This window comes from Pseudophryne corroboree, chromosome 4, assembly GCF_028390025.1.
Source record: "Pseudophryne corroboree isolate aPseCor3 chromosome 4, aPseCor3.hap2, whole genome shotgun sequence".
Taxonomy (NCBI): Eukaryota; Metazoa; Chordata; class Amphibia; order Anura; family Myobatrachidae; genus Pseudophryne; species Pseudophryne corroboree.
The window spans coordinates 940437642-940581820 of NC_086447.1; the positions used below are offsets into that span (position 1 = coordinate 940437642).

Sequence of the window (144179 nt, forward strand, 5' to 3'; positions counted from 1 at the left end):
CATCTAAGAAACATATCAAAAATACGACCATATCTTACACAAGACACTGCAAAAACTCTAATCCACGCTCTCAGTATCTCCCACATTGATTATTAAAATAGTCTTCTTACTGGTCTTACCAAAAAGAGACTCTCACCACTACAATCCATTCTGAATGCAGCTGCGAGACTAATATTCCTCACTAGACATTTATCGTCTGCAGATCCGCTCTGTCAGTCCCTCCATCGGTTACCTGTAGTCTACTGTATTCAATATAAAATACTTTTACTTACATACAAGGCCATTAACCAAACTACACCATCATACATCTCCTCACTCATCTCATAATATCTCCCAACCCGACCTCTCCGCTCTGCACAAGATCTGCGTCTCTCATCCACACTCATTACTCGCTCCCAAGCACGATTACAGGACTTTCTTCAGGCTGCACCCACTCTGTGGAATGCCCTCCCACGCACAATAAGACTCTCCTCTAGTCTCCAAACCTTCAAGCGTGCCTTGAAAACTCACCTCTTCAGGCAGCTTATCAAATTCCAGAACTACTCACATAACCTTCATAAGCTTTTGATCCAATTACATCCCCCCTGTGCTGTCCACACATATCCTCACATATCTTCTCTTTTTTTCACTTTCCCTTCCTCCTGACCCCGGTTGATCATTGCTATGTGACTGTGAGGATATTGGGTTCAAAATCACTCAGTCACGGTGGTAGATGAAAAACCAACAGTGGTTTATTAACAGAATAGGTTATAACACAGTTCAGCACACTTCTGTGATCCAATTCTACACGACAATTCCCTCCTGGAGCTCCTGACAGAACATTACTTCTTAGTCAGTCTCCTGCCTCTCTCTCACCCTCTGTCTCACGTCCCCTCTTTGCTATTATCAAGCCTTTGTCTTTTCTACAATAAGGCGACACCCCCAGAACAGTTTCACATGCCCAGGCATGTCCCCTAGGCCACAATAGATGTTAACTAAAGTAACCTTACTTAATCTGATTGTGTGGCCTGGAATCCATTGTGTGGGGAAGAATGAGGGGGGTGTATGGCCTGACATCTGAGACTGGCTGTATCTACACAACAGCAAACACACAGGTTATCTGATCAGTCATATTGGGAAAACATTATTTTACAAACTATAACACAATAACCATTACATTCATATATATACATTGAAAACATAACTGTACCCTTGTAACAATAACATCATACAATATAATACAATATTGCCTAACATATAACTAATAACATATTGGCAATTGATGAAGTTCATGTGTAGGACCAGGGCTAGGAAAGTAACCACGTGTCTTTTACCACTGAGCGACACGACGCGCCAGCTGTGTCATCACATGTTGTCACAGTGACCATCTCATGTAGCCCACCAAGAACCTTTGCAATCTGGTGGACAATTATGCAATAGATAGCACCTATCCTTCTGTACCATTGCCTAATTCCCTACAGATTGTAAGGTTGCGAGCAGGGCTTTCTTACTTCTATGACTGTTTGTTATTTCCCAGTTTCATCATTGTAGTTTCCAATTGTAAAGTGCAACGGAATTTGTTGCGTTATATAATAAATTGTTAATAAATAAAATAATAATAATAATTATGCATAATATAACCAGTAGGAGACAAAACTGAGCTAAGCTCTCTAAGCACACATTCTCCCACCACATGGCAAGACACCTGTCTCTTCATGCTAGCAGCTGCCCTCTGGTCGATGGAGCTGTTTGGAGGCTCAGATCCACACACAGTAGGAGAAGCTGCTGGCACTGAGCATGTTCAGCAGCTCTGTTTCATCACTTATACTGCATGTTTCCGGTGGGATGGATTGGCCATAGTGCTCACAGGGAAGATTCCTGGTGTTCTAATACTTGTGGAGCTGCCTGTCAGCTGGGTGACTTTTTAATTTTTTTTTTATAACATTTGGGGCAGATCTGGGTCACTAGCAGCAGCATCTTGGGGAGGAGGAAGAACCTCTGAGTTACTATGCCATGTGGTCAGAGTGGAGGACGAGTGTAACCCAGGCATATATACTACTGTAATTTCCATGGCTTAACAATTTGTTAAGCGTATACTAGATAATACACTTACAATAGCGAAAGTAAAAAACCACCGCACCAGGCGCTTATAAAAACTTTGGATTCAATTAATCAAATATCAATGATATTATATATACCTGTAATAATTCTACCAGCTGCAGGAGAGCTATTGACTTGGGGCTAACAAGTCAAATACATTTTTACACTAGAATCCCGAGTGTAAAAAATCAAGCACACTTAAACAAATCCCTCTTGCGCTATACTATAATATAAAATGGCTGAATATTCAACAAATCAAACTTAATTTTTTTTAAATATACCATTTTTAATATATAGAAATTCAATATTTCACAAAAATGACTAGACCGGTCTTGTATGTAACAACATAAAAACAAATATAATATATTAAGCATTCTAAAGGAGGTGGATCCTAAAGTGTTTGTGCACAGAATAATGCTGAACTCCACTTGTAACTCAGTCCATAAGAACAGGTCCACTGATATAATAAATCCCAGCTGTAATAGGAACCTGTATAGCACTCAAATTACTACAAATTATTACTAAGTGGCAAGTTAAACTGGAACTTTAGATCTCTAGTAAAGTTTCAGGATTTTTGAGTGCTATACAGGTTCCTATTACAGCTGGGATTTATTATATCAGTGGACCTGTTCTTATGGACTGAGTTACAACTGGAGTTCAGCATTATTCTGTGCACAGAAACACTTTAGGATCCACCTCCTTTAGAATGCTTAATATATGATATTTGTTTTTATGTTGTTATATACAAGACCGGTCTAGTCATTCTTGTGAAATATTGAATTTCTATATATTAAAAATGGTATATTTTTAAAAAATTAAGTTTGATTTGTTGAATATTCAGCCATTTTATATTATATTATAGCGCAAGAGGGATTTGTTTAAGTATACTAGATAATACACAACTATACACAACATACAAATATAACCACAGCGCTACAAACCACCTACATTAATTACAAGTAGAGAGAAAGTAAAGGGCATTAAGGCGCATGTAAACCATTTTAAACAAAAACAAGTGCAAAATCTTCAAGAAGTGAAAAAGAAAGCCAAAGATGAAGAAAGAGAAGATGTCTGCCACCCACTCAAGGAGGTTTCAGGTGGCGCCAAAGTCTGGACCACCCAACAGCATCAATCCTCTCCTTAGTCATATCCATCAACCTCTTCACCTTATGTAGAATGCTTTCCACCAGCACTTCGCAGGGGAGAACTTTCTGTCTATGGGATACCTGACACCGTTCTCACCATGTGTGATGTCTAACAGCTAAGCCAATTATAAAAATAGTGGTCATATCAAAAATCCTATACCCTTTAAATGCCCCATAAGCCCACTCAGGGTAACTAACCCCCGAAAGGCACAGGATGCGTTAGGCCCTTGAAACTCCCCTGGAAACTTTTACATTGAGAGGACATTCAAGAAAAAAATGGCCTAAAGTCTCCTCCTCCCCTAGACATTCCTCACATGGGCTGCCACTATCACCGGCACTTTTAAACTTGATATTACCCTTCACGTAAAGCCTCCCATGAAAGGAGAGCCAAGCAGTGTCCCTGAACTTCAGTGGGATCCTCTGAGAATTGATCAGAGACCCCCCACCTGAGCATTACCCGGGCAGTACCTTAGTGACAGTGGAAACACTGAAGTGAATTTGCTAAATTCTTCTCTTCAACTCCCTTCTGGAGAAGTTTTTAACTTCACCCTCTTCCAGCCCCCAATGCCTTGTCTTCTTCAAGCACAAGATGACGTAGATCGGGAGGTAGTCATGCAAGACCCGAAAAATTTTCACTTGACCACCATCAAACCATAGCTCTAGGAAGGGAAACACCCAGGTCCAAAAGCTCTATACCTATCTAAATCTAATCTAAACATAAACTTCCAAGGTTATGTTTTATGAAGGTAGTAGCAAAAAACACCACAGGGTTGACGATACTCAGGCCACCCTGTTCCCTCGACATGTAAGTAATGCCCTCTTGACTGGATTCATTCTATTCACCGATACTAATAGGAAGAATAAATAATCCTAGTCCATAAAGATTCTGGCAGAAAGCACACTTAACTGACAGAGAAACAAAGGTAAGTTTTGCACAGGTCAATCTACTGCCTGTTAAGTTGCCACTTTATCAAAGACTGTATCTTCTTGGTAGCATCTTCCAGCTACTCTTCTCCCAATTTTGAGTGGCATAATCACCACGGCCAACTCTTATACCTAAAATTTTGATCTCTGGGCTGGCCCAGGGGAAGCTGTCTGGAAGGGTAAACATCACCTTCCTCCCCCATCCACAAAACTTCACACTTGACCTGGTTGACTATGGAACACAAAGCGTCAGAGTACTCAAAGACAAGATGTTCCACACCACGTGCCTCTGCCACAGATGACAGGACAAGTGTGACGTTATCTGCATAGGCCACCACCCTCAATGAAGACTCAGTGCCCAGCTGTACAGTGCCACTCTCAATACTCCTCACAAATATATCAATGGCAAACTCATGTAAAAGGGGGCTCAGAGGTCATCCGAGGTGGACCCCCAAGTTAACCATTAAAGCAGGGCCTACCCATCTATTAAACAGTGTGAAGCTCGTGGACTGATTATAAATTACATGCAGCCAATCTACCACCCACACAGGAAGACACAGTGAAGAGCTGTGGACTGATCCAATGTCAGCAAATACTTCTCCCAGATGCTGAGGACAGCATTAAGGTACTAAGGACACACCGGGCACACTTCCTAATGACATACGAGAAACATCCTTAGGGCACAATGGGTACATCCTAATGACACACCGGGCACATCCTAAGGACACACCGGACACATCCTTAGGACACACCGGGCACATCTTTAGGACACACCGGGCACATACTAAGGACACACCGGACACATACTAAGGACACACCGGACACATACTAAGGACACACCGGGCACATCCTAAGGACACACCGGGCACATCCTAAGGACACACCGGGCACATCCTAAGGACACACCGGGCACATCCTAAGGACACACCGGGCACATCCTTAGGACACACCGGGCACATCCTAAGGACACACCGGGCACATCCTAAGGACACACCGGGCACATCCTAAGAACACACTGGGCACATCCTGAGGACACACTGGGCCCATCCTAAGAACACACCGGGCACATCCTGAGGACACACCGGGCACATCCTGAGGACACACCGGGCACATCCTGAGGACACACCGGGCACATCCTAAGGACACACCGGGCACATCCTTAGGACACACCGGGGACATCCTAATGACACACCGGACACATCCTTAGGACACACCGGGCACATCCTTAGGACACACCGGGTACATCCTAAGGACACACCGGGCACATCCTAATGACACACAGGACACATCCTTAGGACACACCGGGCACATCCTTAGGACACACCGGGCACATCCTATGGACACACTGGGCCCATCCTAAGAACACACCGGCACATCCGGAGAACACAGTGGGCACATCCTGAGGACACACCGGACACATCCTAAGGACACACCGGGCACATCCTTAGGACACACCGGGCACATCCTTAGGACACACCGGGCACATCCTTAGGACACACCGGACACATCCTAAGGACACACCGGGCACATACTAATGACACATCGGGCACATCCGGAGAACACACTGGGCACATCCTGAGGACACACTGGGCCCATCCTAAGAACACACCGGGCACATCCGGAGAACACAGTGGGCACATCCTGAGGACACACCGGACACATCCTAAGGACACACCGGGCACATCCTTAGGACACACCGGACACATCCTAAGGACACACCGGGCACATACTAATGACACACCGGGCACATCCAGAGAACACACTGGGCACATCCTGAGGACACACCGGGCACATCCTAAGGACACACCGGGCCCATCCTAAGAACACACCGGACACATCCTAAGGACACACCGGGCACATACTAATGACACACCGGGCACATCCTAATGACACACCGGACACATCCTGAGGACACACCGGGCACATCCTAAGGACACACCGGCACATCCTAATGACACACCGGACACATCCTAATGACACACCGGGCACATCCTTAGGACACACCGGACACATCCTAAGGACACACCGGGCACATCCTAATGACACACCGGGCACATCCTAATGACACACCGAACCCATCTTAAGGACACACCGGGCACATCCTAATGACACACCGGGCACATCCTAATGACACACCGGGCACATCCTAATGACACACCGGGCACATCCTAATGACACACCGGACCCATCCTAAGGACACACCGGGCACATCCTAAGGACACACCGGACACATCCTAATGACACACCAGGCACATCCTAATGACACATCAGACACATCCTAAGGACACACTGGACACATCCTAAAGAAACACCGGGCACATCCTAATGACACACCGGGCACATCCTAATGACACACCAGGCACATCCTAATGACACACCTGACCCATCCTGAGGACACACCGGGCACATCCTGAGGACACACCGGACACACACTAAGGACACACCGGGCACATCCTAAGGACACACCAGGCACATCCTGACGACACACCGGACACATGCTAAGGACACACCGGGCACATCCTAAGGACACACCGGACACATCCGGAGGACACACCGGACACATACTAAGGACACACCGGACACATACTAAGGACACACCGGGCACATCCTAAGGACACACCGGGCACATCCTGAGGACACTCAGGACACATACTTAGGACACACCGGGCACATCCTAAGGACACAACGAGCACATCCTGATGACACACCGGACACATGCTAAGGACACACCGGACACATCCTAAGGACACACCGGGCACATACTAAGGACACACCGGGCACATACTAAGGACACACCGGGCACATCCTTAGGGCACACCGGACACATACTAAGGACACACCGGACACATACTAAGGACACACCGGGCACAACCTAAGGACACACCGGGCACATACCAAGGGCACACCGGGCACATCCTAAGGACACACCGGGCACACCGGGCACATCCTGAGGACACACCGGACACATCCTAATGACACACCGGACACATACTAAGGACACACCGGGCACATACTTAGGGCACACCGGGCACATCCTGAGGACACACCGGACACATCCTAAGGACACACCGGGCACATCCTAAGAACACACCGGGCACATCCTAAGGACACACCGGGCACATCCTAAGGACACACCGGGTACATCCTAAGGACACACCGGACACATCCTGAGGACACACCGGACACATACTAAGGACACACCGGGCACATCCTAAGGACACACCGGGCACATCCTGAGGACACACTGGACACATACTAAGGACACACCGGGCACATCCTAAGGACACACCAGGCACATCCTGATGACACACCGGACACATGCTAAGGACACACCGGGCACATCCTAAGGACACACCGGGCACATCCTTAGGACACACCGGACACATCCTAAGGACACACCGGGCACATCCAGAGAACACACTGGGCACATCCTGAGGACACACTGGGCCCATCCTAAGAACACACCGGACACATCCTAAGGACACACCGGGCACAACTAATGACACACCGGGCACATCCTAATTACACACCGGGCACATCCTTAGGACACACCGGACACATCCTAAGGACACACCGGGCACATACTAATGACACACCGGGCACATCCTGAGGACACACTGGGCCCATCCTAAGAACACACCGGGCACATCCCAAGGACACACCGGACACATCCTAATGACACACCGGACACATCCTAATGACACACCGGGCACATCCTAATGACACACCGGAGACATCCTGAGGGCACACCGGACACATCCTAAGGACACACCGGGCACATCCTAATGACACACCGGGCACATCCTAATGACACACCGGGCACATCCTAATGACACACCGGACACATCCTGAGGACACACCGGGCACATCCTAATGACACACCGGACACATCCTGAGGACACACCGGGCACATCCTAATGACACACCGGGCACATCCTAAGGACACACCGGCACATCCTAATGACACAGCGGACACATCCTAATGACACTCCGGGCACATCCTAATGACACACCGGGCACATCCTAATGACACACCGGGCACATCCTAATGACACACCGGACACATCCTGAGGACACACCGGACACATCCTGAGGACACACCGGACACATCCTAATGACACACCGGACACATCCTAATGACACACCGGGCACATCCTTATGACACACCGGACACATCCTGAGGACACACCGGGCACATCCTAATGACACACCGGGCACATCCTAATGACACACCGGGCACATCCTAATGACACACCGGGCACATCCTAATGACACACCGAACCCATCTTAAGGACACACCGGGCACATCCTAATGACACACCGGGCACATCCTAATGACACACCGGGCACATCCTAATGACACACCGGGCACATCCTAATGACACACCGGACCCATCCTAAGGACACACCGGGCACATCCTAAGGACACACCGGACACATCCTAATGACACACCAGGCACATCCTAATGACACATCAGACACATCCTGACGACACACCGGGCACATCCTAAGGACACACCAGGCACATCCTGACGACACACCGGACACATGCTAAGGACACACCGGGCACATCCTAAGGACACACCGGACACATCCGGAGGACACACCGGACACATCCGGAGGACACACCGGACACATCCGGAGGACACACCGGACACATACTAAGGACACACCGGGCACATCCTAAGGACACACCGGGCACATCCTGAGGACACTCAGGACACATACTTAGGACACACCGGGCACATCCTAAGGACACAACAAGCACATCCTGATGACACACCGGACACATGCTAAGGACACACCGGACACATCCTAAGGACACACCGGGCACATACTAAGGACACACCGGGCACATACTAAGGACACACCGGGCACATCCTTAGGGCACACCGGACACATACTAAGGACACACCGGACACATACTAAGGACACACCGGGCACAACCTAAGGACACACCGGGCACATACCAAGGGCACACCGGGCACATCCTAAGGACACACCGGGCACACCGGGCACATCCTGAGGACACACCGGACACATCCTAATGACACACCGGACACATACTAAGGACACACCGGGCACATACTTAGGGCACACCGGGCACATCCTGAGGACACACCGGACACATCCTAAGGACACACCGGACACATCCTAAGAACACACCGGGCACATCCTAAGGACACACCGGGCACATCCTAAGGACACACCGGGCACATCCTAAGGACACACCGGGTACATCCTAAGGACACACCGGACACATCCTGAGGACACACCGGACACATACTAAGGACACACCGGGCACATCCTAAGGACACACCGGGCACATCCTGAGGACACACTGGACACATACTAAGGACACACCGGGCACATCCTAAGGACACACCAGGCACATCCTGATGACACACCGGACACATGCTAAGGACACACCGGGCACATCCTAAGGACACACCGGGCACATCCTTAGGACACACCGGACACATCCTAAGGACACACCGGGCACATCCAGAGAACACACTGGGCACATCCTGAGGACACACTGGGCCCATCCTAAGAACACACCGGACACATCCTAAGGACACACCGGGCACAACTAATGACACACCGGGCACATCCTAATTACACACCGGGCACATCCTTAGGACACACCGGACACATCCTAAGGACACACCGGGCACATACTAATGACACACCGGGCACATCCTGAGGACACACTGGGCCCATCCTAAGAACACACCGGGCACATCCCAAGGACACACCGGACACATCCTAATGACACACCGGACACATCCTAATGACACACCGGGCACATCCTAATGACACACCGGAGACATCCTGAGGGCACACCGGACACATCCTAAGGACACACCGGGCACATCCTAATGACACACCGGGCACATCCTAATGACACACCGGGCACATCCTAATGACACACCGGGCACATCCTAATGACACACCGGACACATCCTGAGGACACACCGGGCACATCCTAATGACACACCGGACACATCCTGAGGACACACCGGGCACATCCTAATGACACACCGGGCACATCCTAAGGACACACCGGCACATCCTAATGACACAGCGGACACATCCTAATGACACTCCGGGCACATCCTAATGACACACCGGGCACATCCTAATGACACACCGGGCACATCCTAATGACACACCGGACACATCCTGAGGACACACCGGACACATCCTAAGGACACACCGGACACATCCTAATGACACACCGGGCACATCCTAATGACACACCGGACACATCCTAATGACACACCGGGCACATCCTTATGACACACCGGACACATCCTGAGGACACACCGGGCACATCCTAATGACACACCGGACACATCCTAATGACACACCGGGCACATCCTAATGACACACCGGGCACATCCTAATGACACACCGGACACATCCTAATGACACACCGGGCACATCCTAATGACACACCGGACACATCCTGAGGACACACCGGACACATACTAAGGACACACCGGGCACATCCTGAGGACACACCGGGCACATCCTGAGGACACACCGGGCACATCCTAAGGACACACAAGGCACATCCTGATGACACACCGGACACATGCTAAGGACACACCGGAAACATCCTAAGGACACACCGGGCACATACCAAGGACACACCGGGCACATGCTAAGGGCACACTGGGCACATACTAAGGGCACACCGGGCACATCCTTAGGGCACACCGGACACAAATTAAGGACACACCAAACACATACTAAGGACACACCGGGCACATACTAAGGACACACCGGGCACATACTAAGGGCACACCGGACACATACTAAGGACACACCGGACACATCCTAAGGACACACCGGACACACCCTAATGACACACCGGACACATCCTGACGACACACCGGCACATCCTAAGGACACACCAGGCACATTGACGACACACCGGACACATGCTAAGGACACACGGGCACATCCTAAGGACATACCGGGCACATTCTAAGGACACACTGGACACATCCTGAGGACACACCGGACACATACTAAGGACACACCGGACACATCCTTAGGACACACCGGACACATACTGAGGACACACCGGACACATACTAAGGACACACCAGGCACATCCTAAGGACACACCAGGCACATCCTGATGACACACCGGACACATACTAAGGACACACCGGAAACATCCTAAGGACACACCGGGCACATACTAAGGACACACCGGGCACATACTAAGGACACACTGGGCACATCCTTAGGGCACACCGGACACATACTTAGGACACACTGAACACATACTAAGGACACACCGGGCACATACTAAGGACACACCGGGCACATACTAAGGGCACACCGGGCACATCCTAAGGACACACCGGGCACATCCTAAGGACACACTGGGCACATCCTGAGGACACAGCGGACACATACTAAGGACACACCGGGCACATCCTAAGGACACACCGGGCACATCCTAAGGACACACCGGACACATCCTGAGGACACACTGGGCACATCCTGAGGACACACTGGGCACATCCTAAGGACACACCGGGCACATCCTAAGGACACACCGGGCACATCCTAAGGGCACACCGGGCACATCCTGAGGACACACCGGACACATACTAAGGACACACCGGGCTCATCCTAAGGACACACCGGGCACATCCTAAGGACACACCGGGCACATCCTAAGGACACACCGGGCACATCCTAAGGACACACCGGACACATCCTGAGGACACACCGGACACATACTAAGGACACACCGGGCACATCCTTAGGACACACCGGACACATACTGAGGACACACCGGACACATACTAAGGACACACCAGGCACATCCTAAGGACACACCAGGCACATCCTGATGACACACCGGACACATACTAAGGACACACCGGACACATCCTGAGGACACACCGGACACATCCTGAGGACACACCGGGCACATCCTAAGGACACACCGGACACATCCTGAGGACACACCGGACACATACTAAGGACACACCGGGCACGTCCTAAGGACACTCCGGGCACACCCTGAGGACACACCGGACACATCCTAAGGACACACCGGGCACATCCTAAGGACACACCAGGCACATCCTAAGGACACACCAGGCACATCCTAAGGACACACCGGGCACATCCTGAGGACACACCGGACACATACTAAGGACACACCGGGCACATCCTAAGGACACACCAAGCACATCCTGATGACACACCGGACACATGCTAAGGACACACCGGGCACATCCTAAGGACACACCGGGCACATCCTAAGGACACACCGGGCACATCCTAAGGACACACCGGGCACATACTAAGGGCACACCGGGCACATCCTTAGGGCACACCGGGCACATCCTAAGGACACACCGGGCACATCCTAAGAACACACCGGGCACATCCTTAGGACACACTGGGCACATCCTAAGGACAATCCTGGGAACGGGAATTCTTCTCAACAATTTTGGTGTATGACACTATGGTGGAGCCGCTATGGGGTATGTACTCCTACATTCCACCGCCGATAATCCGGGTCATGGGGCGTGCCGCTCCTACAGTAACGGAGGTCTAGGCATGGCTCGTTTCCGCGTCCTGCAATCTCATAACGAGGAACGCGCGCATTACACCATGTTACAGTGATAACAGCAATGTTTCATACACATCCAAATCTGAAGTAGTTTTATTAATACAATATGTACAAAGACTCAGATCTCCTAACGCTAGAGAGAATTCTATCACCCAAACCACCCATCAACATTAAATTGGAAACATTCGTGTTTTTCCTTTTCCTGTTAACATTCGTGAAGAACCATTTTCAGCCACTTATGTTCCTGCTTTTGAAGCAACCTCATTATTCTGGAGAGATAACTTGGCCGGGAGTTCCCCCACGGCGGTGCCATCTTGTCTATAAAACACGCTGTGATGTATTCAGTGAGGATTTTCTGAGCTAAAGAAAAGAGAAATCATTAAACGCTGGCTGGACACGTTGCAGATTTTCTGCTTCTCAAAAAGTCTTTCATCTTCCGAACAATGTGTTATTCTGAAATGTTTCGCTTCCAAAATTAACTAATTGTTTAATAAAAATATTACACAGAAACATTGTCCAACAGTGTTCCGCTGAACGTTACTAAATGTGACATTTTTGCAGGCGGATTTTCTTCCTGGTTCTCTTCCAAGTGTGTGGGATGACTTCGCATTCGTCACAGCGTTGCAATAATAAATAATCGTTAGGCGCTGCTAATTCTGTGACATTTATTAGCGACAGATCTCCGAGAGGTGATGTAATTGACTCATTTTCATGTCGCTTATGCTGCCGCTTTAAGACCTATTTAATAAATTTGAGATATGTTTTCCCATATTTTCCTTTATAATATTTTGGTAGGCCGCCCTGCTATGTGGTACAGGTCTAAACACAAAAATATTTCTTCTCTGAAAGTCACAAACTACTCTCCTATCACAACTACGACATCGCAGAAAATCAGGTTTCATGCTGCAGAGCAAAATATTTGTGCTGTATAACCTGGTATCATCCGGAGTCTTCCTATAATTGGACCACTGCTCCCCCTGCACTCACTAACACAATAACCTCCCAGCAGCACCCTGACACACACTCCCCCCCTGCACTCACTAACACGCCAGCAGCACCCTGACACACACTCCCCCCCCTGCACTCACTAACACGCCAGCAGCACCCTGACACACACTCCACCCCTGCACTCACTAACGCCAGCAGCACCCTGACACACACTCCCCCCCCTGCACACACTAACGCCAGCAGCACCCTGACACACACTCCCCCCCCTACACTCACTAACGCCAGCAGCACCCAGACACACACTCCCCCCCCTGCATTCACTAACACCCCAGCAGCACCCTGACACACACTTCCCCCCTGCACTCACTAACGCCAGCAGCACCCTGACACACACTCCCCCCCTGCACTCACTAACACGCCAGCAGCACCCTGACACACACTCCACCCCTGCACTCACTAACGCCAGCAGCACCCTGACACACACTCCCCCCCCTGCACACACTAACGCCAGCAGCACCCTGACACACACTCCCCCCCCTGCACTCACTAACGCCAGCAGCACCCAGACACACACTCCCCCCCCTGCATTCACTAACACCCCAGCAGCACCCTGACACACACTCCCCCCCCTGCACTCACTAACGCCAGCAGCACCCAGACACACACTCCCCCCCCCCTGCATTCACTAACACCCCAGCAGCAACCTGACACACACTCCCCCCCCTGCACTCACTAACGCCAGCAGCACCCTGACACCCCCCCCCCTGCACTCACTAACGCCAGCAGCACCCAGACACACACTCCCCCCCCTGCATTCACTAACACCCCAGCAGCACCCTGACACACATTCCCCCCCTGCACTCACTAACACCCCAGCAGCACCCTGACACACACTCCCCCCCTGCACTCACTAACACCCCAGCAGCACCCAGACACACACTCCTCCCCTGCACTCACTAACACCCCAGCAGCACCAATACAAACACTCTCCTCCCCTGCACTAACTAACACCCCAGCAGCACCCAGACACACACTCTCCTCCCCTGCACTCACTAACACGCCAGCAGCACCCTGACACACACTCTCCCCCCCTGCACTCACTAACGCCAGCAGCACCCAGACACCCCCCCCCCCTGCATTCACTAACACCCCAGCAGCACCCAGACAAACACTCTCCTCCCCTGCACTCACTAACACCCCAGCAGCACCCAGACACTCTCCTCCCCTGCACTCACTAACACCCCAGCAGCACCCAGACACACACTCTCCTCCCCTGCATTCACAAACACGCCAGCAGCACCCTGACACACACTCTCCTCCCCTGCATTCACTAACACGCCAGCAGCACCCTGACACACACTCTCCTCCCCTGCATTCACTAACACGCCAGCAGCACCCTGACACACACTCTCCTCTCCCTACACTCTCTAACACCCCAGCAGCACCCAGACACACACTCTCCTCTCCCTACACTCACTAACACCCCAGCAGCACCCAGACACACACTCCCCCCCTGCACTCACTAACACCCCAGCAGCACCCAGACACACACTCTCCCCCCCTGCACTCAATAACCTCCCAGCAGCACCCTGACACATACTCCCCCCCTGCACTCACTAACGCCAGCAGCAACCTGACACACACTCTCCTCCCCTGCATTCACTAACACGCCAGCAGCACCCTGACACACACTCTCCTCTCCCTACACTCACTAACACCCCAGCAACACCCAGACACACATTCTCCTCTCCCTACACTCACTAACACCCCAGCAGCACCAAGACACACACTCCCCCCCCTGCACTCACTAACACCCCAGCAGCACCCAGACACACACACTCTCCCCCCCTGCACTCAATAACCTCCCAGCAGCACCCTGACACACACTCCCCCCTGCACTCACTAACGCCAGCAGCACCCTGATACACACTCTCCTCCCCTGCATTCACTAACACGCAAGCAGCACCCTGACACACACTCTCCTCTCCCTACACTCACTAACACCCCAGCAGCACCCAGACACACACTCTCCTCTCCCTACACTCACTAACACCCCAGCAGCACCCAGACACACACTCCCCCCCCTGCACTCACTAACACCCCAGCAGCACCCAGACACACACTCTCCCCCCTGCACTCAATAACCTCCCAGCAGCACCCTGACACACACTCCCCCCCTGCACTCACTAACGCCAGCAGCACCCTGACACACACTCTCCTCCCCTGCATTCACTAACACGCCAGCAGCACCCTGACACACACTCTCCTCTCCCTACACTCACTAACACCCCAGCAGCACCCAGACACACACTCTCCTCTCCCTACACTCACTAACACCCCAGTAGCACCCAGACACACACTCCCCCCCCCCCCCCCCTGCACTCACTAACACCCCAGCAGCACCTAGACACACACTCTCCCCCCCTGCACTCAATAACCTCCCAGCAGCACCCTGACACACACTCCCCCCCTGCACTCACTAACGCCAGCAGCACCCTGACACACACTCTCCTCCCCTGCATTCACTAACACGCCAGCAGCACCCTGACACACACTTTCCTCTCCCTACACTCACTAACACCCCAGCAGCACCCAGACACACACTCTCCTCTCCCTACACTCACTAACACCCCAGCAGCACCCAGACACACACTCCCCCCCCCTGCACTCACTAACACCCCAGCAGCACCCAGACACACACTCTCCCCCCTGCACTCAATAACCTCCCAGCAGCACCCTGACACACACTCCCCCCCTGCACTCACTAACGCCAGCAGCACCCTGACACACACTCTCCTCCCCTGCATTCACTAACACGCCAGCAGCACCCAGACACACACTCTCCCCCCCTGCACTCAATAACCTCCCAGCAGCACCCTGACACACACTCCCCCCTGCACTCACTAACGCCAGCAGCACCCTGACACACACTATCCTCCCCTGCATTCACTAACACGCCAGCAGCACCCTGACACACACTCTCCTTTCCCTACACTCACTAACACCCCAGCAGCACCCAGACACACACACTCCTCTCCCTACACTCACTTACACCCCAGCAGCACCCAGACACACACTCCCCCCCCTGCACTCACTAACACCCCAGCAGCACCCTGACACACTCTCCTCTCCCTACACTCACTAACACCCCAGCAGCACCCAGACACACACTCCCCCCCTACACTTACTAACACCCCAGCAGCACCCAGACACACACTCTCCTCTCCCTACACTCACTAACACCCCAGCAGCACCCAGACACACACTCCCCCCCTGCACTCACTAACACCCCAGCAGCACCCAGACACACACTCTCCTCCCCTGCCCTTACACCCCAGCAGCACCCAGACACACACTCTCCTCCCCTGCACTCACTAACCCTCCAGCAGCACCCAGACACACACTCTCCTCTCCCTACACTCACTAACACCCCAGCAGCACCCAGACACACACTCTCCTCTCCCTACACTCACTAACACCCCAGCAGCACCCAGACACACACTCTCCTCCCCTGCCCTCACACCCCAGCAGCACCCAGACACACACTCTCCTCCCCTGCACTCACTAACACACCAGCAGCACCCAGACACACACTCTCCTCTCCCTACGCTCACTAACACTCCAGCAGCACCCAGACACACACTCTCCTCTCCCTACACTCACTAACACCCCAGCAGCACCCAGACACACACTCCCCCCCTGCACTCACTAACACCCCAGCAGCACCAAGACACACACTCTCCTCCCCTGCCCTTACACCCCAGCAGCACCCAGACACACACTCTCCTCCCCTGCACTCACTAACCCTCCAGCAGCACCCAGACACACACTCTCCTCTCCCTACACTCACTAACACCCCAGCAGCACCCAGACACACACTCTCCACCCTGCACTCACTAACACCCCAGCAGCACCCAGGCACACACTCTCCTCCCCTGCCCTCACACCCCAGCAGCACCCAGACACACACTCTCCTCCCCTGCACTCACTAACACACCAGCAGCACCCAGACACACACTCTCCTCTCCCTACACTCACTAACACTCCAGCAGCACCCAGACACACACTCTCCTCTCCCTACACTCACTAACACCCCAGCAGCACCAAGAAACACACTCTCCTCTCCCTACACTCACTAACACCCCAGCAGCACCCTGACACACACTCTCCTCTCCCTACACTCACTAACACGCCAGCAGCACCCTGACACACTCTCCTCCTGCACTCACTAACACCCCAGCAGCACCCTGACACACTCTCCCCCCTGCATTCACTAACACCCCAGCAGCACCCTGACACACACTCTCCTCACCTGCATTCACTAACACCCCAACAGCACCCAGACACACTCTCTCCTCTCCCTACACTCACTAACACCCCAGCAGCACCCAGACACACACACTCCTCCCCCTACACTCACTAACACCCCAGCAGCACCCTGACACACTCTCCTCCCCTGCATTCCCTCACACCCCAGCAGCACCCTGACACACTCTCCTCTCCCTACACTCACTAACACCCCAGCAGCACCCTGACACACTCTTCCCCCCTGCATTCACTAACACCCCAGCAGCACCCTGACACACACTCTCCTCACCTGCATTCACTAACACCCCAGCAGCACCCACACACTCTCCTCCCTCTGCTCTCACTAACACTACAGAAACACCCTGACACACACTCCCTCCCCCTACACTCACTACTAACACCCAAGAAGCACCCAGACACACACTCTCCTCCCCTGCACTCACTAACACCCCAGCAGCACCCTGACACACACTCTCCCCCCTACACTCACTACTAACACACAAGAAGCACCCAGACACACACACTCCTCCCCTGCACTCACTACTAAACCCCAACAGCACCCAGACACACACTCTCCTCCCCTGCACTCACTAACAACCCAGCAGCACTCAGACACACACTCTCCTCCCCCTGCACTCACTACTAACACTCCAGCAGCACCCTGACACACACTCTCCTCCCCTGCACTCACTAACACCCCAGCAGCACCCAGACACACACTCTCCTCCCCCTGCTCTCACTACTAACACCCCAGCAGGACCCAGACATACACTCTCCTCCCCTGCACTTACTAACACCCCAGCAGCACACTGACACACTCTCCTCCCCCTACACTCACTAACACTACAGCAGCACCCAGACACACACTCTCCTCCCCCTGCACTCACTAACACCCCAGCAGCACCCAGACACACACTCTCCTCCCCCTGTACTCACTACTAAAACCCCAGCAGCACCCTGACACACACTCTCCTCCCCTGCACTCACTAACACCCCAGCAGCACCCAGACACACTCTCCTCCCCCTGCACTCTACTAAAACCCCAGCAGCACCCAGACACACACTTTCCTCCCGCTACACTCGCTAACACCCCAGCAGCACCCAGACACACTCTCCTCCCTCGGCACTCACTAACCTCCCTGCAGCACCCAGACACACACTCTCCTCCCCCTGCACTCACTAACACCCCAGCAGCACCCTGACACACACTCTCCTCATCGGCACTCACTAACCTCCCAGCAGCACCCAGACACACACTCTCCTCCCCCTGCACTCACTACTAAAACCCCAGCAGCACCCAGACACACATCCTCCTCCCCTGCACTCACTACTAACACAATAGCAACACCCAGACACACACTCTCCTCCCCTGCACTCACTAACCTCCCAGCAGCACTCAGACACACACTCTCCTCCCCCTGCACTCACTAACCTCCTAGCAGCACCCAGACACACACTGTCCTCCCCCTGCACTCAATAACACCCCAGCAGTACCCTGACACACCCTCTCCTCCGCCTACACTCACTAACACCCCAGCAGCACCCTGACACACATTCTCCTCCCCCTTCACTAACTAACACTTCAACAGCACCCTGACACACTCTCCCCCCCTACACTCACTAACACTACAGCAGCACCCAGACACACACTGTCCTCCCCCTACACTCGCTAACACTCCAGCAGCACCCAGACACACACTCTCCTCCCCCTAATCTCACTAACACCCCAGAGGCACCCAGACACACACTCTCCTCTTCCTACACTCACTAACACCCCAGCAGCACCCAGACACACACTTTCCTCCCCCTACACTCACTAACACTACATCAGCACCCTGACACACTCTCCTCCCCCTACACTCACTAACACCCCAGCAGTACCCAGACACACACTCTCCTCTCCCTGCACTCACTAACACCCCAGCAGCACCCAGACACACACCTCCCGCTACACTCACTAACACTCCTGCTGCTCCAGACACACACTCTCCTCTCCCTACACTCACTAACACTACATCAGCACCCTGACACACTCTCCTCCCCCTACACTCACTAACACCCCAGTAGCACCCAGACACACACTCTCCTCTCCCTGCACTCACTAACACCCCAGCAGCACCCAGACACACACTCTCCTCTCCCTACACTCACTAACACTACAGCAGCACCCAGACACACACTCTCCTCTCCCTACACTCACTAACACCCCAGCAGCACCCAGACACACACTCTCCTCCCCTGCCCTCACACCCCAGCAGCACCCAGACACACACTCTCCTCCCCTGCACTCACTAACACACCAGCAGCACCCAGACACACACTCTCCTCTCCCTACACTCACTAACACTCCAGCAGCACCCAGACACACACTCTCCTCTCCCTACACTCACTAACACCCCAGCAGCACCAAGAAACACACTCTCCTCTCCCTACACTCACTAACACCCCAGCAGCACCCTGACACACACTCTCCTCTCCCTACACTCACTAACACGCCAGCAGCACCCTGACACACTCTCCTCCTGCACTCACTAACACCCCAGCAGCACCCTGACACACTCTCCCCCCTGCATTCACTAACACCCCAGCAGCACCCTGACACACACTCTCCTCACCTGCATTCACTAACACCCCAACAGCACCCAGACACACTCTCTCCTCTCCCTACACTCACTAACACCCCAGCAGCACCCAGACACACACACTCCTCCCCCTACACTCACTAACACCCCAGCAGCACCCTGACACACTCTCCTCCCCTGCATTCCCTCACACCCCAGCAGCACCCTGACACACTCTCCTCTCCCTACACTCACTAACACCCCAGCAGCACCCTGACACACTCTTCCCCCCTGCATTCACTAACACCCCAGCAGCACCCTGACACACACTCTCCTCACCTGCATTCACTAACACCCCAGCAGCACCCAGACACACACTCTCCTCTCCCTACACTCACTAACACCCCAGCAGCACCAAGAAACACACTCTCCTCTCCCTACACTCACTAACACCCCAGCAGCACCCTGACACACACTCTCCTCTCCCTACACTCACTAACACGCCAGCAGCATCCTGACACACTCTCCTCCTGCACTCACTAACACCCCAGCAGCACCCTGACACACTCTCCCCCCTGCATTCACTAACACCCCAGCAGCACCCTGACACACACTCTCCTCACCTGCATTCACTAACACCCCAACAGCACCCAGACACACTCTCTCCTCTCCCTACACTCACTAACACCCCAGCAGCACCCAGACACACACACTCCTCCCCCTACACTCACTAACACCCCAGCAGCACCCTGACACACTCTCCTCCCCTGCATTCCCTCACACCCCAGCAGCACCCTGACACACTCTCCTCTCCCTACACTCACTAACACCCCAGCAGCACCCTGACACACTCTTCCCCCCTGCATTCACTAACACCCCAGCAGCACCCTGACACACACTCTCCTCACCTGCATTCACTAACACCCCAGCAGCACCCAGACACACACTCTCCTCCCTCTGCTCTCACTAACACTACAGAAACACCCTGACACACACTCCCTCCCCCTACACTCACTACTAACACCCAAGAAGCACCCAGACACACACTCTCCTCCCCTGCACTCACTAACACCCCAGCAGCACCCTGACACACACTCTCCCCCCTACACTCACTACTAACACCCAAGAAGCACCCAGACACACACTCTCCCCCCTACACTCACTACTAACACCCAAGAAGCACCCAGACACACACTCTCCTCCCCTGCACTCACTACTAAACCCCAACAGCACCCAGACACACACTCTCCTCCCCTGCACTCACTAACAACCCAGCAGCACTCAGACACACACTCTCCTCCCCCTGCACTCACTACTAACACTCCAGCAGCACCCTGACACACACTCTCCTCCCCTGCACTCACTAACACCCCAGCAGCACCCAGACACACACTCTCCTCCCCCTGCTCTCACTACTAACACCCCAGCAGGACCCAGACATACACTCTCCTCCCCTGCACTTACTAACACCCCAGCAGCACACTGACACACACTCTCCTCCCCCTGCACTCACTACTAAAACCCCAGCAGCACCCAGACACACACTTTCCTCCCGCTACACTCGCTAACACCCCAGCAGCACCCAGACACACTCTCCTCCCTCGGCACTCACTAACCTCCCAGCAGCACCCAGACACACACTCTCCTCCCCCTGCACTCACTACTAAAACCCCAGCAGCACCCAGACACACATCCTCCTCCCCTGCACTCACTACTAACACAATAGCAACACCCAGACACACACTCTCCTCCCCTGCACTCACTAACCTCCCAGCAGCACTCAGACACACTCTCCTCCCCCTGCACTCACTAACCTCCTAGCAGCACCCAGACACACACTGTCCTCCCCCTGCACTCAATAACACCGCAGCAGTACCCTGACACACCCTCTCCTCCGCCTACACTCACTAACACCCCAGCAGCACCCTGACACACATTCTCCTCCCCCTTCACTAACTAACACTTCAACAGCACCCTGACACACTCTCCCCCCCTACACTCACTAACACTACAGCAGCACCCAGACACACACTGTCCTCCCCCTACACTCACTAACACTCCAGCAGCACCCAGACACACACTCTCCTCCCCCTAATCTCACTAACACCCCAGAGGCACCCAGACACACACTCTCCTCTTCCTACACTCACTAACACCCCAGCAGCACCCAGACACACACTTTCCTCCCCCTACACTCACTAACACTACATCAGCACCCTGACACACTCTCCTCCCCCTACACTCACTAACACCCCAGCAGTACCCAGACACACACTCTCCTCTCCCTGCACTCACTAACACCCCAGCAGCACCCAGACACACACCTCCCGCTTCACTCACTAACACTCCTGCTGCTCCAGACACACACTCTCCTCTCCCTACACTCACTAACACTACATCAGCACCCTGACACACTCTCCTCCCCCTACACTCACTAACACCCCAGTAGCACCCTGACACACACTCTCCTCTCCCTGCACTCACTAACACCCCAGCAGCACCCAGACACACACTCTCCTCTCCCTACACTCACTAACACTACAGCAGCACCCAGACACACACTCTCCTCCCCCTACACTCACTAACACCCCAGCAGCACCCAGACACACACTCTCCTCCCCCTGCACTCACTACTAACACCCCAGCAACACCCAGACACACACTCTCCTCCCCCTACACTCACTAACACCCCAGTAGCACCCAGACACACACACACTCCTCTCCCTGCACTCACTGACACCCCAGCAGCACCCAGACACACGCTCCCCCCCTGCACTCACTAACACCCCAGCAGCACCCAGACACACACTCTCCTCTCCCTACACTCACTAACACTCCAGCAGCACCCAGACACACACTCTCCTCCCCCTACACTCACTAACACTCCAGCAGCACCCAGACACACACTCTCCTCTCCCTGCACTCACTAACACCTCAGCAGCACCCAGACACACACACACTCCTCCCCCTACACTCACTAACACCCCAGCAGCACCCAGACACACACTCTCCTCCCCCTACACTCACTAACACTCCAGCAGCACCCAGACACACACTCTCCTCTCCCTGCACTCACTACTAACACCCCAGCAACACCCAGACACACGCTTTTCCCCTATGCTTGTTGCTGCTCTGGGATGTATAAAGCAGAACATGGAGTAATGGAGGTCAGTGTTCCCCCTTCAGGACTGCTGCCACTGGCTTATCTATATTGGGTGCAGGGTCTCGCAGGGAGAGGGGGGGGGAGAGGGGGGTTGCACACGTTGCACCCATTTAATAGTCACCTCTCCGGTGACTGCAGCAACAGAGCACAAATCCCCTGAAAAATGGAGCGGCAGCCTATTGCCCTGCAATTTGTGCACATGCATACCTCCCAACATTTTCATTGCTGGAAGAGGGACTCCCCTAAAAAGGGGCAAGGCCTATTCGAATGGGTGTGTGGCCTCATGGCGCTGCTGCAATTGCAAGTCACGCCCCCCATTTGCCGTCACTGAAGGGGGCATTCCCAGGGCTCTGTGAGCACGCCCCCAGTTCGCCTGTCTCCGCTGAATAGACGCTGTGTGCATGCGCAAAGCGTCTATTTCCCGCTGCTCTGCTAAGTGACAGGAGCATCCCAACTGCTCCCCCCCAACGTGGGACACTGCGGCCTGCAGGGTGGGACAGCGGGACAGTCCCCTAAAAATGGGACTTTCCCGCGAATATCGGGACAGTCGGGAGGTATGCAGATGCAGTAGAGAGATCGCTGGGAAAATGGCAGCTGCACTATTTTACTGGAGCTCTGCGCATGTGCATTAATGTCTGAGCGCTACATAGCGCTGCCGGCAAAGGGGGGGGGGGGGGGCGGATGGAGGCTGCAGTCACATGGCCCGCCTACTCTCTTTAAATACCCGCTTGGTGCGCGGAGGTGACCGCCGTCCATTGTCTCCAGTACTAATGCTGGAATTATACAATAACACAGATTATACCTAGAAAATATAAATACAGCGTCTCGTTCTGTACGCGTCCTGTAATTAGCGCCTGGAAAAGCTGCGTGAAATGCAGCAGAATTATTATTAGTATGTAAATGTAATTATTGTCTGCATGATACACATGTGCTGGCGAGCGTACGCTGCTGACATATGGCTGCATTCACCAGGTCAGAGCGTTACGTGATACAGCGCTGCGCTAGTGACGGTCACACTCTCCTGTCTCTCATGTTCTCTTCCTGTGAGAATTTCCCTCAGTGTCAGCGAAACAACCGCGCCATGAAATATTATTACAGAACAACAATTGGCCCCAGTGTCTGCGCGGGGACTTGGCGCAGATTCCGTCCACCCCAGAGCCCATCACGTGATCTGTTTCCAATTGGCAATAGTTTATCACACACATTTCTGGGCCAAGTAAAAGTGATGCCGTCCTCCAGGTAAGTGTCGCGGCTGATATTTAATGACCGCGTCACAGATGAAATTACTTTTTTTGTAAAGTTATTTTTTTGGCTGCTGAACTTTTGGCTGAGAATTGGAAACGGAGCGAATCCTCCCGGGATCTCTCTGCAGAGACACACGAGGCGCGCTGTTCCGCTGGAAGTAGCCGTGTGAGCGCAGAGTAGGAGGAGGCGCTTATTTTATTACCGAACAACAACATATATTTAAAAGACAAATTAACATTATTATAATAATCAGCCAATGAAAAAGATAAAATAAAAATGAAATTATAATATTGGAAATTGAGTGTAAATGTATATAGCTATAGAGCCGCAGATATAAGAGCCAGACCCTGAAACACATCATCGATTTAGGTCGATTTAAAATCATGGGAGGCTTGGCCCCCTGAAACACATCATCGATTTAGGTAGTGATGAGCGGGTTCGGTTCCTCGGAATCCGAACCCGCCCGAACTTCACCTTTTTTTTACACGGGTCCGAGCGACTCGGATCCTCCCGCCTTGCTCGGTTAACCCGAGCGCGCCCGAACGTCATCATCCCGCTGTCGGATTCTCGTGAGACTCGGATTCTATATAAGGAGCCGCGAGTCGCTGCCATTTTCACACGTACATTGAGATTGATAGGGAGAGGACATGGCTGGCGTCCTCTCCGAGTCCGTTGTATTATTTATATTAGAACTTAGTTAGTTATAATTGTGGGGAGGATTGGGGACGGGGAGCAGCAGTTAGAGAGTACAGTGCAGGGTTTTGAGTTTAATCCGTTGTTTCTCTGCCTGAAAAAAAACGCTCCACCATATCTGTGCTCACTCAGTGTGCTGCACTGCTGCATGATATATCTGTGCTGAGTGCACTGCTCACACTGCCTAATTGTGGGGACTGGGGAGCAGTTATAGCAGGAGTACAGTGCACAGTTTTGCTGACAGTGACCACCAGTCCAGTATACGTTTGTCTGCCTGAAAAACACTGTGGTGTTTTTTTTTTTCTTTCTTCATGCTAGTTTGTTTAGCAGTCTGCTGACAGTGTCCACCAGGTCCGTTATACAGTATATTATATATATAATTAAGCACTAAGCAGCAGTACGGTAGGCCACAGCTGTACCTACCTCTGTGTCGACTCGTCACTCGTCGTCCATAAGTATAAGTAATACTATCCATCCATCTACATTGTATACCTGTGGTGTTTTTTTTTTCTTTCTTCATACTAGTTTAGCAGTCTGCTGCTGACACTGTCCACCAGGTCCGTTATACAGTATATTATATTTATATATAAGCACTAAGCAGCAGTACGGTAGGCCACGGCTGTACCTACCTCTGTGTCGTCACTCGTCGTCCATAAGTATAAGTAATACTATACTATCCATCCATCTGCATTGTATACCTGTGGTGTTTTTTTTTTCTTTCCTCATACTAGTTTAGCAGTCTGCTGACACGGTCCACCAGGTCCGTTATACACAGTATATTATATTTATATATAAGCACTAAGCAGCAGTACGGTAGGCCACGGCTGTACCTACCTCTGTGTCGTCAGTGCACTCGTCGTCCATAAGTATAAGTAATACTATACTATCCATCCATCTACATTGTATACCTGTGGTGGTTTTTTTTTCTTTCTTCATACTAGTTTAGCAGTCTGCTGACACTGTCCACCAGGTCCGTTATACAGTATATTATATTTATATAGAAGCACTAAGCAGCAGTACGGTAGGCCACGGCTGTAAATACCTCTGTGTCGTCACTCGTCTATAAGTATAAGTAATACTATACTATCCATCCATCTACATTGTATACCTGTGGTGGCTTTTAGTTGTGCGCAAAATATGGAGAACAAAAATGTGGAGGTTAAAAAAATAGGGAAAGATCAAGATCCACTTCCACCTCGTGCTGAAGCTGCTGCCACTAGTCATGGCCGAGACGATGAAATGCCATCAACGTCGTCTGCCAAGGCCGATGCCCAATGTCATAGTACAGAGCATGTAAAATCCAAAACACAAAAGATCAGTAAAAAAATGACCCAAAAATCAAAATTAAAAGCGTCTGAGGAGAAGCGTAAACTTGCCAATATGCCATTTACGACACGGAGTGGCAAGGAACGGCTGAGGCCCTGGCCTATGTTCATGGCTAGTGGTTCAGCTTCACATGAGGATGTAAGCACTCATCCTCTCGCTAGAAAAAAAAAAAGACTTGCGGCAAAAACACAGCAAAGAACTGTGCGTTCTTCGAAATCACAAATCCCAAAGGAGAGTCCAATTGTGTCGGTTGCGATGCCTGACCTTCCCAACACTGGACGGGAAGAGCTTGCGCCTTCCACCATTTGCACGCCCCCTGCAAGTGTTGAAAGGAGCACCCGCAGTCCAGTTCCTGATAGTGAAATTGAAGATGTCAGTGTTGAAGTACACCAGGATGAGGATATGGGTGTTGCTGGCGCTGGGGAGGAAATTGACAAGGAGGATTCTGATGGTGAGGTGGTTTGTTTAAGTCAGGCACCCGGGGAGACACCTGTTGTCCGTGGGAGGAATATGGCCATTGACATGCCTGGTGAAAATACCAAAAAAATCAGCTCTTCAGTGTGGAAGTATTTCAACAGAAATGCGAACAACAGGTGTCAAGCCGTGTGTTGCCTTTGTCAAGCTGTAATAAGTAGGGGTAAGGACGTTAACCACCTCGGAACATCCTCCCTTATACGTCACCTGCAGCGCATTCATAATAAGTCAGTGACAAGTTCAAAAACTTTGGGCGACAGCGGAAGCAGTCCACTGACCAGTAAATCCCTTCCTCTTGTAACCAAGCTTGCGCAAACCACACCACCAACTCCCTCAGTGTCAATTTCCTCCTTACCCAGGAAAGCCAATAGTCCTGCAGGCCATGTCACTGGCAAGTCTGACGAGTCCTCTCCTGCCTGGGATTCCTCCGATGCATCCTTGAGTGTAACGCCTACTGCTGCTGGCGCTGCTGTTGTTGCTGCTGGGAGTCGATCGTCATCCCAGAGGGGAAGTCGGAAGACCACTTGTACTACTTCCAGTAAGCAATTGACTGTCCAACAGTCCTTTGCGAGGAAGATGAAATATCACATCAGTCATCCTGTTGCAAAGCGGATAACTGAGGCCTTGACAACTATGTTGGTGTTAGACGTGCGTCCGGTATCCGCCGTTAGTTCACGGGGAACTAGACAATTTCTTGAGGTAGTGTGCCCCCGTTACCAAATACCATCTAGGTTCCACTTCTCTAGGCAGGCGATACCGAGAATGTACACGGACGTCAGAAAAAGACTCCACAGTGTCCTAAAAAATGCAGTTGTACCCAATGTCCACTTAACCATGGACATGTGGACAAGTGGAGCAGGGCAGACTCAGGACTACATGACTGTGACAGCCCACTGGGTAGATGTATTGCCTCCCGCTGCAAGAACAGCAGCAGCGGCACCAGTAGCAGCATCTCGCAAACGCCAACTCGTTCATAGGCAGGCTACGCTTTGTATCACCGCTTTCCAGAATACGCACACAGCTGAAAACCTCTTACGGCAACTGAGGAAGATCATCGCAGAATGGCTTACCCCAATTGTACTCTCCTGGGGATTTGTGGCATCGGACAATGCCAGCAATATTGTGCGTGCATTACATCTGGGCAAATTCCAGCACGTCCCATGTTTTGCACATACCTTGAATTTGGTGGTGCAGAATTATTTAAAAAAATGAAAGGGGCGTGCAAGAGATGCTGTCGTGGCCAGAAGAATTGCGGGCCACTTTCGGCATGCAGGCACCGTGTACAGAAGACTGGAGCACCACCAAAAAAACCTGAACCTGCCCTGCCATCATCTGAAGCAAGAGGTGGTAACGAGGTGGAATTCAACCCTCTATATGCTTCAGAGGATGGAGGAGCAGCAAAAGGCCATTCAAGCCTATACATCTGCCCACGATATAGGCAAAGGATGTGGAATGCACCTGTCTCAAGCGCAGTGGAGAATGATTTCAACGTTGTGCAAGGTTCTGCTACCCTTTGAACTTGCCACACGTGAAGTCAGTTCAGACACTGCCAGCCTGAGTCAGGTCATTCCCCTCATCAGGCTTTTGCAGAAGAAGCTGGAGGCATTGAAGGAGGATCTAAAACAGAGCGATTCCGCTAGGCATGTGGGGACTTGTGGATGGAGCCCTTCATTCGCTTAACCAGGATTCACGTGTGGTCAATCTGTTGAAATCAGAGCACTACATTTTGGCCACCGTGCTCGATCCTAGATTTAAAACCTACGTTGGATCTCTCTTTCCAGCAGACACAAGTCTGCAGGGGTTCAAAGAACTGCTGGTGAGAAAATTGTCAAGTCAAGCGGAACGCGACCTGTCAACATCTCCTCCTTCACATTCTCCCGCAACTGGGGGTGGGAGGAAAAAGCTACGAATTCTGAGCCCACCCGCTGGCGGTGATGCAGGGCAGTCTGGAGCGACTGCTGATGCTGACATCTGGTCCGGACTGAAGGACCTGCCAACGATTACTGACATGTCGTCTACTGTCACTGCATATGATTCTCTCACCATTGAAAGAATGGTGGAGGATTATATGAGTGACCGCATCCAAGTAGGCACGTCAGACAGTCCGTACGTATACTGGCAGGGAAAAGATGCAATTTGGAGGCCCTTGCACAAACTGGCTTTATTCTACCTAAGTTGCCCTCCCTCCAGTGTGTACTCCGAAAGAGTGTTTAGTGCCGCCGCTCACCTTGTCAGCAATCGGCGTAAGAGGTTACTTCCAGAAAATGTGGAGAAGATGATGTTCATTAAAATGAATTATAATCAATTACTCCATGGAGACATTCACCAGCAGCAATTGCATCCAGAAAGTACACGGGGATCTGAGATGGTGGATTCCAGTGGGGACGAATTAATAATCTGTGAGGAGGGGGATGTACACAGTGAAAGGGGTGATAAATCGGACGATGATGATGAGGTGGACATCTTGCCTCTGTAGAGCCAGTTTGTGCAAGGAGAGATTGACTGCTTCTTTTTTGGTGGGGGCCCAAACCAACCAGTCATTTCAGTCACAGTCGTGTGGCAGACCCTGTCGCTGAAATGATGGGTTGGTTAAAGTGTGCATGTCCTGTTTATACAACATAAGGGTGGGTGGGAGGGCCCAAGGACAATTCCATCTTGCACCTCTTTTTTCTTTTTTTCTTCTTTGCGTCATGTGCTGTTTGGGGAGTATTTTTTGGAAGGGCCATCCTGCGTGACACTGCAGTGCCACTCCTAGATGGGCCAGGTGTTTGTGACGGCCACTAGGGTCGCTTAGCTTACTCACACAGCTACCTCATTGAGCCTCTTTTTTTTCTTCTTTGCGTCATGTGCTGTTTGGGGAGTATTTTTTGGAAGGGCCATCCTGCGTGACACTGCAGTGCCACTCCTAGATGGGCCAGGTGTTTGTGTCAGCCACTAGGGTCGCTTAGCTTACTCACACAGCTACCTTATTGCGCCTCTTTTTTTTCTTCTTTGCGTCATGTGCTGTTTGGGGAGTATTTTTTGGAAGGGCCATCCTGCGTGACACTGCAGTGCCACTCCTAGATGGGCCAGGTGTTTGTGTCGGCCACTAGGGTCGCTTAGCTTACTCACACAGCTACCTCATTGCGCCTCTTTTTTTTCTTCTTTGCGTCATGTGCTGTTTGGGGAGTATTTTTTGGAAGGGCCATCCTGCGTGACACTGCAGTGCCACTCCTAGATGGGCCAGGTGTTTGTGTCGGCCACTAGGGTCGCTTAGCTTACTCACACAGCTACCTCATTGCGCCTCTTTTTTTTCTTCTTTGCGTCATGTGCTGTTTGGGGAGTATTTTTTGGAAGGGCCATCCTGCCTGACACCTCAGTGCCACTCCTAGATGGGCCAGGTGTTTGTGTCGGCCACTTGGGTCACTTAGCTTAGCCATCCAGCGACCTCGGTGAAAATTTTAGGACTAAAAATAATATTGTGAGGTGTGAGGTGTTCAGAATAGACTGAAAATTAGGGATGTGCACTTGAAATTTTTCGGGTTTTGTGTTTTGGTTTTGGGTTCGGTTCCGCGGCCGTATTTTGGGTTCAACCACGTTTTGGCAAAACCTCACCGAATTTTTTTTGTCGGATTCTGGTGTGTTTTGGATTCGGGTGTTTTTTTCAAAAAACCCTAAAAAACAGCTTAAATCATAGAATGTGGGGGTCATTTTGATCCCAAAGTATTATTAACCTCAAAAACCATAATTTCCACTCATTTTCAGTCTATTCTGAATACCTCACACCTCACAATATTATTTTTAGTCCTAAAATTTGCACCGAGGTCGCTGAATGACTAAGCTAAGCGACCCTAGTGGCCGACACAAACACCTGGCCCATCTAGGAGTGGCACTGCAGTGTCACGCAGGATGGCCCTTCCAAAAAACACTCCCCAAACAGCACATGACGCAAAGAAAAAAAGAGGCGCAATGAGGTAGCTGTGTGAGTAAGCTAAGCGACCCTAGTGGCCGACACAAACACCTGGCCCATCTAGGAGTGGCACTGCAGTGTCACGCAGGATGGCGCTTCCAAAAAACACTCCCCAAACAGCACATGACGCAAAGAAGAAAAAAAGAGGCGCAATGAGGTAGCTGTGTGAGTAAGATAAGCGACCCTAGTGGCCGACACAAACACCTGGCCCATCTAGGAGTGGCACTGCAGTGTCACGCAGGATGGCCCTTCCAAAAAACACTCCCCAAACAGCACATGACGCAAAGAAGAAAAAAAGAGGCGCAATGAGGTAGCTGTGTGAGTAAGATAAGCGACCCTAGTGGCCGACACAAACACCTGGCCCATCTAGGAGTGGCACTGCAGTGTCACGCAGGATGGCCCTTCCAAAAAACACTCCCCAAACAGCACATGACGCAAAGAAAAAAAAGAGGCGCAATGAGGTAGCTGTGTGAGTAAGCTAAGCGACCCTAGTGGCCGACACAAACACCTGGCCCATCTAGGAGTGGCACTGCAGTGTCACGCAGGATGGCGCTTCCAAAAAACACTCCCCAAACAGCACATGACGCAAAGAAGAAAAAAAGAGGCGCAATGAGGTAGCTGTGTGAGTAAGATAAGCGACCCTAGTGGCCGACACAAACACCTGGCCCATCTAGGAGTGGCACTGCAGTGTCACGCAGGATGGCCCTTCCAAAAAACACTCCCCAAACAGCACATGACGCAAAGAAGAAAAAAAGAGGCGCAATGAGGTAGCTGTGTGAGTAAGATAAGCGACCCTAGTGGCCGACACAAACACCTGGCCCATCTAGGAGTGGCACTGCAGTGTCACGCAGGATGGCCCTTCCAAAAAACACTCCCCAAACAGCACATGACGCAAAGAAGAAAAAAAGAGGCGCAATGAGGTAGCTGTGTGAGTAAGCTAAGCGACCCTAGTGGCCGACACAAATATCTGGCCCATCTAGGAGTGGCACTGCAGTGTCACGCAGGATGGCCCTTCCAAAAAAAACTCCCCAAACAGCACAAGACGCAAATAAAAATTAAAGAAAAAAAGAGGTGCAAGATGGAATTGTCCTTGGGCCCTCCCACCCACCCTTATGTTGTATAAACAGGACATGCACACTTTAACCAACCCATCATTTCAGTGACAGGGTCTGCCACACGACTGTGACTGAAATGACGGGTTGGTTTGGACCCCCACCGAAAAAGAAGCAATTAATCTCTCCTTGCACAAACTGGCTCTACAGAGGCAAGATGTCCACCTCATCATCATCCTCCGATATATCACCGTGTACATCCCGCTCCTCACAGATTATCAATTCGTCCCCACTGGAATCCACCATCACAGCTCCCTGTGTACTTTGTGGAGGCAATTGCTGCTGGTCAATGTCTCCACGGAGGAATTGATTATAATTCATTTTAATGAACATCATCTTCTCCACATTTTCTGGAAGTAACCTCGTACGCAGATTGCTGACAAGGTGAGCGGCGGCACTAAACACTCTTTCGGAGTACACACTTGTGGGAGGGCAACTTAGGTAGAATAAAGCCAGTTTGTGCAAGGGCCTCCAAATTGCCTCTTTTTCCTGCCAGTATAAGTACGGACTGTCTGACGTGCCTACTTGGATGCGGTCACTCATATAATCCTCCACCATTCTTTCAATGGTGAGAGAATCATATGCAGTGACAGTAGACGACATGTCCGTAATCGTTGTCAGGTCCTTCAGTCCGGACCAGATGTCAGCATCAGCAGTCGCTCCAGACTGCCCTGCATCACCGCCAGCGGGTGGGCTCGGAATTCTGAGCCTTTTCCTCGCACCCCCAGTTGCGGGAGAATGTGAAGGAGGAGATGTTGACAGGTCGCGTTCTGCTTGACTTGACAATTTTGTCACCAGCAGGTCTTTGAACCCCAGCAGACTTGTGTCTGCCGGAAAGAGAGATCCAAGGTAGGTTTTAAATCTAGGATCGAGCACGGTGGCCAAAATGTAGTGCTCTGATTTCAACAGATTGACCACCCGTGAATCCTTGTTAAGCGAATTAAGGGCTCCATCCACAAGTCCCACATAACTAGCGGAATCGCTCCCTTTTAGCTCCTCCTTCAATGCCTCCAGCTTCTTCTGCAAAAGCCTGATGAGGGGAATGACCTGACTCAGGCTGGCAGTGTCTGAACTGACTTCACGTGTGGCAAGTTCAAAAGGTTGCAGAACCTTGCACAACGTTGAAATCATTCTCCACTGCGCTTGAGGCAGGTACATTCCACCTCCTATATCGTGCTCAATTGTATAGGCTTGAATGGCCTTTTGCTGCTCCTCCAACCTCTGAAGCATATAGAGGGTTGAATTCCACCTCGTTACCACTTCTTGCTTCAGATGATGGCAGGGCAGGTTCAGGCGTTTTTGGTGGTGCTCCAGTCTTCTGTACGTGGTGCCTGTACGCCGAAAGTGTCCCGCAATTCTTCTGGCCACCGACAGCATCTCTTGCACGCCCCTGTCGTTTTTTAAAAAATTCTGCACCACCAAATTCAAGGTATGTGCAAAACATGGGACGTGCTGGAATTTGCCCATATTTAATGCACACACAATATTGCTGGCGTTGTCCGATGCCACAAATCCACAGGAGAGTCCAATTGGGGTAAGCCATTCCGCGATGATCTTCCTCAGTTGCCGTAAGAGGTTTTCAGCTGTGTGCGTATTCTGGAAACCGGTGATACAAAGCGTAGCCTGCCTAGGAAAGAGTTGGCGTTTGCGAGATGCTGCTACTGGTGCCGCCGCTGCTGTTCTTGCGGCGGGAGTCCATACATCTACCCAGTGGGCTGTCACAGTCATATAGTCCTGACCCTGCCCTGCTCCACTTGTCCACATGTCCGTGGTTAAGTGGACATTGGGTACAACTGCATTTTTTAGGACACTGGTGAGTCTTTTTCTGACGTCCGTGTACATTCTCGGTATCGCCTGCCTAGAGAAGTGGAACCTAGATGGTATTTGGTAACAGGGGCACACTACCTCAAGAAATTGTCTAGTTCCCTGTGAACTAACGGCGGATACCGGACGCACGTCTAACACCAACATAGTTGTCAAGGCCTCAGTTATCCGCTTTGCAACAGGATGACTGCTGTGATATTTCATCTTCCTCGCAAAGGACTGTTGGACAGTCAATTGCTTGGTGGAAGTAGTAAAAGTGGGCTTACGAATTCCCCTCTGGGATGACCATCGACTCCCAGCAGCAACAACAGCAGCGCCAGCAGCAGTAGGCGTTACACGCAAGGATGCATCGGAGGAATCCCAGGCAGGAGAGGACTCGTCAGAATTGCCAGTGACATGGCCTGCAGGACTATTGGCATTCCTGGGGAAGGAGGAAATTGACACTGAGGGAGTTGGTGGGGTGGTTTGCGTGAGCTTGGTTACAAGAGGAAGGGATTTACTGGTCAGTGGACTGCTTCCGCTGTCGCCCAAAGTTTTTGAACTTGTCACTGACTTATTATGAATGCGCTGCAGGTGACGTATAAGGGAGGATGTTCCGAGGTGGTTAACGTCCTTACCCCTACTTATTACAGCTTGACAAAGGCAACACACGGCTTGACAAATGTTGTCCGCATTTCTGGTGAAATACTTCCACACCGAAGAGCTGATTTTTTTGGTATTTTCACCAGGCATGTCAACGGCCCTATTCCTCCCACGGACAACAAGTGTCTCCCCGGGTGCCTGACTTAAACAAACCACCTCACCATCAGAATCCTCCTTGTCAATTTCCTCCCCAGCGCCAGCAACACCCATATCCTCCTCATCCTGGTGTACTTCAACACTGACATCTTCAATCTGACTATCAGGAACTGGACTGCGGGTGCTCCTTCCAGCACTTGCAGGGGGCGTGCAAATGGTGGAAGGCGCATGCTCTTCACGTCCAGTGTTGGGAAGGTCAGGCATCGCAACCGACACAATTGGACTCTCCTTGTGGATTTGGGATTTCGAAGAACGCACAGTTCTTTGCGGTGCTTTTACCAGCTTGAGTCTTTTCAGTTTTCTAGCGAGAGGCTGAGTGCTTCCATCCTCATGTGAAGCTGAACCACTAGCCATGAACATAGGCCAGGGCCTCAGCCGTTCCTTGCCACTCCGTGTGGTAAATGGCATATTGGCAAGTTTACGCTTCTCCTCCGACAATTTTATTTTAGATTTTGGAGTCCTTTTTTTACTGATATTTTGTGTTTTGGATTTTACATGCTCTGTACTATGACATTGGGCATCGGCCTTGGCAGACGACGTTGCTGGCATTTCATCGTCTCGGCCATGACTAGTGGCAGCAGCTTCAGCACGAGGTGGAAGTGGATCTTGATCTTTCCCTAATTTTGGAACCTCAACATTTTTGTTCTCCATATTTTAATAGGCACAACTAAAAGACACAGAGGTAGCTACAGCCGTGGACTACCGTACTGTGTCTGCTGCTAATATAGACTGGATGATAATGAGATGAAATCAATATATATATATATATATATATATATATAATATCACTAGTACTGCAGCCGGACAGGTATATATATTTATTATGTAATGACTGATGACGGACCTGCTGGACACTGTCAGGTCAGCACAGCACCGCAGACTGCTACAGTAAGCTACTATAGTAGTATGTATAAAGAAGAAAGAAAAAAAAAAAACACGGGTAGGTGGTATACAATATTATATATATATATATATTATATACAATTATATATATATATATATATATATATATATATATATATATATATATATTAAACTGGTGGTGATTGATTATTAAACTGGTGGTCACTTCAGGTCACGTTGCAACTTGCAACTAGTACTCCGAGGCCTAAGCAGACAATCACAAAATATATTATTATACTGGTGGTCAGTGTGGTCACAACAATGGCAGTGTGGCACTGACTCTGGCAGCAAAAGTGTGCACTGTACGTTATATGTACTCCAGAGTCCTGCTCTCAGACTCTAACTGCTCCCCACTGTCAGTGTCTCCCCCACAAGTCAGATATACATTATACAGTCACACTATCTATCTATCACTTCAGCAAGTAGTAGTACTCCTCCTAATGCTCCCCAAAATTACTACTGTGTCTCTCTCTACTCTAGTCTCACTCTCTTCTCTAAAACGGAGAGGACGCCAGCCACGTCCTCTCCCTATGAATCTCAATGCACGTGTAAAATGGCGGCGACGCGCGGCTCCTTATATAGAATCCGAGTCTCGCGATAGAATCCGAGCCTCGCGAGAATCCGACAGCGGGATGATGACGTTCGGGCGCGCTCGGGTTAACCGAGCAAGGCGGGAAGATCCGAGTCGCTCGGCCCCGTGTGAAAAAAACTGAAGTTCGGGCGGGTTCGGATTCCGAGGAACCGAACCCGCTCATCCCTGCTGAAAATGAGTGGAAATTATGGTTATTGAGGTTAATAATACTATAAAATGACCCCCAAATTCTATGATTTAAGCTGTTTTTTAGGTTTTTTTAAAAAAAACACCCGAATCCAAAACACACCCGAATCCGACAAAAAAAATTCGGTGAGGTTTTGCCAAAACGCGTTCGAATCCAAAACACGGCCACGGAACCGAACCCAAAACCAAAACCCGAAAAATTTCAGGTGCACATCCCTAGATTTAGGTCGATTTAAAATCATGGGAGGCGTGGCCGTGCCCCCTCATACAAATTAATGTAATTGAGCATGCCAGGGGCAAATCTAGAGACGGGCGCGATCAGTGTGGTCGCTCCTCCCCCCGGCGCAGAACAGAACTTGTATTTTGAAAAAAGCTGCGACTGCTACATTGTAGCACTTCGTGTACAGACATACTGTAGGGCCTAATTCAGATCTGATCGCAGCAGTAAATTTGTTAGCAGATATTACATGTGCAGAGAGAGTTAGGGGGGTCATTCCGAGTTAATCGCTAGATGTTTTCGTTCGCTGCGCAGCGATCAGGCAAAAACTCGGCACTTCTGCGCATTCGTATGCGGCGCAATGCACACGCGCGACGTACTTTCACAACGGCCGATGTAGTTTCACACAAGGGGGTATATTTACTAAGCTCCCGATTTTGACCGATTTGGTGTTTTTTGATCAAAGTGTCATCTCGGGAATTTACTATACCAAAATCTCGGCAGTGATGAGGGCATTTGTATTTTTTTGGTAGTCAAAGATAAAAAATACGAATGAATACACCATCGGTCAAACGCGGCTGTTTAGGTATAGAACTCGGTAATTTACTAAAAATTGTATTTCACAAACACTGCCGGCAATAGCCAAACACTGCCATGAAAAAATACAATTCGTAAAAAAAAAAGCAGTTTTAAAACAGACCTGCTTTTTTTTACTGTGTTCTGATAGTCATACACAGATCCATGAGATCCGTGCATGTTTATCAGTGGGAAGGGGTGGGAAACTGTTACAAATTAGAAAAAAAAATTGCGTGGGGTCCCCCCTCCTAAGCAAAACCAGCCTCGGGCTCTTTGAGCCGGTCCTGGTTGTAAAAATATGGGGGGAAAAATGACTGGGGTTCCCCCATATTTAAACAACCAGCACCGGGCTCTGCATCCGGTCCTGGTGCAAAGAATACGGGGGAGAAAAAACGTAGGGGTCCCCCGTATTTTTCGAACCAGTACCGGGCTCCACTAGTCAGAGAGATAATGCCACAGCCGGGGGACACTTTTATATCGGTCCCTGCGGCCCTGGCATTAAATCACTAACTAGTCACCCCTGGCTGGGGTACCCTGGAGGAGTGGGGACCCCTTAAATCAAGGGGTCCCCCCCTCCAGCCACCCAAGGGCCAGGGGTGAAGCCCGAGGCTGTCCCCCCCATCCAAGGGCGGCGGATGTGGGGCTGATAGCCATGTGTAAAAATAAGAATATTGTTTTTTGTAGCAGTACTACAAGTCTCTCAAGCCTCCCCCGCAAGCTGGTACTTGGAGAACCACAAGTACCAGCATGCGGTGGAAAAACGGGCCCGCTGGTACCTGTAGTACTACTACAAAAAAAATACCCAAATAAAAACAGGACACACACACCGTGAAAGTATAAGTTTATTACATACATGCACACCTCCATACATACATACTTACCTATGTTCCCACGTGGCTCTGTCCACTTCTCCAAGTAGAATCCTTGGGGTACCTGAAAATCGGAAAAAATGAAAATGCAGAATACGACAGCATAGTAAATGAGGCGTAAAAAAAACAAAAAGTGGCAAATTCACACATTCGATGTCATTCGTGTTTGAACTTTAACCTCATTCTGAAAAATACGAATTTTAGTAAATATACCCCATAGTATAGTGAAGCATTTCAGTCGCACTGGTGGCCGCAGAGTGATTGACAGGAAGTGGGTGTTTCTGGGTGTCAACTGACCGTTTTCAGTGAGTGTTCGAAAAAACGCAGGCGTGCCAGGAAAAACGCAGGCGTGGCTGCGCGAATGCAGGGCATGTTTGTGACGTCAAAACAGGAACTGAACAGTCTGAAGTCATCGCAAGCGCTGGGTAGGTCTGAAGCTACTCTGAAACTGCACAAGATTTATTTGTAGCTGCTCTGCGATCCTTTCGTTCGCTCTTCTGCTAAGCTAACATACACTCCCACTCCCAGAGGGCGGCGGCATAGCGTTTGCACGGCTGCTAAAAACTGCTAGCGAGCGAACAATTCGGAATGACCCCCTAGATTTGGGTGGGTTATATTGTTTCTGTGCAGGGTAAATACTGGCTGCTTTATTTCTCTTACGTCCTAGGGGATGCTGGGGACTCCGTAAGGACCATGGGGTATAGACGGGCTCCACAGAAGACATGGGCACTATAAAGAACTTTTAGTATGGGTGTGCACTGGCTCCTCCCTCTATGCCCCTCCTCCAGACCTCATTTAGATTTTGTGCCCAGAGGAGACTAGGGGCATTACAGAGAAGCTCTCCAGAGTTTCTCTGAAAAATAATTTTGTTAGGTTTTTTATTTTCAGGGAGCACTGCTGGCAACAGGCTCCCTGCATCGTGGGACTGAGGAGAGAGAAGCAGACCTACTTAAATGATAGGCTCTGCTTCTTAGGCTACTGGACACCATTAGCACCAGAGGGAGTCGGAACGCAGGTCTCACCCCGCCGTTCGTCCCAGAGCCGCGCCGCCGTCCTCCTCGCAGAGCCGGAAGATAGAAGCCGGGTGAGTATAAGAAGAAAAGAAGACTTCAAGGCGGCAGAAGACTTCAGATCTTCACTGAGGTAAGCTCCCACACTCTACACACACAGAACGGGCACTGATAGGTGCAGGACGCAGGGGGGGCGCCCTGGGCAGCAATAAACCTCTGGTCTGGCAAAAAAGGGTACATTAGGCTGCGGAGGCAGTAAATGAAGAGATCCCCCGCCATTTTTTGAATATTGAAGCGGGACCGAAGCCCGCTGCTGGAAGGGGCAGAGCTTGATCCCTCAGCACTAACAGCGCCATTTTCTTCACAGAACGCTGCAGAGAAGCCGGCTTCCCGGACTCTCCCCTGCTGAACCCGGTGACAGAGGGCTGAAAAGAGGGGGGGGGGGGCATGTTTAAGGCGCAGTGAGTGTATAACATTGATTATATATATAAAAAGCGCTATCTGGGTTATTCCAGTGTCCGTTTGGCGCTGGGTGTGTGCTGGCATACTCTCTCTCTGTCTCCCCAGAGGGCCTTGTTGGGGAATTGTCCCCTTATAGATATATCCCTGTGTGTGTGTGGTGTCGGTACGTGCGTGTCGGCATGTTTGAAGCGGAAAGGCTCATCCAAGGAAGAGGTGGAGCAGATGTGTGGTGTGTCTCCGTCGGCAACGCCGACTCATGATTGGATGGACATGTGGCTTATGTTAAATGCGAGTGTGGCCTCATTACATAAAAGAATGGACAAAGCAGAGTCCAGGGAGAAAGCAGGGAGTCAATCCACGGATTGGACTGGGTCACAGGGCCCTTCTGGGTCTCAAAAACGTCCCCTATCCCAAATAGTGGACACTGGCATGACACGGATTCTGACTCCAGTGTCGACTACGATGATGCAAAATTACACCATCTCATGAGCTTAACGAGTTATTTGAAAAAGCTTGGGAAACTCCAGATAAAAAACTGCAGATTCCCAAAAGGGTTCTTATGGAGTATCCTTTCCCTGCACAGGACAGGGTACGTTGGGAATCCTCTCCCAGGGTGGACAAGGCTTTAACGCGCCTGTCCAAGAAGGTGGCGCTGCCGTCTCCGGACACGGCAGCCCTCAAGGATCCTGCTGATCGCAGACAGGAGACTACTTTAAAGTCTATTTATGCGCATACGGGTGCTTTGCTCAGACCGGCAATAACTTCGGCATGGGTATGTAGCGCAGTTGCAGCATGGACAGATACCTTGTCAGCTGACCTTGATACCCTAGACAGGGATACCATTTTATTAACCTTAGCCCACATTAAAGACGCAGTCTTATATATGAGGGACGCACAAAGAGACGTTAGGCTGCTGGGTTCCAGAGCCAATGCCATGGCTATTTCTGCGAGACGAGCTCTATGGACCCGCCAATGGACGGGTGATGCAGACTCGAAGAAGCATATGGAGGTTTTACCTTACAAGGGTGATGTGTTGTTTGGGGAGGGGCTCGCGGACCTGGTTGCCACAGCTACCGCGGGTAAATCTACCTTTTTACTTTTTGTTCCCCAACAGCAAAAGAAAACTCCAAAGTATCAGATGCAGTCCTTTCGGTCGCATAAATCCAGAAGAGGTCGGGGCTCCTCTTCCTTGCCAGAGGTAAGGGTAGAGGAAAGAGAACACCTGCTTCGGCTAGTTCCCAGGAGCAGAAGTCCTCCCCGGCTTCTACAAAATCCACCGCATGACGCTGGGGCTCCCCTAAGGGAGACCGCACCAGTGGGGGCACGCCTTCGACTTTTCAGCCAGATCTGGATTCTTTCAGACGTGGATCCTTGGGTGATGGAAATTGTTTCCCAAGGTTACAAGCTGGAATTCGAAGAGGTGCCCCCTCGCCGATTTTTCAAGTCGGCCTTGCCAGCTTCACCCCCGGAGAGGGAAGTAGTGTTAGCTGCATTTCAAAAGCTGTGTCAACAGCAAGTGGTGGTCAAGGTTCCCCTGGTCCAAGAGGGAAAAGGGTATTATTCAACCCTGTTTGTGGTCCCGAAGCCGGATGGTTCGGTCAGACCCATTTTAAATCTAAAATCCCTAAACCTGTACTTGAAAAAGTTCAAATTCAAGATGGAATCGCTCCGAGCTGTAATATCCAGCCTGGAAGGGGGATATTTGATGGTGTCACTGGACATAAAGGATGCATACCTTCATGTCCCCATATACCCCCCTCATCAGGAGTACCTGAGATTCGCTGTACAGGACTGTCATTACCAGTTTCAGACGTTGCCGTTTGGGCTTTCCAGGGCCCCGAGGATTTTCACCAAGGTATTGGCAGAGATGATGGTGCTCCTGCGCAGGCAGGGAGTCACAATTATCCCATACTTGGACGATCTCCTGATAAAGGCGAGATCGAGAGACCAGTTGCTGAAGAGCGGGTCGCTCTCCCTAAAAGTGCTGCAACAGCACGGTTGGATTCTAAATCTGCCAAAGTCACAATTGGTTCCAACGACTCGGCTATCATTCCTAGGCATGGTTCTGGACACGGAACAAAAGAGGGTTTTTCTCCCATTGGAAAAAGCCCAGGATCTCCAGAACATGGTCAGAGACCTGCTAAAACCAAAAAGAGTGTCTGTTCATCAATGCACTCGAGTTCTGGGGAAAATGGTGGCAGCCTACGAGGCCATCCCCTTCGGCAGGTTTCATGCGAGGACTTTTCAGTGGGACCTTCTGGACAAGTGGTCCGGGTCCCATCTGCAAATACATCAGAAAATAACCATGTCCCCCAGGGCCAGGGTGTCTCTCCTGTGGTGGCTGCAGAGTGCTCACCTTCTAGAGGGTCGCAGATTCGGCATTCAAGACTGGGTTCTGGTGACCACGGACGCGAGCCTCCGAGGATGGGGAGCAGTCATACAAGGAAGAAATTTTCAGGGACTATGGTCAAGCCAGGAGGCTTGTCTACACATCAACATACTGGAATTGAGGGCCATATACAACGGCCTACGACTAGCGGAGAATCTTCTTCGCGACCTACCGGTTTTGAATCAATCAGACAACGTCACAGCCGTGGCTCATGTAAACCGCCAAGGCGGGACAAGGAGCAGAGTGGCGATGGCGGAAGCCGCCAGGAATCTTCGCTGGGCGGAAAATCACGTAAGCGCTCTGTCAGCTGTCTTCATTCCGGCAGTGGACAACTGGGAAGCAGACTTCCTCAGCAGACACGATCTCCATCCGGGAGAGTGGGGACTTCATCAAGAAGTTTTTGCAGAGATATCAAGTCTTTGGGGAATTCCTCAAATAGACATGATGGCGTCACGCCTCAACAAAAAGCTTCGGAGGTATTGTCCCAGGTCTCGGGACCCTCAGGCAGTAGCAGTAGACACCATGGGTGTTTCAGTCGGTCTATGTATTTCCTCCTCTTCCTCTCATCTCAAAAATATTGAGGATCATAAGACAAAGAAGAGTGCAGACAATACTCATTGTCCCAGATTGGCCTCGAAGGACCTGGTACTCAGATCTTCAGGAAATGCTCACAGAAGATCCGTGGCCTCTTCCTCTTAGGGAGGACCTGTTACAGCAGGGGCCCTGCGTGTTCCAAGACTTACCGCGGTTACATTTGACGGCATGGCGGTTGAACACCGAATCCTAGCTGGGAAAGGTATTCCGGAGGAAGTTATCCCTACTCTGATAAAGGCTAGGAAGGAGGTGACAGCAAAGCATTATCACCGTATCTGGAGGAAGCCAAGAATGCTCCTACGGAAGATTTCCATCTGGGCCGGTTTCTCCACTTTCTACAGACAGGAGTGGATATGGGCCTGAAGTTAGGCTCCATTAAGGTACAGATTTCGTCCCTATCTATATTCTTTCAGAGGGAATTGGCTTCTCTCCCAGAAGTCCAGACGTTTGTGAAGGGAGTGCTGCACATCCAGCCCCCCTTTGTGCCCCCAGTGGCATCGTGGGACCTTAACGTGGTGTTAAGTTTCCTGAAATCTCACTGGTTTGAACCTCTTCAAACAGTGGAATTAAAATTTCTCACGTGGAAGGTGGTCATGTTATTGGCCTTGGCATCTGCAAGGCGGGTGTCCGAATTGGCGGCCTTGTCCCACAAGAGCCCCTATTTGATTTTCCATGTGGACAGAGCAGAGTTGAGGACTCGTCCTCAATTTTTGCCTAAGGTGGTTTCTTCGTTTCATATGAACCAACCTATTGTGGTGCCGGTTGCTACGGGGGACTGGGAGGATTCCACGTCCCTTGATGTAGTCAGGGCCTTAAAGATTTATGTAGCCAGGACGGCTCGGGTTAGGAAAACAGAGGCGCTGTTTGTCCTGTATGCAGCCAACAAGGTTGGCGCTCCTACTTCTAAGCAGACTATTGCTTGCTGGATCTGTAACACGATTCAGCAGGCTCATTCTACGGCTGGATTGCTGTTACCAAATTCGGTTAAAGCCCATTCCACTAGGAAGGTGGGCTCTTCTTGGGCGGCTGCCCGAGGCGTCTCGGCATTACAGCTTTGCCGAGCAGCTACTTGGTCGGGTTCAAACACTTTTGCAAAATTCTACAAGTTTGATACCCTGGCTGAGGAGGACCTCATGTTTGCTCAATCGGTGCTGCAGAGTCCTCCGCACTCTCCCGCCCGGTCTGGAGCTTTGGTATAAACCCCATGGTCCTTACGGAGTCCCCAACATCCTCTAGGACGTAAGAGAAAATAAGATTTTAAACCTACCGGTAAATCTTTTTCTCCTAGTCCGTAGAGGATGCTGGGCGCCCGTCCCAGTGCGGACTACTTCTGCAAGACTTGTATATAGTTATTGCTTACATAAGGGTTAAGTTACAGTTGGAATCGGTCTTTGACTGATACTGTTTTTTGTTCATACTGTTAACTGGTTATGTATGTTCCATGTTATACGGTGTGGATGGTGTGGGCTGGTATGTATCTAGCCCTTAGATTAACAAAATCCTTTCCTCGTATTGTCCATCTCCTCTGGGCACAGTTCTCTAACTGAGGTCTGGAGGAGGGGCATAGAGGGAGGAGCCAGTGCACACCCATACTAAAAGTTCTTTATAGTGCCCATGTCTCCTGCGGAGCCCGTCTATACCCCATGGTCCTTACGGAGTCCCCAGCATCCTCTACGGACTAGGAGAAAAAGATTTACCGGTAGGTTTAAAATCGTATTTTTTACACTGCAATTTATATTTCAGTTTGAAAACACCCCACCCAAATGTAATTCTCTCTGCACGTTACTTCTGCCCCACCTGCAGTGCACATAGGTGGTCATTCCGGGTTGATCGCAGCCAGCAACTTTTTGCTGCTGGTGCGATCAACTAGTCCACGCCTATGGGGGAGTGTATTTTAGCTTAGCAGGGCTGCGATCGCTTAGCAGCGCTGCTAAGCTAAAAAAAAGTTTTGTGCAAACGGCAGCGAACTGAAGCCACTGCTGCTGACAGGTTATGGGGCAGGGGGACAGTGGCTGACCTGCCCCCCCCCTGAGCCCCGCCATCAGGCACAGATAATTAATAACCCCCCCCCCCCCAGCTTAGACGCAATGCAGTGCTACTAGGACACACGAGGAGACTGTGCTGAGTAATGTGATATTGTATATCTGTGTGCGTCTCTGAGGGCCTAATTCAGATCTGATCACAGCAGCAAATTTGTTAGCTAATAGGCAAAACCATGGGGGTCATTCCGAGTTGATCGCTTGCTGCCATTGTTCACTGCGTCAAGGGGTCAGTATAGTACACTAGTCACAAGGACAGGGGTCAGTATAGTACACTAGTCACAAGGACAGGGGTCAGTATAGTACACTCGTCACAAGGACAGGGGTCAGTATAGTACACTAGTCACAAGGACAGGGGTCAGTATAGTACACTAGTCACAAGGACAGTGGTCAGTATAGTACACTAGTCACAAGGACAGGGGTCAGTATAGTACACTAGTCACAAGGACAGGGGTCAGTATAGTACACTAGTCACAAGGACAGGGGTCAGTATAGTACACTAGTCACAAGGACAGGGGTCAGTATAGTACACTAGTCACAAGGACAGGGGTCAGTATATTACGCTAGTCACAAGGACAGGGGTCAGTATAGTACACTAGGTCACAAGGACAGGGGTCAGTATAGTACACTAGTCATAAGGACAGGGGTCAGTATAGTACACTAGTCATAAGGACAGGGTTCAGTATAGTACGCTAGTCACCAGGACAGGGGTCAGTATAGTACACTAGTCATAAGGACAGGGTTCAGTATAGTACACTAGTCACAAGGACAGGGGTCAGTATAGTACAGTCATCACAAGGACAGGGGTCAGTATAGTACACTAGGTCACAAGGACAGGGGTCAGTATAGTACACTAGTCACAAGGACAGGGGTCAGTATAGTACACTAGTCATAAGGACAGGGGTCAGTATAGTACACTAGTCATAAGGACAGGGTTCAGTATAGTACGCTAGTCACCAGGACAGGGGTCAGTATAGTACACTAGTCATAAGGACAGGGTTCAGTATAGTACACTAGTCACAAGGACAGGGGTCAGTATAGTACACTCATCACAAGGACAGGGGTCAGTATAGTACACTAGGTCACAAGGACAGGGGTCAGTATAGTACACTAGTCACAAGGACAGGGGTCAGTATAGTACACTAGTCACAAGGACAGGGGTCAGTATAGTACACTAGTCACAAGGACAGGGGTCAGTATAGTACACTAGTCACAAGGACAGGGGTCAGTATAGTACACTAGTCACAAGGACAGGGGTCAGTATAGTACACTAGTCACAAGGACAGGGGTCAGTATAGTACACTAGTCACAAGGACAGGGGTCAGTATAGTACACTAGTCACAAGGACAGGGGTCAGTATAGTACACTAGTCACAAGGACAGGGGTCAGTATAGTACACTAGTCACAAGGACAGGGGTCAGTATAGTACACTAGTCACAAGGACAGGGGTCAGTATAGTACACTGGTCACAAGGACAGGGGTCAGTATAGTACACTAGTCACAAGGACAGGGGTCAGTATAGTACACTAGTCACAAGGATACGGGTCAGTATAGTACACTAGTCACAAGGATACGGGTCAGTATAGTACACTAGTCACAAGGACAGGGGTCAGTATAGTACACTAGTCACAAGGATACGGGTCAGTATAGTACACTAGTCACAAGGATACGGGTCAGTATAGTACACTAGTCACAAGGACAGGGGTCAGTATAGTACACTAGTCACAAGGACAGGGGTCAGTATAGTACACTAGTCACAAGGACAGGGGTCAGTATAGTACACTAGTCACAAGGACAGGGGTCAGTATAGTACACTAGTCACAAGGACAGGGGCCAGTATAGTACACTAGTCACAAGGACAGGGGTCAGTATAGTACACTAGTCACAAGGACAGGGGTCAGTATATTACGCTAGTCACAAGGACAGGGGTCAGTATAGTACACTAGGTCACAAGGACAGGGGTCAGTATAGTACACTAGTCACAAGGACAGGGGTCAGTATAGTACACTAGTCATAAGGACAGGGGTCAGTATAGTACGCTAGTCACCAGGACAGGGGTCAGTATAGTACACTAGTCATAAGGACAGGGTTCAGTATAGTACACTAGTCACAAGGACAGGGGTCAGTATAGTACACTCATCACAAGGACAGGGGTCAGTATAGTACACTAGGTCACAAGAACAGGGGTCAGTATAGTACACTAGTCACAAGGACAGGGGTCAGTATAGTACACTGGTCACAAGGACAGGGGTCAGTATAGTACACTGGTCACAAGGACAGGGGTCAGTATAGTACACTAGTCACAAGGATACGGGTCAGTATAGTACACTAGTCACAAGGATACGGGTCAGTATAGTACACTAGTCACAAGGACAGGGGTCAGTATAGTACACTAGTCACAAGGACAGGGGTCAGTATAGTACACTAGTCACAAGGACAGGGGTCAGTATAGTACACTAGTCACAAGGACAGGGGTCAGTATAGTACACTAGTCACAAGGACAGGGGTCAGTATAGTACACTAGTCACAAGGACAGGGGTCAGTATAGTACACTAGTCACAAGGACAGGGGTCAGTATAGTACACTAGTCACAAGGACAGGGGTCAGTATAGTACACTGGTCACAAGGACAGGGGTCAGTATAGTACACTAGTCACAAGGATACGGGTCAGTATAGTACACTAGTCACAAGGATACGGGTCAGTATAGTACACTAGTCACAAGGATACGGGTCAGTATAGTACACTAGTCACAAGGACAGGGGTCAGTATAGTACACTAGTCACAAGGATACGGGTCAGTATAGTACACTAGTCACAAGGATACGGGTCAGTATAGTACACTAGTCACAAGGACAGGGGTCAGTATAGTACACTAGTCACAAGGACAGGGGTCAGTATAGTACACTAGTCACAAGGACAGGGGTCAGTATAGTACACTAGTCACAAGGACATGGGCCAGTATAGTACACTAGTCACAAGGACATGGGCCAGTATAGTACACTAGTCACAAGGACAGGGGTCAGTATAGTACACTAGTCACAAGGACAGGGGTCAGTATAGTACACTAGTCACAAGGACATGGGCCAGTATAGTACACTAGTCACAAGGACATGGGCCAGTATAGTACACTAGTCACAAGGACAGGGGCCAGTATAGTACACTAGTCACAAGGACAGGGGCCAGTATAGTACACTAGTCACAAGGACAGGGGTCAGTATAGTACACTAGTCACAAGGACAGGGGTCAGTATAGTACACTAGTCACAAGGACAGGGGTCAGTATAGTACACTAGTCACAAGGACAGAAGTCAGTATAGTACACTAGTCACAAGGACAGGGGTCAGTGTAGTACACTAGTCTCAAGGACAGGGGTCAGTATAGTTCACTCGTCACAAGGACAGGGGTCAGTATAGTACACTAGTCACAAGGACAGGGGTCAGTATAGTACACTAGTCACAAGGATACTGGTCAGTATAGTACACTAGTCACAAGGATACGGGTCAGTATAGTACACTAGTCACAAGGACAGGGGTCAGTATAGTACACTAGTCACAAGGACAGGGGTCAGTATAGTACACTGGTCACAAGGACAGGGGTCAGTATAGTACACTCGTCACAAGGACAGGGGTCAGTATAGTACACTAGTCACAAGGATACGGGTCAGCATAGTACACTAGTCACAAGGACAGGGGTCAGTATATTACGCTAGTCACAAGGACAGGGGGTCAGTGTAAAACGCAAGCCACAAGAAAGTATTTAGCCATGATGGGATGTGTACGGTATAGTAGTCAATAATGTGTTTATTCTACCATAGAAATCCGGTAGGTGTCTATATTGTAGACTAAGCACCAAGAAGACAGTTTGTGTTGTACATTAACCACCAGGAATGAGTTTTGGAATATTGATTTGTTACCAGCAAATAGATCTCTATACAACCCGCTAACTAACCAGCAAACAGGAAAGTGGTTGGTGTTTTATACTTGCAATGTATCATGATGTTTTATAACTAGACTTCGGTAGAAGGATTTATATTGTACATTAGCCACAACGAAGGTCCACTTTACATTTACAACGATGATAGGTTATATGAATACTAGTTACCAGGAAGGTCTATGTTGTAAACTAGCCACAAGGAATACATTGTATAATAGACAGCTGTTTGGGAGGGTCTGTATTGTACACCAGTCACCATTACTGATTGATAGAGAAATGGGCATCTATTATATTAGCCACCAGAAGGAAGTTGAATATTCCCTTGGGTTGTGGACAAATGCTTGGTGGTGGTGTTTATTATTATTATTATTATATCCCAATCTGACCGAACCAAGCCACGTAAATGTCACAGCCACGTCAGTCTCCATGAAGCCCTTATACCGGGAACGTGGACTGTCCACTGAGAACCCGCACGGTTGGCAGTCATGAGCAGCCATAGGGCTTAATTCAGACCTGATCGCTGGGCAGCGATTTTTGCAGTGCTGCGATCAGATAGTCGCCACCCATAGGAGAGTGTATTTTAGCTGTGCAAGTGTGCGATCGCATGTGCAGCCGAGCGGTACAAACAGATTTTGTGCAGTCTCTGCGCAGCCCAGGACTTACTCAGCCGCTGCGATCACTTCAGCCTGTCCGGGTCCGGAATTGACATCAGACACCCGCCCTGCAAACGCTTGGATATGCCTGCGTTTCCCTGACACGCCCTGAAAATGGTCAGTTGCCACCCACAAACGCCCTCTTCCTGTCAATCTCCGTGTGAACGCCCGTGCGAATGGATCCTTCGCACAATCCCGTTGCTGACCGGCGATCCCCGTTGCATACGCATGCGCAGTTCGGATCTGATGGCCCACTGTGAGAAAACGCACGGCAGCGATCGGATCTGAATGACCCCCATAGTTCCTTATCCTGCTTCTCTCATTTAGTAATAAAATGTATAATCCTGGGAAAAGGAATGCGTGATGAAAGCTGGGGACGCTCCGCGGCGAGGAGGTCAGTCTGACACTGCAAATAGTTAAATCATATTTGGCAGAATCCCTGCCTTGGAACCTGTTCGCTGACGAGAAATACAGAATGCGGTATCATGTGTAATGTGAGTGCCCCACACTTAATCTAGAGCTGTTTGTTTTTACAGTGAATAACAACGCCTTACAGAAAGCGCAGGAATGTCACTTCCCCCCGTTCGCTGCTTTCACGTTGCACTAAACGCTGTTTCTATTTAAACATATTTTTGATGCTTTTAATAAACAGAGAATTGCAGAGTTCTCCTCCCTTATTTTATGCCATGTTGTTGTATTGAAGCTTTAATTGGCCTGGAAAAAGTCAAGAAACGTTCAGCGTTGCCAGAGGAGACTCCTTTAAACCTGCAGGAATGAAACCTCGGATTTCTCCTCCCGATCTGCTAAGACCTTGGAATTCAGATCAATAAATAATTTTTGCTTTGAACATAGAAAACTACAATTTGTGGAATCACTTTAAACATATTCTTTTGTTTTCTGTTTTCCTTCTGAAAGTGTAAATGTATCTTCTGAGAACACAGCGCGCGGAACCTCCCTCCCATCTGTTACTAATGCAACCTCTCCCGCTCACCCCACTTCTCACATAGGAACCCTGGGAGAAGCCCAAATGAGGGCAGCTTTTAGGAATAACACCTACCCTCTGCGTTATCTCCCTGCAGAGCACAGTGTGGAGGCACTTACCTTGTGCAGAGCCACTCTCCAGGGGTGGTGCAGAGGTGACCACTACTGAGAAATGATGCTGCAGCCAACTGGCGGCCTACTGAGACACCCACGAGCTGCGGTTCTAATCCGCTCTAGTGCGCACAAAGGACATCACATGGATCCTCAGAATATCCTGCTGCATCAGTGTAACAGGAAATGTGTCTTCCGACAATATGTAGCCAATCAGATTGTCACGATGCACAGCAGCACAGAGTATATCAGGAGATGAGTGATGTGTCAGTGAGGACAGGGCTACATGTGACAGGGGCAGTGACATGATGTGAGGAGGGGAATGGAGGCAGCAGGAAGCCACAGACTGAGAGTTATATAGTGGGAGGAGCAGGATCCCCAGCAGCACAGAGTATATCAGGAGATGAGTGATGTGTCAGTGAGGACAGGGCTGCAAGTGACAGGGGCAGTGACATGATGTGAGGAGGGGAATGGAGGCAGCAGGAAGCCACAGACTGAGAGTTATATAGTGGGAGGAGCAGGGTCCCCAGCAGCACAGAGTGTATCAGGAGATGAGTGATGTGTCAGTGAGGACAGGGCTGCATGTGACAGGGGCAGTGACATGATGTGAGGAGGGGAATGGAGGCAGAAGGAAGCCACAGACTGAGAGTTATATAGTGGGAGGAGCAGGGCGCCAGCAGCACAGAGTATATCAGGAGATGAGTGATGTGTCAGTGAGGACAGGGCTGCATGTGACAGGGGCAGTGACATGATGTGAGGAGGGGAATGGAGGCAGCAGGAAGCCACAGACTGAGAGTTATATAGTGGGAGGAGCAGGATCCCCAGCAGCACAGAGTATATCAGGAGATGAGTGATGTGTCAGTGAGGACAGGGCTGCAAGTGACAGGGGCAGTGACATGATGTGAGGAGGGGAATGGAGGCAGCAGGAAGCCACAGACTGAGAGTTATATAGTGGGAGGAGCAGGGTCCCCAGCAGCACAGAGTGTATCAGGAGATGAGTGATGTGTCAGTGAGGACAGGGCTGCATGTGACAGGGGCAGTGACATGATGTGAGGAGGGGAATGGAGGCAGAAGGAAGCCACAGACTGAGAGTTATATAGTGGGAGGAGCAGGGCGCCAGCAGCACAGAGTATATCAGGAGATGAGTGATGTGTCAGTGAGGACAGGGCTGCATGTGACAGGGGCAGTGACATGATGTGAGGAGGGGAATGGAGGCAGCAGGAAGCCACAGACTGAGAGTTATATAGTGGGAGGAGCAGGGCCTCAGCAGCACAGAGTATATCAGGAGATGAGTGATGTGTCAGTGAGGACAGGGCTGCATGTGACAGGGGCAGTGACATGATGTGAGGAGGGGAATGGAGGCAGCAGGAGGCCACAGACTGAGAGTTATATAGTGGGAGGAGCAGGGTCCCCAGCAGCACAGAGTATATCAGGAGATGAGTGATGTGTCAGTGAGGACAGGGCTGCATGTGACAGGGGCAGTGACATGATGTGAGGAGGGGAATGGAGGCAGCAGGAAGCCACAGACTGAGAGTTATATAGTGGGAGGAGCAGGGTCCCCAGCAGCACAGAGTATATCAGGAGATGAGTGATGTGTCAGTGAGGACAGGGCTGCATGTGACAGGGGCAGTGACATGATGTGAGGAGGGGAATGGAGGCAGCAGGAAGCCACAGACTGAGAGTTATATAGTGGGAGGAGCAGGGTACCCCAGCAGCACAGAGTATATCAGGAGATGAGTGATAGTGAGGACAGGGCTACATATGACAGGGGCAGTGACATGATGTGAGGAGGGGAATGGAGGCAGCAGGAAGCGACAGACTGAGAGTTATATAGTTGGTGGAGCAGGGTCCCCAGCAGCACAGAGTATATCAGGAGACGAGTGATGTGTCAGTGAGGACAGGGCTGCATGTGACAGGGGCAGTGACATGATGTGAGGATGGGAATGGAGGCAGCAGGAAGCCACAGACTGAGAGTTATATAGTGGTAGGAGCAGGGTCCCCAGCAGCACAGAGTATATCAGGAGATGAGTGATGTGTCAGTGAGGACGGGGCTGCATGTGACAGGGGCAGTGACATGATGTGAGGATGGGAATGGAGGCAGCAGGAAGCCACAGACTGAGAGTTATATAGTGGTAGGAGCAGGGTCCCCAGCAGCACAGAGTATATCAGGAGATGAGTGATGTGTCAGTGAGGACGGGGCTGCATGTGACAGGGGCAGTGACATGATGTGAGGATGGGAATGGAGGCAGCAGGAAGCCACAGACTGAGAGTTATATAGTGGGAGGAGCAGGGTCCCCAGCAGCACAGAGTATATCAGGAGATGAGTGATGTGTTAGTGAGGACAGGGTCAGGGCCGTAACTACGTGTGTGCCAAGGGGGCTTGGCACACAGCGCAGTTGCCCTGAGGGCGCAACGGCCAGCGGCATGTAATGAGTCAAATTGACTCATTACATGCCGCCGAAGTCTGCGCCGTGCGCCCCGCTGTGTAGGGAGAAGAGGACCAGCGCCGGGCAGCGGAGAGAAGGAGGAGGAGGGAGGGGGAGCAGAGAGCCGCAGCAGCGCTATTTGATTGGTAGTAGGCGCCGCTGCAGCATCCCCCTCTCCTCCTGTATTGGCTGCCCGGTGCTGCTAAGGATGCTGGGATGCGGTTCCCCAGCATCCACAGCAGCGCCAGGCAACCAATACAGGAGGAGAGGGGGATGCTGCAGCGGCGCTTACTACCAATCAAATAGCGCTGCTGCTGCTCCCTGCTCCCCCTCCCTCCTCCTCCTTCTCACCTCACACAGCCTGCACCGAGAGGAAGCTGCACGAGGAGCCTGTCAGCGGGGAGAAGGTAAGTATATCCCCCCTCTCTCTCTCTCTCTCTCTCTCTCTCACCGTCTGCCGCAATGTGTAAAATGGGGTCTCGTCTGCCGCAATGTGTAAAATGGGGTCTCGTCTGCCGCAATGTGTAAAATGGGGTCTCGTCTGCCGCAATGTGTACAATGGGGTCTCGTCTGCCGCAATGTGTAAAATGGGGTCCCGGCTGCCGCAATGTGTAAAATGGGGTCCCGGCTGCCGCAATGTGTAAAAAGGAGGCCTGGCTGCCGCAATGTGTAAAAATAAGGACTGGCTGCCGCAATGTGTAAAAATGGGGACTGGCTGCCGCAATGTGTAAAAAGGGGGACTGGATGCCGCAATGTGTAAAAATGGGGACTGGCTGCCGCAATGTGTAAAAAGGGGGACTGGATGCCGCAATGTGTAAAAAGGGGGACTGGATGCCGCAATGTGTAAAAAGGGGGACTGGCTGCCGCAATGTGTAAAAAGGGGGACTGGCTGCCGCAATGTGTAAAAAGGGGGCCTGGCTGCCGCAATGTGTAAAATGGGGTCCTGGCTGCCGCAATGTGTAAAATGGGGTCCTGGCTGCCACAATGTGTAAAAAGGAGGCCTGGCTGCCGCAATGTGTAAAAATGGGGACTGGCTGCCGCAATGTGTAAAAAGGGGGACTGGATGCCGCAATGTGTAAAAATGGGGACTGGCTGCCGCAATGTGTAAAAAGGGGGACTGGCTGCCGCAATGTGTAAAAAGTAGGCCTGGCTGCCACAATGTGTAAAGAGGGGGCCTTGCTGCCGCAATGTGTAAAGAGGGGGACTGGCTGCCGTAATGTGTAAATAGGGGGACTGGCTGCTGTAATGTATAAAAGGGGCTCTACCTGGTGTAGTGGCGCTACTGTGCAGCGTAATTTGAATAATGTAGACTACTGTGCACCGTAGTATGAATTGCTGTTATTTTGTGGCCACGCCCCTTCCCTGTGAAGCCACGCCCCTATAAAAAAAATTTGCGCAGGGCTGCATGTGACAGGGGCAGTGACATGATGTGAGGAGGGGAATGGAGGCAACAGGAAGTCACAGACAGAGTTATATAGTGGAAGGAGCAGGGTCCCCAGCAGCACAGAGTATATCAGGAGATGAGTGATGTGTCAGTGAGGACAGGGCTGCATGTGACAGGGGCAGTGACATGATGTGAGGAGGGGAATGGAGGCAGCAGGAAGCCACAGACTGAGAGTTATATAGTGGGAGGAGCAGGGTCCCCAGCAGCACAGAGTATATCAAGAGATGAGTGATGTGTCAGTGAGGACAGGGCTGCATGTGACAGGGGCAGTGACATGATGTGAGGAGGGGAATGGAGGTAGCAGGAAGCCATAGACTGAGAGTTATATAGTGGGAGGAGCAGTGTCCCCAGCAGCACAGAGTATATCAGGAGATGAGTGATGTGTCAGTGAGGACAGGGCTGCATGTGACAGGGGCAGTGACATGATGTGAGGAGAGGAATGGAGGCAGCAGGAAGCCACAGACTGAGAGTTATATAGTGGGAGAAGCAGGGTCCCTAGCAGCACAGAGTATATCAGGAGATGGGTGATGTGTCAGTGAGGACAGGGCTGCATGTGACAGGGGCAGTGACATGATGTGAGGAGGGGAATGGAGGCAGCAGGAAGCCACAGACTGAGAGTTATATAGTGGGAGGAGCAGGGTCCCCAGCAGCACAGAGTATATCAGGAGATGAGTGATAGTGAGGACAGGGCTGCATATGACAGGGGCAGTGACATGATGTGAGGAGAGGAATGGAGGCAGCAGCTACAGACTGAGAGTTATATAGTGGGAGGAGCAGACTCCCCCAGCAGCACAGAGTATATCAGGAGATGAGTGATGTGTCAGTGAGGACAGGGCTGCATGTGACAGGGGCAGTGACATGATGTGAGGAGGGGAATGGAGGCAGCAGGAAGCCACAGACTGAGAGTTATATAGTTGGTGGAGCAGGGTCCCCAGCAGCACAGAGTATATCAGGAGACGAGTGATGTGTCAGTGAGGACAGGGCTGCATGTGACAGGGGCAGTGACATGATGTGAGGAGGGGAATGGAGGCAGCAGGAAGCCACAGACTGAGAGTTATATAGTGGTAGGAGCAGGGTCCCCAGCAGCACAGAGTATATCAGGAGATGAGTGATGTGTCAGTGAGGACAGGGCTGCATGTGACAGGGGCAGTGACATGATGTGAGGAGGGGAATGGAGGCAGCAGGAAGCCACAGACTGAGAGTTATATAGTGGGAGGAGCAGGGTCCCCAGCAGCACAGAGTATATCAGGAGATAAGTGATGTGTTAGTGAGGACAGGGCTGCATCTGACAGGGGCACTGACATGATGTGAGGAGGGGAATGGAGGCAGCAGGAAGTCACAGACTGAGAGTTATATAGTGGAAGGAGCAGGGTCCCCAGCAGCACAGAGTATTTCAGGAAATGTTTCATTTATTTAAAACTTGCATCAAAATTTACAATTTATACAGAATAAAACAAATAAATATATAAATACATTATACAAAAAATAATAATAATAATAATGATTAACAAACAGAACTCAAATTTACATTCCTTGAATAAATAAGATACACTGTATATATAAATATTCAGAAATAATACTCCAAACCAACCACCACCCTCACCAACACTCCACCCAAACCTACACACTTATGTTTAAGAAAAACTGAGCAAAGCCAGTTAAATGTATGCAAACCTATTCCATAAAACATGAAAGTACTCAAAATCTATGGGATGTGAAATGAAGAAAAGACCCTAAAGCTAGATTTAGAGAGGACTTCTACCACCCACTCAAGGGGGTTTCAGGTGGTCCCACCAACGAGACCACCTGACAGCATCCATCCTCTCCTTATCCAGAACCATCATCCTTTCCACCTCGTGCAGAATTAAATCCACCACCACTTCACAGGGAAGGACTTTATTTCTTATGGACACCTGACACCGTGCCATCCAAGTGTGATATCTAACTGCTAAACTGAATAAAAAAATGGTGGTCAAATTAAATCTACCATATCTTTTGAATGCTCCATAAGCCCACTCAGGGTAACTAAGCCCCGAAAGGCACGGGATACGTAAAGCTCTTGAAACTCTCTTGTAAATTTCTACGTTAAAGGGGCACCTGATGAAGAAATGGTCCATTGTCTCCACCTCCCCTAGACATTCCTCCCGTGGACAACCACGATCACTGGCATTTCTCCACATCATGTTCCCCTTTACGTAAAGCTTCCCGTGGAAAGAAAGCCAAGCAATATCTCTGAACTTCAGCGGTATTCTCTCCGAATTAATCAGAGCCAACCCTGCTGAAGCGACATCACTCGGGCAATCCCTTAGTGACAGCGGAACATGAAAGTGGGTTCGCAAAATCCTCTCCCCCAACTCCTTCCTGGAAAGACTTTTGACTTCCCCCACTTCCAGTCCCCAACGCTTTATCACTTTCAAGCACTGGATAACGTAGATCGGGAGATACCCATGCCGAATTTGGGGACTCTTCACTTGGCCCCCTTCTAACCAAAACCTGAGGAAGGGAGACACCCAGATCTCAAAGCCACTTGCCCATCGAGGGGGAGTCTCTAACAGTAGGCTCCCAAAATTAAGTTTTACAAAGGTTGTTACAAAAAAGACCACAGGGTTGACCATACTCAAACCCCCGTCTTTCCTCGACTTATAAGTGATGCCCCTCTTGACTATATTTATTCTGTTCCCCCAAAGTAACATAAAGAACAGAGAGTTCAATTTGGTCCATAAAGATTGAGGCAAGAAGCACACATAGCTGACGTACAGAAAGATCGGGATCAGGTAGGTTTTGCACAAGTCAACCTTTTCCCTGTAAGAGAATTTCCATCTCTTCCAGCTCTCTACTTTCCGGGCAGCATTTTCCAGAGTTCTCTCCCAATTTAGAGTGGCATAGTCACCATGGTCGAAACAGATGCCTAAAATCTTTATCTGTGAACTGGCCAGGGGGAGGCTGTCCGGAAGGCAGAATTCCTCGCCTTCCTCCCCCATCCAGAAAACGTCACACTTCTCATGGTTTATTCTGGAGCATGAAGCTTCAGAGTATTCACAGATGAGATTTTCTACTTCACGTGCCTCTGCCACTGATGACAGAACCACTGTGACATCATCTGCGTAAGCCACTACCTTCAGAGGGAACTCCGGTCCCAGCTGCACTCCTCCCACTGCACCGTTCTCTACCCTTCTGATGAAGGGATCGATCGCGAATACATATAGAAGGGGGCTCAGGGGGCATCCCTGACGAACACCAGAGCTCACGCCAAAGGTAGGACCCACCCAACCATTAACAAGTGGGAAGCTCTCGGCCTGACTGTATATTGTTCTTAGCCAATTCACCACCCTGACTGGAAAACCATACCTTTCAAGCAAGGCCCACAGGTACTCATGATTTACTCGGTCAAAAGCCTTAGACTGATCTAATGCCAGCAAGTACTTTCCCCATTTCTCAGCACGGCACCGCTCTATGGCCTCCCGGACGCCAAGGACTGCACTAAAGGTGCTGCGGCCCTTCACAGTACAGTGCTGAGATGGAGAAAGCAGTTGTTCAGAAAATTCCAACAACCTATTAAAAAGTACTTTTGCCAAAATCTTTCTATCTGTATTGAGAAGGGCGATGGGGCGCCAGTTCTCAATGCGAGATGGATCCTTACCTTTGGACAACAATATGAGAGCAGATAACCTCATAGAAGGAGGGAGAATTCCCTTGTCCAGGCACTCATTATATACTTCTACAAGGCGGGGAATCAAGAGGTCTGCAAAAGCTATATAAAACTCAGATGTTAACCCATCTGGGCCTGGAGACTTCTTTAAATTTAACCCATCAATCGCCTTCCTGATTTCCTCTGCTGTCACATTATTACCCAAAGTTTCAAAAGAGGCATCTGGGTTACGAAGACCAGGAGTCTCCCTTAGAAATGTTTCCATCCTCTCTCTGATAAGTGGCTGCTCAGACAAAAGATCGGAGTAATAGGATCCAATAACATTCAGGATGCCTTCCTTGTCCTCTTGAAGGACACCCTGTCTGTCATACAGACCCCTCACCTCCTTCACCTCAACTGATTTTCCACAGCTCTGGTAGGGATCAGGTGAGTGGTACTTTCCAAAATCCCTCTCCAGAACCAAGGAATCCAGCCGGTTATACTGATATTCCTTCATCTGAGCCTTCACCCGGGAGATTTCCCCACTATCTCCACACTCAGAGATTAAGAAATCTAATTTCCTTCTCAGGTTCTGATAGATATTCCGTCTTATCAAGTTCTTTTTTGCTACCAGCCTACTGAAGAGTCTCCGAATTCTCTTTTTAGTATCTTCCCACCACTCAGATCTACTCCAACCCGCCTCCAAAAGTGTTTCCTGGGATTGAAAGAAGTCTCTAAAGGATTGTCTAACCCTTTCTTCCTTTAGGAGCTCAGAGCTCAAGCGCCATAGGCCCCGTCCTTTCTGAGTAGCTTTTGAAGCATTCAAAGTAATAGAGAGAAAAGCGTGATCAGAGAACTCTACTAGCTTTACCTCTGGAGGCAAAGTTTTCGAAGTTCCCTTAACAAAAAACCTATCTATCCTAGACCTACGACTACCACTAAAATAGGTGTAACCCGTGAGGTCTGGGAAATGGCGAACATGCACATCCACCAGACCGGCCTGTCTAACCATGCTAACTAAAAAATTGGAATCAGGACCCAATGTTGTCCTTGAACCTCCCCTGTCTTTTGGCCTGATAATGGTGTTGAAATCACCTCCAAAGACAATCTGCTGGGCCGTAAAAAGGAACGGTTTTATCTCCCTGAAGAGACATTTCCTGTCCCATGAAGACTGTGGCCCATAAATGTTAATGAGTCTCAGGTCATGTCCCCTCAGGTTGACATCCAAAATCATACACCTACCTGCCTGTAATTCTATAACCTTGTGCACGGTTACCATACCAGTAAAAAGTACTGCCACCCCACCGTACGGCTCTGCCGCAAGAGACCAGTAAGAAGGCCCACGCCTCCACTCACGCTTCACCTTGTGGAGAGTGTCCAACTTAGTAATTCTAGTCTCTTGCAAAAATAAAAAGTCAATCTCAATCGTATTGAAAAAATCAAAGGCCAGAAAACGAGCACGTTCGGAAATTACGGAAGCCACATTAATGGTGGCACATCGTATGGGTTGGGGATCCATGTTTCTTTTGGTTATAGAAGCAGAACCTTGCTCACTTTTCCTTTACATCTTTCCCTGACCCCATATTTGAAGACCCGGCCCCTTGTGTCTCTTTCCCTTTGGGAGGGGTTTCCCTCTCCCCAATGACACCCAACATGCCATCCCCCTTGCCTAACCCTTGGGACAGGCCATCCTTACTCTGTGAGGGTCCAGGATCTGGTGGTTTACGCTCAGACCTGTGTGTCAAGCCTGGAACCCCCAGTGAATCACATGCAGGTGCCCCACTCGGCTTAATTATTGAACCAGAAGAGTCCATGTTAATCTCTTCTTCCTCTACCTCTTGAGTCTCCTCTATTACCATTTCATCAATAGGAGTATGCCCGTTTCCAACTTCTGAATCCTTGGCCACCTCTTTTTCCACCAACTCTGTGCCCATGGGGTCCCATTCTAGACCCTCCTGTACCTCCTCTCCTCCGCTTTTGTCAAAGTCAGAAAAATATCACTATGCACACTGCCATATTTGCACCTCATACATGTCCGCGCTGCGCATGCGAGCGCTCTCCCGTGCGTGCGCATACCCGCTGTTACGTGCACCCGCAGGCGCACTGTATGCGTATTTACGGTAGAGTTTCTGTGTGCCCAGCGTGCGACTCAATCGTTACATAATTCAACCATATAATGTATTTTATAAGTTAATATTCCCCTGAGTCCAACAGGTATCAGTGGGTCTCAAATAGCTCTTTGACCTTAGAGATCCCCCAAACAATAGTTTGCATGTTGTGAGGGCTTCACATCTTCATATGCATAGCTAAAGAACAGGAATAGTAATTGAAGATTAATTGTATTCCGAATCAGTATCTTTCCCGCAGACAGAGTACAATAGCCTTTAATTACACTGAGCTTTGAGACTCAATGAGGAGGGCCAACACCTGTGTTTACGAAATGGGGCTGGATTTGTATACAGAAGAATGATTGCTGAGATGTCATTGTCTCAACTGAGAGTGGACAGTGGGACAGTATTCGCCAAACAATAGCTTCCCACAAGACAGGAATGTGTTGGTCATCACCCATTGTTTTGCATAACCAAGGCCACTGATGCAGCTGGCTCACATGCTGTGAGGGACACACACACCTTGTTGTTGACACACCCCCACAGCTGGAATGAGGGTATGATATACCCACTGGAGATCACAGGGCTCACTCACTCACTCACTCACTCACTCACTCACTCACACAGCTACCTGGCACCCAGCAGCATGGAGGCTACATCCCCAGGACTGACCTACAAACTAAAGGCTAAGTATAGAATTCAAATGGCTAGATAAGGAAATATAGACAGATTGCTTTCTGGTTTAAATAGGATATTGTGGCTTGGTTGTGTGATTGTTGGGTGTTTGTGTGATGGATCTGGGAGTCTGTGATGGTAGCTGGGACATTGGACAGCCTGTGGCATAGCATTTGTGGTGTTTGTTTGCCTATGGTGATTTAGAATGGATTGTGCTGGTTTGTTATAATATATCTTGTTAATCATAAATACCACCATGCAGTTGCGTTTGGGCATGTGCTTGTGGCAATGGCAGGCTGAGATGTGTGGTTACATTGTGATCTGGTCTTGTGATGAATTTGCTCTGGTTATTGAGATGCTGAAGTTGTTTGGAATGTGAAAGTGAATGGGATGGTTCTAGGAAGTTGGATTGAAATTGTGAAGGGTGATTTAGATGGTTTGGAATTGTAGAATCAGAACATATGCATTGTTCTGAGGCTTGGACATTTTGGAATAAAATGGAGTCTTGTGTCTTCTGCTATGTGATTGTGGTGTAGTAGAGAGTGCCATGTGTTTGGACCTGCAAAACTAAAATGGCTGCTGCCGGGTGTTTTCCCCTCCCCCTTTCAACCATGTGTTGCAGTCTTCATGGGAGTTTTCTCAAAATGGAGTCTAGCTTCTGTCCCATGCGGTATTGTAGGGTGTGTATATAGGGACAGCCAGTATGGGTAAGGTCAAGTATTTTCTCCACAAAGATTCTCAGCATTGAATAACTGCGCAGCGATTGTTCCTCACATGTGTAAGCTTCTCTGCAATCATATTGATCTTCTTGTTATTGTGAGCCATTTCTCTCTCTCTCTCTCTCTTCCCCTCTTTCTCTCTTATTTTCCCTTAAATAGTATTGTATTGTATTGTATTTCCTGTGTAGTTATCTGGTTAGGTAGTCTATGTTATATTGTAGTGTATGATTTGTATTTGTATTAATTCTTTTTGCAAGTATATCATTCAAAATATATATATGTTAGGCGTTGGACCCTAAGCCCAGGTATCTGTGTATTTCTTATAGTGTTAAGTACTCTCAGAGCGTCGGTGACGCTCAAACAGCTTTTAAGTTAATAAGGTTATACTGTGTTGCATTTACACCATATCACTACACAAAGGGTTTGCTGCATAATACACTGTTTATGGTTTAGATATAAAGGTTTAACATAGTGAGCGTCTGCGCCGCTCGTGATCTCCTCGTGGTCTCGAGCGTCCGCTACGCTGATAACGTAGCATTGCGGTAGTCGCTCACCTATAAGTGTGCCCGATACCAACAGCGTATTCTCGTGAGCGTCTGTATCGCTCGAGCAGCCCGCTCCCGATACAGCGTCCGTTACGCTATAGCGAATCATTACGGTAGTCGGCAGCCAATAGCGTGCCTGCCAGTGATCTCTTGGCCGTGAGCGAACGTAACGCTTGAGCGTCTCGACCACGGCTAAGCGATTGTTACGCAACGTGCGTACCCTTACGGTACTTCTTACGTAGATAGCGTACAGTGTTCTTAGACCTCTTAAAGTGTTTTATATACGATAAATATTTAGCTTTATCAATTGGGGGCCGTCCAGTCCTTCACATATCTGCACTAGGTAATATCAGCAGACATTATCCATCAGCAAAGGGCGGGAGGTTGTATCCCTCGTAGTGCTGACGGGATAAGCGTCTGCTTCGCTTAGGTAAAGGGTGCTGAAGGAATCCGGGAACTGGAGGTAAGAGCAAAACGCTAGTGTCTTTTAAAACTGTTTATTTTTCTGTCTTGCACGCACACATATATATCTGCATTTCCTTTTCATTTGTGTATTTTCGTATGTCACTCTCCTGTTTGCCAGTTTATAGTTGATAAACGTGCTGAGAGAGATTTGCCGCTATTTCAATAGTTTGAGTAAAGGTAATATAGTTAAAGTGTAGACAAACACACAGTTTTTGCCTGGGAGATAAGGCGAAGTCAGTGTGGTGTGTGGTAGATGATCAAGGATCATCTACATTGATAAAAGTATAAATTGTGTTACGGTGGATCTTTGCTTTGCGTACACGTGTCTCTAACAAAGACTTGCGTACGCAATCCAAAGGCCGACGCACGCAGCGTATATTACGCAACGGAGCGTCTGGGTACGCCCACGTAACTCAAACAACAGGCGATAAGTAGCGCAACGCGGTAAATAACGCAAAGCGATAAATAGCACAAATTGATTTCAGCTTTCCAAAACTTAGTTTAAATACCTTACTTTACTGCAACACCTCTGGGGAGAGCTATCAGACTACGGGAAATGATTTTTTTCTGATCAGAAAACTATAAGAATGATAGTGGGTTGAAAACGGTATGAGTGTATTGAATCCCGCTTTGTGGACTTTTTGATCTGTGTGATCTATGAGCACGGCCTGAAGTGAAAACGTGCAACAGAGTGTGATAAAGTTTTCGTTGTATTACGCTCTGGCCAATGATCCTACCATTTATGGGCAACAAGTGTCTATAAGTGGTACGATTGGACCGCACGGTTGTATGTGTGACCAATAACGCAACGTGATATGAGGTCGTATATCCATGCGTAAATCTTGCCCTCATACGTGTTGTAGGGAGCACATGCAAGCGTGATTTGTGTAAAGAAAAAGGAAGGGAATTTTCTCAGGAAAATCTCTAAAGATAGGGCCTGCAACGGCTACACGTGTCTGCTAGAAGGCGGACCGGAGATACCCGGAGCAGAAGAAGTTCAGTGGAAGAGCTTTAAGGATTTCCAACGAAGTTCTGTGTTTGGTGCATTTTAGGAAGTTTTTCTGTGTTAGAAAGGTCCACAATGGCAGCCAAGTGCACAATACAGAGACGGTCGGAGGTCAGGATTCAGACTCCAGAGGCTTGCAGACCCCGAGGGTCTGCTCGGTTAGTAATGTGGAGGAGGTATGGTCCCCACACTGAGACCTTTTGTGATGAATGGACACGAATGACTGCGGGGGATAAGGCATCATTTCCCGGGATAGGTAGTTTTGACTTAGAGGTGTTGCATAATTTAAGGCGGAGGATCGGTCTCATAAAATCCTGGAAACAACGAGTTAAAAATGATGATTGTTTGCAGATATGGCTACAGGAAAGTGACATGCAGAGAAATGTAACTTACATACCTAACTTTCATCTTGAGAGGAGAGACATGGCAATGGAGGGGATTATGGTTGCGGAGAAAAGCACAAGGGTGAACAATAAAAACGCTCTTAGCAACTGTAGTATAGATGATAAGAATAAGTGTAATAAATGTAACAAAGATAATTGTAATACTGTTGAATGTACAACTATTAACCCATGCAAGTCGCACCCCATGTTAAACTTTCCTCAGGAACACCAACAAGAAAGTGAGCCCAGAACGATGTCGGCACCTCTTCCAGAAGCCATCACACAAGACATCCAGGTGGACGCGACCCAATCGGTAAAGACTGTAATCAAACCCCCTAATGGAGGGTCAGGTGAGGTCGTGTCCACAGGTACGTATGGTATTATACATTACGCACAAACAAATGTACCTCATATTGTAGAATCAATTCAGGATGACGTTACTGGACTTAATCCTGTCAGGGTAATTGCAGTACCAAATGGGAAAACTGACTCTTCAGGAGTCACCCCCGTCAGGAACATCGCCATGTACTGCCCCTTTTCCCGAACAGAATTAAGAACAATTCTGTCTGAATTTCCTGATCCCAGGAAAGACTTAGTTGCTTGTCAAAGATACATTAGAGTGCTAGGACATACTGCAGAGCCAAATAACAAAGATTGGAGGACAGTTTTGAGGGCATGTTTACCCCCCGATGTTGATTCATTGAAATTTATCGCTGATTGTAAGCTAGATGAGGAAGTGCCACTAACAAACGAGTATAACCAAGATAATGTAAAAAGAATCAATCTACAGTTGAAAGAATATTTTCCCACAGTAGTAAAATGGAATAAAATCTTTACAATAAAACAAAAAGAAGGTGAATCCGCATCAGAGTATTTTCACCGGGCTCTGCAGGATATGGCTAGGTACACGGGTATAGATGACATTGACACTAACGTACACCACAGAGAGGTAGCTGTGTCTGTATTAATGGACAGCTTAAAAGACACACTAAAAATTAGGGTACAAACCTCAATACCTCACTGGAGAGGCATCTCGGTGGCTGCATTAAGAGAGTCCGCTATCGAGCATGACCGCAATATCAAAAGAACCAGGGAAGCGCAGGGAGAACGGTTGATGGCGATGAGCATCCGAGCGTTTGAGGAGGCATCAAATCAACCAAGACCTCAGGTCATTGACACTTGGAGGAAACCAAGGATTTGTTATAATTGTAGAAGAGAAGGGCATTATGCCAGCAACTGTAATAACCCACATAAAGTCAGACCCCCTAGACCAAGAAATGAGCAAAGTTATAACACACAAAATTATAATCAGGGATCATATAGGAAAAAATTTTGGCCCACACCCATAATGTGCAGTCAGGAAAGATGATCATTAGGACTGATGGTAAGCCTGAGGTTATAGTTAATAAATTGGGAGGTCATTCCCTGAAAACACAGGAATGACCGGGTGAAACGTTGTAAATGTATCTGTGAAATGTTTCGTTTTCTCTCTCCCCATCTCTGACGATTATTGGTAAGGATTCAAACATTGCATACATACTTGGTCTTTGCAGAAGTCTACCAAACCCCAGCATGACCTATCCGCACCAATGTATTCTGGCCAGATACAGACAATGGAATATGGAAGTGCCGGGGGGAGGGACTGCGCAAGGAAACCATTGGACATGTAGATATGACAGCCTGATGATCTGACAGTGTTTTGAAATGTTTGAAAAATGTTTTTTTTTTTTTTTCTCTTTTCCTATTGATGGCTATTGTTGATTTAAGTAATATACACATGCACATAAATTGTTCTCTCTCTTTGTTTTTTTTTGCTGTTGTTGTTTTCTCTCTCTTCTCACTCATGCTTTCATGCTTTAAAGATGGTATGTCACCCATCAGTTAGACAAATGGTAATGCAAGATTTTTGCTCCTTACAGAAAGATCGCTGGTTTGGAGGGAATATTGCATCACCAGAATGTTCGTTTGGAAGACTGAGAGACAGCACCTTTGAGAAGACAGCAGAACAAGAAGAACAACAAGACGAGAGAACTAATTATCGTAACAAGTTTCTCTCCCCCTCAAACTGATTTTCTGTACCCCCATTACAAATTTCTTCTTTTCTCCTCCTGTAAGATGGACTTGCCCCAAGAGACTGTGATCTGGATTTTCCTGTTGACCATGATGTTGACCAGAGCAGTCTGTTCCGGTGAGAGTATCAGTGAGGTCGTGAAAGGATCCAGAAAGGTCCTGATGATAAAGATGGAGGTGTAAATTTCCAATAGCAACCCAATCACCAAGCAAAGGCGAGTACCGGAAACGATCTAGCAGCCATGTTATTTGTAAACATTTTTCTTTTAAGGATTATTAGCTGAAGAAAACTGTATCTGTAGGCTCTGTGATAATGTCATTGAGGATGGGTGTATTAAGAAATGCCAATCCGGTTTTAATATCCATATGGACCGGCATCCCTTGAGTGACTATCACTCTTTAGTGGGTAGTGTGCTTAATAAAACAGATTGTTGGGTATGCTCTCAAGTACCTCAAGGTCACAGAAAATCAGGGCTAGTACCATTTCCTTTAACGTTAGGGGAGGTACTTGAGTTAAATGGTGGGAGACCGGTGGACCGGAGGTTTAATATCTCCAGCCCTCCTAGTTTGAAGCTCCACCAATACCATGTGGATAGGTCCCTATTATGTTTCAACATCTCCAATCCCTGAAAACCGGGAAATTGGGAAGTGTCATGGAGTAACCACACCATGACCTTTTCGCATAGAGCAGATAGAATGCCTACAGATACAGAGCTTGTACGCCACATAGCCAGTAGAGGAAAACCTTTCCGGTATAGGTATACCTTAGGAAATAGGATTACTAAAGTTGGAGAGGTATCACCAGGATACTGTGCACATATCGTACAACCTGATACGTGTACTAAGCAGATGGAAGAATTAGGGTTAGGAGATTTCACATGGAAGGTGTGCAATATGGTTATGTCCTACTCCGTCCCATATGTTCTCCCCGATGATGCATATTTCATATGCGGGAGAAAGGCGTACAAGTGGCTTGCCCCAAACTCTGAAGGATTGTGTTATATTGGAAAAGTACTGCCTGAAGTAATGACTGTATCACATGACAAAATGAAAGACATACACCGTGGTGCCCAAGCTCCTTATACTCACACCCATTACGAGCACGTTGTTAAAAGGCACCTGATAGAGAAGACAGAGCATCCGGCCTCTGATCTGATAAGTGAATCCACCGGGATTCAATTCTTAATCGCGTTAGATTTCACCCGCACCGCTAGAGGAGTGCTAAATTATAAATACATATCGGCGCTCGCAAATTTGTTAGATAATATCACTGAAATGTATGATGACACGTTTAGATATACTGGAAGGGAACTTCAAGCTTATAAAACAGAACTGGTGCAGCATAGAATGGTTCTTAATTACCTCACAGCAGTGACAGGCGGATATTGTGTTACATTGGCAACACAGTATGGCGTGAAGTGTTGCACGTATATCACGAATAGCACCGAGGATCCGGTCGAGGTCATAGACCAAAAGATGGACGATATTCTCCAATTGAAGTGGGAATTTCGCCGAAAACACAATCTCACTCTTGCTGCTGTAGGTAATGAGCTGACTGGTTGGGTGTCATGGTTGAACCCGCGAAATTGGTTCTCCGGTTTAGGAGACTGGGCTCAAGGAGTCATAATGGATGTTGGGAAGTTTCTCCTATGTATCTTAGGTGTTGTCATATCAATTGGCTTGATATTTAGATGCGGTCAGGCTTTAATGAAGTGCAAACAAAGTACAAGAGTGATGAGTTTGAGGAGTGAGGAAACTGTAATTAACCTGGATTTGATCTATGACCCAACGATAGAAACAATGGGGTATATTTACTAAGCTCCCGATTTTGACCGAGATGCCGTTTTTTCATCAAAGTGTCATCTCGGTCAATCTCGGTCATTTACTAAACACTAATCACGGCAGTGATGAGGGCATTCGTAATTTTTTGCTAGTTCAGGTAAAAAATTACGAATGAATACACCATCGGTCAAATTACGCCTGTTTAGATACGAATCTCGGTCATTTACTAAGCAAAAAAACACAAAACACTGCCGTGAAAAATTACAATTCGCAAAAAAGTCCTAAAAAAAAACAGACCTGCTTTTTTTATTCGTGATTTGAGATGCATGCAGGGATCCATGAGATCCGTGCATGTATATCAATGGGAAGGGGTGGGAAAGTGTTTTTTGTTGTTAAAAAAAATTGCGTGGGGTCCCCCCTCCTAAGCATAACCAGCCTCGGGCTCTTTGAGCCGATCCTGGTTGCAGAAATATGGGGAAAAAAATGACAGGGGTTCCCCCATATTTAAGCAACCAGCATCGGGCTCTGCGCCTGGTCCTGGTCCCAAAAATACGGGGGACAAAAAGAGTAGGGGTCCCCCGTATTTTTAAAACCAGCACCGGGCTCCACTAGCTGGACAGATAATGCCACAGCCGGGGGTCACTTTTATACTGCGCCCTGCGGCCGTGGCATCAAAAATCCAACTAGTCACCCCTGGCCGGGGTACCCTGGGGGAGTGAGGACCCCTTCAATCAAGGGGTCCCCCCCCCCCAGCCACCCAAGGGCCAGGGGTGAAGCCCGAGGCTGTCCCCCCCCATCCAATGGGCTGCGGATGGGAGGGCTGATAGCCTTTGTTGAAAAATAAAAGATATTGTTTTTAGTAGCAGTACTACAAGTCCCAGCAAGCCTCCCCCGCATGCTGGTACTTGGAGAACCACAAGTACCAGCATGCGGCGGAAAAACTGGCCCGCTGGTACCTGTAGTACTATTACTAAAAAAATACCCCAAAAAACACAAGACACACACACCGTGAAAGTATAATTTTATTACATACACACATACATACATACTTACCTTAAGTTCCCACGCAGGTCGGTCCTCTTCTCCAGTAGAATCCGAGGGGTACCTGTTGAAAAAATTATACTCACGAGATCCAGTGGTCCAGGCTCCTCGGCAAATCCAGGGTTAATCCACGTACTTGAATAAAATAAAAAAACGCTGTCACGACCACGAACTGAAAGGTGACCCATGTTTGCACATGGGTCACCTTGCCCCGAATGCCAGAAACCCACTTTGCCTTCTGGCTAAGTGGGTTTCTTCAGCCAATCAGGGAGCGCCACGTTGTAGCACTCTCCTGATCAGCTGTGTGGTCCTGTCCTCACTGACAGGCAGCACACGGCAGTGTTACAATGTAGCGCCTATGCGCTCCATTGTAACCAATGCTGGGAACTTTCTGCTCAGCGGTGACGTCACTTTAGGTCAACCGCAGGGCAGAAAGTTCCCAGCATTGGTTACAATGTAGCGCATAGGCGCTACATTGTAACACTGCCGCGTGCTGCCTGTCAGTGAAGACAGGAGCACACAGCTGATCAGGAGAGTGCTACAACGTGGCACTCCCTGATTGGCTGAAGAAACCCACTTAGCCAGAAGGCAAAGTGGGTTTCTGGCATTCGGGGCAAGGTGACCCATGTGCAAACATGGGTCACCTTTCAGTTCGTGGTCGTGACAGCGGTTTTTTTATTTTATTCAAGTACGTGGATTAACCCTGGATTTGCCGAGGAGCCTGGACCACTGGATCTCGTGAGTATAATTTTTTCAACAGGTACCCCTTGGATTCTACTGGAGAAGAGGACCGACCTGCGTGGGAACTTAAGGTAAGTATGTATGTATGTGTGTATGTATTTAATAAAATTATACTTTCACGGTGTGTGTGTCTTGTGTTTTTTTGGGTATTTTTTTAGTAATAGTACTACAGGTACCAGCGGGCCAGTTTTTCCGCCGCATGCTGGTACTTGTGGTTCTCCAAGTACCAGCATGCGGGGGAGGCTTGCTGGGACTTGTAGTACTGCTACTAAAAACAATATCTTTTATTTTACAACAAAGGCTATCAGCCCTCCCATCCGCAGCCCATTGGATGGGGGGGGACAGCCTCGGGCTTCACCCCTGGCCCTTGGGTGGCTGGGGGGGGGGACCCCTTGATTGAGGGGGTCCCCACTCCCCCAGGGTACCCCGGCCAGGGGTGACTAGTTGGATTTTTGATGCCACGGCCGCAGGGCACTATATAAAAGTGACCCCCGGCTGTGGCATTATCTGTCCAGCTAGTGGAGCCCGGTGCTGGTTTTAAAAATACGGGGGACCCCTACTCTTTTTGTCCCCCGTATTTTTGGGACCAGGACCAGGCGCAGAGCCCGATGCTGGTTGCTTAAATATGGGGGAACCCCTGTCATTTTTTTCCACATATTTCTGCAACCAGGATCGGCTCAAAGAGCCCGAGGCTGGTTATGCTTAGGAGGGGGGACCCCACGCATTTTTTTTTTAAAAATTACATTGTTTACTTTAAAAAAAAAAAAAAAAAAAAACCCCAGCACGGATCACACAAATCCGGCCGAGATTGATTGTAAAAAAAAACGGCAGTGTTTTGCTAATCACTGCCGTTAAATTAGGTAAAAAAACACGAATGACATCGACATCGGAAGCAAAGAAAAACACGAATACGACAGCTTAGTAAATTAGTCGTAATCCATTCAAAAAGTTGCAGTTTTACACTGTCGATGTCATTCGTGATTGAACTTTGACCTTTTTTCGGAAATTACGAATCTTAGTAAATAAACCCCAATGATGTAATGAAAATGCGATTATACGGTCCGTTTCTTTCACCTGTTTCTCCGTTTTTCTCCAAGATAAAAAGACCCACTTGGACGAGGAAGTTGATGAGCCGATATACAGACAACAGAGGGATTAAAGAAGAAGTTTGACAACCTGATACACAGATTTTTGATGAACTATGCCATGGATCCCCAGTTTCCCTAGAAATTTTAAAATTACGCTAGCCCAACACTTTTGTAAATCTATGGACATTGACAGCTTTGCTCGCACCTTATGGGCAAAAGCACAAAGAAGACTGCATTCAACAGACACCAAACAAGACCTCAATCGACGAATGTACATTTACCTGACATAGAATACCACCGCATTTACCGTAATTATGTCTTTTCTTCATTTCTACAACCCTCAGGTAATGACACACATAGTCGATAGGGAATACAGGCACAGATATCAGCAATCACATATCTCCCCCATTCATGTATCATCAACTAAAATGTGCTCCCCCATTTTGTTACAACCAAAGCCAAAAAGAGCTCGGTAAAGTTTGACAGCCCATCCACAGACACGTACCACGGGATAAGAAGGAATTCACATGTATACTTCGCAATACCTCGAAGCTTGATTTAAAACACGTACGGCACGATGATACATGACCCCCCAAACATGGATTCATACACACATGCTTCTGCTATCTCACTAGGTCATACCCTCTTCACACCTTCTCCTCTCTCCTCCCTTACCCAACCATGTAAATGTATTAACCCCTAACATATATTTTCTCTTTCTGAAATGTTTTCAGGAAGTGGCAGTTATTATTGACTGCCAAAGGGTGGACTGTCAAAGTCAGAAAAATATCACTATGCACACTGCCATATTTGCACCTCATAAATGTCCGCGCTGCGCATGCGAGCGCTCTCCCGTGCGTGCGCATACCCGCTGTTACGTGCACCCGCAGGCGCACTGTATGCGTATTTACGGTAGAGTTTCTGTGTGCCCAGCGTGCGACTCAATCGTTACATAATTCAACCACATAATGTATTTTATAAGTTAATATTCCCCTGAGTCCAACAGGTATCAGTGGGTCTCAAATAGCTCTTTGACCTTAGAGATCCCCCAAACAATAGTTTGCATGTTGTGAGGGCTTCACATCTTCATATGCATAGCTAAAGAACAGGAATAGTAATTGAAGATTAATTGTATTCCGAATCAGTATCTTTCCCGCAGACAGAGTACAATAGCCTTTAATTACACTGAGCTTTGAGACTCAATGAGGAGGGCCAACACCTGTGTTTACGAAATGGGGCTGGATTTGTATACAGAAGAATGATTGCTGAGATGTCATTGTCTCAACTGAGAGTGGACAGTGGGACAGTATTCGCCAAACAATAGCTTCCCACAAGACAGGAATGTGTTGGTCATCACCCATTGTTTTGCATAACCAAGGCCACTGATGCAGCTGGCTCACATGCTGTGAGGGACACACACACCTTGTTGTTGACACACCCCCACAGCTGGAATGAGGGTATGATATACCCACTGGAGATCACAGGGCTCACTCACTCACTCACTCACTCACTCACTCACTCACTCACACAGCTACCTGGCACCCAGCAGCATGGAGGCTACATCCCCAGGACTGACCTACAAACTAAAGGCTAAGTATAGAATTCAAATGGCTAGATAAGGAAATATAGACAGATTGCTTTCTGGTTTAAATAGGATATTGTGGCTTGGTTGTGTGATTGTTGGGTGTTTGTGTGATGGATCTGGGAGTCTGTGATGGTAGCTGGGACATTGGACAGCCTGTGGCATAGCATTTGTGGTGTTTGTTTGCCTATGGTGATTTAGAATAGATTGTGCTGGTTTGTTATAATATATCTTGTTAATCATAAATACCACCATGCAGTTGCGTTTGGGCATGTGCTTGTGGCAATGGCAGGCTGAGATGTGTGGTTACATTGTGATCTGGTCTTGTGATGAATTTGCTCTGGTTATTGAGATGCTGAAGTTGTTTGGAATGTGAAAGTGAATGGGATGGTTCTAGGAAGTTGGATTGAAATTGTGAAGGGTGATTTAGATGGTTTGGAATTGTAGAATCAGAACATATGCATTGTTCTGAGGCTTGGACATTTTGGAATAAAATGGAGTCTTGTGTCTTCTGCTATGTGATTGTGGTGTAGTAGAGAGTGCCATGTGTTTGGACCTGCAAAACTAAAATGGCTGCTGCCGGGTGTTTTCCCCTCCCCCTTTCAACCATGTGTTGCAGTCTTCATGGGAGTTTTCTCAAAATGGAGTCTAGCTTCTGTCCCATGCGGTATTGTAGGGTGTGTATATAGGGACAGCCAGTATGGGTAAGGTCAAGTATTTTCTCCACAAAGATTCTCAGCATTGAATAACTGCGCAGCGATTGTTCCTCACATGTGTAAGCTTCTCTGCAATCATATTGATCTTCTTGTTATTGTGAGCCATTTCTCTCTCTCTCTCTCTCTCTTCCCCTCTTTCTCTCTTATTTTCCCTTAAATAGTATTGTATTGTATTGTATTTCCTGTGTAGTTATCTGGTTAGGTAGTCTATGTTATATTGTAGTGTATGATTTGTATTTGTATTAATTCTTTTTGCAAGTATATCATTCAAAATATATATATGTTAGGCGTTGGACCCTAAGCCCAGGTATCTGTGTATTTCTTATAGTGTTAAGTACTCTCAGAGCGTCGGTGACGCTCAAACAGCTTTTAAGTTAATAAGGTTATACTGTGTTGCATTTACACCATATCACTACACAAAGGGTTTGCTGCATAATACACTGTTTATGGTTTAGATATAAAGGTTTAACATAGTGAGCGTCTGCGCCGCTCGTGATCTCCTCGTGGTCTCGAGCGTCCGCTACGCTGATAACGTAGCATTGCGGTAGTCGCTCACCTATAAGTGTGCCCGATACCAACAGCGTATTCTCGTGAGCGTCTGTATCGCTCGAGCAGCCCGCTCCCGATACAGCGTCCGTTACGCTATAGCGAATCATTACGGTAGTCGGCAGCCAATAGCGTGCCTGCCAGTGATCTCTTGGCCGTGAGCGAACGTAACGCTTGAGCGTCTCGACCACGGCTAAGCGATTGTTACGCAACGTGCGTACCCTTACGGTACTTCTTACGTAGATAGCGTACAGTGTTCTTAGACCTCTTAAAGTGTTTTATATACGATAAATATTTAGCTTTATCACTTTCTCCACTATCATCTTCTACCAGTACTTGTTTTTTCTTTTTCCTTCTTTTACTTTTACCCTTTTCAATAGTTACCCCTTCAGATGTTTTTTTATTCTGTTTTGCTTTTCTTTTACTCACTCTGGGTACAAAAATTGGTTCCCCACCATTACTTGCCACCTCACCCTCCTCTTCCTCATCAGTGGAAAGCACATCAAATCTGTTAGTAAGGATTACCTGCTCATCATCACCTTTTCTCTTTTTTTTATTGTTACCGTTTTTCACCATTTGAAAGGCATCTTCCTTGTCTACAGAACTCCGTGTCCTTACTCCCACAAAAACTGGTCCCTGTTCTTTTCCCTGACCTTCATTCTTATTCCTAGTTGTTTCCTCACTCTGCTCTCTCTCACTTTCCATATTGTGACTTGCCCAGGGGCACCTGCTGTAAGGATGGCCATCCTCACCACACAAATTACATTTAACATTACTGCAATCCCTGGAAACATGTCCGATTTTCCCACATAATGTACATTTGGTAACATTACAATCACTGCTCATGTGTCGAAAATCCCCGCATTTGAAGCAGGTGCGGGGTTGCCCTGAATAAAAACATTGAACTCGGTCTCGGCCTATATACGCAGCAGAAGGCACATGTATAAAACCTCTGTCTGTACTTTTTAATTGGACCATGGCTGACCACGCTCCCCCCCAAACTCCCATTGTAAAACCAACCTTGATCAAGTTGGACTGTACAGTACAGAATCTGGATAACCAGAACAATATATCCTGGGCTGGAATTGACTCGTTCCTAACCAAGATTGTCAGTTTAACTTTATCCTGTTTAGTGACCAAGTTTGTTTTGTAACTACTGTAGGGTGCCACGGATCTGCATGCCTGCCACTTCGTCCAAAACGTCTGCAGTCCCTGATAGGACTGGAAGCTCACATCAAAATCTGGCATCTTAACTGGATGGATGCAGGCATACAGATCCGGGGCATGGAACCCAAGGCTGAAAATCATTTGTAGGAACACTTCTTTAGTGGGAACTTCACCTGTTCCTGCCCATTTAAACTGTAAAAGATTTCTTCTTTTACTGACCTGACCAGGCCCGACCATTACAGGTGACACATTATTAATAACATTTGGCCTTGCAGCCACGTTAGAATAAGACATTGTACCGGGAACAGGCTGTTCATTCACATTTCCAATAGCATTTGCATTAACCACATTTATATTGCTTAACCCTTCGCGCCTCTTTTGTTCCTGGCTAATCAATTCAGCAGCAGCCTTGACCCTGGCTGGGGCAGCCATCTGTCCATATACAGACTGAATAATGTCTTTACCACCGTCTGATAGAGTACTTTTATCTAGTGCTGGCATACCCTGTGCTGTACTGCAGGATTGCACAGTGTCCCTACCAGCATTAACCCCCAGAGCCTCCCCAGTCACTGGCACATTACTGATATTTGCCAATTTACTTTGTACACCAACCTTTAACTTTATTTTCTCTGCATTTGTGGCCAACATTAGTTCTGCTTTGATTACCTCCATGCGCAATTGGAAGTCTGTGCGCTTTTCCTCTTCCTCAAGCTCATCCATGGCAGCCATCACTACAGAAGGAGGCCCCACTGCTGGGAGAGCAGGACCAAGCTGAGCTGCTGCTGATGTGGTAGGCACCTCTGATCCCGCATGGACCGGCAAACCTGCATTCTCCTGCACACCACTGTCAGTCTCCAGATCAGTCAGTAGGCCGGGGTGTGCACTGCTTTCTGTCTGCGCTGGAGCCTCGGTGATCATGCTCTGGACACCACACCCGTCTGCTTCCTGAGAGCTCATCTGCATAGACACTTGCAACACCTGAGCTGCAGCTTGATCAGGTAACTCATGCTCTGCTGCTTGGTCAGGTAACCCTTGCACTGCTGCTTGTGCTGCCATTTCTTTGTCTTTTCTCTCTTGCCGCTTTTCATGCAGCTTGCTTTTTACCTTATCCAGGTCTTTAGAAAGCGACTTGATGGCTTCTCTCAGCACAGGTCTTTCCCATTTAAAGCAAGAGTATCTTCTCTTTTTCTTATCAGCGATTCTTGCACTTATTCTTTTTGATTCTTTCTGCAGCTCCTCCACACTGAGGCTGTCAAAAGTCTCTTCCTCATCATCAGTACTTCCAGGAGACTCAGGCACATTCTCTTTGGCATCAAAGGGCTTCATCCCCTCCCCCACTACTTCACTGTCCATAGGGCAGACAGCGGCTGCTGCCACTCCACCCCATGTTACAGCACATGGGGGAGCACCCTCGGACAGTTTGGGGGGATTTGAAGGCTCTAGTTCCTTCACTAGAGCCACACCGACAGGGCTGGTAGCAGCCACCACCGCTCGATCCTGTGTTTCCTCACACAGGAGAGCAGCACCCTCCGGTATGTTATGGGGAACTGACTGCGACTCCAGTTGCCTCACTGAATCCGCACCATTAGCACTGCCACTGCTGCCTCTTCTGGATGTCCCCGACTGGCCAGCCGCACAATCTGTCAGGGCACCGGAAGTCTTTAGTCTGGCTGTTGGTTTAGGGCCCGAGCCATGGCCTGCACTCAGGGAGCTCTCTCCCCCAGGAGGATCCATCCCCCTGGGGAAGCCAGCAGGGAAACTCCCTGCAGCACGATATCACAGCTACCACTGATGGAACTCTCCTGCACACACCTGCTCACAGCAAACAGAAGCACAAAGGGGCGGTGACAGGATGTGAGGAGGGGAATGGAGGCAGCAGGAAGCCACAGACTGAGAGTTATATAGTGGGAGGAGCAGGGTCCCCAGCAGCACAGAGTATATCAAGAGATGAGTGATGTGTCAGTGAGGACAGGGCTGCATGTGACAGGAGCAGTGACATGATGTGAGGAGGGGAATGGAGACAGCAGGAAGCCACAGACTGAGAGTTATATAGTGGGAGGAGCAGGGTCCCCAGCAGCACAGAGTATATCAGGAGATGAGTGATAGTGAGGACAGGGCTGCATGTGACAGGGGCAGTGACATGATGTGAGGAGGGGAATGGAGGTAGCAGGAAGCCATAGACTGAGAGTTATATAGTGGGAGGAGCAGTGTCCCCAGCAGCACAGAGTATATCAGGAGATGAGTGATGTGTCAGTGAGGACAGGGCTGCATGTGACAGGGGCAGTGACATGATGTGAGGAGGGGAATGGAGGCAGCAGGAAGCCACAGACTGAGAGTTATATAGTGGGAGAAGCAGGGTCCCTAGCAGCACAGAGTATATCAGGAGATGGGTGATGTGTCAGTGAGGACAGGGCTGCATGTGACAGGGGCAGTGACATGATGTGAGGAGGGGAATGGAGGCAGCAGGAAGCCACAGACTGAGAGTTATATAGTGGGAGGAGCAGGGTCCCCAGCAGCACAGAGTATATCAGGAGATGAGTGATAGTGAGGACAGGGCTGCATATGACAGGGGCAGTGACATGATGTGAGGAGAGGAATGGAGGCAGCAGCTACAGACTGAGAGTTATATAGTGGGAGGAGCAGACTCCCCCAGCAGCACAGAGTATATCAGGAGATGAGTGATGTGTCAGTGAGGACAGGGCTGTATGTGACAGGGGCAGTGACATGATGTGAGGAGGGGAATGGAGGCAGCAGGAAGCCACAGACTGAGAGTTATATAGTTGGTGGAGCAGGGTCCTCAGCAGCACAGAGTATATCAGGAGACGAGTGATGTGTCAGTGAGGACAGGGCTGCATGTGACAGGGGCAGTGACATGATGTGAGGAGGGGAATGGAGGCAGCAGGAAGCCACAGACTGAGAGTTATATAGTGGTAGGAGCAGGGTCCCCAGCAGCACAGAGTATATCAGGAGATGAGTGATGTGTCAGTGAGGACAGGGCTGCATGTGACAGGGGCAGTGACATGATGTGAGGAGGGGAATGGAGGCAGCAGGAAGCCACAGACTGAGAGTTATATAGTGGGAGGAGCAGGGTCCCCAGCAGCACAGAGTATATCAGGAGATAAGTGATGTGTTAGTGAGGACAGGGCTGCATCTGACAGGGGCACTGACATGATGTGAGGAGGGGAATGGAGGCAGCAGGAAGTCACAGACTGAGAGTTATATAGTGGAAGGAGCAGGGTCCCCAGCAGCACAGAGTATTTCAGGAGATGAGTGATGTGTCAGTGAGGACAGGGCTGCATGTGACAGGGGCAGTGACATGATGTGAGGAGGGGAATGGAGGCAGCAGGAAGTCACAGACTGAGAGTTATATAGTGGAAGGAGCAGGGTTCCCAGCAGCACAGAGTATATCAGGAGATGAGTGATGTGTCAGTGAGGACAGGGCTGCATGTGACAGGGGCAGTGACATGATGTGAGGAGGGGAATGGAGGCAGCAGGAAGCCACAGACTGAGAGTTATATAGTGGGAGGAGCAGGGTCCCCAGCAGCACAGAGTATATCAGGAGATGAGTGATGTGTCAGTGAGGACAGGGCTGCATGTGACAGGGGCAGTGACATGATGTGAGGATGGGAATGGAGGCAGCAGGAAGCCACAGACTGAGAGTTATATAGTGGGAGGAGCAGGGTCCCCAGCAGCACAGAGTATATCAGGAGATGAGTGATGTGTCAGTGAGGACAGGGCTGCATGTGACAGAACAGAGACAGAATAATTGCATCTCTGTATTAAAACTAAGTTTATAAAATCAATTTGTTTTATATCTGTGTAATATATGTTTTTGGGTGAGATTCTCTATAATGCTCAATATCTCACGATGCACTGAAGAGAAAACTGTGAACTTTTGCACTCACTCTTTTAACGTTTGGATTGGAGTTTAGTCTATGGGGAGGCCACTTTCTGTGACCTTCTACAGATGGCTGATCTACTGCCAGGTATTCTGGGATGTGAACAGTTTTATTGAACAAACAAATAGTGTATAAGTTCTCTGCATAACCCTGGAAAATGAGCGTGCTGACACACAGCCATGATACTATCAGTATGCCACATCCATCAGGGTCCATGAATCACAGAATGGAGGTCAGTGTGGTCATACGCTACTATATGAATGACAATATGCTGTTTGTGCCGCCACGTTATGTAATAGGAGAGCGGAGCCTCTGTGCTTTTCTGGCGCAGACACTCTTATTTGTTTCAGGTCTTTAAAATGAATGATGAGAGAGGTGAGTGCCGCCACCTGTGCCCAGATCAAACATGTCTCACTCATCCAAGTAGGGACAATGGCCCTCATTCCGAGTTGTTCGCTCGCTAGCTGCTTTTAGCAGCCGTGCAAACGCTAAGCCGCCGCCCTCTGGGAGTGTATCTTAGCTTAGCAGAATATCGAACAAAAGGATCGCAGCATTGCTACAAAAAAAGATTGTGCAGTTTCTGAGTAGCTCGAGACTTACTCAGCGCTTGCGATCACTTCAGACTGTTTAGTTCCTGTTTTGACGTCACGAACACGTCCTGCGTTTGTATCTGACACGCCTGTGTTTTTCCAAACACTTCCCGAAAATGATCAGTTACCTCCCAGAAACACCCACTTCCTGTCAATCACTCTGCGGCCAGCAGTGCGACTGAAAAGCGTCGTTAGACCTTGTGTGAAACTGTATCGGCTGTTGTGAAAGTACGTCGCGCGTGCGCATTGCGCCCCATACGCATGCGCAGAAGTGTCATTTTTTTGCCTGATCGGTGTACTGCGAACAAAAACAACTAGCGATCAACTCGGAATGACCACCAATGTTTCCTCGCAGTCCCAGCCAGAATTACACCCTGATTCAGGAGTTTCCCTTTCCAGGACTTGTACCCAGTTGGCAAAAGAACAGAATGGAGATATTGTGTATCACAGTGATACATGTGCCCAAACTGGTGTTGAGTGGCCCTGGGCAACCTTTCCTGTCATACTCCAATATATTCCAGAGTGTTGACTATAAAACGTATATGAAAAATACAAAGAATATGTTAGAAATATCTTCTTTGTATTATTCTAATAATTTTCATAGTGAAAACTGGAGTAAAAAGTCTATGACAGGGGAGGGAGTGCCCCCCCACCCCACCACCAACATCCCCGGCCAACCTTATCCGCACATCTCTGATCAAACCTCACCAAATTTCCAGCATTATATATTGCCACACCTATGTATATTGCCCACATGTATATACTGTGTCAAAGTCGAAAAATATTGTAGTACACACACCACGTACTAACAACACACAAATGCCCGCTGCGCGTGCACTTGTTCCGCCGTGCGTGCACATATCCGCAATTTGCGTATGGTCGCTCCCGCGGTCCTGCGCGTGGTATGGGTATTTACGGCGGAGTTTGTGAGCGCATAGAGGGTTATCAGAACATTACATATTTAATCCTAATAGTGCACATTGTACACATAGCCCCCCTGCACCACATCAGCAAGTATCAACAGTTTAAATGATTCCAGGACTAAGGGATTCACCTTTGCATGATAGGAAGGGACAGACTAAGGTTATAAGGTGATGTCTAGTATCCAGCTGTAGGGTATTTTAAGGGTAACATTCCGGTGTTGGTTAGAGGAAGATCGCATGTTCCTGCATATAGTTATGTGCAGAAGTAGATTATAGATATAAACTGTATTTACTGTATATTATGTATGCGGCGGGAATCCAGAGGAGACCACCCACAAGAGCAGTTGAGAAAGACATCGCCCATCTATTCAAATCAACCTATGACCTCTCCTGTAATGTAAAGATGCACCTCTGTGTCCAATGGACAAAGGGATTACAGTATCCATTGTATTGCTTTTGGAAGTGGTGTATAAAAAGCCTGTTGCTGCCTGGCCGGTCAGAAGACTCTTAACGCTATCTACCTGATTAGCGGAGGACTGGACCAGGAAGCGCATGCGAATATTCTCACGTATGTACATTGACTGTAGCCATTTACTCTGTTGTATTGTAGTGTATAAATTGTATTGTTATCCCCTTCCAGATATATACGCTGAGGTGTCGGAGCCCAGTGTTTAACTACAAATCGGTGTTGTGTCCTCTTTTCCCTGCTAGGGTTTAAAGCGTATTACATTACCTAACTGTATAAGGTTTTAAAGTGTATTGATAAGGTGTGTACGCGCTGCGGGTATTTTATACCGTCAGTGCTGCATAAGGTTTTAGGTGTAACATCATTGCAGTGCTTTGCTGCATAAGGTTTAGAGTGTAATAATATCATTGCATTGCATTACTCATAAGGTTTAAAGTATATAAAAGAGTGTGTGCGCGCTGTGTGTACTTTGTACCCCCAGCGCGACGTTTGCACGCTAAGTCCGTACACGGTACGTGACTCTGTACGCAAATAGCGTACAAAGTACGTAGAGTGCATATTAAGTCTAGCGGCCGCAGCGGCTCCATGGTAAAAGTGTGTTTAAAGGTATAGCTTTATGGTTTAAGATAATATTGACATTATCAACTGCTGCACCTATGTATAACACCCACATGTATATACTGCTGCACCTATGTATAACACCCACATGTATATACTGCTGCAGCTGCACCTATGTATAATGCCCACATGTATATACTGCTGCACCTGTGTATAATGCCCACATGTATATACCGCAACACCTGTGTATAATGCCCACATGTATATACTGCTGCACTTGTGTATAATGCCCACATGTATATACCACTGCATCTGTGTATAATGCCCACATGTATATACTGCTGCACCTGTGTATAATGCCCACATGTATATACCGCTACACCTCTGTATAATGCCCACATGTATATACAGCTGCACCTGTGTATAATGCCCACATGTATATACCGCTGCTCCTGTGTATAATGCCCACATGTATATACCGCTGCACCTGTGTATAATGCCCACATGTATATACTGCTGCACCTGTGTATAATGACCTGTGTATAATGCCCACATGTATATACTGCTGCACCTGTGTATAATGCCCACATGTATATACCGCTACACCTCTGTATAATGCCCACATGTATATACAGCTGCACCTGTGTATAATGCCCACATGTATATACTGCTGCACCTGTGTATAATGCCCACATGTATATACCGCTACACCTCTCTATAATGCCCACATGTATATACAGCTGCACCTGTGTATAATGCCCACATGTATATACCACTGCCCCTGTGTATAATGCCCACATGTATATATCGCTACAGCTCTGTATAATGCCCACATGTATATACCGCAACACCTGTGTATAATGCCCACATGTATATACTGCTGCACCTGTGTATAATGCCCACATGTATATACTGCAGCACCTGTGTATAATATCCACATGTATATACTGCAGCACCTGTGTATAATGTCTACATGTATAAACCGCTGCACCTGTGTATAATGTCCACATGTATATACTGTTGCACCTGTCTATAATACCCACATGTATTTACTGCTGCACCTATGTATAATGCCCACATGTATATACCACCGCACATGTTTATAATGTCCACATGTATATATACCACTGCACCTGTGTATAATGCCCACATGTGTATACTGTCACACATGTGTATAATGCCCACATGTATATCCTGCCACACATGTGTATAATGCCCACATGTACAATATATACCGCCACACATGTGTATAATGCCCACTATAGATTGTAAGCTTGCGAGCAGGGCCTTCCTACCTCTATGTCTGTCTGTTTTTACCCAGTTTTGTTCTATTACTGTTGTTCTAATTGTAAAGCGCAACGGAATATGCTGCGCTATATAAGAAACTGTTAATAAATAAATAAATGTATATAGGCCCTCATTCCGAGTTGTTCGCTCGGTATTTTTCATCGCATCGCAATGAAAATCCGCTTAGTACGCATGCGCAATGTTCGCACTGCGACTGCGCCAAGTAACTTTGCTATGTAGAAAGTAATTTTACTCACGGCTTTTTCATCGCTCCGGCGAACGTAATGTGATTGACAGGAAATGGGTGTTACTGGGCGGAAACACGGCGTTTCAGGGGCGTGTGGCTGAAAACGCTACCGTTTCCGGAAAAAACGCAGGAGTGGCCGGAGAAACGGTGGGAGTGCCTGGGCGAACGCTGGGTGTGTTTGTGACGTCAACCAGGAACGACAAGCACTGAACTGATCGCACAGGCAGAGTAAGTCTGAAGCTACTCTGAAACTGCTAAGTAGTTAGTAATCGCAATATTGCGAATACATCGGTCGCAATTTTAAGAAGCTAAGATTCACTCCCAGTAGGCGGCGGCTTAGCGTGTGTAACTCTGCTAAATTCGCCTTGCGACCGATCAACTCGGAATGAGGGCCATAATGTAATGCGTTGGCGATCCGTTATAGTCTGGAAATACACCTACTCACCATGAAATCACCCGTAATAACAGCCAATAGCCACTCATTAATAAAATTATGAATAATTTTTATTCTTAAAAAAAATAATTTTTATAAAAATTGCTTGCATCATTTAATAAAAAGGTGTCAATAGTAACGCCACTTGAGAAGAGTTGGAATTGCGACCTGACAAAAACCCTTCTGTGTGTGTGCTCAATGGCAGGGGCTTCAAACTCTGGTTGTTAATTATGACTCAAACCCTACGCATTTCGTCCCTCGAAGGGACTTTGGTGGAATTAATAGAAAAACTCAATAATATGGAACAAATCTCAAATATAGGAAGTCACGATCCTTATGCAGGCGGTAGCTTTTAGATCCTCAGAATAGGGCAATCTTGAGATAACACCACTGACCGTTCACTACAGCAGCCTGTTTTAATATACATTTATATATTTGTGGGGTTTATCCAAAGCTAGCCCTCTGTGGTTCATTTAATTTAGACGCTTGGGTGTAGGCACATATTCACTTAAACTATGTAACAAATCTCTGATTTAGGAGGGTTACATTTGTAGGCACTGCTGAGATCCAGAACAAAATAGCAAAATAAGATGGAGCTCTTAACAGGAAGTGATGTACATTCCTGGTTTAAGAAAATGGGTGTACCTCTTAACAGATGCATTGGGTTATGTGGGATGCAGCAGGCATCACTAAAGGTGAAATTTTAGGTAAGTGGGGAAATTACTGTAGGTGGCGTCCCAAAATAGTAAATAAATGGGAGGAGCAGGTGGGATCATCTATGCCTTATTCATTAAATCAGAAAACAAGTTAGAGCCCTGATTACATTACAGTAATGATAGCATGGAATGTTAGGGGTCAGCGAGGGCAAATTGTACGGTCAATAGTGACTGTGGAGGATGTACAGTAGATGACACAGTCTCTGCAAATATTTCCTCGGGTTCCTCTTCTAGGATTCATAATATTTCTGCTGAAGATGAACACAGTACGGAAGCTGAAATTGATGAAAAAATTGGACACATTTGAAAACTGGCAGAAACTGCAGTGCTCCAGTTAGGGTCCTATAGGTATTTGAGAATATTTGCAGGGATAAACCCCATCCCAGCAGGAGAGGAATCCTTTGAAATTTGGAAGAGTCTGCGATGTAACAGATAGAAGAATGGAAATGCCCTGGATTGGATAAAGACACAAAGATTAGTGGAGAGTCTAAGAGGGCCTGCAATGTGTATAATTCAGGCCACTCGGAGGAGTCAGCATTCTACAACTGTGTATGACTATATAGGGGTATATTTACTAATATTCGTGTTTTTGCCGTTTTTAAGGGTGTTTGATCTCGAATGGTATCGGGTGCATTTTACTGCAACTTTTTGAATCCTGATACGGTAATTTACTAAGCTGCCGAGTTTTCCTCATTCGTTTTTTTCCGATGTCGATGTGATTCGTAATGTCAGGCAGTGTTTTACGGGAGTGATGAGTAAAACACTGCCTGACAAAACACAAGGAATTCCGGCCGGATCTGTGAGATCCGTGCAGGGATTCATTGTGTGCATTCTGAGCAGTGCAGAATGGGTTAAAAACTGAAAAATAATTGCATGGGGTCCCCCCTCCTAAGCATAACCAGCCTCGGGCTCTTTGAGCCGGTCCTGGTTGTAAAAATACGGGGGAAAAATTGACAGGGGTTCCCCCAGATTTTAACAACCAGCACCAGGCTCTGCGCCTGGTCCTGGTGTAAAAAATATGGGGGACAAAAGACGTAGGGGTCCCCCCGTATTTTTCACACCAGCACCGGGCTCCACTAGTCAGAGAGATAATGCCACAGCCGGGGGACACTTTTATATTGGTCCCTGCGGCCCTGGCATTAAATCACCATTAAAAAAAAAACACAAATCGGACAAACACGAAATTTTAGTAAATATACCCCATAGACTCTATAGATTACAGTATGTATATGGAACAGTAAAATATGTATTTGAATCAGTTTCTAAATGTCATAATACTTTCAAGGAACAGGGTGAGTCCTTGACTGATTACATACTGTATATGGTGTAGATAAAATGTTATTCAAAGTAATCAAGAGAGGTGGGAGAGATCAGTGGGAAGCTGATATTTGTTTAATGAAAAAGATCATAAGGGGCTTTAACCTCTGATCCTGTGGCCCAAGAAATGAGATGCTTAACGCTTAAGCATGATAATCCTTCCCTCAATGATACAGTTAGAGTAGAGAAGCAGAAAGAAATGCTCATTGAGATCCAAGAGAAGTCTTGCAAACAGGTTAAAATGGTTGTTCCCGCAACTGAAATTAATACAATGGAAATTAAATTGATAAAAACGTATGAAAGAGCAAAATTGGAAAATGAATCAACTCATTGAATTACATCATTGGAGGTCAGCGGAAGTTACTAGGAAAGATGCCACTTCATTTGATTGAGGAAATAAAATGAGATGAAATGTTCAACCATCTATAGCATGTTTTGAATTTGGGCATACAGGTCATAGAGCTCTGGCATGTACACAGGAATGGACCCGGTCCAGGATGCCATCATCGTCATCATCATCAACTCCTCCTAGGAATCAGACAGTGTTGAGAAATGAAGAGGGGGAGACTGCGGACCTCACATGAGCCCCCAAGTCATAAAGATCTGTATAGTGGGGAGTGCCAACTGGAGCAGTACATTGCCAGAGGGATTAATGGGATCTACTCCATTGGTGTGAGCCATTATTAATGAGCTGTTGGACAGCGGTTTTGATTGTATTTGAGAAGCGGTATTGCTACAATATGGCTGATCTTCATATTCACCCATTATTAGGACTCACTATCTGGGGATTTAGCAAGCAGAAGTACATACTGCGTACACTACTTGGGCTATATTGAGATGAATATTGAGTTCCCAGAACAAGATTTAAGTGAAAAATATAGAGACCATTCCTATAATAGCATTGGTATGTCCAGATTTCCCCGGAGATAAAGGGGATGTGTCCATCGAGACAATTTGTTACGTTCCTGGTGCTCAGAACAGGAGAGATGTTGCGTAGTGAGTCCAGAGCACCAGGACGTGATGCTGAAATTAGGTGTGGTGTGGAAATAGCCCCTAGCACCCTACCTCCATTGTTTTACCCGTGTGGTCAGTTCACGCCTGCGTGACTATGGTTTCTTGGGCCCACGGCAGCCGCGTTTGAAGGGCGGATTAGGTCTGCCCAACTCCGATGCCCCCAGGTCTTAGAGTGAGACAAGGCATGAACCGAGACAGGATAATAACAAGGGGACCTCTAACTAAAGCAACAGAAGGCTAGGGGCTACTAACTACCCTAAAACTAAATATATGTGCGGCACGCCACCAAAGGAAAAGAACAACAGAAGATACCACTGTCCACACCCCACACAGCACCGCCGTGTACCGGGGAGGACAGTGAAAAGCGGAAACCTCCGCAAAAACACCAGTACAAAACAAACGCTAGGATTAAACGGCCTAGGCCACAACACACGGCAGAAGCCGCCACTCACGGAACCGGGAGAGAACCCCAATCAACCAGAACCCCCAGATGACTGCAACAGGTTCACTTGGACTGGAAGGATTCCCAGGACCGGCTCAAAACTCCAGCACTCAGGAGCACGAGGAACAGGATCGACCAGATACAGCAGACCAGGAGCAAACTCAGCAAGGCAGGAACAGCGTACAGGAAGCTATCACCGGTGAGGCTGCAGTGTGCTGGCTCCCATGAAAAGGCCCTGCTGGCCAATGACAGGAGGGCCAGCAAGACCAGCCCCCAGACACTAATTAATAGTTGTCGTGCAGCTGCCCTACTGCACGAACAAGTAATCCGTCTTATCTGGCAACGGGGAACGCGGTCCGCCAATGGCGTCCACGTTGCCATGGACCCGGCGGCTGAGGACGCCCGGCGTCCTAGCATTGCCAGGGACCCGGCGGCTACAGTACGCACGGTGTCCTGGCGTTGCTAGGCGCCGGGCGGGCAGCGAGGGAGGTGCGGCGGCCGTGAGCGTCGCCCAGAAGCAGACCGAGCGGCGCCGCGGACCGCGGCACCTAACAGTACCCCCCCCTTGAGGAGGGGTTAAAGAACCCCTAAAGCCAGGTTTCTGAGGAAATTCCTGAAAGAATAATTTCTTAAGTTTAAGGGCATGTAGATCCTTATCCAGGACCCAAGACCTTTCCTCTGGGCCATAGTCTTTCCAGTGAACTAAAAAATACAGCCGGCCTCGAGAAACTTTGGAATCTAAAACCTTCTCCACCAAAAACTCTTGTTGCCCCAGAACATCCACCGGAGGTCTACCCTGAGAAGTTTTCCGAGGGAATCTCCTGGAAGATATATATTGCTTCAGAAGGGAACAATGAAAAGTATTGCCAATTTTGAGTGATTTAGGCAAGCGTAGCCGAAAAGCAACTGGATTGACCTTCTTTACGATAAGGAACGGTCCAATAAATTTGGGTCCCAATCTAGCCGAGGGTTGTCGGAGCTTGATGTTGCGGGTTGACAACCACACTTTATCTCCCACCTTAAAAGTGCATGGGCGTCGGAACCTATCTGAAAAAATCTTTCCTCAGAAGGCAGCCTTCTTAAGGGCAAGGTGCACCTTTTTCCAAATCATTCTGAGACGGGAAGTTAAGGTCAACGAAGAGACTGGAAAATGAGGGTAAAAAGAATTGGTTCTAGGATGAAAGCCCAGGACCGAAAAGAATGGCGACTCCTTGGTGGAAGAATGACAAGAGTTATTATAGGCAAACTCGGCCAAAGGAAGAAATTCAGACCAATCATTCTGAAGTTTGGCCGAGTATAGTCATAAATACTGTTTTAATGACTGATTAACACTTTCAGTTTGTCCGTTAGACTGTGGATGGTACCCAGATGTTAAAGAGAGTTTCATATTTAAAGAGGCACAAAAACGTTTCCAGAAACGGGCAATGAATTGTGGTCCCCGATCACAGACAATATCCATAGGTAAACCATGGAGCCTGAAGACATGGCGGAGAAACAAAACTGCCAACTCTTGAGCGGAGGGTAATCGGGGAAGAGCAATGAAGTGGGCCATCTTACTAAAACGGTCTACTACCACCCAAATGACTCGGAACCCAGCTGAAAGCGGAAGGTCTACCACGAAATCCATGGATATATGTGACCATGGCCTGAGAGGAATGGCTAGAGGCATGAGTTGCCCGACCGGCAACGATCGAGATACCTTGTACTGAGCACAAACCTGACAGGAACGGACAAATTCCCTCACATCTTTAGAAAGATTAGGCCACCACACTGAGCGAGAGATTCATTCCAAGGTCTTAAAGATACCCGGAAGACCAGAAACCTTATTATCATGAAACTCAGCTAGAACAGTGCCTCTCAGAAATTCAGGGACGAAGAGACGATCTGCAGGAGTGACACTGGGAGCCTGCTGCTGAAGCTGGACTAGCTGTGTAAATAAATCCTGTGTGAGGCCAGCCCGGATGACAGACGATGGGACTATGAGGGTAGTAGCCGAGTGGTTATTGTGAACTGGAAGAAAACAATGTGACAGGGCATCAGCTTTCGTATTCTTGGAACCGGGCCTGAAGGTGATGATAAACCTGAAACGAGTAAAAAAACAGCGCCCAACGTGCCTGTCGAGCATTAAGCCGTTTAGCTGACTCAATATACTGCAGGTTCTTGTGGTCAGTGAACACAGTAATGGTATGCCTTGCTCCTTCCAACCAGTGCCTCCACTCCTCGAAAGCCCATTTAACTGCCAACAATTCTCGATTACCAACATCATAGTTGGATTCTGCGGAGGAGAATTTTCTGGACATGAAGGCACATGGGTGTAATTCCCGAGACTCCGGGTCTTCCTGAGAAAGGATAGCACCCACTCCAACCTCTGAGGCATCTACCTCGACAATAAAGGGGAGGTCCGGGTTAGGGTGTCTGAGTACTGGAGCTGAGACAAAGGCCTGTTTCAAGGCCAGAAAGGCAGACTTGGCTTTAGGCGACCAATTGGAAGGATCCGCTCCTTTTTTTAGTCAATGCCACAATAGGAGCAACCAAATCTGAGAAGGTATGAATAAAACGCCTATAATAATTTGCAAACCCTAAAAAGCGCTGGATTGCTTTTAAGTTCGTGGCTTGTGCCCAATTTAGGATTGCCTGGAGTTTTTTTGGTTCCATGAAAAACCCCTTTGGAGAAATAATATACCCCAGGAAGGACACTTCTGTGATGGGGAAATCACACTTTTCCAGTTTGGCGTACAAATGATTTTCCCGTAACCTCTGAAAGACCAGTCGCACATGGGTAATATGTTGTTCAAAGGACTCAGAGTAAATCAAAATGTCATCTAAATAAACGACTACGAACTTTCCTAGAAAGTCGCGAAGGACGTCGTTAATAAGATCTTTAAATACAGCAGGAGCATTAGACAGCCCAAACGGCATCACCAGGAACTCATAATGTCCCGACTGTGTGCTGAAAGCCGTCTTCCACTCATCCCCAGATTTTATTCGGATGAGGTTGTAAGCCCCTCTAAGATCTATTTTGGAGAAGATAACGGCAGTACGGAGCTGATCAAATAGTACCGAAATCAGTGGCAAGGGGTAGGTGTTTTTAACAGAGATCTTATTCAGAGCCCGATAATCAATACATGGTCTGAGCGACCCGTCTTTCTTCTCAGCAAAAAAGTATCCTGCACTCAATGGAGATCTTGAGGGCCTAATAAAGCCCTTCTTCAGACTCTCCTGTACATACTCATCCATTGCCGTAGTTTCCGGCCCAGACAGGGCATAGAGTCTCCCTTTAGGCAAAGAGGCACCGGGAACTAAGTAGAGATGAGCGGGTTCGGTTTCTCTGAATCCGAACCCGCACGAATTTTCATGTTTTTTTTCACGGGTCCGAGCGACTCGGATCTTCCCGCCTTGCTCGGTTAACCCGAGCGCGCCCGAACGTCATCATGACGCTGTCGGATTCTCGCGAGACTCGGATTCTATATAAGGAGCCGCGCGTCGCCGCCATTTTCACACGTGCATTGAGATTGATAGGGAGAGGACGTGGCTGGCGTCCTCTCCGTTATAGTAGAAAAGAGTAAAGACTGAGTGACTTAGTTATAATTGTGGGGAGGATTGGGGACGGGGAGCAGCTGTTAGGGAGTACAGTGATTTAGATTAGGAGAGAGAGAGAGAGAGAGAGATTGACCTGATTTACTGGAGCTTAGGAGTACTGTAGAAGAGAGTGCAGAGTTTACTAGTGACTGACCACAGTGACCACCAGACAGTGCAGTTTTATTTAATATATCCGTTCTCTGCCTGAAAAAAACGATACACACAGTGACTCAGTCACATACCATATCTGTGTGCACTGCTCAGCCCAGTGTGCTGCATCATCTATGTATATATTATATATCTGACTGTGCTCAGCTCACACAGCTTATAATTGTGGGGGAGACTGGGGAGCACTGCAGTGCCAGTTATAGGTTATAGCAGGAGCCAGGAGTACAAGACAGTCACATACCATATCTGTGTGCACTGCTCAGCCCAGTGTGCTGCATCATCTATGTATATATTATATATCTGACTGTGCTCAGCTCACACAGCTTATAATTGTGGGGGAGACTGGGGAGCACTGCAGTGCCAGTTATAGGTTATAGCAGGAGCCAGGAGTACATATTATATTAAAATTAATTAAACAGTGCACACTTTTGCTGCAGGAGTGCCACTGCCAGTGTGACTGACCAGTGACCTGACCACACTGACCACCAGTATAGTTAGTAGTATACTATATTGTGATTGCCTGAAAAAGTTAAACACTCGTCGTGTGAATTCACTTGTGTGGTGTTTTTTTTTTTATTCTATAAAAAACTCATTCTGCTGACAGACAGTGTCCAGCAGGTCCGTCATTATATAATATATATACCTGTCCGGCTGCAGTAGTGATATATATATATTTTTTATATCATTATTTATCATCCAGTCGCAGCAGACACAGTACGGTATTTCACGGCTGTAGCTACCTCTGTGTCGGCACTCGGCAGTCCGTCCATAATTGTATACCACCTAACCGTGGTTTTTTTTTCTTTCTTCTTTATACATACATACTACGACATCTCTTTATCAACCAGTCTATATTAGCAGCAGACACAGTACAGTACGGTAGTTCACGGCTGTGGCTACCTCTGTGTCGGCACTCGGCAGTCCGTCCATAATTGTATACCACCTAACCGTGGTTTTTTTTTCTTTCTTCTTTATACGTACATACTACGACATCTCTTTATCAACCAGTCTATATTAGCAGCAGACACAGTACAGTACGGTAGTTCACGGCTGTGGCTACCTCTGTGTCGGCACTCGGCAGTCCGTCCATAATTGTATACCACCTAACCGTGGTTTTTTTTTCTTTCTTCTTTATACGTACATACTACGACATCTCTTTATCAACCAGTCTATATTAGCAGCAGACACAGTACAGTACGGTAGTTCACGGCTGTGGCTACCTCTGTGTCGGCACTCGGCAGTCCGTCCATAATTGTATACCACCTAACCGTGGGTTTTTTTTCTTTCTTCTTTATACGTACATACTACGACATCTCTTTATCAACCAGTCTATATTAGCAGCAGACACAGTACAGTAAGGTAGTTCACGGCTGTGGCTACCTCTGTGTCGGCACTCGGCAGTCCGTCCATAATTGTATACCACCTAACCGTGGTTTTTTTTTCTTTCTTCTTTATACATACATACTACGACATCTCTTTATCAACCAGTCTATATTAGCTATATGTCTATATGTGCTGATTGGGGAGGGTTTTTTGGAAGGGACATCCTGCGTGACACTGCAGTGCCACTCCTAAATGGGCCCGGTGTTTGTGTCGGCCACTAGGGTCGCTAATCTTACTCACACAGCTACCTCATTGCGCCTCTTTTTTTCTTTGCGTCATGTGCTGATTGGGGAGGGTTTTTTGGAAGGGACATCCTGCGTGACACTGCAGTGCCACTCCTAAATGGGCCCGGTGTTTGTGTCGGCCACTAGGGTCGCTAATCTTACTCACACAGCTACCTCATTGCGCCTCTTTTTTTCTTTGCGTCATGTGCTGATTGGGGAGGGTTTTTTGGAAGGGACATCCTGCGTGACACTGCAGTGCCACTCCTAAATGGGCCCGGTGTTTGTGTCGGCCACTAGGGTCGCTTATCTTACTCACACAGTCAGCTACCTCATTGCGCCTCTTTTTTTCTTTGCGTCATGTGCTGTTTGGGGAGGGTTTTTTGGAAGGGACATCCTGCGTGACACTGCAGTGCCACTCCTAGATGGGCCAGGTGTTTGTGTCGGCCACTAGGGTCGCTTAGCTTAGTCATCCAGCGACCTCGGTGCAAATTTTAGGACTAAAAATAATATTGTGAGGTGTGAGGTATTCAGAATAGACTGAAAATGAGTGGAAATTATGGTTTTTGAGGTTAATAATAATATGGGATCAAAATGACCCCCAAATTCTATGATTTAAGCTGTTTTTTAGGGTTTTTTGAAAAAAACACCCGAATCCAAAACACACCCGAATCCGACAAAAAAAATTCGGTGAGGTTTTGCCAAAACGCGGTCGAACCCAAAACACGGCCGCGGAACCGAACCCAAAACCAAAACACAAAACCCGAAAAATTTCAGGCGCTCATCTCTAGAACTAAGTCAATGGCGCAGTCATAGGACCGATGAGGGGGCAGAATATCCGCATTACCCTTGGAGAAAACATCAGCAAAGTCCTGATATTCCAAAGGAATAAGATCTGGGGTGACTGCCGCAACCCGGACTGGACGGGAAATACATTCCTTAACACAAAAGGGACCCCATCGGGAAATCTCCCCAGACCGCTAATCTATGGTGGGATTATGAAAGGCAAGCCAGGGGTGACCCAAAACTACGGGGACTGCCGGACAATGGGTAAGGTAAAACTCAATTTTCTCCGAATGTAGAGCCACCACTGTCAGTTGTACTGGAGGTGTGCGGTGAGTGATTACCCCATTAGAAAGCGGACCACCATCCAAGCCGTGCATGGTGATACGTTTATCCAAAGGTATCTGTGGAACGCCCAATGCCTGAGCCCAACCAAGATCCATAAAATTTCCCGCAGCTCCACTGTCGACAAAGGCCGACACCAACGAACTGAAACTACCAAAGGAAATTTTTACAGGAACTAATAAGGAATCATTAGAGGAGATCAATTGTAGACCCAAGTGAACCCCCTCACAATTCACTTGGTCAGAGCGTTTCCCTGCTTATTCGGGCAATTGCGTGCGACATGTCCCTTGCCACCACAATACAAGCAGAGACCAGAATTTAGCCTTCTGGTTCTTTCCTCTGGGGACAGCCGGAAGAGACTCATTTGCATGGGCTCCTCGACGTCCTCAGGGAAAGTATACACACATGGACTAGGCCTGAAATTAGCTCCTCTGTCAGCCCTCCGCTCCCAGAGACGACGATCAATTTTAATAGCAAGCTCCATGAGTTTGTCTAAAGTCTCTGGAGCGGGGTACTGAAGGAGACTGTCTTTAATAACTTCAGACAAACCGAGACGAAACTGACTGCGCAGGGCCGGGTCATTCCAGCCACAGTCGTTCGACCAACGGCAAAACTCGGTACAATACGCTTCTGCTGGATTTTTCCCTTGCTTTAGCGCACGCAGGTGGCTTTCAGCCGAAGCTTCTCTATCAGGGTCATCATACAAAAGGCCTAAGGACTTAAAAAAGGCATCTACCGATAGCAAGGCTGCGTCATCGGCTTTTAACCCAAAAGCCCAGGTTTGCGGGTCGCCTTGAAGCAAAGACATCACAATCCCGACCTGTTGAGACTCAGTACCAGAGGATCGGGGCCTTAACCGAAAATAAAGTTTACAAGCTTCCTTAAAATTAAAAAAATTCTTTCGGTTACCCGAATAACGGTCGGGTAGATGCATCTTTGGTTCTGGAATCATACTCGGGGAGGCTCGCAAAAGATCTTCCTGCGATCTCACCCGAAGAGTAAGATCCTGAACCATCTGAGTTAGTTCCTGAATCTGGTTGGCCAAAAGCTGGCTGGGATTCGGTCCTAATACTGCCGGATTCATGAGGCCGAATCTCAAGGCCCACCAAATACAAATAACTCTTTTTTGGGCCGGTGATAATGTTACGTTCCTGGTGCTCAGAACAGGAGAGATGTTGCGTAGTGAGTCCAGAGCACCAAGACGTGACGCTGATATAAGGTGTGGTGTGGAAATAGCCCCTAGCACCCTACCTCCATTGTTTTACCCGTGTGGTCAGTTCACGCCTGCGTGACTATGGTTTCTTGGGCCCACGGCAGCCGCGTTTGAAGGGCGGATTAGGTCTGCCCAACTCTGATGCCCCCAGGTCTTAGAGTGAGACAAGGCGTGAACCGAGACAGGATAATAACAAGGGGACCTCTAACTAAAGCAACAGAAGGCTAGGGCTACTAACTACCCTAAAACTAAATATATGTGCGGCACGCCGCCAAAGGAAAAGAACAACAGAAGATACCACTGTCCACACCCCACACGGCACCACCGTGTACTGGGGAGGACAGTGAAAAGCGGAAACCTCCGCAAAAACACCAGTACAAAACAAACGCTAGGATTAAACGGCCTAGGCCGCAACACACGGCAGAAGCCGCCACTCACCGGGAGAGAACCCCAATCAACCAGAACCCCCAGATGACTGCAACAGGTTCACTTGAACTGGAAGGATTCCCAGGACCGGCTTCAGAACTCTAGGACTCAGGAGCACGAGGAACAGGATCGACCAGATACAGCAGACCAGGAGCAAACTCAGCAAGGCAGGAACAGCGTACAGGAAGCTATCACCGGCGAGGCTGCAGTGTGCTGGCTCCCATAAAAAGGCCCTGCTGGCCAATGACAGGAGGACCAGCAAGACCAGCCCCCAGACACTAGTAATCCTTCTTATCTGGCAACGGGGAACGCGGTCCGCCAATGGCGTCCCCGTTGCCATGGATTAGGATGTGCATAGATTCTAGAACCTTGAACATCTGCACCATACCAGATCAGAACACAGTTCCATAAATTGAAAAAGATTTGGACTGCTTAAGCCCCGTACACACAGGGGAGATGTGTGTTGAGCGATCTAGCAAAGACCGCTCAGCACACATCTCTCTCCCCGCTCAGCACTCAGCGTAATGTGTTCTGAGTGAGGGGGTGCTCATTTCATGCATGCCAGATCTAGAGTCCGCGATAGCGACGCGTGGGGCCACCCATCGCTATCACTATGGGACATACACATGGAGAGTTCTTTGCTTAATGCCGAAGCAATATAGTCAGATTGCTTAGAATTTAAGCACAGATCTCTCCGTGTGTACCCCCCTTTAGAAGGATGCAATTGGTTTTCTGGATATAAGATGTAATTACTATCAGATACCCATGAATTCCGCTGATCAGGGAAGACTGCATTCATTGCCCTCTGGGGTTTGATGAATTTCTTAAAATGCCCCAAGAATCAAGGGTGCCCCTGCATTGTTTCAGCATACAATAGAAGAATCCCTAGGGGATATGATTTATTGAGAAGTGATTGTATATCTAGGTGACATCATAGTATTCGGAAAGACCATGGAAGAGCATAATGACCGGCTTCTCAAAGTACTTGATAGGCTGATCTCCAGAGGACTTAAGATGTCTATTAAAAAATACACATTATGCCAGTCTTCAGTAAAATATTTAGGACATACTGTAAGTTATAAAGGAGTATCTACAGATCCCTCTAAAGTCGAAGTTGCGACAAGGTGGCCAAGGCCTAGGAAGCTGAAAGAGTTATGATCTTTCTTAGGGTTATGTGTCTATTGAAGAATAAAATTGTTCTCCCTCTCATTGAGTTGACAAAAGGATATACCCTTGCACAGAAGAAGTGCACATATGGTAATGTTTCCAAAATTAGCCAAAAAAATTATATTATAGTTGAAACTGAAGAACTCTGAACCACATGGGAATGACAAGAAAGTGAATTGATGTATGAGCGCTGAAATAGGGGTTGAACCCAAACCATTTGTTTATATTTATTTACCAGGTGTGTGTGGTGATATACCAGGGTGAGGATCCATTGCTGGCAGCCACTTTAGTGCGCAAGGTTATATGTCCACATTGTTTGTTTGAATATTATATGGACCCTAGCATGTGAAGATGCTTTTCTGAAATTAAAAAATAGTCACAATCACACTCCTGTTTTGGCCTATGCTAATCCCCTTTTACCATGTGTATGACATATTGATACTTCTTTTGACTGCTTTGGAGGTGCATTGTATCAAAAGTCTTCAGATTGACTTCATCCAGTGTTTAAGAAAAGATGAGGGATGCCTAACAATGAAAGAAAATTTCCCGGGATGTGGTAGTGGCAGTGAACTGCCTGCCCACTGTGCCATGAGTGGAGTCAGTGGGGGTCATACTGACCCGTTTGCTTGCTGCTGTTTGTCTCAGCCGAGCGAACGGGTCTCTACTGCGCATGCACCGGCGCTGTTGTGCACCAGCGCATGCCAGGCGGCCGAAGGCCGTAGCAGGGCTGCGATCGCCTCTGCCTGATTGACAAGCAGAGGTAGTTGTTGGGCGGGAGGGGGCGGAACAGCGGTGTTTGACCGCCGTTTCGTGGGAGCGATCCGGCCAACGCAGGCGTGGCCGGACCGAACGGGGGACGGGCCGCAGTGGCTGCGTGACGTCACACGCAGCTGCTGCAGGCCAGGGAGCGATGAGTAGCTCCCGGCCAGCTTGCTAAAGCTACGCTGGCCGGGAGCTACTCTTAAAGTGCAAAGGTATTGCCACTGTGTGATGCCTTTGCACTTCTGCGGGTGGGGGGGGCGGCACTGGCATGCGGGGAGGACTAGCCCTGTGCTGGGTGTCCCCCCGCATGTCAGTGTGAATGATCGTAGCTGTGCTAAATTTTCAACTCAGAATGACCCCCAGTGACAGGAGGTTACAGATGGTAAGAGGAAATCCCCTATTGGCCCAGGTCTCATGAGAGCCAATCCAAATCTGTGACTGCCTGGTGCGGGCAGTGAGGCACACCCGGTCACAGAGCCATTATCACATGTTCCATTAGATACAATATAGTTGGTGATGTAAATTAGTCAAAATTTTGTGAAACCATAAGGGAACATTCTGTCAGAGAATGGCAGGCCCCTAAAATAATAACATAGATTAGGAGGGCCTATAGAAGTACCAGTTAATACAAACACATATTGTGAATAATTGGCCTTATTTTGGGAGCTATTAATCTAGGAAAATGTTATGAATAAGCTATTCCATGAATACATTTATTATGAAGGGAGTTATGTCATGTTGGTGCTCTAGAGCTAGATTTAATAGATGTATTCAGTTCACAAGCATCAGGGGGAGAATGTAACCCCTGTTGCTTGCTGGTATGTAAAGAATTTATGTAATTGTATTGTCTTTAAGTATTTATGTATTTATGTGGCTGTCTGAGGAAACATGTATTACAGCAGTGGAAGAGAGAAACATAGACTTTGACGGCAGATAAGATCCACATGGCCCATCTAGTTTGCCTCTCCTTTACCATATTTTTACCTCACTCTGCACATGTTACATCTGCCCCACCTGCACTGCACATTGTTTTGCCCATTACAGAAAAAGTTTGCTGTTGCGATCAGGTTTGAATTAGGCCCTTTATGTGGTCCTTATTTCTTTATAAGGATATCCTTATGTCTATCCCATGCATGTCTAAATTGCTCTACCGACTTAGCCTCTATCACCTCTGATGGGAGGCTATTCCACTTGTCCACTACCCTTTCTGTGAAATAATTTTTCCTCAATTTTCCCCTGAACCTCCCCCCCTCCAGTCTCAGTGCATGGCCTCATGTGCTATTACTTCTTTTTGTTTGAAGAATGTTTCCCTCCTGGACTTTGGTAAAACCCCTGGTATATGTGACAGTCTCTATCATGTCCCCCCTTTCCCTTCTCTGCCCCACACTATACATAGTGAGATTTCTTAGTCTTTCTGGGTAAGTTTTGTGATGTAGATCATGCACCATTTTAGTTGCCCTTCTTTGTACAGTCTCTAATGTATTAGAGATGCAGAGATGTTCCCCATTTATAGAAATTGGGATGCAGAGATCGGGTCCCTGATAGTTATGATCAGGATTTAGAGTGGAGGTGGAAACATTTGGTAGCTAGTCTGCCCCCGGTGGCTACACAGTGCCCATCTTATTAGAGCTGGAGAACTGAAGGGGAGGAGACAGGCCGAGTGAAGCACAGATACCCACAGATACAGGCCTCTTCATGTATAAATTTTCACAGAACTATAGAATAGCAGAAATGAGAGCAGACACACTGAACCGATGATATATGATAAGGAGTATCTTTTGACTGGAGCATATAAAAAGTAATTAAACTCAATTTTCAGATATAGATGCTCATAGGAGTTGGAGTTCCTGCTCCTCCGACATGCAATATCTGATATAACAGCCAGGAGTAGCACTTGTAAGCAGTGAGTAGTTGCTCCCTGATGTCTTTAAGTATAAAGACTTACATTAAGGAGCAATATTACCCTCTACTGGGCAACCTAGTAGTTATAAATGCATAACATAAAGAGAACAGTAACTGTTAAGTACTCAGCGACAGGAAGGATTTACCTGAATAAACACATTTCGAGGTTAATTACAATCTATTCAACACTCAAAGTTTGGACAACTGTATTTTACTTTAAAGGAAATATTCAGAAAAATTGCAGGCCAATTGGCATCTCTCTCTCTCTCTCTCTCTCTCTCTCACACACACACACACACACACACACACACACACACACACACACACACACACACACACACACACACTAAAAAGTGCACCAACAACACTGTCCATCCACTTAGCCACAGTTAGGAATCATGTTATTGGATTGTTATAAAATTGCATTGTTTGGCTATTTTGTTGTAATATAGTAAATTTGCTTACTTAGCCTGTGGAATTGTGTGTCAGCTGAGACTGCGTACTGAGTAACGAAGAGTTCCTGCAAAACAAAACAGACCGTTTATCTTATTGGTAAAGTATACAAAGTCTTTTGTCAAATATAAAGCGGTCACATTGCGAATACAGTGAGTGTGTATATATATATATATATATATATATATATAGAGAGAGAGAGAGAGAGAACGGGGATAGGGGTATGGCGACCCGTGGTGTTCAGAAATAAATATATATACTTATGGTACATTTTTTAGAGAGTGCGAGATGCAAGAGCAAATGGTGCTAAAAATAGACAATTTAATTCACAGAAGAGTACAGGATATATAAAAAAATCAATAAAAGTATATCTAAAAAATATATATACAGGTTTTTTTTTAAAAAAACAGAGTGGTAAAGTGCAGGAGGTCAGACTTATCTTAGTAAATGGAGGTCAGTGAGGGAATCCAACGCGTTTCGTCCTTTAGGACTTCATCAAGGGGTGAGCTAATGCTGGGACTGGGCTCATATTTATACCCCTCATAAGTACTAATTAGTTATGATGTCATATCCTGTTTGGAAATTTCTAATTACTATGTGGACCAAGAAATGATATATAACCTGTGAGGATGTATTAAGGGACATCAGTATACAATGTTCATTGTTAGTTACATTAAAAACGAGTGTTTAGAAGCTGTATTCTGCATCAAACATCATAACCGCGGCACTTCCGCCACACTTCCAGTTATTTATTTTGACATAATATGTGAGAATATGTGAGCTATACAATGAGGTAGAGACAAAATGAGAACGAGGGATACTGCACCTCACAGAAATGGTGCAATTTCATATCCTTCATTAAGGCCTATTGGATGCAAAGTTCTAAATTGAAAGATCCAGAACATTTCACGTCTCGATAGTTTGTTTGCAAGGGCGCCACCTCTTTCTCCCAGAATTACATGGTCAATAGCCTTAAATGTTAGATCCTCAGGACTTGAATTGTGCTTAAACGTGAAATACCTGGGAACTGCGTGACTGATACTTCGGACGTGCTCCTGAATCCTCGTCTTCAGGGGTCTCTTCGTCTTTCCAACATATTTCATTTTACAGGTACACTCCAACAGGTAGATAACTGACGGGGTATTACAGTTCATGAATTCCTTGATGCTATATCCCTTTTTATCATCCGTATCGCTGAACGTTTTCCTATTCCGGTGTAGGTGTTTGCATATATTACATCTTCCGCATTTATATGACCCTGTGCATTTAGGGCCACTTTGGATGGTCTTTTCCACTACTTGGTGCAATGATATCCTTCAGATTTCTAGATTTCCTGAAGATGAGCTGAGGTTGGGGAGGTATTATTTCCTTAAGGACTGGGTCCATACCCCAGTGGCTCCTGAGGGAATTTCTTATAAGTCTGTGTGTCGACTGTATGTAGTGATGAAAGCCACCAATACTACCTCCCTAACCTCAGCTCATATTCAGGAAATCTAGAAATCACACACACACACACACACACACACACACACACACACACACACACACACACACACACACACACACACACACACACACACATGAACCTGTATGTCATAGCGACACTTCACTTGGACGACCAGCGATGGGACAGTGACAGTATGACTGCTCCCAACGCTGGACAAATGTGACTGCTGCGTTTAAATTTGGTGCCAGTCATGAGACAATTATGGCTAGCGGACTGAGAGCGAATGAGTATGTGTGTGTGTGTGTGTGTATCCGGCAGGCAGTATGTGTGTGTGTGTGTGTGTGTGTATCCAGCAGGCAGTATGTGTGTATGTGTGTGTATCCGGCAGGCAGTATGTGTGTGTGTGTATCCGGCAGGCAGTATGTATGTGTGTGTATGTGTGTATCCGGCAGGCAGTATGTGTGTGTATGTATGTGTGTATCCGGCAGGCAGTATGTGTGTATGTGTGTGTATCCGGCATGCAGTATGTGTTTGTGTGTATCCGGCAGGCAGTATGTGTGTGTGTATCCGGCAGGCAGTATGTGTGTGTGTGTGTAAGTGTCGAGCTACTCAGAAACTGCTAAGAAATTTCTATTCGCAATTTTGCAAATCTTTCGTTCGCAATTCTGCTATGCTAAGATACACTCCCAGAGGGCGGCGGCTTAGCGTGTGCAATGCTGCTAAAAGCAGCTAGCGAGCGAACAACTCGGAATGAGGGCCTATGTGCGTATGTGTGTGTATCCGGCAGGCAGTATGTGTGTGTATCCCGCAGGCAGTATGTGTGTGTGTGTGTGTGTGTGTGTGTGTGTGTGTGTATCTATCCAGCAGGCAGTATGTGTGTATGTGTGTGTGTATCCGGCAGGCAGTATGTGTGTGTGTGTATCCGGCAGGCAGTATGTGTGTGTGTGTATGTGTGTATCCGGCAGGCAGTATGTGTGTGTATGTATGTGTGTATCCGGCAGGCAGTATGTGTGTGTGTGTATCCGGCAGGCAGTATGTGTGTGTGTGTATGTGTGTATCCGGCAGGCAGTATGTGTGTGTATGTATGTGTGTATCCGGCAGGCAGTATGTGTGTATGTGTGTGTATCCGGCATGCAGTATGTGTTTGTGTGTATCCGGCAGGCAGTATGTGTGTGTGTATCCGGCAGGCAGTATGTGTGTGTGTGTGTAAGTGTCGAGCCACTCAGAAACTGCTAAGAAATTTCTATTCGCAATTTTGCAAATCTTTCGTTCGCAATTCTGCTATGCTAAGATACACTCCCAGAGGGCGGCGGCTTAGCGTGTGCAATGCTGCTAAAAGCAGCTAGCGAGCGAACAACTCGGAATGAGGGCCTATGTGCGTATGTGTGTGTATCCGGCAGGCAGTATGTGTGTGTATCCCGCAGGCAGTATGTGTTTGTGTGTATCCAGCAGGCAGCATGTGTGTGTGTATCCGGAAGGCAGTATGTGTGTATGTGTGTTTGTGTATCCGGCAGGCAGTATGTGTGTGTGTATCCGGCAGGCAGTATGTGTGTGTTTGTGTGTGTGTATCCGGCAGGCAGCATGTGTGTGTGTGTGTATCCGGCAGGCAGTATGTGTGTGTGTATCCGGCAGGCAGTACGTGTGTATGTGTGTGTATGTATCCGGCAGGCAGTACGTGTGTATGTGTGTGTATGTATCCGGCAGGCAGTATGTGTGTGTATCTGGCAAGCAGTATGTGTGTACGTGTGTGTATCCGGCAGGCAGTATGTGTGTGTGTGTATGTGTATATCCGGCAGGCTGTATGTGTGTGTGTGTGTGTATCCGGCAGGCAGTATGTGTGTGTGTGTATCCGGCAGGCAGTATGTGTGTATGTGTGTGTATCCGGCAGGCAGTATGTGTTTGTGTGTATCTAGCAGGCAGTATGTGTGTGTGTGTGTGTGTGTGTATCTGGCAGGCAGTATGTGCGTGTGTGTATGTGTGTATCCGGCAGGCAGTATGTGTGTGTATCCGGCAGGCAGTATGTGTGTGTATGTGTGTATCCGGCAGGCAGTATGTGTGTATGTATGTGTGTGTATCCGGCAGGCAGTATGTGTGTGTGTGTATCCGGCAGGCAGTATGTATGTATGTATGTATGTATGTATGTGTGTGTATCTATCCGGCAGGCAGTATGTGTGTATATGTGTGTGTGTGTGTGTGTGTGTATCCGGCAGGCAGTATGTGTGTGTGTGTATCCGGCAGGCAGTATGTGTGTATGTGTGTGTGTGTCTATCCGGCAGGCAGTATGTGTGTATATGTGTGTGTGTATCCGGCAGGCAGTATGTGTGTGTGTGTGTATCCGGCAGACAGTATGTGTGTGTGTGTATCCGGCAGGCAGTATGTGTGTGTGTGTGTGTGTGTGCTGTGTATCTCTCCTGGGCACTGAGCACAGTTGCCTCTCGGCTGCAATAGTAAATGGATTATGACTGATTTCTGGGGGCTGAACGAAACAGATGAGTAATATTTCTGGACCCATTTGTACGTTTGTGAACTGCGTTATATGCAGGAGATGGAGCTTTCCATTCTTGTAGACGTCCTTCTGGCTTAACACCTCCAGCGCCATACATTCCGAATTGTTTCAATTTTTTTTCTTGTAAATCACAATTTAAATTGCCAATAGTAACAATATTCGTGGCCGTAGCAGACTGGGGACCTCACCCCCCTTCCGCATTTCTCACAGAACTTAATATAAGACATTGAGAGACTGAACAATAGTTGCTAGACATTGGGATAAGTGTGAGAGGAGATTTGGAACATAACCTTGTCTAGAAAGGTCTGGACGAAAACTTAGTTGGAAAAGAAAATATTCAGCAACAGATTACAATGCGCTATGAAGCGTTTTAGCTGTAATATCAGCAGCATAAGCCCCACAGCCTGTTGGCTTCATATGGCGGCCAGCGCTGAGTAGTGGTGTAGTGACCGCGCATAGGATGTGCAGCGATCCAATAACAGCAAATCCATTATTCCGCACAACCCGAGACATTTCAGACATACTGCTCTAATGAAGTACGTGTTTGCCGATTTATTTCCTATTTATTTCACTTGGTGCCATTAATAAGTTGCCAAAGATTAGAAAGTGATGGAGTTCTTCATACTGACCTCTTTTGTATTTACTCCGTATTGTAAGATGAGAAATAGAATTTGTTTTGCTGTTTGTTCATTGCAATACCGTACAAGCAGCATCATACCGGCGGGCAGGGAATTTCCCCGGTAGGCTGATGTGTATGTTGTACCTGTTTTGTTTGTTGACACGTGAGGGGTGGTGCTGTCGCCATGGTTACACAGTATACCTCTGGTGCTGTCTCCATGGTTACACGGTATACCTCTGATGCTGTCACCATGGTTACACGGTATACCTCTGGTGCTGTCACCATGGTTACACGGTATACCTCTGGTGCTGTCGCCATGGTTACACGGTATACCTCTGGTGCTGTCGCCATGGTTACACGGTATACCTCTGGTGCTGTCACCATGGTTACACGGTATATCTCTGGTGCTGTCACCATGGTTACACGGTATACCTCTGGTGCTGTCGCCATGGTTACATGGTATACCTCTGGTGCTGTCGCCATGGTTACACGGTATACCTCTGATGCTGTCACCATGGTTACACGGTATACCTCTGGTGCTGTCACCATGGTTACATGGCATACCTCTGGTGCTGTCACCATGGTTACACGGTATACCTCTGGTGCTGTCGCCATGGTTACACGGTATACCTCTGGTGCTGTCGCCATGGTTACATGGTATACCTCTGGTGCTGTCGCCATGGTTACACGGTATACCTCTGGTGCTGTCGCCATGGTTACACGGTATACCTGTGGTGCTGTCGCCATGGTTACACGGTATACCTCTGGTGCTGTCGCCATGGTTACACGGTATACCTCTGGTGCTGTCGCCATGGTTACACGATATACCTCTGGTGCTGTCGCCATGGTTACACGGTATACCTCTGGTGCTGTTTCCATGGTTACACAGTATACCTCTGGTGCTGTAGCCATGGTTACACGGTATACCTCTGGTGCTGTCGCCATGGTTACACGGTATACCTCTGGTGTTGTCGCCATGGCTACACGGTATACCTCTGGTGCTGTCGCCATGGTTACACGGTATACCTCTGGTGCTGTCGCCATGGTTACACGGTATACCTCTGGTGCTGTCGCCATGGTTACACGGTATATCTCTGGTGCTGTCGCCATGGTTACACGGTATACCTCTGGTGCTATCGCCATGGTTACACAGTATACCTCTGGTGCTGTCGCCATGGTTACACGGTATACCTCTGGTGCTGTCGCCATGGTTACACAGTATACCTCTGGTGCTGTCGCCATGGTTACACGGTATACCTCTGGTGCTGTCGCCATGGTTACACGGTATATCTCTGGTGCTGTCGCCATGGTTACACAGTATACCTCTGGTGCTGTCGCCATGGTTACACAGTATACCTCTGGTGCTGTCGCCATGGTTACACGGTATACCTCTGGTGCTGTCGCCATGGTTACACAGTATACCTCTGGTGCTGTCGCCATGGTTACACGGTATACCTCTGGTGCTGTCGCCATGGTTACACGGTATACCTCTGGTGCTGTCGCCATGGTTACACGGTATACCTCTGGTGCTGTCGCCATGGTTACACGGTATACCTCTGGTGCTGTCACCATGGTTACACGGTATACCTCTGGTGTTGTCCATGTGAGGCCATTCTACTAATTTTTCCAGGGCCACTTTCAATTCCCATTCCGTTTCTGCCCAACATTGAAAGAAAGTGCCATGGAATATGCTAGCGCTACATAACTGGTAATAAATGAATATATAGCACTACAGGTAAGAATTATAAAACCTCTTGGTGTGTGGTTTTTCCTGTGGGGGCCAATGTGTGTGGTTTTTCCTGCGGGGTGGCTAATGTGTGTTGTCTCTCCTGTGGGGGCCAATGTGGGTTGTTTCTCATGTGGAGGCCAATGTGTGTGTGGTTTTTCCAGCGGGGGCCAATGTGTGTTGTTTCTCCTGTGGGGCCAATGTGTGTGGTTTTTCCTGCGGGGGCCAATGTGTGTGGTTTTACCTGTGGGGGCCAATGAGTTTTATTTTTTTCTTGCGCTAGCGTCTGAGTTACAGCGAGCACGCATGCACTGTGCTGGTGTTTGTACAGAGTCCGACACTCGCGCCAAGAAGGGTTTTCACTAAACAGGCCAACAATGCAAGGGATCAGTGATATTACCTGCAATGAAAGGAGAACACAGCACAGTGCAGTCCCTATACCTGGCACATATACCTCCACTATATAAGTCCTGGATACGGCCTTTCAGAATATTACCTAACCCTTTTAAAAAAGCCTTTGAATAAAAATCCAGATCAGCCTGGCATCTCTCCTTACGAATGGCCATTCCTGTGTGCACAGGGGGTCGGCTAATTGGGAGGCAGTCAGTTTAATGGCTGTTGGGATCCCAGCGTTCAGGATGTAGACGCAGGAATCCTAACACCCGCCGATAAACCGACAGCCAGCATCCCACCAACTGCCGTACTTCCCACTCGGTTGGTGGGTCCACGCCACCAACTGAGTGTGAATAGAACCTGTGGCGAGTGAAGTTCTTCACCGGGCCTGAATCATGGCGTATGCAGCGAGCATGGGAGGAAACTCGCTGCCTTGCCGATGGCATCCCAAAGTTTCTTCACTCCTTGATGTCACCTGGCCCCATAGCCTTGCATGCTAATATGGACAATATTGTCCACATTGGCTTGCAGGCATAGACGAACCGGCACCAGCGATGATCGACCGCAAGGCCGCACACCGTTCATCGTTGATGCCTACACACTGAAAGATACTGAACGAGATTGTTGATATCAGCCGCATACATCGGCAAGTGCGTAGGGCCCTTAAGAGTATGGGGGTCATTCCGAGTTGATCGCTAGCTGCTGTTGTTTGCAGCGCAGCGATCAGGCTGAAAATCGGCTGTTCTGCGCATGCGTATGGTCCGCAGTGCGCATGCGCGATGTACTTTCACACAAAACTATGCAGTTTTACACAAGGTTGAGCGACTCTTTTCAGTCGCTCGGCTGATCGGTGAGTGATTGACAGGAAAGGGGCGTTTCTGGGAGGTAACTGACCGTTTTCCGGGAGTGTGCTAAAAAACGCAGGCGTGTCAGAAGATAACGCAGGCATGCCTGGGGAAACGGAGGGCGTGTATGTGACGTCAAAATCAAAACAGTAACTAAACTGTCTGCAGTGACAGCAAGGTAGGAGTAGGTCTGGAGCTACTCAGAAACTGCATGAAAAGATTTTCGAGCAGTTCTGCTAACCTTTCATTCGCAATTCTGCTAAGCTAAGATACACTCCCAGAGGGCCGCGGCCTAGCGTGTGCAATGCTGCTAAAAGCATCTAGCGAGCGATCAACTCGGAATGAGGGCCTATATTCTTAGTTGTAAGTGGATTTCTGGAATTATAAGAATACTATGAGTTTATCAATGCATGTGCAGTACCAAGGCCATCTATTCACAAGGCCAAGTCACTGCATGCGGCCAAATATTAATGTTAAATTCTAACGATTGCTGTGAAATTATATTGAACGGATTTGCATATAGGAAAAGACTTATACGTATAACTTATCTCTATACATATCCTCTCTCCGGTAATGATTCTATATAGTCAATACTCTCAGTGTTCCTGATTCCACTGCAGGCTTTAGGTTACATCTTTATAAAAACTCCAAAGAAGTGGATATTTATAAAATATAGATCCTAAGGTACATGGTTAGAGAAAGCTTAAGCTTAGGGTTCTAAACTTGTTCATGTATGTATCTGTGAAACTGGTAACTTGTAATCTTGAATATCTTCTTCATCACATATATATGGAGCGTATATTGGCCCTCATTCCGAGTTGATCAGTCGGTATTTTTCATCGCATCGCAATGAAAATCCGCTTAGTACGCATGCGCAATATTCGCACTGTGACTGCGCCAAGTAATTTAACAATGAAGATAGTATTTTTACTCACGGCTTTTTCATCGCTCCGGCGATCGTAATGTGATTGACAGGAAATGGGTGTTACTGGGCGGAAACACGGCGTTTTATGGGCGTGTGGATGAAAACGCTACCGTTTCCGGAAAAAACGCAGGAGTGGCTGGAGAAACGGGGGAGTGTCTGAGCGAACGCTGGGTGTGTTTGTGACGTCAAACCAGGAACGACAAGCACTGAACTGATCGCACAGGCAGAGTAAGGTTGAAGTTACTCAGAAACTGCAAAGTAGTTTGTAATCGCAATATTGCGAATACATCGGTCGCAATTTTAAGAAGCTAAGATACACTCCCAGTAGGCGTAGGCTTAGCGTGTGTAACTCTGCTAAATTCGCCTTGCGACCGATCAACTCGGAATGAGGGCCATTACCTGTATCTCCAACCCGTTAAATGAACTAAGATTATTTCTGTCTGATGTGTTTATTGTATCTGAGGTAGGGGAACCCTTACCTCTCTGCCAAGGATGGGGAAGGAGTGACTAGTGGAAGAGGCTATCCTACCTGGATCACCAAACTCCACTGCCGAGCGAGAGTGCTGCATGAGTATGTGTGTATTTTGTGTGTGTGTGTGTGTGTGTGTGTGCGTGTGTGTGTGTGTAGAGTGATGTGTGTATGTGGGGTGTTGCATTTGCTTGTGTGTGGAATGGCGTGTGTGTAGGTTTGGGATGTGGCATGTGTGGAGTGGTGTGTGTGGTGTATGTTTGGGGTGTGGCATTTTACTTGTGTGTGGAGTGGTGTATGTTTGGGGTGCGGAGTGTGTGTAGTGCTGATGAGTGTGGGATAGACGTTATACTGTAAGCTCCAGAGGGACAGAAACTACTGTGTGTGTAAATATATTATTTGTACAGCACTGTGTAATATAGTGACAACATAAAAAGTAACAATAGTAATATTATACAGTAACGAGTGAGTTTGTATTAACGTGGCCACATTGATATTGCTGCCAGAAGTGTACCATCAGGACACAAGACAGAAAGTGATACCTAACCTCATATCACAGCACCAGTCACTGTTACCCTACGTGTTCTGCCCCCTGTCTTTCAACCGTGATGTGCACCGGAAATTTTTCGGGTTTTGTGTTTTGGTTTTGGATTCGGTTCTGCGGCCGTGTTTTGGATTCGGACGCGTTTTGGCAAAACTTCCCTGAAAATTATTAGTCGGATTCGGGTGTGTTTTGGATTCGGGTGTTTTTTTACAAAAAACCCTCAAAAACAGCTTAAATCATAGAATTTGGGGGTCATTTTGATCCCATAGTATTATTAACCTCAATAACCATAATTTCCACTCATTTTCAGTCTATTCTGAACACCTCACACCTCACAATATTATTTTTAGTCCTAAAATTTGCACCGAGGTGGCTGTATGACTAAGCTAAGCGACCCTAGTGGCCGACACAAACACCTGGCCCATCTAGGAGTGGCACTGCAGTGTCACGCAGGATGGCCCTTCCAAAAAACCCTCCCCAAACAGCACATGACGCAAAGAAAAAAAGAGGCGCAATGAGGTAGCTGTGTGAGTAAGATAAGCGACCCTAGTGGCCGACACAAACACCGGGCCCATCTAGGAGTGGCACTGCAGTGTCACGCAGGATGGCTCTTCCAAAAAACACTCCCCAAACAGCACATGACGCAAAGAAAAAAAGAGGCGCAACGAGGTAGCTGTGTGAGTAAGCTAAGCGACCCTAGTGGCCGACACAAACACCTGGCCCATCTAGGAGTGGCACTGCAGTGTCAGACAGGATGGCACTTCAAAAAAATTGTCCCCAAACAGCACATGATGCAAAGAAAAAAAGAGGCGCACCAAGGTCGCTTTGTGACTAAGCTAAGCGACACAAGTGACCGACACAAACACCTGGCCCATCTAGGAGTGGCACTGCAGTGTCAGACAGGATGGCACTTCAAAAAAATTGTCCCCAAACAGCACATGATGCAAAGAAAAAAAGAGGCGCACCAAGGTCGCTGTGTGACTAAGCTAAGCGACACAAGTGGCCGACACAAACACCTGGCCCATCTAGGAGTGGCACAGCAGTGTCAGACAGGATGGCAGATTAAAAAAATAGTCCCCAAACAGCACATGATGCAAATAAAAATGAAAGAAAAAAGAGGTGCAGGCATCGCAACCGACACAATTGGACTCTCCTTGGGGATTTGTGATTTAGAAGAATGCACAGTTCTTTGCTGTGCTTTTGCCATCTTAACTCTTTTCAGTTTTCTAGCGGGAAGATGGGTGCTTCCATCCTCAGGTGAAGCTGATCCACTAGCCATGAACATAGGCCAGGGCTTCAGCCGTTCCTTGCCACTCCGTGTCGTAAATGGCACATTGGCAAGTTTACGCTTCTCCTCAGACGATTTTGATTTAGATTTTTGGGTCATTTTACTGAGCTTTATTTTTTTGGATTTTACATGCTCTCTACTATGACATTGGGCATCGGCCTTGGCAGACGACGTTGATGGCATTTCATCGTCTCGGCCATGACTAGTGGCAGCAGCTTCAGCACGAGGTGGAAGTGGATCTTGATCTTTCACTATTTTACTCTCCACATTTTTGTTCTCCATTTTTTAATGTGTGGAATTATATGCCAGTAATATATCAATAGCAATGGCACACAACTGAAATGCACCACAGGTATGGATGGATAGTATACTGTTAGGGTCTCCTGCCCTGTGCTGCCACGTCGTCATGGCAACCGGGAGACAAGTGCTAGCGGAGTAACCTGAGCGCAGCTGATACTCCGGTTCGGGTCTTTTGCTGTGCAGTGGTTACAGGCTCTGTGCACGGCAGGGGATCCGGTGCTGGTTTTTGTGCCCACAGTCTGTGAGGTCTGAGTGGGGCGTGGACAGCACCTGCTTTATAAGGCCTCTTCTCAGGTTAAGCAGATGCTGCTGAATCTTTGTTGGTTAGTCAGTTCCTGAAAGTTAGCCAGTACTGTGTAGCTTTGTATTTGTTGTTGCTTACTGCAAATAGGCCTGGGGATTTGGTACTACACTCTGCCAATCCAGACCTAGCAGTAAGACTGGAGTCAGTTGTTTAGCTTGCTGGGGTTCTTTTACTACTCTGTGAACTTAGCAAGTTTGCGGCTGTATTCTAAGACTTGCCTGCCTAAATCCTGTCTCACTGTGCAAGGTGTCAGGTGTCAGTTTAGTGGCAGTAAGCTGAACCTGTGCACTGCAAGTGAGAATTAGGATTGTGGAGACTCTCCTTGTGTCTATCATTCCATCTCTTACCAAGGAGTTTACTGCCACACCCGTTGGTAACCCTTTAGGGTTTTGCTGTTGCCCTTAGCAACAGCATTTCGGGTTCTCTACGTATTAAAACACAACATCTTGCTTTTCCCATCTGAGCATTACTAATACTAGGGAGACACCCAGTTCCTTAGCCTCTGGGCTTCTCTGTTCACTTTGTGTGTATTTTGTTACCCTATAACCTTCTGTGTCTGTCTGTGAGTTCATTTGCTTTGCATACCTATCCGTTCAGACACTAGAGATGAGCGCCGGAAATTTTTCGGGTTTTGTGTTTTGGTTTTGGGTTCGGTTCCGCGGCCGTGTTTTGGGTTCGACCGCGTTTTGGCAAAACCTCACCGAATTTTTTTTGTCGGATTCGGGTGTGTTTTGGATTCGGGTGTTTTTTTCCAAAAAACCTAAAAAACAGCTTAAATCATAGAATTTGGCGGTCATTTTGATCCCAAAGTATTATTAACCTCAAAAACCATAATTTCCACTCATTTTCAGTCTATTCTGAATACCTCACACCTCACAATATTATTTTTAGTCCTAAAATTTGCACCGAGGTCGCTGTGTGAGTAAGATAAGCGACCCTAGTGGCCGACACAAACACCGGGCCCATCTAGGAGTGGCACTGCAGTGTCACGCAGGATGGCCCTTCCAAAAAACCCTCCCCAAACAGCACATGACGCAAAGAAAAAAAGAGGCGCAATGAGGTAGCTGTGTGAGTAAGATTAGCGACCCTAGTGGCCGACACAAACACCGGGCCCATCTAGGAGTGGCACTGCAGTGTCACGCAGGATGTCCCTTCCAAAAAACCCTCCCCAAACAGCACATGACGCAAAGAAAAAAAGAGGCGCAATGAGGTAGCTGTGTGAGTAAGATAAGCGACCCTAGTGGCCGACACAAACACCGGGCCCATCTAGGAGTGTCACTGCAGTGTCACGCAGGATGTCCCTTCCAAAAAACCCTCCCCAAACAGCACATGACGCAAAGAAAAAAAGAGGCGCAATGAGGTAGCTGTGTGAGTAAGATAAACGACCCTAGTGGCCGACACAAACACCGGGCCCATCTAGGAGTGGCACTGCAGTGTCACGCAGGATGTCCCTTCCAAAAAACCCTCCCCAAACAGCACATGACGCAAAGAAAAAGAAAAGAAAAAAGAGGTGCAAGATGGAATTGTCCTTGGGCCCTCCCACCCACCCTTATGTTGTATAAACAAAACAGGACATGCACACTTTAACCAACCCATCATTTCAGTGACAGGGTCTGCCACACGACTGTGACTGATATGACGGGTTGGTTTGGACCCCCCCCAAAAAAGAAGCAATTAATCTCTCCTTGCACAAACTGGCTCTACAGAGGCAAGATGTCCACCTCATCATCACCCTCCGATATATCTCCGTGTACATCCCCCTCCTCACAGATTATCAATTCGTCCCCACTGGAATCCACCATCTCAGCTACCTGTGTACTTTGTGGAGGCAATTGCTGCTGTTCAATGTCTCCGCGGAGGAATTGATTATAATTCATTTTAATGAACATCATCTTCTCCACATTTTCTGGATGTAACCTCGTACGCCGATTGCTGACAAGGTGAGCGGCGGCACTAAACACTCTTTCGGAGTACACACTTGTGGGAGGGCAACTTAGGTAGAATAAAGCCAGTTTGTGCAAGGGCCTCCAAATTGCCTCTTTTTCCTGCCAGTATAAGTACGGACTGTGTGAAGTGCCTACTTGGATGCGGTCACTCATATAATCCTCCACCATTCTATCAATGTTGAGAGAATCATATGCAGTGACAGTAGACGACATGTCCGTAATCGTTGTCAGGTCCTTCAGTCCGGACCAGATGTCAGCATCAGCAGTCGCTCCAGACTGCCCTGCATCACCGCCAGCGGGTGGGCTCGGAATTCTGAGCCTTTTCCTCGCACCCCCAGTTGCAGGAGAATGTGAAGGAGGAGATGTTGACAGGTCGCGTTCCGCTTGACTTGACAATTTTGTCACCAGCAGGTCTTTCAACCCCAGCAGACTTGTGTCTGCCGGAAAGAGAGATCCAAGGTAGGCTTTAAATCTAGGATCGAGCACGGTGGCCAAAATGTAGTGCTCTGATTTCAACAGATTGACCACCCGTGAATCCTTGTTAAGCGAATTAAGGGCTCCATCCACAAGTCCCACATGCCTAGCGGAATCGCTCCGTGTTAGCTCCTCCTTCAATGTCTCCAGCTTCTTCTGCAAAAGCCTGATGAGGGGAATGACCTGATTCAGGCTGGCAGTGTCTGAACTGACTTCACGTGTGGCAAGTTCAAAGGGCATCAGAACCTTGCACAACGTTGAAATCATTCTCCACTGCGCTTGAGACAGGTGCATTCCACCTACTATATCGTGCTCAATTGTATAGGCTTGAATGGCCTTTTGCTGCTCCTCCAACCTCTGAAGCATATAGAGGGTTGAATTCCACCTCGTTACCACTTCTTGCTTCAGATGATGGCAGGGCAGGTTCAGTAGTTTTTGGTGGTGCTCCAGTCTTCTGTACGTGGTGCCTGTACGCCGAAAGTGTCCCGCAATTCTTCTGGCCACCGACAGCATCTCTTGCACGCCCCTGTCGTTTTTTAAAAAATTCTGCACCACCAAATTCAAGGTATGTGCAAAACATGGGACGTGCTGGAATTTGCCCATATTTAATGCACACACAATATTGCTGGCGTTGTCCGATGCCACAAATCGACAGGAGAGTCCAATTGGGGTAAGCCATTCCGCGATGATCTTCCTCAGTTGCCGTAAGAGGTTTTCAGCTGTGTGCGTATTCTGGAAAGCGGTGATACAAAGCGTAGCCTGCCTAGGAAAGAGTTGGCTTTTGCGAGATGCTGCTACTGGTGCCGCCGCTGCTGTTCTTGCGGCGGGAGTCCATACATCTACCCAGTGGGCTGTCACAGTCATATAGTCCTGACCCTGCCCTGCTCCACTTGTCCACATGTCCGTGGTTAAGTGGACATTGGGTACAACTGCATTTTTTAGGACACTGGTGAGTCTTTTTCTGACGTCCGTGTACATTCTCGGTATCGCCTGCCTAGAGAAGTGGAACCTAGATGGTATTTGGTAACGGGGGCACACTGCCTCAATAAATTGTCTAGTTCCCTGTGAACTAACGGCGGATACTGGACGCACGTCTAACACCAACATAGTTGTCAAGGCCTCAGTTATCCGCTTTGCAGCAGGATGACTGCTGTGATATTTCATCTTCCTCGCAAAGGACTGTTGAACAGTCAATTGCTTACTGGAAGTAGTACAAGTGGGCTTACGACTTCCCCTCTGGGATGACCATCGACTCCCAGCAGCAACAACAGCAGCGCCAGCAGCAGTAGGCGTTACACGCAAGGATGCATCGGAGGAATCCAAGGCAGGAGAGGACTCGTCAGAATTGCCAGTGACATTGCCTGCAGGACTATTGGCATTCCTGGGGAAGGAGGAAATTGACACTGAGGGAGTTGGTGGGGTGGTTTGCGTGAGCTTGGTTACAAGAGGAAGGGATTTACTGGTCAGTGGACTGCTTCCGCTGTCACCCAAAGTTTTTGAACTTGTCAATGACTTATTATGAATGCGCTGCAGGTGACGTATAAGGGAGGATGTTCCGAGGTGGTTAACGTCCTTACCCCTACTTATTACAGCTTGACAAAGGGAACACACGGCTTGACACCTGTTGTCCGCATTTCATGTGAAATACTTCCACACCGAAGAGCTGATTTTTTTGGTATTTTCACCAGGCATGTCAACGGCCATATTCCTACCACGGACAACAGGTGTCTCCCCGGGTGCCTGACTTAAACAAACCACCTCACCATCAGAATCCTCCTGGTCAATTTCCTCCCCAGCGCCAGCAACAGCCATATCCTCCTCATCCTGGTGTACTTCAACACTGACATCTTCAATCTGACTATCAGGAACTGGACTGCGGGTGCTCCTTCCATCACTTGCAGGGGGCGTGCAAATGGTGGAAGGCGCATGCTCTTCACGTCCAGTGTTGGGAAGGTCAGGCATCGCAACCGACACAATTGGAGTCGGACTCTCCTTGTGGATTTGGGATTTCGAAGAACGCACAGTTCTTTGCGGTGCTACTGCTTTTGCCAGCTTTAGTCTTTTCATTTTTCTAGCGAGAGGCTGAGTGCTTCCATCCTCATGTGAAGCTGAACCACTAGCCATGAACATAGGCCAGGGCCTCAGCCGTTCCTTGCCACTCCGTGTGGTAAATGGCATATTGGCAAGTTTACGCTTCTCCTCCGACAATTTTATTTTAGGTTTTGGAGTCCTTTTTTTACTGATATTTGGTGTTTTGGATTTGACATGCTCTGTACTATGACATTGGGCATCGGCCTTGGCAGACGACGTTGCTGGCATTTCATCGTCTCGGCCATGACTAGTGGCAGCAGCTTCAGCACGAGGTGGAAGTGGATCTTGATCTTTCCCTAATTTTGGAACCTCAACATTTTTGTTCTCCATATTTTAATAGGAACAACTAAAAGGCACCTCAGGTAAACAATGGAGATGGATGGATTGGATACTAGTATACAATTATGGACGGGCTGCCGAGTGCCGACACAGAGGTAGCCACAGCCGTGAACTACCGCACTGTACTGTGTCTGCTGCTAATATATAGACTGGTTGATAAAGAGATAGTATACTCGTAACTAGTATGTATGTATAAAGAAAGAAAAAAAAACCACGGTTAGGTGGTATATACAATTATGGACGGGCTGCCGAGTGCCGACACAGAGGTAGCCACAGCCGTGAACTACCGCACTGTACTGTGTCTGCTGCTAATATATAGACTGGTTGATAAAGAGATAGTATACTCGTAACTAGTATGTATGTATAAAGAAAGAAAAAAAAACCACGGTTAGGTGGTATATACAATTATGGACGGGCTGCCGAGTGCCGACACAGAGGTAGCCACAGCCGTGAACTACCGCACTGTACTGTGTCTGCTGCTAATATAGACTGGTTGACAAAGAGATAGTATACTCGTAACTAGTATGACTATAAAGAAAGAAAAAAAAACCACGGTTAGGTGGTATATACAATTATGGACGGGCTGCCGAGTGCCGACACAGAGGTAGCCACAGCCGTGAACTACCGCACTGTACTGTGTCTGCTGCTAATATATAGACTGGTTGATAAAGAGATAGTATACTTGTAACTAGTATGTATGTATAAAGAAAGAAAAAAAAAACACGGTTAGGTGGTATATACAATTATGGACGGGCTGCCGAGTGCCGACACAGAGGTAGCCACAGCCGTGAACTACCGCACTGTACTGTGTCTGCTGCTAATATAGACTGGTTGATAAAGAGATAGTATACTCGTAACTAGTATGACTATAAAGAAAGAAAAAAAAACCACGGTTAGGTGGTATATACAATTATGGACGGGCTGCCGAGTGCCGACACAGAGGTAGCCACAGCCGTGAACTACCGCACTGTACTGTGTCTGCTGCTAATATATAGACTGGTTGATAAAGAGATAGTATACTCGTAACTAGTATGTATGTATAAAGAAAGAAAAAAAAAACCACGGTTAGGTGGTATATACAATTATGGACGGGCTGCCGAGTGCCGACACAGAGGTAGCCACAGCCGTGAACTACCGCACTGTACTGTGTCTGCTGCTAATATAGACTGGTTGATAAAGAGATAGTATACTCGTAACTAGTATGACTATAAAGAAAGAAAAAAAAACCACGGTTAGGTGGTATATACAATTATGGACGGGCTGCCGAGTGCCGACACAGAGGTAGCCACAGCCGTGAACTACCGCACTGTACTGTGTCTGCTGCTAATATATAGACTGGTTGATAAAGAGATAGTATACTCGTAACTAGTATGTATGTATAAAGAAAGAAAAAAAAACCACGGTTAGGTGGTATATACAATTATGGACGGGCTGCCGAGTGCCGACACAGAGGTAGCCACAGCCGTGAACTACCGCACTGTACTGTGTCTGCTGCTAATATAGACTGGTTGATAAAGAGATAGTATACTCGTAACTAGTATGACTATAAAGAAAGAAAAAAAAACCACGGTTAGGTGGTATATACAATTATGGACGGGCTGCCGAGTGCCGACACAGAGGTAGCCACAGCCGTGAACTACCGCACTGTACTGTGTCTGCTCCTAATATATAGACTGGTTGATAAAGAGATAGTATACTCGTAACTAGTATGTATGTATAAAGAAAGAAAAAAAAACCACGGTTAGGTGGTATATACAATTATGGACGGGCTGCCGACTGCCGACACAGAGGTAGCCACAGCCGTGAACTACCGCACTGTACTGTGTCTGCTGCTAATATAGACTGGTTGATAAAGAGATAGTATACTCGTAACTAGTATGACTATAAAGAAAGAAAAAAAAACCACGGTTAGGTGGTATATACAATTATGGACGGGCTGCCGAGTGCCGACACAGAGGTAGCCACAGCCGTGAACTACCGCACTGTACTGTGTCTGCTGCTAATATAGACTGGTTGATAAAGAGATAGTATACTACTAATATTATATATACTGGTGGTCAGGTCACTGGTCACTAGTCACACTGGCAGTGGCACTCCTGCAGCAAAAGTGTGCACTGTTTAATTTTAATATAATATTATGTACTCCTGGCTCCTGCTATAACCTATAACTGGCACTGCAGTGCTCCCCAGTCTCCCCCACAATTATAAGCTGTGTGAGCTGAGCACAGTCAGATATATATATACATTGATGCAGCACACTGGGCTGAGCAGTGCACACAGATATGGTATGTGACTGAGTCACTGTGTGTATCGTTTTTTTCAGGCAGAGAACGGATATATTAAATAAAACAAACAACTGCACTGTCTGGTGGTCACTGTGGTCGTCAGTCACTAAACTCTGCACTCTCTTCTACAGTATCACAGCCTCAGGTCAATCTCTCTCTCTCTCTCTCAACCCTAATCTAAATGGAGAGGACGCCAGCCACGTCCTCTCCCTATCAATCTCAATGCACGTGTGAAAATGGCGGCGACGCGCGGCTCCTTATATAGAATCCGAGTCTCGCGATAGAATCCGAGCCTCGCGAGAATCCGACAGCGTCATGATGACGTTCGGGCGCGCTCGGGTTAACCGAGCAAGGCGGGAAGATCCGAGTCGCTCGGACCCGTGAAAAAAAACATGAAGTTCGGGCGGGTTCGGATTCAGAGAAACCGAACCCGCTCATCTCTATCAGACACCAGTACATTCCTGCAGGCACTGGTGTGCATAACAGTTCAAACACCAGTACATTCCTGCAGGCACTGGAGTGCATAACAGTTCTGACACCAGTACATTCCTGCAGGCACTGGTGTGCATAACATATTCAGCAGCCTAATACTCCTGTTGAAATTTTGTGGGAATATGGAGCTTACCCCTCAAAATACGTTGCAACAGGTGGTCGATCAGGTGCAGGTCCTGACTCGACAATTTAATGATTTGTCCATTAAAATGCACACCTCCCAGGCCGCTGGCGGAGCTCCCGCAGCAGCAGCACCTTCAGGGGTTAAGGAGCCGAAAGTAAATCTCCCGGATCGTTTTCTGGAGATCGCTCGCAGTTCTTTTGTTTCAAGGAGAGCTGCAAGCTATACTTCCGGCTTAGGCCTCAGTCTTCTGGGTCGGAGATTCAGCGGGTGGGCATAGTGATTTCCTTGCTACAAGGAGACCCACAGGTCTGGGCATATGGGTTGCAGCCTGACTGTCCGTCGCTTAAAAGTGTTGATGCTTTTTTTACGGCACTGGGCATGTTGTATGATGACCCTGACAAGACGGCCTCAGCCGAGGCTCAGATTTCGATCCTTAAGCAAGGGCGAAGGCCAGTTGAGGTTTACTGTACGGAGTTTCGGAGGTTGGCCCATGATACCCAGTGGAATGACCCAGCCCTGAGACACCAGTACCGAAGAGGTCTTTCTAACCAGATAAAGGACCAACTGGTACAATATCCCTTGCCTGATAGCCTGGATCAGCTCATGCAGTTATCCATCCGGGTGGATAGACGGCTGAGAGAGCGTAGGCTTGAAAGGGAGACTGAGGTTTCCTTCTTTCCCAAGGGAACCTCAGACTCTGAGGAATTTTCCGAGGAGCCTATGCAGATTGGGGCTACCCGCCTCTCCTTGCGTGAGAAGACGCGGAGGAGACAGCAGGGGTTGTGTTTGTACTGTGGGAATAAAGGTCATGTGGTAGTATCATGCCCAGAAAAGCCGGAAAACTTCAGGGCCTGAGGGTGATGGGAAATATCCTGTCAGGCCAGAAGTCAGAATTTCCCAAGAAGACTTTTATCATTCCGGTGACCTTGAAGATCCTTGGTCAAACTGTCAAGACTGAGGCCTTTGTGGACAGTGGGGCCGACGGGGTTTTTATTAGAGATGAGCGCCTGAAATTTTTCGGGTTTTGTGTTTTGGTTTTGGGTTCGGTTCCGCGGCCGTGTTTTGGGTTCGAACGCGTTTTGGCAAAACCTCACCGAATTATTTTTGTCGGATTCGGGTGTGTTTTGGATTCGGGTGTTTTTTTCAAAAAACCCTAAAAAACAGCTTAAATCATAGAATTTGGGGGTAATTTTGATCCCAAAGTATTATTAACCTCAAAAAACATAATTTACACTCATTTTCAGCCTATTCTGAACACATCACACCTCACAATATTATTTTTAGTCCTAAAATTTGCACCGAGGTCGCTGTGTGAGTAAGATAAGCGACCCTAGTGGCCGACACAAACACCGGGCCCATCTAGGAGTGGCACTGCAGTGTCACGCAGGATGTCCCTTCCAAAAAACCCTCCCCAAACAGCACATGACGCAAAGAAAAAAAGAGGCGCAATGAGGTAGCTGTGTGAGTAAGATTAGCGACCCTAGTGGCCGACACAAACACCGGGCCCATCTAGGAGTGGCACTGCAGTGTCACGCAGGATGGCCCTTCCAAAAAACCCTCCCCAAACAGCACATGACGCAAAGAAAAAAAGAGGCGCAATGAGGTAGCTGTGTGAGTAAGATTAGCGACCCTAGTGGCCGACACAAACACCGGGCCCATCTAGGAGTGGCACTGCAGTGTCACGCAGGATGGCCCTTCCAAAAAACCCTCCCCAAACAGCACATGACGCAAAGAAAAAAAGAGGCGCAATGAGGTAGCTGACTGTGTGAGTAAGATTAGCGACCCTAGTGGCCGACACAAACACCGGGCACATCTAGGAGTGGCACTGCAGTGTCACGCAGGATGTCCCTTCCAAAAAACCCTCCCCAAACAGCACATGACGCAAAGAAAAAAAGAGGCGCAATGAGGTAGCTGTGTGAGTAAGATTAGCGACCCTAGTGGCCGACACAAACACCGGGCCCATCTAGGAGTGGCACTGCAGTGTCACGCAGGATGTCCCTTCCAAAAAACCCTCCCCAATCAGCACATGATGCAAAGAAAAAGAAAAGAAAAAAGAGGTGCAAGATGGAATTATCCTTGGGCCCTCCCACCCACCCTTATGTTGTATAAACAAAACAGGACATGCACACTTTAACCAACCCATCATTTCAGTGACAGGGTCTGCCACACGACTGTGACTGATATGACGGGTTGGTTTGGACCCCCCCCAAAAAAGAAGCAATTAATCTCTCCTTGCACAAACTGGCTCTACAGAGGCAAGATGTCCACCTCATCTTCACCCTCCGATATATCACCGTGTACATCCCCCTCCTCACAGATTATCAATTCGTCCCCACTGGAATCCACCATCTCAGCTCCCTGTGTACTTTGTGGAGGCAATTGCTGCTGGTCAATGTCTCCGCGGAGGAATTGATTATAATTCATTTTAATGAACATCATCTTCTCCACATTTTCTGGATGTAACCTCGTACGCCGATTGCTGACAAGGTGAGCGGCGGCACTAAACACTCTTTCGGAGTACACACTTGTGGGAGGGCAACTTAGGTAGAATAAAGCCAGTTTGTGCAAGGGCCTCCAAATTGCCTCTTTTTCCTGCCAGTATAAGTACGGACTGTGTGACGTGCCTACTTGGATGCGGTCACTCATATAATCCTCCACCATTCTATCAATGTTGAGAGAATCATATGCAGTGACAGTAGACGACATGTCCGTAATCGTTGTCAGGTCCTTCAGTCCGGACCAGATGTCAGCATCAGCAGTCGCTCCAGACTGCCCTGCATCACCGCCAGCGGGTGGGCTCGGAATTCTGAGCCTTTTCCTCGCACCCCCAGTTGCGGGAGAATGTGAAGGAGGAGATGTTGACAGGTCGCGTTCCGCTTGACTTGACAATTTTGTCACCAGCAGGTCTTTCAACCCCAGCAGACCTGTGTCTGCCGGAAAGAGAGATCCAAGGTAGGCTTTAAATCTAGGATCGAGCACGGTGGCCAAAATGTAGTGCTCTGATTTCAACAGATTGACCACCCGTGAATCCTTGTTAAGCGAATTAAGGGCTGCATCCACAAGTCCCACATGCCTAGCGGAATCGCTCCGTGTTAGCTTCTTCTTCAATGCCTCCAGCTTCTTCTGCAAAAGCCTGATGAGGGGAATGACCTGACTCAGGCTGGCAGTGTCTGAACTGACTTCACGTGTGGCAAGTTCAAAGGGCATCAGAACCTTGCACAACGTTGAAATCATTCTCCACTGCACTTGAGACAGGTGCATTCCATCTCCTATATCGTGCTCAATTGTATAGGCTTGAATGGCCTTTTGCTGCTCCTCCAACCTCTGAAGCATATAGAGGGTTGAATTCCACCTCGTTACCACTTCTTGCTTCAGATGATGGCAGGGCAGGTTCAGTAGTTTTTGGTGGTGCTCCAGTCTTCTGTACGTGGTGCCTGTACGCCGAAAGTGTCCCGCAATTTTTCTGGCCACCGACAGCATCTCTTGCACGCCCCTGTCGTTTTTTAAAAAATTCTGCACCACCAAATTCAAGGTATGTGCAAAACATGGGACGTGCTGGAATTTGCCCATATTTAATGCACACACAATATTGCTGGCGTTGTCCGATGCCACAAATCCACAGGAGAGTCCAATTGGGGTAAGCCATTCCGCGATGATCTTCCTCAGTTGCCGTAAGAGGTTTTCAGCTGTGTGCGTATTCTGGAAAGCGGTGATACAAAGCGTAGCCTGCCTAGGAAAGAGTTGGCGTTTGCGAGATGCTGCTACTGGTGCCGCCGCTGCTGTTCTTGCGGCGGGAGTCCATACATCTACCCAGTGGGCTGTCACAGTCATATAGTCCTGACCCTGCCCTGCTCCACTTGTCCACATGTCCGTGGTTAAGTGGACATTGGGTACAACTGCATTTTTTAGGACACTGGTGAGTCTTTTTCTGACGTCCGTGTACATTCTCGGTATCGCCTGCCTAGAGAAGTGGAACCTAGATGGTATTTGGTAACGGGGGCACACTGCCTCAATAAATTGTCTAGTTCCCTGTGAACTAACGGCGGATACCGGACGCACGTCTAACACCAACATAGTTGTCAAGGACTCAGTTATCCGCTTTGCAGTAGGATGACTGCTGTGATATTTCATCTTCCTCGCAAAGGACTGTTGAACAGTCAATTGCTTACTGGAAGTAGTACAAGTGGGCTTACGACTTCCCCTCTGGGATGACCATCGACTCCCAGCGGCAACAACAGCAGCGCCAGCAGCAGTAGGCGTTACACGCAAGGATGCATCGGAGGAATCCCAGGCAGGAAAGGACTCGTCAGACTTGCCAGTGACATGGCCTGCAGGACTATTGGCATTCCTGGGGAAGGAGGAAATTGACACTGAGGGAGTTGGTGGGGTGGTTTGCGTGAGCTTGGTTACAAGAGGAAGGGATTTACTGGTCAGTGGACTGCTTCCGCTGTCACCCAAAGTTTTTGAACTTGTCACTGACTTATTATGAATGCGCTGCAGGTGACGTATAAGGGAGGATGTTCCGAGGTGGTTAACGTCCTTACCCCTACTTATTACAGCTTGACAAAGGGAACACACGGCTTGACACCTGTTGTCCGCATTTCTGGTGAAATACCTCCACACCGAAGAGCTGATTTTTTTGGTATTTTCACCTGGCATGTCAACGGCCATATTCCTCCCACGGACAACAGGTGTCTCCCCGGGTGCCTGACTTAAACAAACCACCTCACCATCAGAATCCTCCTGGTCAATTTCCTCCCCAGCGCCAGCAACACCCATATCCTCCTCATCCTGGTGTACTTCAACACTGACATCTTCAATCTGACTATCAGGAACTGGACTGCGGGTGCTCCTTCCAGCACTTGCAGGGGGCGTGCAAATAGTGGAAGGCGCATGCTCTTCACGTCCAGTGTTGGGAAGGTCAGGCATCGCAAACGACACAATTGGACTCTCCTTGTGGATTTGGGATTTCAAAGAACGCACAGTTCTTTGCGGTGCTTTTGCCAGCTTGAGTCTTTTCAGTTTTCTAGCGAGAGGCTGAGTGCTTCCATCCTCATGTGAAGCTGAACCACTAGCCATGAACATAGGCCAGGGCCTCAGCCGTTCCTTGCCACTCCGTGTGGTAAATGGCATATTGGCAAGTTTACGCTTCTCCTCCGACAATTTTATTTTAGGTTTTGGAGTCCTTTTTTTTCTGATATTTGGTGTTTTGGATTTGACATGCTCTGTACTATGACATTGGGCATCGGCCTTGGCAGACGACGTTGCTGGCATTTCATCGTCTCGGCCATGACTAGTGGCAGCAGCTTCAGCACGAGGTGGAAGTGGATCTTGATCTTTCCCTAATTTTGGAACCTCAACTTTTTTGTTCTCCATATTTTATAGGCAGAACTAAAAGGCACCTCAGGTAAACAATGGAGATGGATGGATTGGATAGTTTACTAGTATACAATTATGGACGGACTGCCACGGTTAGGTGGTATAAAAAAACCACGGTTAGGTGGTATATATTATAATAATAATACAATTATGGATTGACGGACTGCCTGCCGACTGCCGACACAGAGGTAGCCACAGCCGTGAACTACCGCACTGTACACTGGTTGATAAAGAGATAGTAGTATACTCGTAACAACTAGTATGACACTATGACGACGGTATAAAGAATGGAAAAAAAACCACGGTTAGGTGGTATATATTATAATAATAATACAATTATGGATGGACGGACTGCCTGCCGACTGCCGACACAGAGGTAGCCACAGCCGTGAACTACCGCACTGTACACTGGTTGATAAAGAGATAGTAGTATACTCGTAACAACTAGTATGACACTATGACGACGGTATAAAGAATGGAAAAAAAACCACGGTTAGGTGGTATATATTATAATAATAATACAATTATGGATGGACGGACTGCCTGCCGACTGCCGACACAGAGGTAGCCACAGCCGTGAACTACCGCACTGTACACTGGTTGATAAAGAGATAGTAGTATACTCGTAACAACTAGTATGACACTATGACGACGGTATAAAGAATGGAAAAAAAACCACGGTTAGGTGGTATATATTATAATAATAATACAATTATGGATGGACGGACTGCCTGCCGACTGCCGACACAGAGGTAGCCACAGCCGTGAACTACCGCACTGTACACTGGTTGATAAAGAGATAGTAGTATACTCGTAACAACTAGTATGACACTATGACGACGGTATAAAGAATGAAAAAAAAACCACGGTTAGGTGGTATATATTATAATAATAATACAATTATGGATGGACGGACTGCCTGCCGACTGCCGACACAGAGGTAGCCACAGCCGTGAACTACCGCACTGTACACTGGTTGATAAAGAGATAGTAGTATACTCGTAACAACTAGTATGACACTATGACGACGGTATAAAGAATGGAAAAAAAACCACGGTTAGGTGGTATATATTATAATAATAATACAATTATGGATGGACGGACTGCCTGCCGACTGCCGACACAGAGGTAGCCACAGCCGTGAACTACCGCACTGTACACTGGTTGATAAAGAGATAGTAGTATACTCGTAACAACTAGTATGACACTATGACGACGGTATAAAGAATGGAAAAAAAACCACGGTTAGGTGGTATATATTATAATAATAATACAATTATGGATGGACGGACTGCCTGCCGACTGCCGACACAGAGGTAGCCACAGCCGTGAACTACCGCACTGTACACTGGTTGATAAAGAGATAGTAGTATACTCGTAACAACTAGTATGACACTATGACGACGGTATAAAGAATGGAAAAAAAACCACGGTTAGGTGGTATATATTATAATAATAATACAATTATGGATGGACGGACTGCCTGCCGACTGCCGACACAGAGGTAGCCACAGCCGTGAACTACCGCACTGTACACTGGTTGATAAAGAGATAGTAGTATACTCGTAACAACTAGTATGACACTATGACGACGGTATAAAGAATGGAAAAAAAACCACGGTTAGGTGGTATATATTATAATAATAATACAATTATGGATGGACGGACTGCCTGCCGACTGCCGACACAGAGGTAGCCACAGCCGTGAACTACCGCACTGTACACTGGTTGATAAAGAGATAGTAGTATACTCGTAACAACTAGTATGACACTATGACGACGGTATAAAGAATGGAAAAAAAACCACGGTTAGGTGGTATATATTATAATAATAATACAATTATGGATGGACGGACTGCCTGCCGACTGCCGACACAGAGGTAGCCACAGCCGTGAACTACCGCACTGTAGACTGGTTGATAAAGAGATAGTAGTATACTCGTAACAACTAGTATGACACTATGACGGTATAAAGAAAGAAAAAAAATACCACGGTTAGGTGGTATATATTGTAATACAATTATGGATGGACGGACTGCCTGCCGAGTTCCGACTGCCGACACAGAGGTAGCCACAGCCGTGAACTACCGCACTGTACTGTGTCTGCTGCTAATATAGACTGGTTGATAAAGAGATAGTATACAATACATACAACAATGAATATACTACTATACTGGTGGTCAGGCACTGTGGTCACCACTAGTCACACTGGCAGTGGCACTCCTGCAGCAAAAGTGTGCACTGTTTAATTTTAAATTAATATAATATTATGTACTCCTGGGGGCTCCTGCTATAACAACCTGCAGTGCTCCCCAGTCTCCCCCACAATTATTATAAGCTTTGCCTTTTATACATTGATGTGCAGCACACTGGGCTGAGCTGAGTGCACACAGACTGAGTCACACTGTGTGACTGGCTGCTGCTGTGTATCGTTTTTTTTCAGGCAGAGAACGGATATAGCAGAGAACGGATATATATTAAAATAAATAAAAGTTAACTAACAACAACTGCACTGGTCACTGTGGTAAACTCTGTCTGACTCTGCACAATCTCTCTCTCTCTTCTAATCTAATTTCTAATGGAGAGGACGCCAGCCACGTCCTCTCCCTATCAATCTCAATGCACGTGTGAAAATGGCGGCGACGCGCGGCTCCTTATATAGAATCCGAGTCTCGCGAGAATCCGACAGCGTCATGATGATGTTCGGGCGCGCTCGGGTTAACCGAGCAAGGCGGGAGGATCCGAGTCTGCTCGGACCCGTGAAAAAAACATGAAGTTCGTGCGGGTTCGGTTTCAGAGAAACCGAACCCGCTCATCTCTAGTTTTTATGGACCGCCAATTCGCCCTGAAACACTCTGTTCCCTTAGTACCCTTGGCATCGGAAATTGAGATTTGTGGGTTAAACGGGGAACCATTATCCCAAGGTAAAATTACCTCTTGCACTAGCCAGATTTCTTTGTTTATTGGAGCCACACACTCTGAAAAATTGTCCTTTTATGTGACTGTCTGTACTTTTGCCCCATTGGTGTTGGGGTTACCCTGGTTAAGGGCCCACAATCCTCAATTTGACTGGGTCTCTGGGGAGATTCTTAGTTGGGGTACTGATTGTTTCAGGAGTTGCTTGAGCCTTCCAGTCAGGCTCTCGCAGCTAAGTTTGCCAGGATTGCCAGGGTGTTATGCAGATTTTGCGGACATGTTCTCCAAAAAAGTTGCAGAGGTACTACCTCCCCATCGCCCCTATGACTGTGCCATTGATTTGTTGCCAAATGCTAAGCTTCCCAAGAGCAGGTTGTACTCCCTGTCACGTCCTGAGACTCAGGCTATGGCAGAATACATTCAGGAGAACTTGGCTAAGGGATTTATCAGACCTTCACAGTCTCCAGTTGGGTCGGGGTTCTTCTTCGTGGGTAAAAAGGACGGTTCGTTGCGACCCTGCATCGACTTCAGGGAATTGAACCGTATCACGATTAAAAACTCATACCCACTGCCTCTCATTTCGGTCTTGTTTGACCAGCTTCGTACTGCCACCATTTTTTCTAAGATTGACCTACGCGGTGCGTACAATCTAATCCGAATAAGAGAGGGGGATGAATGGAAGACTGCCTTTAATACCCACTCAGGGCATTATGAATATTTGGTGATGCCTTTTGGGCTCTGTAATGCCCCGGCAGTCTTCCAGGATTTCATGAATGATGTGCTCAGGGAATATTTGGATAGATTCTTAGTTGTATACTTAGATGACACCCTAATCTTCTCCCATTCCCTGGAGGAACATCAGAAGCATGTACGCTTAGTCCTCCAGAAACTCAGAGACCACCGGCTTGGGGCGAAGCTGGAGAAGTGCGAATTTGAAGTTCAGCAAATCGCATTTCTAGGATATATTATCTCCCCAGAAGGTTTCCAAATGGAGGGTTCCAAGGTACAGGCAGTCCTGGATTGGGTGCAGCCCACTAGTTTGAAGGCGCTTCAGCGTTTCCTGGGCTTTGCAAATTTTTATAGACGATTTATTGCTGGATTTTCGTCTATAGTGGCGCCTTTGGTGGCACTCACTAAGAAAGGGGCGGATGTTGCTCACTGGTCTTGTGAGGCTAAAGCGGCTTTTGCCCGTCTCAAAAGGGCATTTGTATCGGCCAAGGTGCTGCGACACCCAGATCCAGAGCGTCCTTTTGTGGTGGAGGTGGATGCCTCTGAGATGGGTATTGGGGCAGTGCTTTCTCAGATGGGAGTGTCTGATAATCGCCTTCATCCCTGTGCTTACTTTTCCTGTAAATTTTCGCCTGCCGAGATGAATTATGACGTGGGTAACCGGGAATTGTTGGCTATTAAGGATGCACTCGAGGAGTGGAGACACTGGCTTGAGGGGGCTAAGTTTGTGGTCTCAATTCTCACCGACCATAAGAATCTGGCATATTTAGAGTCAGCGAAGCGTCTCAATGCCAGGCAGGCACGATGGGCTTTGTTTTTTGCTCGCTTTAATTTTTTGATAACATATCGCCCTGGGTCAAAAAACATCAAGGCTGATGCGCTCTCGCGGAGTTTTGCTCCAATCCAGGAGACCACAGAGGAGCCGTTGCCCATTGTGTCCCCATCATGTATTAAAGTGGGCATTACCCAGGACCTCTTATCATTAGTCCTTAGAGCACAGGAGCAGGCTCCTCCAGACCTTCCGGTAGGTCTTTTGTTTGTGCCTCCTAGGTTAAGACAGCGAGTGTTCCTGGAATTCCATGCCAAGAAGTCGGCAGGTCACCCGGGTATTGCCAAAACTCGGGAGTTGCTATCTAGGGCGGTGTGGTGGCCCTCGGTGGCTAAGGATGTGGATCAGTGGGTTCGGGCATGTGACATCTGTGCCCGAAATAAGACTCCTAGAGGGGTTCCTGTTGGCCCATTACATCCACTCTCTATCCCATCTAAGCCATGGACCCACATTTCAATGGATTTTGTGGTGGACTTGCCCAAATCCTCGGGGATGACAGCCATCTGGGTTGTCGTTGACAGGTTTTCGAAGATGGCGCACTTCGTTCCACTGGTTGGGCTGCCATCGGCCAGACGCCTGTCTGAATTATTTATGCTGCATGTTGTGCGTCTCCACGGGTTGCCACTTGATGTGGTCTCTGACCGCGGATCCCAGTTTGTGGCCAAATTCTGGAGGGCATTTTGTTCCGATCTCCAGATTTCTGTCAGCTTGTCGTCAGGCTACCATCCGCAGTCTAATGGGCAGACTGAAAGGGTGAACCAGTCCTTGGAGCAGTTCCTCAGGTGTTATGTCTCCAAGTGTCAGACTGACTGGGTTGCTCATCTGTCCATGGCGGAGTTTGCCTATAACAACGCGGCTCACTCTGCTACAGGGATCTCTCCCTTCCTTTGTGTGTATGGGCATCATCCTAAGGCCAATTCTTTTGACCCCCTGGACTCCACGCCTGGTGGTTCCTCTGTGGTTTCGGTCCTTAGAGGTATTTGGCGGAAAGTGAAGAAAGCCCTTGTGTCTGTGTCATTAGGGACCAAAAGGGTTTTTGATAAGCGGAAAAGACCCTGCAGCTTCAAATTAGGAGACTTCGTCTGGTTGTCTACCAAGAATTTGAAGTTGAGACAGCCATCTCATAAGTTAGGCCCCCGGTTCATCGGCCCTTATAAGATCACCAGGGTTATCAATCCGGTGGCATTTCAGTTAGATCTGCCCCGTTCTTTGGGTATCAATAAAACATTTCATTGTTCCCTTTTAAAACGGGCGATTAGTAATCCTTCTTCCAGTGGAAGACCTTCCCCTCTTCTGATACGTGGCCAGAGGGAGTTTGTTGTTGAAAGGATTCTTGACTCCAAGATGGTTCGGGGTCGGCTGTCATTTTTGGTGCACTGGAAGGGGTATGGCCCGGAGGAGCGGTCGTGGGTGCGCAGTTGTGATCTTCATGCCCCCAGACTGATACGCTCTTTCTTCTCGCAGTTCCCCGATAAACCCGGTGGTAGGGGTTCTTTGACCCCTCGTCAGAGGGGGGGTACTGTTAGGGTCTCCTGCCCTGTGCTGCCACGTCGTCATGGCAACCGGGAGACAAGTGCTAGCGGAGTAACCTGAGCGCAGCTGATACTCCGGTTCGGGTCTTTTGCTGTGCAGTGGTTACAGGCTCTGTGCACGGCAGGGGATCCGGTGCTGGTTTTTGTGCCCACAGTCTGTGAGGTCTGAGTGGGGCGTGAACAGCACCTGCTTTATAAGGCCTCTTCTCAGGTTAAGCAGATGCTGCTGAATCTTTGTTGGTTAGTCAGTTCCTGAAAGTTAGCCAGTACTGTGTAGCTTTGTATTTGTTGTTGCTTACTGCAAATAGGCCTGGGGATTTGGTACTACACTCTGCCAATCAAGACCTAGCAGTAAGACTGGAGTCAGTCATTTAGCTTGCTGGGGTTCTTTTACTACTCTGTGAACTTAGCAAGTTTGCGGCTGTATTCTAAGACTTGCCTGCCTAAATCCTGTCTCACTGTGCAAGGTGTCAGGTGTCAGTTTAGTGGCAGTAAGCTGAACCTGTGCACTGCAAGTGAGAATTAGGATTGTGGAGACTCTCCTTGTGTCTATCATTCCATCTCTGACCAAGGAGTTTACTGCCACACCCGTTGGTAACCCTTTAGGGTTTTGCTGTTGCCCTTAGCAACAGCATTTCGGGTTCTCTACGTATTAAAACATAACATCTTGCTTTTCCCATCTGAGCATTACTAATACTAGGGAGACACCCAGTTCCTTAGCCTCTGGGCTTCTCTGTTCACTTTGTGTGTATTTTGTTACCCTATCACCTTCTGTGTCTGTCTGTGAGTTCATTTGCTTTGCATACCTATCCGTTCAGACACCAGTACATTCCTGCAGGCACTGGTGTGCATAACAGTTCAAACACCAGTACATTCCTGCAGGCACTGGAGTGCATAACAGTTCTGACACCAGTACATTCCTGCAGGCACTGGTGTGCATAACATATACTTGACGACACAGAGGTAGGTAGAGCAGTGGCCTTCTGTACCGTACTGCTATATAGTATATACGGTTGGTCAGCAAACTGTGCAAAACTGAAATGCACCACAGGTATGGATGGATAGTATACTTGACGACACAGAGGTAGGTAGAGCAGTGGACTACTGTACCGTACTGCTATATAGTATATACTGGTGGTCAGCAAACTGTGCAAAACTGAAATGCACCACAGGTATGGATGGATAGTATACTTGTCGACACAGAGGTAGGTAGAGCAGTGGCCTACTGTACCGTACTGCTATATAGTAAATACTGGTGGTCAGCAAACTGTGCAAAACTGAAATGCACCACAGGTATGGATGGATAGTATACTTGACGACACAGAGGTAGGTAGAGCAGTGGCTTACTGTACCGTACTGCTATATATTATATACTGGTGGTCAGCAAACTGTGCAAAACTGAAATGCACCACAGGTATGGATGGATAGTATACTTGACGACACAGAGGTAGGTAGAGCAGTGGCCTACTGTACCGTACTGCTATATAGTATATACTGGTGGTCAGCAAACTGTGCAAAACTGAAATGCACCACAGGTATGGATGGATAGTATACTTGACGACACAGAGGTAGGTAGAGCAGTGGCCTACTGTACCGTACTGCTATATAGTATATACTGGTGTTCAGCAAGCTGTGCAAAACTGAAATGCACCACAGGTATGGATGGATAGTATACTTGACGACACAGAGGTAGGTAGAGCAGTGGCCTACTGTACCGTACTGCTATATATTATATACTGGTGGTCAGCAAACTGTGCAAAACTGAAATGCACCACAGGTATGGATGGATAGTATACTTGACGACACAGAGTTAGGTAGAGCATTGGCCTACTGTACCGTACTGCTATATATTATATACTGGTGGTCAGCAAACTGTGCAAAACTGAAATGCACCACAGGTATGGATGGATAGTATACTTGACGACACAGAGGTAGGTAGAGCAGTGGCCTACTGTACCGTACTGCTATATAACTGCTATATATTATATATACTGGTGGTCAGCAAACTGTGCAAAACTGAAATGCACCACAGGTATGGATGGATAGTATACTTGACGACACAGAGGTAGGTAGAGCAGTGGACTATTGTACCGTACTGCTATATATAAAGTTATACTGGTAGTCAGCAAACTGTGCAAAACTGAAATGCACCACAGGTATGGATGGATAGTATACTTGACGACACAGAGGTAGGTAGAGCAGTGGCCTTCTGTACAGTACGGCTATATATTATATACTGGTGGTCAGCAAACTGTGCAAAACTGAAATGCACCACAGGTATGGATGGATAGTATACTTGACGACACAGAGGTAGGTAGAGCAGTGGACTACTGTACCATACTGCTAAATATATAGTTATACTGGTGGTCAGCAAAATTCTGCACTGTCCTCCTACTATATACTACAATGCAGCACAGATATGGAGCGTTTTTCAGGCAGAGAACGTATAATACTGGTGGTCACTGGTCACTGGTCAGCAAAACTCTGCACTGTCCTCCTACTATATAATACTGCTGGTCCCCAGTCCCCACAATAAAGCAATTAGCACACTGAGCACAGATATTTGCAGCACACTGAGCACAGTCAGATATGGAGCGTTTTTCAGGCAGAGAACGTAGATATTTGCACTTGCAGCACACTGAGCACAGATATTTGCAGCACACTGAGCACAGATATTTGCAGCACACTGAGCACAGATATTTGCAGCACAATTTGCAGCCCACTGAACATAAAAACAGAGGATGCCAGCCACGTCCTCTCACGATCATCTCCAATGCACGAGTGAAAAATGGCGGCGACGCTCGGCTCCTTATATAGAATACGAATCTCGCGAGAATCCGACCGCGGGATGATGACGTTCGGGCGCGCTCGGTTTAACCGAGCAAGGCGGGAGGATCCGAGTCTGCCTTGGCCCCGTGTAAAATGGGTGAAGTTCGGGGGGGTTCGGATCCCGAGGATCCGAACCCGCTCATCACTACTTTCAACGCGTTCTGCCCCCTGTCTTTCAACGCGTTCTGCCCCCTGTCTTTCTGGAATATAACCTGTGCACAGGATACTGTGGCTAATAGAAATTAACTACTAACATGAGATGAGTTATAACCGCAGTCTTTGAAGGTTTATTTCACACAGAGGATGTATAAGAATATTTCTTTTATGTGGTGATATCTTTCCATACGTTTACATCCTCCTGCCCTGCGCCGTACACAGTTGTAAGTGTGTTTACTCGTTACATACTTGAGGAATTTGAAGAAGTGAATTTGATGTACAATGTTTTACTATCCCAACGAGGAGGGGACGTCTCTGCGTATCCTACTATATATTCTTGTGTTTACAAAAGAAAGTCCTTAAATTAGCTCGCTTAAGTAATTTATGACTTCCACAAGTAAGTGGTCATGCTAGTATAAATAGCGCCACCGCCACCAGCACGCCTGGAGGCTGATGAACATGAAATATTTTACTTAGTTCATTATATTAAAGGAAAAGAAAAAATGATGCGGGGGATATGGAATTCAAGCCATGTAACTGAGTGGCAAATTGTATGGAAATACGCCTTTCATCTTAATTATAGACTGGACAGAGAATGTGATATATGCTGCCGAGCATCCAGACTCAGGGAAATTTTCCCAGGGTATTTTTTTTTTTTATTATTCCTTCTTTTGGAATTAAGTTGAACACTTGCCCATGTCACTTTGTCATGTCTACTTTCCATAATAAGCAAAAATGTAGCCAGTCCCTTTCTAGCGAGAAATGCCTTGTGTGTAACCGTCCAGTTAGCTGATATCCTTGTATGGCTCAGTCTCACCGCATCATTTCATATATCATTCAGGGCAAGACATCGCTCCGAAAGAACGCTATGGCGTATTAGTAATTTATGTTATTATCTTTCATTTATATGGCGCCACCAAGTGTTGGTAACGCCATACGGGGAGAATACTAATAATATACAAACATTTCCATGCTTCGAGGTTCAAAAAACAGTACAAGAGAAAACATCAAACAACAATTGTACAGCATAATGGAATATGCAGATGCTATATAAATAAATGGCAATACAAATGTAGACATCTTAGTGAGTGACAGTATAAATAGTAGCCTGGTCAGTGGGAGGGACACAGGGACAATGGCAGCAGTCAGTGGCCTGGTAATGGGGGGGACACATGCAAGAAACAGGGAAGACCACCAAACTCTGACACTGCATCTGTGGAGCCTTGGCAGGAAGCCAATCCAGGCCGGAGCCTGTGCTACTCTGCAGGAAGCAGACTGTGAGACTTTGCGACAGTATTTAAGAGACTTTTCATTTGCAGCCTAGTAGTTGCCCAAGGCTCGTCAGGGGCGGAGACGTGAGTGAGTTGTTTCATTTAAGCTGAAAGTAAAGCAATATTTTGTTTATTCCCTAGAGAAGCTACGTGTGGACTATGACTAAACACAGACTCTGCACCGGGATTGGTCAGGATGCTAGAACTTGAAATACCGACACTGAAATCCCGACACGTGGCCAAAATCTCAGCACCGGACAACACTTGGAATACCGACCCCATTCAGCATCCTGAATGTAAGTATGCCGGAGTCTCCTAGATTTTAGCCTGGAGGTGGGGGGGGGGGGGTTAGGTTTAGGCTGCGCGGGGAGAGTTGTGTTTAGACTGCAGGCAAGGCAGGGGGGGTTAGGTTTAGGCTGCGCGGGGAGAGTTGTGTTTAGACTGCGGGCAAGTCAGGGGGGGTTAGGTTTAGGCTGCGCGGGGAGAGTTGTGTTTAGACTGCGGGCAAGTCAGGGGGGGTTAGGTTTAGGCTGCGCGGGGAGAGTTGTGTTTAGACTGCGGGCAAGGGAGGGTTAGGTTAAGGCTGCAGGGAGGGGAGGGTTAGGTTAAGGCTGCAGGGAGGGGAGGGTTAGGTTAAGGCTGCAGGGAGGGAGGGTTAGGTTAAGGCTGCAGGGAGGGGAGGGTTAGGTTTAGTCACCACCAGGGAGGGTTACAGTTAGGCTGCAGGAAAGGAGAGTCAGGGGGTAGTAAACATACTTACCCTACCCCTGTCAGGATACTGTGTATTGGGATGCCGGTGTCGGTCATGTGCCCACCTGCATCCCATCCACCAGCATTTCGGATGTATTCCTCTGCACCAATACACCCCTCTACTAAGCTAATTACCCCAAATCAGCTAAATTCAGCACATCTACGATCAGGTCTGAATTAGGCCCATAAAGCATCACATATAGGAAGGATCAAACATCAGAAGGATCACACATTGGAAAGATCACATATAGGAAGGATCACATATCGGAAGGATCACACATCGGAAGGATCGCACATAGGCAGGATCATATATAGGAAGGATCACACATTGGAAGGATCACATATAGGAAGGATCACATATCGGAAGGATCACACATCGGAAGGATCACATATAGGAAGGATCGCACATAGGCAGGATCACATATAGGAAGGCTCACACATTGGAAAGATCACATATAGGAAGGATCACATATCGGAAGGATCACACATCGGAAGGATCACATATAGGAAGGATCGCACATAGGCAGGATCACATATAGGAAGGATCACATATAGGAAGGCTCACACATTGGAAGAATCACATATAGCAGGGGTGGCCAAACAGTCGATTGCGATCGACTGGTCGATCGCGGACATGCGACCAGTCGATCGCGATCCGCCACCCATCCACCCGAGGCGAGGCGAGGAGAGTGCAGCGCGCGCTTCTCCTGCCTGCCACCTTGCCCCTCAGTCTGGTCTCCGGAAGTGACGGCGGAGTGTATAGCTGAAATCAGGCGCCGGTTCGGTAGCCAATGAGAGCTCGCGGACCGACGCCTCATTTGAGATATACACGCTGCCGTCATCGCCGGAGACCAGACTGAGGGGCAAGGCGGCAGGCAGGAGAAGCGCGCGCTGCGCTCTCTACACAGGGTGAGCAGAACTTTCGGGGCATATGTGGCACTGTGGGGGCATGGCACTGTGGGGGCATATCTGTATCTGGCACTGTGGGGGCATATCTGGCACTGTGGGGCAAATCTAGCACTGTGGGGGCATATCTGTATCTGGCACTGTGGGGTCATGTGTGGCACTGTGGGCACATGGCAATGTGGGGGCATAACTGTATCTGGCACTGTGGGGTCATGTGTGGCACTGTGGGCACATGGCAATGTGGGGGCATAACTGTATCTGGCACTGTGGGGTCATATGTGGCACTGTGGGCACATGGCACTGTGGGGGCATATCTGTATCTGGCACTGTGGGGTCATATCTGGCACTGTGGGGGTATATCTGGCACTATGGGCACATGGCACTGTGGGGGCATATCTGTATCTGGACTGTGGGGGCATATCTGGCACTGTGGGCACATGGCACTGTGGGGGCATATCTGTATCTGGCACTATGGGGGCATATCTGTATCTGGCACTGTGGGGTCATATCTGGCACTGTGGGGTATATCTGGCAATATGGGCACATGGCACTGTAGGGGCATATGTGTATCTGGCACTGAGGGGGCATATGTGTTTGAGGTTTTTACCTGTGGGGGCCAATGTGTTATTTCATGCGAGACAGTAATTATACTCTGTGCAGCAAGGCTACGTCCCTTTCTTCGTTATACCACGCCCACTTTTGTTATGTCACACCCCTTTTGGGGGTTATCCCACCTAGGTAGATCACAAAAGCTTTTCAGCTTTCAAAGTAGATCGCCGACTCCAAAAGTCTGGCCACCCCTGACATATAGGAAGGATCGCACATTGGAAGGATCACATATAGGAAGGATCACACATTGGAAGGATCACATATCGGAAGGATCACATATAGGAAGGATCGCACATTGGAAGGATCACATATAGGAAGGATCGCACATTGGAAGGATCACATATAGGAAGGATCGCACATTGGAAGGATCATATATAGGAAGGATCACACATCGGAAGGATCACATATAGGAAGGATTGCACATTGGAAGGATTGCACATTGGAAGGATCACATATAGGAAGGATCGCACATTGGAAGGATCACATATAGGAAGGATCGCACATTGGAAGGATCACATATAGGAAGAATCACACATTGGAAGGATCACATATAGGAAGGATCACATATAGGAAGGATTGCACATTGGAAGGATCACATATAGGAAGGATCACACATTGAAAGGATGACATATAGGAAGGATTGCACATTGGAAGGCTCACATATAGGAAGGATCGCACATTGGAAGGATCACATATAGGAAGGATCGCACATTGGAAGGATCACATATAGGAAGGATCACACATTGGAAGGATCACATATAGGAAGGATCACATATAGGAAGGATTGCACATTGGAAGGATCACATATAGGAAGGATCACACATTGAAAGGATGACATATAGGAAGGATTGCACATTGGAAGGCTCACATATAGGAAGGATCGCACATTGGAAGGATCACATATAGGAAGGATCACACATTGGAAGGATCACATATAGGAAGGATCGCACATTGGAAGGATCACATATAGGAAGGATCGCACATCGGAAGGATCACATATCGGAAGGATCACACATTGGAAGGATCACATATAGGAAGGATCGCACATTGGAAGGATCACATATAGGAAGGATTGCACATTGGAAGGATCACATATAGGAAGGATCACATATACAGTAGGAAGGATCACACATCAGAAGGATCACATATAGGAAGGATCACACATGGGAAGGATCACATATCGGAAGGATCACACATCGGAAGGATCACATATAGGAAGGATCAAACATTGGAAGGATCACATATAGGAAGGATCACACATTGGAAGGATCACATATAGGAAGGATTGCACATTGGAAGGATCGCACATCGGAAGGATCGAACATCAGAAGGATCACATCTAGGAAGGATCGCACATCGGAAGGATCACACATCGGAAGGATCACATATAAGAAGGATTGCACATTGGAAGGATCACATATCGGAATGATCACACATTGGAAGGATCCCACATCGGAATGATTACACATTGGAAGGATCACATATCGAAAGGATTGCACATTGGAAGGATCACATATAGGAAGGATCGCACATCGGAAGGATCACATATCGGAAGGATCGCACATAGGAAGGATCACATATAGGAAGGATCACATATAGGAAGGATCGCACATTGGAAGGATCACATATAGGAAGGATCGAACATCGGAAGGATCACATATCGGAAGGATCACACATTGGAAGGATCACATATAGGAAGGATCGCACATTGGAAGGATCACATATAGGAAGGATCGCACATTGGAAGGATCGCATATAGGAAGGATCGCACATTGGAAGGATAACATATAGGAAGGATTGCACATTGGAAGGATCACATATAGGAAGGATCACATATAGGAAGGATTGCACATTGGAAGGATCACATATAGGAAGGATCGCACATTGGAAGGATCACATATAGGAAGGATTGCACATTGGAAGGATCACATATAGGAAGGATTGCACATTGGAAGGATCACATATAGGAAGGATCGCACATTGGAAGGAACACATATAGGAAGGATTGCACATTGGAAGGATCACATATAGGAAGGATCGCACATTGGTAGGATCACATATAGGAAGGATCACACATTGGAAGGATCACATATAGGAAGGATCACATATAGGAAGGATCGCACATTGGAAGGATCACATATAGGAAGGATTGCACATTGGAAGGATCACATATAGGAAGGATCGCACATTGGAAGGATCACATATAGGAAGGATAACACATTGGAAGGATCACATATCGGAAGGATCACATATAGGAAGGATCGCACATTGGAAGGATCACATATAGGAAGGATTGCACATTGGAAGGATCACATATAGGAAGGATCGCACATTGGAAGGAACACATATAGGAAGGATTGCACATTGGAAGGATCACATATAGGAAGGATTGCACATTGGAAGGATCACATATAGGAAGGATTGCACATTGGAAGGATCGCACATTGAAAGGATCACATATAGGAAGGATCACACATTGGAAGGATCACATATAGGAAGGATCACATATAGGAAGGATCGCACATTGGAAGGGTCACATATAGGAAGGATCACACATTGGAAGGATGACATATAGGAAGGATTGCACATTGGAAGGATGACATATAGGAAGGATTGCACATTGGAAGGATCACATATAGGAAGGATTGCACATTGGAAGGATCACATATAGGAAGGATCGCACATTGGAAGGATCACATATAGGAAGGATTGCACATTGGAAGGATCACATATAGGAAGGATTGCACATTGGAAGGATCGCACATTGAAAGGATCACATATAGGAAGGATCACACATTGGAAGGATCACATATAGGAAGGATCACATATAGGAAGGATCGCACATTGGAAGGGTCACATATAGGAAGGATCACACATTGGAAGGATGACATATAGGAAGGATTGCACATTGGAAGGATGACATATAGGAAGGATTGCACATTGGAAGGATCACATATAGGAAGGATTGCACATTGGAAGGATCACATATAGGAAGGATCGCACATTGGAAGGATCACATATAGGAAGGATTGCACATTGGAAGGATCGCACATTGGAAGGATCACATATAGGAAGGATCACACATTGGAAGGATCACATATAGGAAGGATCACATATAGGAAGGATCGCACATTGGAAGGGTCACATATAGGAAGGATCACACATTGGAAGGGTCACATATAGGAAGGATCACACATTGGAAGGATGACATATAGTAAGGATTGCACATTGGAAGGATCACATATAGGAAGGATTGCACATTGGAAGGATCACATATAGGAAGGATTGCACATTGGAAGGATGACATATAGGAAGGATCGCACATTGGAAGGATCACACATAAGAAGGACTATCTGCATTTCTCAGGAGCAAACACCTTATATAGCGGTAACGCCTGTGACCAAAGTCTCCAGAATGACCGAATGAATTAAGCAAGTGTCTGTAACCCAGGCTGAGTCAATGCCAGATGGGGCCATAAACCATGGACAATGGAGGCTACAAGGAGGAATCATGGTTATTGTGGGCATTCTCCTCCCACAGGCGCATCTACACCCAACTGTATTGGCAGAAGAGTGCAAACAGGAAAAAGAAGATCCTGATTAACCCTCTCCGTCTGGAATGATGGTGGTAACCTGAAGAAAAATGAATCTTGATGTTGAAACACTTTCATGGAGATTGCCAAAATCTTGAACAATACTGAACGTCCCTGATATAATCTCTGTTTGGAAGATGATGGGAACATATCCATGATAAATACTTTTGCCAGCGAGCGAGAGAAGAGTGATCCTGACAAAGGCACCAAAACAGCGGACCAGACGCTAAGACAGTCACCTGTAAACACTAGCACATGGCGCGTCCAAAGCTGGGTTTGCGTTGCGTGGCGGACGGCTCGCACTTCCCTGGACAGAACAAGCGCTGCATTATACATCTGTAATAAATAATCATCTTGGTCAAAGAATCACATCCAAACAATTCTCCTGCGCACGACAGCAAAGAGTGTTACAAGAGTTAGTAGTTAGTGCGCATTGCGGCCTTTATACAATGCAGAGTCTGGGCAGCGACGGAAGATTTATCGCCCACATTCAGGCTATTGTGCATTTTGCAGAGACAGTTTGGTTGTAAAATCGTAAATGGGGAAGAAAAATGGCTATGAGCTGACCTGTGACCCTGGTGCGTAATAAAAGCGCAGGCCTTTGTGAATACGGAGAGCCGGGGAGAATTACACAAGAGATGGCTGCTAATAACGTGCTCCTGAGTGATGCATGGCCCCAACGGCGTATTCCTCACAAAGCCTGATCCTTTATGCTGTAATAAATGTCCCCATCAACCTCTGTGACCCGCTCTCCGTGTGACTGTCAGGCAACCCCCAACAATTACATAAGGTCAAGGCCTGTGTTGAAAATGACCTTCAGCTGGTTCACCAGTTACTCTGCGTGCAGCGTTCCGCCAGCGTCACTGCGCTCTCATATCTGTGTGCAGCGTTCCGCCAGCATCACTGCTCTCTCATATCTGTGTGCAGCGTTCCGCCAGCGTCACTGCACTCTCATATCTGTGTGCAGCGTTCCGCCAGCGTCACTGCTCTCTCATATCTGTGTGCAGCGTTCCGCCAGCGTCACTGCGCTCTCATATCTGTGTGCAGCGTTCCGCCAGTGTCACTGCGCTCTCATATCTGTGTGCAGCGTTCCGCCAGCGTCACTGCGCTCTCATATCTGTGTGCAGCGTTCCGCCAGTGTCACTGCGCTCTCATATCTGTGTGCAGCGTTCCGCCAGTGTCACTGCGCTCTCATATCTGTGTGCAGCGTTCCGCCAGCGTCACTGCACTCTCATATCTGTGTGCAGCGTTCCGCCAGCGTCACTGCGCTCTCATATCTGTGTGCAGCGTTCCGCCAGCGTCACTGCGCTCTCATATCTGTGTGCAGCGTTCCGCCAGCGTCACTGCGCTCTCATATCTGTGTGCAGCGTTCCGCCAGCGTCACTGCTCTCTCATATCTGTGTGCAGCGTTCCGCCAGCGTCACTGCTCTCTCATATCTGTGTGCAGCGTTCCGCCAGCATCACTGCTCTCTCATATCTGTGTGCAGCGTTCCGCCAGCGTCACTGCGCTCTCATATCTGTGTGCAGCGTTCCGCCAGCATCACTGCTCTCTCATATCTGTGTGCAGCGTTCCGCCAGCGTCACTGCACTCTCATATCTGTGTGCAGCGTTCCGCCAGCGTCACTGCACTCTCATATCTGTGTGCAGCGTTCCGCCAGCGTCACTGCGCTCTCATATCTGTGTGCAGCGTTCCGCCAGCATCACTGCTCTCTCATATCTGTGTGCAGCGTTCCGCCAGCGTCACTGCACTCTCATATCTGTGTGCAGCGTTCCGCCAGCGTCACTGCACTCTCATATCTGTGTGCAGCGTTCCGCCAGCGTCACTGCACTCTCATATCTGTGTGCTGCGTTCCGCCAGCGTCACTGCTCTCTCATATCTGTGTGCAGCATTCCACCATAATCACTGCGCTCTCATATCTGTGTGCAGCGTTCCGCCAGCGTCACTGCACTCTCATATCTGTGTGCAGCGTTCCGCCAGCGTCACTGCGCTCTCATATCTGTGTGCAGCATTCCGCCAGCGTCACTGCACTCTCATATCTGTGTGCAGCGTTCCGTCAGCGTCACTGCGCTCTCATATCTGTGTGCAGCGTTCCGCCAGCGTCACTGCGCTCTCATATCTGTGTGCAGCGTTCCGCCAGCGTCACTGCGCTCTCATATCTGTGTGCAGCGTTCCGCCAGTGTCACTGCGCTCTCATATCTGTGTGCAGCGTTCCGCCAGCGTCACTGCGCTCTCATATCTGTGTGCAGCGTTCCGCCAGTGTCACTGCGCTCTCATATCTGTGTGCAGCGTTCCGCCAGCGTCACTGCGCTCTCATATCTGTGTGCAGCGTTCCGCCAGCGTCACTGCTCTCTCATATCTGTGTGCAGCGTTCCGCCAGCGTCACTGCGCTCTCATATCTGTGTGCAGCGTTCCGCCAGTGTCACTGCGCTCTCATATCTGTGTGCTGCGTTACGCCAGCGTCACTGCGCTCTCATATCTGTGTGCAGCGTTCCGCCAGCGTCACTGCTCTCTCATATCTGTGTGCAGCGTTCCGCCAGCGTCACTGCGCTCTCATATCTGTGTGCAGCGTTCCGCCAGTGTCACTGCGCTCTCATATCTGTGTGCAGCGTTCCGCCAGCGTCACTGCGCTCTCATATCTGTGTGCAGCGTTCCGCCAGTGTCACTGCGCTCTCATATCTGTGTGCAGCGTTACGCCAGCGTCACTGCGCTCTCATATCTGTGTGCAGCGTTCCGCCAGCGTCACTGCTCTCTCATATCTGTGTGCAGCGTTCCGCCAGCGTCACTGCGCTCTCATATCTGTGTGCAGCGTTCCGCCAGTGTCACTGCGCTCTCATATCTGTGTGCAGCGTTCCGCCAGCGTCACTGCGCTCTCATATCTGTGTGCAGCGTTCCGCCAGTGTCACTGCGCTCTCATATCTGTGTGCAGCATTCCACCAGCGTCACTGCGCTCTCATATCTGTGTGCAGCGTTCCGCCAGCGTCACTGCGCTCTCATATCTGTGTGCAGCGTTCCGCCAGTGTCACTGCGCTCTCATATCTGTGTGCAGCGTTACGCCAGCGTCACTGCGCTCTCATATCTGTGTGCAGCGTTCCGCCAGTGTCACTGCGCTCTCATATCTGTGTGCAGCGTTCCGCCAGCGTCACTGCACTCTCATATCTGTGTGCAGCGTTCCGCCAGCGTCACTGCGCTCTCATATCTGTGTGCAGCGTTCCGCCAGCGTCACTGCGCTCTCATATCTGTGTGCAGCGTTCCGCCAGCATCACTGCTCTCTCATATCTGTGTGCAGCGTTCCGCCAGCGTCACTGCACTCTCATATCTGTGTGCAGCGTTCCGCCAGCGTCACTGCGCTCTCATATCTGTGTGCAGCGTTCCGTCAGCGTCACTGCGCTCTCATATCTGTGTGCAGCGTTCCGCCAGCGTCACTGCGCTCTCATATCTGTGTGCAGCGTTCCGCCAGCGTCACTGCTCTCTCATATCTGTGTGCAGCGTTCCGCCAGCGTCACTGCTCTCTCATATCTGTGTGCAGCGTTCCGCCAGCGTCACTGCGCTCTCATATCTGTGTGCAGCGTTCCGCCAGCATCACTGCGCTCTCATATCTGTGTGCAGCGTTCCGTCAGCGTCACTGCGCTCTCATATCTGTGTGCAGCGTTCCGCCAGCGTCACTGCGCTCTCATATCTGTGTGCAGCGTTCCGCCAGCGTCACTGCGCTCTCATATCTGTGTGCAGCGTTCCGCCAGCGTCACTGCACTCTCATATCTGTGTGCAGCGTTCCGCCAGCGTCACTGCACTCTCATATCTGTGTGCAGCGTTCCGCCAGCGTCACTGCACTCTCATATCTGTGTGCTGCGTTCCGCCAGCGTCACTGCTCTCTCATATCTGTGTGCAGCATTCCACCATAATCACTGCTCTCTCATATCTGTGTGCAGCGTTCCGCCAGCGTCACTGCGCTCTCATATCTGTGTGCAGCGTTCCGCCAGCGTCACTGCGCTCTCATATCTGTGTGCTGCGTTCCGCCAGCGTCACTGCTCTCTCATATCTGTGTGCAGCGTTCCGCCAGCGTCACTGCTCTCTCATATCTGTGTGCAGCGTTCCGCCAGCGTCACTGCGCTCTCATATCTGTGTGCAGCGTTCCGCCAGCGTCACTGCGCTCTCATATCTGTGTGCAGCGTTCCGCCAGCGTCACTGCGCTCTCATATCTGTGTGCAGCGTTCCGCCAGCGTCACTGCGCTCTCATATCTGTGTGCAGCGTTCCGCCAGCGTCACTGCGCTCTCATATCTGTGTGCTGCGTTCCGCCAGCGTCACTGCTCTCTCATATCTGTGTGCAGCGTTCCGCCAGCGTCACTGCGCTCTCATATCTGTGTGCAGCATTCCGCCAGCGTCACTGCGCTCTCATATCTGTGTGCAGCGTTCCGCCAGCGTCACTGCTCTCTCATATCTGTGTGCAGCGTTCCGCCAGTGTCAC

General features: G+C 48.2%; 1 long non-coding RNA gene across 1 annotated transcript; it reads right to left on the bottom strand.

The window, feature by feature from the left end:
- Positions 1–12876: 12876 nt before the first annotated feature.
- Positions 12877–103825, bottom strand: LOC134911911 (uncharacterized). The gene is made up of 3 exons (XR_010176959.1): positions 103683–103825; positions 99113–99167; positions 12877–13119 (listed from the first exon to the last, which is right to left on the bottom strand). It is a non-coding gene; the product is annotated as an uncharacterized LOC134911911 (long non-coding RNA).
- Between the last annotated feature and the right edge of the window lie 40354 nt (positions 103826–144179).